The 113,212-nt window shown below is 46.1% G+C and overlaps 2 protein-coding genes across 3 annotated transcripts; one reads left to right on the forward strand and one right to left on the reverse strand.

The window, feature by feature from the left end:
• The first annotated feature begins 5,395 nt into the window (after nt 1–5,395).
• Nucleotides 5,396–86,211, forward strand: abtb2 (ankyrin repeat and BTB domain containing 2). The gene is given in 17 exon segments (NM_001375264.1): nt 5,396–6,538; nt 68,704–68,850; nt 73,076–73,289; nt 73,966–74,118; nt 74,263–74,428; nt 74,614–74,703; nt 75,028–75,129; nt 75,241–75,337; nt 75,458–75,593; nt 75,929–76,155; nt 76,281–76,459; nt 76,793–76,898; nt 77,031–77,133; nt 77,230–77,320; nt 83,471–83,539; nt 84,163–84,276; nt 85,842–86,211. Coding segments are annotated over 17 exon segments (3,051 nt in total). The 5' UTR covers nt 5,396–5,679; the 3' UTR covers nt 86,040–86,211.
• Nucleotides 86,212–89,326: 3,115 nt separating this feature from the next.
• Nucleotides 89,327–112,834, reverse strand: nat10 (N-acetyltransferase 10 (GCN5-related)). Of its 2 annotated transcripts, none has more exon segments than NM_001197230.1 (29): nt 89,327–89,691; nt 91,063–91,146; nt 91,853–91,926; nt 92,018–92,116; nt 92,190–92,309; nt 93,024–93,196; nt 93,292–93,402; nt 93,589–93,685; nt 93,772–93,820; nt 94,371–94,504; nt 94,607–94,723; nt 94,930–95,004; nt 95,096–95,197; nt 95,518–95,634; nt 95,886–95,982; nt 96,092–96,242; nt 97,278–97,402; nt 97,774–97,910; nt 98,010–98,108; nt 98,962–99,055; nt 105,577–105,710; nt 106,250–106,357; nt 106,517–106,631; nt 106,749–106,810; nt 107,954–108,076; nt 108,977–109,148; nt 109,236–109,327; nt 109,409–109,528; nt 112,805–112,834. In NM_001197230.1, coding segments are annotated over 28 exon segments (3,069 nt in total). In that variant the 5' UTR covers nt 109,517–109,528; nt 112,805–112,834; the 3' UTR covers nt 89,327–89,591.
• Nucleotides 112,835–113,212: the final 378 nt, after the last annotated feature.

Below are 113,212 nucleotides of genomic sequence, written 5' to 3' on the forward strand. Positions count from 1 at the left end.
CATCATTTACAGGTCATGTCTAAGCAAATAACAGAAACCACAGTAGTAAGCAGCGTTGAGTAAGGGCAAAGATGAAAAACGAAAATCTGTAGAGTTGTGCCCTGTTGGCAAAATCAGTTACTGATACAGCCAGTAGGTGGCAGCAGAGAGCTATAGGAGCAAATGCAAATGGACATAGGGGCTGTGTTATGTTTATTTATGCCAATAAGCTGGATGGCAGAAGACAGACATTTTTTAGTCTTCAACAGAGTCGCGCAATCTATTAATGGCCACTAGGGGAGCTCTTCTATTGAAATCTATAAAGAGCAGTTGCTGTGGCAGTATAACCAGAAAGAGCAGGTTAGATATAAACATAATAGCGAGAGAGTGGACTTTATTGAGTTAGTGACCTAGTTTGCTGTATGTGCTTGTATTGTAAAGGGCTGCTGTACCCTGTAACATGTACAACAGCCCCTTGCAATAAAAAGATCCCAGGGGGCCTTCCTTTCCCAGTCTCCCTTCAAATACAGCGTCGACCCTTGCAGTGTTCTCTTTCATGCACCCAGTCTGGCAATAACCTACCTGCTAGGGAAGGGTAAGGCCAATAACCCACAGAGAGAATCACTTACCAATGAAGTACTATAAAAGGAATATAAAATTGGTGATGCCTAAAGCTGGTCATTCGTGCAGAGCTGTTATACCCCTAGAGGCATATTTATTATAGTGTGTAAGCCAAGATCATTGGTGATGATGCCCATAGCAACCAATCAGATATTTGCTTTTGTTTTCTAACTTGTAGGTATCTGTTAAAATCTAATTGTTTAGTGGTTGCTATGGGCAATATAACCGGTGATGCTGGCTCACACACTATAATAAATATCCCCCTTTGTGTTATGTGGCCTGGGTGGAACAGAGAGGTTCATATAGAGCTGATGTCTCTTTATGTTCCTGGATTTTTGGGGGGGGCATATTAGACAATTTTGTCCATATTGCCCATACTCGAACATGTATGTTTTTGACTGCAGTTACTTTGTCCAATGCATAAATAATGAGTGTCTATGGCATCTTGCAGCCCCTCTGGCATTTGCCAGAACACACAGATTGCCAGTCTGGGCCTGGTGGGGGCCCCAAGGTGTCTTTAAGCAACCATTAATCAGTGTCTACCAGTGATCAGCAGTTTGTATAATAGATTGCAGTTCTCCTTGTTTTTCAGTAGGGGGAGTACATACACCCATGTGGCCCAGTGAGAGATGTTGCTGACAGATGCCATTCACCTAAAAGTGGGCAGGGTTCAGAGTGCTAATGGGGTGTAAGCAAAGCTGTTTTTATACAAATAATAGGTTACAGTTGCTGTAAAGGGTAAGTACTACTGGGTGTTGCAGGTACAGAGCTTCTGCCCATAGGGCATATTTTTCCTTTGTTTCATGCAAAGCTCGGCGCCTACACCCACAAACACAATGCTGGCACCCGTGCCGTACCGCGTGGGTAGATTCCTACTACAGAACAATCTCCCTTTCATCATCTAACTGCCATAGAACTACTATTATATTCAATAAAACTCAACTGCAAGATTTCCAAACATCCCCATTAACTATAACTAAACGTGTGCCCGTGGTGGTTACCAACCTGGTTTATTTTAATCAACTTGGCAGCTTATTGGCTCAAAGATGAGGCCAGAAATTACAGCCTCCCCAATGGATACCTGATAAAGACAGATATCGAGCAAGGACGCCATCAAGTCCCATTGGCCTGTGGATGAGGCCCCTTTATGGGGAATATACAGACTCCATGAAGATTGTGCCCTGGCTGGAATAGAACCTAGGACTCCTGCTCTGCAAGGCGCCAATAGAAACTGCTGCACCAAAGCACCCCTGCCATAAAGCAAGATGGAACTGCTGTTTGTTGCCAGAATGGAAACATAACCAGTCATGTGACTACAACCTTGTCAGGGTTCTAACACTAGGGGGCAGATACATTAAAACATGAGTTTGAATTCCGAATGGGAAAAATTCGGATTAGATACGATAATTTCTGAAGATCGCAAATATCACGAAAATGCTTACGAAAAAATAGTATTAGTCACGATAATATCGTATTGGCGATCCGAAAGTCACAAAATTTTCATACCAAACGATTGTAAACAGCGGCAGAACCTTTTCCGAATTTTTTGCGTAAATGTACGGAAAAGTAGCGAGGGCGTGCGAAAAAGTCGCACAAACGCGAAAAAATCGATGAAGTCGTGTCTTAATAAATCTCCATCAAAGGATAGTAGAGTCAGGGGCTCATTGGCTAAGCAGGGTGCCAAATTATTCCCTGGGCAGTTACCAGTAGTTTCGCTCTCCGGAAAATTTGAAAAATGGCGAAAAATGCGCGCAACTGCTACTAGCATCTTTTTTTGTCGTGGTCGCGGCAAAAAACGATTTTTTTCTGCAGCGTATTTTCACAGAAGTTTCGCAAAACAATTCGCTAATGGCGAAATGCTGAAATTCGCTGCGAATCCATGCCTGTCGAAAACATTAATTCATCGCTAGTTACCAGTAACAACCAATCAGCATTGAGTTTTGATCAACCAGTTACACGTAATACATGTCTCGTGTATGGAGCACTGGTAGTGACACGGGACCCGTGGGATTTTTCCCAGAATTCTGCAGCTGGTTGAGATACGGGAATGACGCACAGCACATTAGTGACGCGGGGCCCCTGCGCTGGGAATGACTCACCTGAATGATTAGGCCCCTTCCCTTGGGGGGTCATTTATCAATGTCACATGGTGCTGCTCACCCCCAGGTGTCACTCTGCTTCTCCTGTGCAGTTTGGCGCTGGCCCAGAATTCCTACGTTTGTGGTGTTTGCAGTCTCCCCGGCAGCTCTCCCCGAGCATCTCAGGCTCTGATGGATGCAAGTTTCACCCATTCACTGAACACAATATGGCCGCCCAAGTGACTGGCCAAACTGGGCCAACCAATTGCCAGCAAGGACTGCGCCAAAGTGCCAATCCTCGCCACGAGACTTCCAACCCTGCCCACTAGATACGTGGCTGATTTTCAGGGGCGGCTAATGGTCGGAGGGCCACATATTCAAGACCCCCAGAGTCAAGTACCCCTTTGAGACCCCAACATTTGGCCAGTGCCCCCCCTTAGCTCATAACAAGGTTACAGTCAAATATACAGTAGATATCACTGTTTCAGCCATTCAGCCATAGTTCCAAGAATATCTGGGGTCACAAATAAAGTGCCCCCCCAAATGCTGACCTTCAAGCATGGCTTCCAGGAACTGGGTCGAATTGGGGGGTTCAGGGCCCACTGGGGCTCCCCCCCCCCCCCGCAGGGGCCCATACCCGGTGTCCTCCCTTGATTTTTCCAGGTGTCCCAGCGGCCCAGTCCGACCCTGTCCAGGAATATCAAAGGGAGATCAATAGACACTCTCCCCAAATCTCTCCTAATTGGCCTATAGCCACTGTCAGTGTGGGGGCCCCCACCCCAGTCAGGAGCTGCTACACTTTCAATGTCCATCCCCTTCCCCCCCCCCCCCACTGAATTTCACTCTTCCTCCTTGCACCGTGATGGGAGGGGGAGTGCCCCCAGATACAACGGGGGGGGGGGGGAGGAGAGGGCCTGGGTCGGCGGAGGCTGCGGGGCCCACAAGGGCCAGGGCCCACCATGTTTTTTCCTGGTGCAACTCTGCCTATATCCAGCAAGGGCCCCGGACCAGCAGCAGAATTTAGGAGCCACTGCTTTCCCCTGGAAGATTTTTTGGGGGGGCCTGGACCATGGTACCTCAATGCCCACATTAGTGGGTCATACTAATTGTAGGCAGGGTCCACCACCTAGGGAATCCGGTGACTAGTGGGTTAATAATTGTGGCCCTACTCAGCTGCTTGACTCAGGGACCAAGGGCCCAGGTGGAAAGTAGGAGAGCGCCCCCTACCTGCGACACCAGTCTAACAGGATTCATTATCAGCCTGACTCAGATAAGGAAGCTCAGCAGCGCAGAGTAAAGCAAACCATCACATAGTGGTGCTAAAATATAACCTAGAAACCAGGATAAGGATACATTTAACTTTAAATGGGTTGTTCAGCTTTGAGTTAATTTTTAGTGATGATGTGGAGAGTAATATTCCAAGACAGTTTGCAATTGGTCTTCATGTTTTATTATTTCAGTGTTTGCTAAGCACCTTTCCAGTTTGAAAGTTTCAGCAGCATCTGGTTGCTAGGGTCCAAATTACCTTAGCAACCAGGCAGTGGTTTGAATGAGAGACAGGAATATAAGTAGGAGAGGGACAGAATAGAAAAATAAGTTATAAAAAGTAACAATAAAGCTGTAGTCTCACAAGGCAATAGTTATTGGCTGCCGGGGTCAGTGACCCCCATTTGGAAGCTGCAAAGAGATGAAGAAGAAGGTGGCAAATAATTCAAAAACTATAGAAAATAAATAATGAAGACCAATTAAAAAGTGGCTTAGAATTAGCCATTCTATAACATACTAAAAGTTAAAAGTTAAAACATAGGAAAATCGAAATTGTCGCAAATATAGAACGTAATGGGAACTCCCTGCAACTCCAGTCAGTACAGACATAACTCCCTAATGTTTTACATGGGGTGTCGGGAGTTTGATGAAGACTAAGTGGGTTTTTGTGTAGAGAAGTGGGTTTTTGTGTAGAGAAGTGGGTTTTTGTGTAGAGAAGTGGCATTTTGTGTAGAGAAGTGGGTTTTTGTGTAGAGAAGTGGGTTTTTGTGTAGAGAAGTGGGTTTTTGTGTAGAGAAGTGGGTTTTTGTGTAGAGAAGTGGCATTTTGTGTAGAGAAGTGGCATTTTGTGTAGAGAAGTGGGTTTTTGTGTAGAGAAGTGGGTTTTTGTGTAGAGAAGTGGCATTTTGGGTATAGAAGTGGCTTTTTGTGTAGAGAAGTGGGTTTTTGTGTAGAGAAGTGGGTTTTTGTGTAGAGAAGTGGCATTTTGTGTAGAGAAGTGGGTTTTTGTGTAGAGAAGTGGCTTTTTGTGTAGAGAAGTGGGTTTTTGGGTAGAGAAGTGGCATTTTGTGTAGAGAAGTGACATTTTGTGTAGAGAAGTGGCATTTTGTGTAGAGAAGTGGGTTTTTGTGTAGAGAAGTGGGTTTTTGTGTAGAGAAGTGGCTTTTTGTGTAGAGAAGTGGGTTTTTGGGTAGAGAAGTGGCATTTTGTGTAGAGAAGTGACATTTTGTGTAGAGAAGTGAGTTTTTGGGTAGAGAGGTGGCTTTTTGCTGCTGTAAGTGGGAAACACAACTCCCTGCACCCCCCTAACTCCGTGCTACAGTAACTCTCCGGGCTTTCATTGCAGCGCTGGGCCCGCCCCCGGGAGAAGCTGATTGGTTGGCTGCCCGGGCAGCAGTTCCAGGCAGAGGCTGCAGTCGCAGTCAGGCTCTCAGTGTGGAGAAGTTTGCAGGGGACGTTGCGCCGGTAGATTTCAGTGGAATCGCTTCCCTGCTGTGGATTATCCCTTGCTGCTACTATTATTATTATTATTATTATTGCACTGGTTTTATATCCTTGGATCAGCAACAATCGGGGATTTGTGTCCATAGCGGGATCATGTAGCTACTTTGTCGCAACTTCAGCATCTGACAGTACTATGGGAATCTACACTTCTGAAGGGAAGGCAATGCCCATGGAGTGCCCAGTGTAAGGCAGACGATTCCCAGGTGTTACAGGACCCCCCCCATCAGCCCCCATGGCTGGGATGTACAACTCTACCTTGAAGACCCTGGAGGACCTGACTCTAGACTCAGGCTATGGAGCAGAAGACTCATGTAGGTCCCTCAGCCTTTCCTCTTCCAAATCAACCTCCCAGCCCCTGGCTTCAACCCAGCACCGGGGCAACTGGTGGTACTACTCCGGCTCCATGAACAGCAGGAACAGCAGCTGGGACACCATGAACACGGCTCTTACCGAGGATCCAGACTTGGTGGACCTGTTTTCCAGATGCCACCGGTTACCGGAGCTGGAGGACTTCCCTTGGACGGATGAGGACGTTGGCAAGCTCCTGAGGAAGGGCAAAGGGGATGGGGGTACCCGGGAGTTCTCAGAGGACGCGGTGAGGAGGATGGCGGTGTTATTGAGAAGACCCCTCATCAGGATCTCCAGGGAGGCGCAGCGCCTTAGCGTCCTGCACGCAAAGTGCACCCGATACGAGATCCAGAGCGCCATGAAACTCATCCTTAGTTGGGCACTGTCTCAGAGCTGCGCCCTGGCCACTGTTCGCGCAATGTCGCTGTACAGTATGAGCGCAGGGGACGGACTGCGGAGGGGCAAGTCTGCGCGGTGCGGCTTGTCGCTGTCGGTGGGCAGGTTCTTCAGATGGATGGTGGATACCAGGATCTCAGTGAGGATCCATGAGTATGCGGCTATTTGCCTGACTGCCTGCATGGAGAACCTGCTGGAGGAGATCAGGAGGAGGGTGCTGGCCAGTCAGGGCAATGATGGGGCTGAGATCTCCCTGGAGGTGCTGGACATGGCCATCAGTAATGATGCGGAGCTATGGGGAGTCCTACAGCCCTATGAACATCTCATCTGTGGCAAGAATGCCAACGGTAAGTCCTGCCTTGGGCATGTTTAGGGCTCCCTTCTTTGTGGCACTGGGTGTCTAAGGGTTAAATAGACCCATACAGGGTGCTATAGAGGTGAAACAGACATGTGTGGACTTTATGGCTGGGGCACATAAATAGCCGAGCAACATTGGCCTGGAGCTGCAACTGGTGGCTAGTCTATAGCTTCTGGTAGCTGAGGATGCTGGGAACTGTAGTACATCAAGAGGTTCCTCACTCAGCTCCAGGTCTCACTTTTCCTATTTATAATTATTGGAAGACTGTGATTTTAATCGTGTCATTATCCAGAGATGCTGATGCCTGTGCTGTACCCATGCACGACTGCTTGTACCCATGCACTACTGCTTGTACCCATGCACGACTGCTTGTACCCATGCACGACTGCTTGTACCCCTGTGCAACTGTATGGAGATTGTACTGTGCCAGCCCAGCCTGTGGTTCTGACATATGCAGCTTGTCAGCTGGCCCCAGGAGCTGTCATTCTAACAGCAGGTCCTGCAGTCATGGGGACAGAAGGAACATTAGGGAGGGGGCATATATGTCGTTTTATAAATAAAAGTACCCAAAATGTTGGCATTTGTTCAGTTGTGATGCGTAATAGTGCGCTGATCAGCGGGCAGCAAGGGCATCGTTACATAAGCAATGCTGCTCGCTCCTATTGGCCAATAGAGGATGAGCTTTTATCTCTATAACCGGCTACTGACTGACCTCCTAATTCATTCTGGGGCACATATAGGGTAAAGCCACACAGAGCTACTAGTAGCAGCTACTTGTCACGGCTACGGAAATAGACAATTCTGATTATTTACTGATAATTGTCTCTATGTGTGTTTAGCAGAGGCAATTCTCAGTATTGTCTATGGCAGGGGATTTTCTGGCTTTTAGTAGGTGTGACAACAAGTAGCTCCGTGTGTTTTCTGCTTTATAGTCGTCAGTGACTCTAAACACCTGCTAAAAGCCTGTTCCTGGTGAATTCTCTGCTGCAAAATCTCAGCAGTTACATTTGTTATGGAGCAGTTTACATGGGCAACGGTGGCTGCACTGGTGTCTGTTGTGTTTGACACCCATTGGGCAGGTTGCCATTGGTCTGGACACTTAGCTGTGAAAGGATGTAGAAGCTTCTCTGCAACTGAGATTCTGCTGCAGAGCTGACATTCTTTGGCGGGGGGCGGGGCTAGTGGCCACCATGTCTGGCCGCATCATATATGGTGCCCAGGCTGCCTGGCTGTGGTCACACATTGGATGCCAGGACTGGGCACTGGATGTAATGTGCCCGCCAACAACACTGCACTGCTGTGTGCTATAAGGCCAGGTATGGGGGTAGCCTCTGGGTCAGTATTTCTCAGGTCTGGTTCTACTCTAGGTACTGGACCTCAGTCCATCCTCAGTCCACACATGTTCCTATGGTACTGTGCATGCACCAATCACAGAAGAGCAAGGTACCTCGTCCCCCCCCCCCCCCCTCAGCTCCACTGCTTTATGTAGCCGCAAGTATCCAATGGCAATTTGGTTTACTGGTTTTTATTTACCACCCAAGGGCTGCCCCCCTAAAGCTGCCCCCGCAGGCACAGGCCCCCAGGTGATTATATGTTAAATGCGACCCTGGGGCTCTAAATTACATAACAACTCCTTATCCAGAAACTCTAGGTCCCTAGTATTCTGGATAGCGGATCCCTTCCCTGTATTGCACTAATCTTCTGGAGTAAGTAATTGTGTGATTTGGCAAAGGAATCTTGTAAATCGTGCGATTTGCGTTTTGTGTGTTTCACTGGCCCTCTAGGAGCCAAAGTGCAGCTTTCTGACACTGTAATTGAGCCATTGGCTGAAAATGTTCTCTGTTTGGCAATTGTGACCCCCCTATCTCCCTGTTGGCTATGCTTTGGTAATAGGTGATTGTCCATGGGGTACCTAGGCATTAGCAGGAATCCATGTGCCCCAATAAATGGCCGGGGTTCCCATACAAAGCAATGGATACTGTAGCCGAGCGCTCCTGCAGGGAGGGATCTCTTTGTTATTGTTGGAGCGGGGAGAGAGTTTGGTTTCCCTTATTGTAGGAAAGTTCAGAAATCATTTCAGCAGAGTTTCTATTTCCCTCTCCCCGGATCCATTTACAGCTGATCCGAATAACCTCCTGCACTTATCTGGGATTTGTCAGGCAGCAGTTCCTATTCCAAATGGCTTGGACTCCAAAACTCCAGTATCTGTTACCCAGACACATAATGTACCGCGTCCTGGGGGTTATTATCATCGGGGTGAAACCCAAGAAAATGACATCACCAGGGGTCAGTAGTGATATCAGAACCCCCCCCCCCCCCCCCCCACAAGTCACATGGATTGGGTTAACCTTAAATCTGTGATGACTGTGTCTGCAAGCGTCCTTGGGATGAAGGCAGATTAGAGCGCCCCCTTGGTCCCTTTGTGTATTTTATACATAGATATATGTAATATAATCCCATAAGGGAGCGATTTTTCCAAAATAGCCAGAGAATGGTGCTACCATGCAGTATGCATCTGAACCGAATGCCCATTAGCCAGGTCCGGACTGGGATTCAAAATAGGCCCTGACATTTCAAATACGCAGAGGCCCAAACAGCCCCCCCCCAGCAGCCCAATAAATAGTGACTGTCTATGGCACCTTACAGCGGCCCCTCTGGCATTTGCCTGAACCCCCAGATTGCCAGTCCGGGCCTGCCATTAGCTATCCTACCAAGTCCAAAATCAGGGCAAATTAGGCCACAACCCTGATCTGCCCAGGCATGTCCCTGATCCACCCCCCATTTTGCATGAAGCCCCGCCACTTTTTGGGGTCCCAAAAAAATAGGACAGTCCTTTGAAAAAGGCACAATAGGGGGTATGCACGAGTACTTGAAGATCCCGCTAAATTACCTTGCGTTGTGCTGCTTAGTGATGGGCGACGTTTTTCACCAGGTTTCGGGACAAAGAATGTCCATAGACTCCAGTGTATTGTAACAATACAATCTGATTGATTTAAGCCATGTATGGAAAGATCTGCTGGTGGGGCCCAATCAGGCAACCAGTAGCATTGACCATATATGCATGGGTTTTTTAATCCGATCTGGCTGATTCCCCAATTGGATAGTGGCCAGTACAGGCAGACTTTTGACCACATACATGGGCCAATAAGCTTCAGAGTCAAGTATGGCTTAATACTGTAACTGCCAAAAATGTACTCCCAGCAGAACTAACTTGGCAAATCCGGCAGTGCCCAAATACATCAGATGCAATTGGTCAGTTTGTGCCCTGAATGCAGATGTTGGCCCTAATATCACTGCACATCATGGGGCATCAGGAACACAACCTACCTGGCCGATGCTTATGCTTGTAATACAGGAGGCAGTTACAGGATTGAGAGCTCAGTCACTCACAGGGCATTACCTGGCAGCAAGCTGGCACCTCCGTGGGAACCAAAGCCCTGCCCCAGCTGCCCCAATTAACGCTGTAACCCCGCGGCCTAAAGACAATGGGAACGTGGCACTGATTTCAGGCTGCTGAATATGGATATCTGTAAATAGCCCCGGCTGATTGGTACCGCAGGAGTCATTAGGGGTTATTTAATAAGCAGGGCAGCCCGGTGCTTGTGTGACATATGGTGACTGCGGCGTTGTGTCTCGCCATGCCAGCACCGCCCCGCTCGCCCCTTTGTGTGCCCAGCGCTTTGCATATATTAGCTCAGCTCAATCAGGGAGCCCAGGGATTTTCTTTAGGGGAAAATCAGTCAGTGCCCCCCCCCCCCCAACCGCCTGGGATTTGTGGAAGGTGATGTCTTTGTCTAAAAGCCAAACTGGTCTAAATAACAAGAACTTCTTAAATGGGCTGCAAAGCGTCAAATCATATTAATTAAAGGAGAAATAAAACCGCTATAGGATTTTTAAAAGCAAACCAGCAACCCCTGAGCTCTGCCACCCCAGCAACCCCCGAGTCCTGCCACCCCAGCAACCCCCTAGCCCTGCCACCCCAGCAATCCTCTAGCTCTGCCACCCCAGCAACCCCTGAGCTCTGCCACCCCAGCAACCCCCTAGCCCTGCCACCCCAGCAATTCCCTAGCCCTGCAACCCCAGCAACCCCCTAGCCCTGCCACCCTATCAACCACCTAGCCCTGCCACCCCAGCAACCCCCTAGCCCTGCCACCCCAGCAATTCCCTAGCCCTGCAACCCCAGCAACCCCCTAGCCCTGCCACCCTATCAACCACCTAGCCCTGCCACCCCAGCAACCCCCTAGCCCTGCCACCCCAGCAATTCCCTAGCCCTGCCACCCCAGCAACCCCCTAGCCCTGCCACCCTATCAACCACCTAGCCCTACCACACCAGCAACCCCCTAGCTCTGCCACCCCAGCAATCCCCTAGCCCTGCTACCCCAGCAACCCCCTAGCTCTGCCACCCCAGCAACCCCCTAGCCCTGCCACCCCAGCAACCCCCTAGCCCTGCCACCCCAGCAACCCCCTAGCCCTGTCACCCCAGCAACCCCTTAGCCTTGCCACCCAAGCAACCTGCTAGCCCTGCCACCCCAGCAACCCCCTAGCCCTGCCACCCCAGCTACCACCTAGCCCTGCCACCCCAGCAACCCCCTAGCCCTGCCACCCCAGCAACCCCCTAGCCCTGCCACCCCAGCAACCCCCTAGCCCTGCCACCCCAGCAACCCCCTATCTCTGCCACCCCAGCAACCCCCTAGCCCTGCCACCCCAGCAATCCCCTAACCCTGCCACCCCAGCAACCCCCTAACCCTGCCACCCCAGCAATTCCCTAGCCCTGCCACCCCAGCAACCCCCTAGCCCTGCCACCCCAGCAACCCCCTAGCCCTGCCACCCCAGCAATTCCCTAGCCCTGCCACCCCAGTAACCCCCTAGCCCTGCCAACCCAGCAATTCACTAGCTCTGCCACCCCAGCAATTCCCTAGCCCTGCCACCCCAGTAACCCCCTAGCCCTACCACCCCAGCAATTCCCTAGCTCTGCCACCCCAGCAATTCCCTAGCCCTGCCACCCCAGTAACCCCCTAGCCCTACCACCCCAGCAATTCCCTAGCTCTGCCACCCCAGCAATTCCCTAGCCCTGCCACCCCAGCAATTCCCTAGCCCTGCCACCCCAGCAATTCCCTAGCCCTGCCACCCCAGCAATTCCCTAGCCCTGCCACCCCAGCAAATCCCTAGCCCTGCCACCCCAGCAAATCCCTAGCCCTGCCACCCCAGCAAATCCCTAGCCCTGCCACCCCAGCAATTCCCTAGCCCTGTCACCCCAGCAATTCCCTAGCCCTGCCACCCCAGCAATTCCCTAGCCCTGCCACCCCAGCAATTCCCTAGCCCTGCCACCCCAGCAAATCCCTAGCCCTGCCACCCCAGCAAATCCCTAGCCCTGCCACCCCAGCAAATCCCTAGCCCTGCCACCCCAGCAATTCCCTAGCCCTGCCACCCCAGCAACCCCCTAGCCCTGCCACCCCAGCAACCCCCTAGCCCTACTACCCCAGCAACCCCCTAGCCCTGCCACCTCAGTAATTCCCTAACCCTGCCACCCCAGCAACCCCCTAGCCCTGCCACGCCAGCTATCCTCTAGCTCTGCCACCCGAGCAATTCCCTAGATGCACCATCATTGTTACACCCTCTTTCAGATACTTCTGCTGTGTGTGTGTGTGTGTGTGTGTGTGTGTGTATCCTTCCGCTCAGTGGGTCTCATTTATCTTCCTGAAAGCTTGCTCACTATCAGTCTGGGCCATCGCAAGAGTCATGTAGAGAATTCCGCAGAAGCACTTGTTACTAATGGCCGACTCATGTCTGCTCTCTGGAGAGATTCAGCAAAGGAATGTACATGCTTCCCAGGCTGATCCTATTGCCACCCACTAAGCCTGGATATTACAGAGGGAGATATGTAAGAAAATGTTCCCTATAAGCTATGTGCAGTGGGAATTACAGTTAATGGGAATGGGGCAGATTGTGGTGCTTCTCTCAGACAGAATACTGTATCAGTAATGGAAAATGAAGGAGCTCTCAGCTGGCAGGGAGGATACTGGGACATTTGGTTCTGTCTCAGTCAGTCTCTAGCCTCTGGGTCAGATTCTCCGTCTCGGTGCCAGAGTCATTGCCTTCCGTCCCACACGGCGCAGGAACGTGTCTTATTTACATGGTAACAGTATCGGTTTCATTGTGCAGAAATCTTTGGCTCTGCTGGATCTTCGGCCCAGATGTTGGGAGCCCAGAAGGGTGTTGGCTGAACATGTTTCCAAGCCCCATTTGTTTGAGTTAAAAGTCATTAGTCTCCTATGGGAACAGTGTAGCTTCTGGGCTCAGCCTCAAAGCAGCTCGGCTGCCGGCTATCTGGGAATGGTGGCTATGGTGCTATCCTCTTCCCTCAGCTTGGAAAGTCGTGTTTAGTGAGCCCTGGATCACGTGAGCTCCCACTCTTTACCAGGGGGACGCCGATTGTAATAGGGATCTAGTTTAAATCCCCTGTGCCCAGCACTGAAACTGGACTTAATGCTACAGCCAATGGGAGGACACTCCAGATAATGGTGGCATTGGGTTGTTTGGAGTTGCAGCTAATTTGCCGGGTCCAATTGGAGTAAGGGGGCTTTCTCTGGCTGGCACACTCATATAAGTAAATGCTGGCACCAAGTGTCCCTTGTGCCCATTGATGAGTGGTGATACCTAGTTACATAGCAGATCAGGTTAAAGAAGGAGGACTGGAAAGATAAAAACAGTTAATGACTCCATTAAGCTCCAGAATACCAGGAGGGTCTCATAAATTTTCCAAACGATGACATTGTTTCCTCTTTGAAAGTCAGGGGTCCTTGACAGCCTTTATCTGCTTTCTGGGTTTGGCCACCGGTCATATGAACACTTGCCACGAGGGCCTGGCGGCCGCCTCCCTTTCCCTTTCCAGTAATTAAATCCCCTGGATTATCCTGTCAGGGAGGGATTCTTTCATTTTTTGTGTTCTTCGCTTTGTGCATCTGGTTCCCGGCAAAGCTTTTGGCCGGAGGCAAGAAAAGGCCTGAGTCAGGCGGAGGTGACCTCACAAGTCCTTCATGTCCAATTATAGCCGCCAGCGTCTGAGCCGGGGACTGGGCAAGGTGTGCGCTGCTGGCTCGCTTCTTGCACGGGAACCTGCACTAAAATCAGGGACCCAACATAAGGGGGTGACCTTGGTAAAAGTGCAAACTACAGCAGTCTGGCAACATTAGGGATGGATTCTTAAAGTAACACTGCTCAATTAAACTTGCAAGTCATTCAGACCAAGCGATCTGGCCAATGCAAGGTGCTTAGGAACCCCATGAACCCTAAGGGGGACTCCACCTTCTGAACTGAAATTTGCTAAAGAGCCCCACACAACCCAGCAACCCTTAGTATACCTGTATCGCTGTAATCCATTCCTTCAAAAAGTAGGAATAACTACCATTTTATATGCTGAAATCCAGCTGCAAAACAGTTCTGCATCCTTTGAAATCCTGGCAGGGGAGGAGGGACTAAAACATTGATGTTCCAAACCATATTATTACTTTTAAAATCATGAAAAGGCTGCATATTTAATTGATGTATATTGCAAAGTTGCTTAGTGACTTAGTGATAATTGTGTGTTTGGGTGGAGTTCCCCTTTAATTTGGCACAAGGAGCAGAGTACAGAATGCACCTGCCCTATGTACGGATGCAAGTGTGCCCCCCCCCCCCCGTACCTTTACCCCCCACTGTAGCAGTTTGGGTGACACACACATATTATGTAAGCCTACATCTGATAGGGCCGGAAGGTTCCCTGTGATGATGTTCTGCTGTGCCTGCCAGTGGTCCAGCGTGAAGCCCCCCAGATCCAACAAGCCAACTTTCTCCAACATTCCTTCCCCTGAATAAACCACAAACACTACATTATTCATGGGATTACAGCAGAATCATATTTATCTTGTGGGGTGGAATAAAAGGTGGAAATGTTTGTGAAAGACGAGACCATTGACAACGTAATGAACTTTCCTCGTGGCGTTGTTAATATTTATGGGGGCTTTAATGCGTACAGAGAGGCTTCTATTTTTTTTTTTTCCCTGACGCCTTTCCAACAGGGAAAGTAAAAACAGACAGAGGGGGAAAACAAACAGTCAGACCCAGCGAGGGACCGTACAGCGAGGAGCTCGGGTTTCCTGGAGGTTCTGTTCCAAGCCGTGACCCTTAAGGGACATGTATGTGTGTATGTGTGGTTATTCATATACTGCACTGCTGTAAATCAGTTGCTTACCTGCCCCAGCCATGTCCCATCATAAGAAAAGATATTAGCTGGACTAATGCATTCTGGGAGTTGTAGTTCAGCAGCATTAAGAAGAGCAACATTGCTATTGAAGGTCTATGCCTATACAGGTATGGGACCCGTTATCCAGAATGCTCGGGACCTGAGGTTTTCCGGATAAGGGATCTTTCCATAATTTGGATCTCCATAACTTAAGTCTACTAAAAATCATTTAACCATGAAATAAACCCAATAGGGCTGTTCGGCCCCCAATAAGGGGTAATTATATCTTAGTTGGGATCAAGTACAGGTACTGTTTTATTATTACAGAGAAAAGGGAATCATTTAACCATGAAATAAACCCAATAGGGCTGTTCTGCCCCCAATAAGGGGTAATTATATCTTAGTTGGGATCAAGTACAGGTACTGTTTTATTATTACAGAGAAAAGGGAATCATTTAACCATTAAATAAACCCAATAGGGCTGTTCTGCCCCCAATAAGGGGTAATTATATCTTAGTTGGGATCAAGTACAGGTACTGTTTTATTATTACAGAGAAAAAGGAAATCATTTTTAAAAATTAGAATTATTTGCTTATAATGGAGTCTATGGGAGATGGCCTTTCCGTTATTCGGAACTGTCTGGATAACAGGTTTCCGGATAAGGGATACCTGTACTAACCCTGCCTCCTTCTTTGCCAGTTAGGATACATTATTTTCATAATTGCATGTGGACCATTGAGATCCAAGTAGGGTCACGTTGGTCGCCATATTGCATCATGTGACACTAGCTTCATACTACGATGCAGTGTATTATATTCATTCCTAAGATAAGAATTGGTGATTGCACGTGAAAGTGCGGAGGCATGGAAGTCACGGAGTAGCCATGTGTACTCTCCCAGTGGAAGCGACCCGGGGGCGGTACAGGCAATGAGTTTAAATGCCAGACAAAGATGACATAAAGCTCTATAAAACCGAGGGGTTGCGGCTCCTAAAATGTTGATGAATGGCATCTTGGGAGTTTGTCAAATCCTCCAATAGGCACAGCTGTTAATTGCATGGAATTTCCATTGGTCTTCATCTGGTCCTGGTCTTCATCAGGAGGAGGCCAACGCAAATTCCATACAATTATGCCTCTAGACTTGCTGGTACCGATTTAGGGAGGACAGTCCCGTATTGGAATCCTAAAAGGGGTGTGGACTTTGTGGAAAGTGGCCAGAGTTTCAGGCAGGGCGTGACTTGCTCTAACTGAGGATGGGCCCAAATGTCAAATTTTGGAAGTTATTTTAAATGTACTTGTCTAAAATGCTTTGTTTCCTAGCCAGAATTATTGGTGGAGAATGCGCCTTCATGGGCAATGACACTTAAAGGGGTGGTACATAATGCCCTTCGATAAGGGCAATGGCCAATTAATTTATCTGAGTGGCCACCAACATTGGACCCATTTGGTGCATAGCTGTACTACTGTATAGATAGTGTGACTAAGTATAGATAGTGTAGGTGCCTGTGTTCAGTGCTGTAGATAGAAGGCCAATGACATGACATTTAGACAAGCAGCCATGCTGGGGAGGGGCGGATAATTGGTCTTCTGGAAAATTCCTCAACCAGCTCTTACCTACTGGCACCGGTACAAGGGTCACTGCCATTCTGCTACTGTCATATCCTGCGCTATAATAATAAATATAAATAATGGTAAAACTGAATAGCAGAGTTAAAGGCAGGCTCCCCCGCATGTAACAAATTACGTTTAACTTGCCCAATTAATAAGGAATTGATTTGGAATGGGGAATTGCCTGCCTTGGCCTAATGTAAAATAATGCCACATAGATATAAAAATACAAGTTGGTCCTTAGGTGCAGTGGCACTGTTAGGGGTAGCAAACCCTGCACTGGGGGAGGAGCCTACAGACAGAAGGGGCCAGTAAGGGGGATTCAAGTCAGGGGTCCAGGGGCTGATAGGTTGGCTGAGAGATAGAGATGCCAAGGTCAAATTTGTGGGCTGCAAAAGTGAAGGGAGTCTGTAGGTATCGGATGGAGTTTGGGCATGATGGGAGGTGGCTGGAAACCTAGAGCTGAGCCAAAGTATCCCCACAGCCTCTCCCTACCCACCCACCACTCGGCAAATCTGCACCCACCCTTCCCAACTTTACCTAACCCACCCTTCCCAACCTTACCTAACCCACCCTTCCCACCTTACCTAACCCACCCTTCCCAACCTTACCTAACCCACCCTTCCCAACCTTACCTAACCCACCCTTCCCACCTTACCTAACCCACCCTTCCCAACCTTACCTAACCCACCCCTCCCAACCTTACCTAACCCACCCCTCCCAACCTTACCTAACCCACCCTTCCCACCTTACCTAACCCACCCTTCCCAACCTTACCTAACCCACCCTTCCCAACCTTACCTAACCCACCCTTCCCACCTTACCTAACCCACCCTTCCCAACCTTACCTAACCCACCCCTCCCAACCTTACCTAACCCACCCTTCCCACCTTACCTAACCCACCCTTCCCAACTTTACCTAACCCACCCTTCCCAACCTTACCTAACCCACCCTTCCCACCTTACCTAACCCACCCCTCCCAACCTTACCTAACCCACCCTTCCCACCTTACCTAACCCACCCTTCCCAACCTTACCTAACCCACCCTTCCCAACATTACCTAACCCACCCTTCCCAACCTTACCTAAACCACCCTTCCCAACCTTACCTAACCCACCCCTCCCAACCTTACCTAACCCACCCTTCCCAACCTTACCTAACCCACCCTTCCCAACCTTACCTAACCCACCCTTCCCAACCTTACCTAACCCACCCTTCCCAACCTTACCTAACCCACCCTTCCCAACCTTACCTAACCCACCCTTCCCAACCTTACCTAACCCACCCTTCCCAACCTTACCTAACCCACCCTTCCCAACCTTACCTAACCCACCCTTCCCAACCTTACCTAACCCACCCTTCCCAACCTTACCTAACCCACCCCTCCCAACCTTACCTAACCCACCCTTCCCAACCTTACCTAACCCACCCTTCCCAACCTTACCTAACCCACCCTTCCCAACCTTACCTAACCCACCCTTCCCAACCTTACCTAACCCACCCTTCCCAACCTTACCTAACCCACCCCTCCCAACCTTACCTAACCCACCCCTCCCAACCTTACCTAACCCACCCTTCCCAACCTTACCTAACCCACCCTTCCCAACCTTACCTAACCCACCCTTACCAAACCCACCCTTCCCAACCTTACCTAGCCTACCCTTCCCAACCTTACCTAACCCACCCTTCCCAAACTTACCTAACCCACCCTTCCCAACCTTACCTAACCCATCCTTCCCAACCTTACCTAACCCACCCTTCCCAACCTTACCTAACCCAACCTTCCCAACCTTACCTAACCCACCTGCTGCTGCCTCTCTTCTATCCCCCTTCCTGATTGGTAACCAATAACTAAGAGCTGGGCCAGATTTAGAGGCAAAAGAAGGACACACTTTGGGTCCCAAACCCCCAACCCACTTTTCCGCCCTAGGCACGTGTCTCTTCTGCCTACCCCTAGTTAATCAGATTGAAGGCTGGGCCAGGCATACAATTCATTTGGGGAATATATATTTTTCTTCAGTTGGCAGGGGCCCAGGATGGAATTAAGGTAACAGCCCAGGCCACCTGGGCACCTGAGAGGTGGGTCATTTATACTAACTAGTATGGGGACCAATGATTTCTGGGGGTGACCCTGTACAGGTGGTAGATATGCCCAGTTGGCACTCACGCAGATGTCTGGGTGTTTTGCTGTCTAATTCATTATACCTTCATTATACCTTGACTTCCTAATGAATGTCCCTGTAGTTGATCTAACAGCTTGTGCCCTGTAGTTCTCCAGCTGCACCTTCTGGAGCGACTGCCCATTGAGTATCTATTTCTTGCCTCTCCATATCTGTCTTTTCCCAGCCGCCCAGCACTCCCACACTCCCAGGTAGAGTTCAGCAGTGAGAGAGATGTAGGGCTGACAGCTGGGCCATTCTGCCCCTGTCTCATTCTGACAGCCCTGACACATTGTCTCTCTGCACACTTTCCATGTTGCTAAATAAAGCCCACTCTGGAGCTCACCGAAGGAGGAGGAGGGGGACTCTGCCATTGGGCAAAGGTGGTTGACCCCAAGTCTTCTCCAGATAATGAAAACTAAATCTTTAAAACACTGGTTGCTTTAAAGGGGAAATTCACCTTTCCAGAGTTTATCATTTTAAATAGTTACACCAAATATCAAGGCAAAGTGGAACGGTGGGTAGGCAGCCATGCATGCCAGACCCCTCCAAAGTTATTATCATACTATCGTCATGATTACTGGCCTACTGAACTACATTTCCCATCATGCTTTAACCCTGATGCTTAGAGTTATAAACCAGCAATCTTGAATAGTGGCACTAGAATGTTTGTGTCCCCTTTAGTCCCTGAGAGGTAACTAGAACCTCCCGTGGGTCTGGCCCATATTCCTACATACACTTATAAATGTCACTCTTAAGTCTCCTTGCAAAGGGGAAACCATTCGTAGGGTATTAGTTCAGCGTGCCTGCGAGACACTTTGGCTTTGCACATCATAGCGGCACAGTAAAACCTGTCCAATAAAATCACAGCTAATTAATGCAGGGTGTTTGCTGTCATTTCAGGGTAAGGAAGGAATTTCCCCCCCTGTGAGGTTAAAATCACTGCTGCCCCCTGTGGGTTTGGGGGGAAGGAAAGGGTTATACTAAGGTTGCACTTAACTGACTTCCTTATTAGAAGTATTTATTACTGTACCTACGTGTTGCTGTGCCATAGTTAGCATTACAGTAATGTGGAAGCCGATGATTGTAGGCTATATTATGCTTATTATAAAGAATACATACTGCAGGGCAGCCTTTGTACTTACAGCCCTGTACTGAAATATTCCTGACAGATCTCTAATTAAAAGGGAACTAAACCTTCCAAAGCATTGTGTTTCCAGAGCTGCCATAAGTAACCATGGGACCCAAAACTAGTAAGTTTGTCTCTATGAGGTGGCCCCAATTATTAGACTGGCCTTGGGATTACAGGAGAAATTCTGGGTTCATGCAGCAGTGGGGTGGGTGGGATGGGATCAGGGCCAAGGGTGCATTGAGGAAGGGTGGTTGCTATGAATGGGTGGATAGTGGGGCCCTGGAGGTCAGGTCCTCTGCTGGACCCTTGGGTCTCAACTCCTGGCCTTGCCAACAAGCAGAATGGGGCCTCAGTGAAAAGATGCCCTGTGCAGGCATGGTCACGCCACATCTCTATACATTCCCCTATAGGAGTACTGGAGTGGGGCATGGGCTGTCCAAAACCTGCGGGCTGGGCAGTTTCAGGCTAGGGAAGTGCTCTTCCAGTGGTTCACGGGCAGAAGGTGGGGCAAACTTTATCTTTGACCCCATGCCAAAGCCACCATGCGGGTTGGCCAGGTTTGGCCAAACATTCACATTCTTTACGGGTTGCTCTATCCACCCTGTCCGGGACCTCACTCTGCCACGCCTCAGCCTGGATTTGCAGGTGCACACCTGGTCCGCCCTCCCCCTTTGTGACATTATAGATGGGCGGTCGGGCACAGTTCTACAAATACCAGTGACTCGCCAGGTGGGGTTGGGAGCAGCGAGTTAGAGTTGGGTGCTGGTCAACCCAAAATGACTACTGCCTCTACCGTGTTTGCCCCACTTCCTGTTCTTTGCTCATGGAATCTATGGAATTTACCCTCTAAACAGCACAATGCAGGGGCACTTTAAGAAATCATGGGGCCCTGCATCACTTAGCTGGAAGGGCCCTTCCCATAAGGTGGCCTGGGGTATAAGGCTACTGCTTGTTGAGCCCCTGGAGAGAACTAAACCTGCCAGCTAAGAAGGTTGTGTTGAAGTTTCCAATCTATGGCACTGAAGGTGTTAAACTGCCATATGGTTTCTAGGCTCACTGACGCTAGCAACCAAACATAAGACTAAAGAATGAAATGCAAAGGGTGTGAGCAGAAAGACAAGCAGTACAAATGAATATGAGTATCTGATCCCAGCAAGCAGATGGCATTTTACAGAACTGGGGTGGTGGTGGGGGGAAATCACAAACCAAATAAAAGAATGAAGGAAAAAAACTGCAACTTCGCTCTATTCAGTTCCATCTGCAACACATTAAAAGTCAATTGAAAGATGAACTTCCCCTTTAAGGTTCAAACTGTATTTTGAAACTTCTACGAAAATACCACGTGTACCTTAGGAAAGGCTCGCAAATCATCGGGTATTTCCTCCCAGGACCCATGGGCTTTGCTTGGTTGGTTCTGAGAAAGAGCTCGGAGAAAGGGGCCGATGTGCCTTCTGCCAGGGATACAGCTCCGAAAACATTCAGCCCGGCGCAGTCATTCGTCAACATTTGTCAGAGCAATGTTTCCCCAGAGCTGGCGGTAATTGGGCACAGTGAGCTCTGCAGGGGCCACATATTCGTCTATAGGCATGCCCAGTGGTGCCACCTTCCCTGAGAACAAATGCCATCCTCTCAATGTCAGTGTTATTGTTTTTCCCTATTAATTACACAGTAGGAACTCTAGCCACCTGGTTGCTGGGGTCACTGTGCCAACCCAATGAACCCTGGAAAAACCAAAGAAGATGGTGGCACTGTAATGGAATGTTCCCAGGCTATTAGAGTCACTGGGGTGTGGCTAACACATTCACCTAGAATATAGAGGTTTTGCCCTTTACAACTATACCCCTAAACAATGTAGGTCACTAAAGAAAATATATCACCTAAAAGAGCTTATATGTAAAGTTCTGCTTCATACAAATAAACCATTTTCTGAATTACGGAAAAGCCATCTCCCATAGACTCCATTATAAGCAAATAATTCTAATTTTTAAAAAAGGTTTCCTTTTGCTCTGTAATATAAAACAGTACCTGTACTTGATCCCAACTAAGATATAATTACCCCTTATTGGGGGCAGAACCGTCCTATTGGGTTTATTTAATGGTTAAATGATTCCCTTTTCTCTGTAATAATAAAACAGTACCTGTACTTGATCCCAACTAAGATATAATTACCCCTTATTGGGGGCAGAACAGCCCTATTGGGTTTATTTAATGGTTAAATGATTCCCTTTTCTCTGTAATAATAAAACAGTACCTGTACTTGATCCCAACTAAGATATAATTACCCCTTATTGGGGCAGAACAGCCCTATTGGGTTTATTTAATGGTTAAATGATTCCCTTTTCTCTGTAATAATAAAACAGTACCTGTACTTGATCCCAACTAAGATATAATTACCCCTTATTGGGGGCAGAACAGTCCTATTGGGTTTATTTAATGGTTAAATGATTCCCTTTTCTCTGTAATAATAAAACAGTACCTGTACTTGATCCCAACTAAGATATAATTACCCCTTATTGGATGCAAAACAATCCTATTGGGTTTAATTAATGTTTTATTGATTTCTTAGTAGACTTAAGTTATGGAGATCCAAATTACGGAAAGTTCCCTTATCCGGAATACCCTTGGTCCCGAGCATTCTGGATAACAGGTCCTATACCTGTAATATACCTTTTTAGTAGTATGTGCCATTGGGTAATCCTAAATAGAAAATTGCCATTTTAAGTACTAAGGGCCGCCCCCTGGGATCATAGGACTCACAGTGCACACAAACAAGCCAAGGCACCCATACATGCTGGGCCCCATCAGCCAATGAATGGACAGAGTTCTGCCTTCAGAGAGCTGCATCACTTCCTGTCAGGTGATCTCTGAGGGAACACACAGCCCAAAACAAAATGTTGGGTCAAGGGAAAAGATGCAAAAGGGCAATATTTACTGATATATATATATTACAGTTTGGTACGGTTCTTTAATAGGCCACTTAATATGATATAATCTATCTGTTGGTATTCATTATGGAGGTTTAGTTTTCCCTTAAGTAAAGCCAGACATTTGTTCCCTGTATGTTCCATGTGTCGCTTGGTAGGAAGGACGTTGCTCTGAATCACACATACCTCTGATGCCCTCGCCGTATCCTACCAGTACTTTTATAACCTTCGGGCCTGGCATAATGATTCTTTATAAGAAGCCTCTGCCAGATTTCTGCCGTTGCCATAGAAATGAGACCCAGACAGGAAGCCCTGGCAGGACGGGCCAGGGTCCAACATATACACCAGGCAAACTCTTCAGATATAAAGTTGGGGGGAAAAATCTCCTCAGCGCTGGAGACAGAGGCCACTGTATTAGAGATCTTGTGCCCAGTGCTCCTCTGTGCCCCCCCCGAGAGAGATCCCTTCCACACATGAAATGAATTTGGGATGAGAGAAGTTTATTTTGTTAAAGGGGTGGTTCACCATTAAGTTAACTTTTAGTATGTTATAGAATGCCCTATTCCCAGCAGCTTTGCAATTGGTTTTCATTATTATTTTTTTTTTTATAGCTTTTGAATGATGTGCCTATCTTTTCTACCTCTTTCCAGCTATTAAATGGGGGTCACTGACCCCGGCAGCCAAAAACGACTGCTCTTTAAGGCTACAATGTTATTGTTACTTTTTATTTCTTATCTTGCTAGACAGGCCCTCTACTATTCATATTCGCATCTCTTGTTTATACAACTACTGGGTTTCTAGGGTAAATAAGACCCTAGCAACCAGATAGCTGCTAAAATACCAAACGGAGAGCTGCTCAATAACTGAAAAACCATACAAAATTAAGACCAATCTCAGAATATCAATGTCTACATCATATTAAAAGTGAACAACCCCTTTAATTAGTATTTTGTTATATTGGACCCTTTTCAACCAGTTGCTCTTGTGCTGCAACTCCCAGCATTCCCTGTCAGGCAGAAAGATTCCCTGGTAACCGACAGGTCAGTCCAACTCTGAACCAAGCCCGCAGGGCTGGGCCAAGAGTTACTGGTGCCCAAGACAAGTTCTACTTGCCCCTGCCTCCTTGCCCACCACCCTCTGCCTCAGTAGCCCCCCACCTCTGCCTGCCATCCTGGTGCCACAGCTGCCTCAGCCTGCACGACCCCTCCACGCATTGCTTCTTTTCCCCCCCTGCTTCAATGCATTTTTTGCCCCCTCTTCAATTGTTCCCCACGACCAACTGTGCCCAAGGCACATACTTTCCTTACCGGAGCCTAATTCCGGCAGTGATAAGGGTAGCCCTGTGATCTACCATGGGGAGGGAGGTGTGGCTAGTATGTACATGGGGGCAGGTAACATATCGTTGCAACTACCAGAGGGTATGCAGGGCCCAGGGGGATTTTAATGGTTCGGCAAAAAAAATCTTCTGAGGGGACCCAGTACGCACAGTCCTGTCTCCCCCACCCCCTCTCCCAGCCCACTTAAGCCTCACCTCCCAGCCTGCACCATGCTGCTTTAAAGGTAGTACGGGTATGGGATCCCTTATCAGGAAACCTGTTATCCAGAAAGCTCCAAATCACGGAAAGCCCGTCTCCCATAGACTCCATTTTTATCAAATAATTCTGAATTTTAAAACTGATTTCCTTTTTCTCTGTAATAATAAATCAGTACTTTATAAATAATCTTTATTGGATGCAAATCAATCCTATTGGGTTTAATTAATGTTTTAATGATTTTTTAGTAGACTGAGATCCAAATTACGGAAAGACCCCTTATCCGGAATACCCTTGATCCCAAGCATTCTGAATAACGGGTCCTATACCTGTAGAGGTGCCAAGGAGGGGGGACTATGATACAGCAGACCCCAAAGCCCGGGCCCCCTCATGACCACGGAGACTGCTGTATGGGTAGTTACGCCACAGGCCCTTAGTTTTGCTGCATAGAAAGCAGGCCCTGCTGTGGGTTCAGGCAAATGTCACTATTTATTGGGCTGTTTGGGCCTCTGTGTACTTGAGTCCCAGTCCGGACCTGGTATAAAGGGGAGGGAATGTTGGGGAATTTACAGAGAGATTATAGAAATAATGAATGAATGGCACGGGTTACACGCTGGTGAATGAGCCACATCCCTTATCTGACTGATTCAATGACTCGCTGCCCCCAAGCCCTCGTCTTCCCATTAACAGGAGTCAGCAGCAGTTGTTGAATCTGTCCTGCTGATGCTGAATAAATGCTCCTGACCTCTGCAGAATTGCACCCAGCGAGTCCAGCCCACCCCATGCTTGGCCCTGTCTGCTGTACAAAAGCCTGAGTGTGTGTGCGCAACAGCCGCCCATAATCCATTCATTGTCTCCCAGGGCCAGGCAAATACCTTTACAGTGTGTTTCCTTTGTGGTCAGGGCAGCAGGGCGGCTCATCCCACCTATGTGCTAGATCCAAAAAAAGAAATACAGCATTGTGCTGATTCCTCTCTTTAAAAATGTTGGGTTATTTACTACTGAAAGCAGTATCTGTCCGCCCTTGCTATTCTCTGCACTGCTGGTTGGGACTGCAGAAACAATGCAGCCGAATCCAACAAATTAACATGTGACACATAGAAGACACTGTGGGAGCTGGAGTCTTGTTTGAAGACGAGCCGACTTGTGCTACTTTGTTTCAGTAGTTAGAACCAGCAGTGAGTGCAGAGTGAGTGCTGTGAGTACAAGGGGGCAGACAAAACGTTAGGGGAGTGCAGGCTAGGCCGTAACTAGGGGTAAAATCGGATGTTGATACCCTCCCTCTAAATGCACCTGGTTGGCTTATCTGATGCCCCTGGAACAAGAGGCAAACAGGTCGGAGAGGGCAGGCGAGTGTGGGCTCCTTGGCCAATAAAACAATACCCGCATCACATAGCTGCTCTAAATGTTCATTTTTAGCGGAACACTCAACGTAGCCTGGTTCATTTCGTTGGGGCCCTCGTTCGCCACTGAGTGCCCAGGGTCAACATTCCGACTGTGAGCGTGAAGCTGACAAATAAGAGATAAATATAGTCTGCGTTGTGCTGCCATTGGCTGACTGCACTGGTTTTAGTGCTGCCCTGGATCTCTGCAAACCCCCAGAGTGCTTTGAGACGTGCCAGAGAGCAGAGGTCAGGGGGCAATGTTTATTATTGCTGTCAGTTTATTATTACTGTTGCATTATGGAACACTGACGGCAGTGCTCTGCAGAGCTCTGGAAAAGCCTTTCTACTGCCTACTCTGTTTGTTCCTGGGGTTCCCCCTCTGTTTCTGTATAAAGCCCCCCAGGCTAGTGCTTAAAGGGGTATAAGTTTGCCCTTGGGCTTGTTTCAATGCCTGGGGCTGCTGAGTGATTTCCTATGTACAAAAGCCCCCTGGCCCCCAGACCTTTGCTGCTTACCTTAGCCTATAGGCACATTGTGGGACCACCAGCCCAGGCCATGGCAAGCACTCACTTATATTAATGTACAGCATAGGAGCACTTGCTTGAGCACTTTTACATGGAGGTCTGTGTATGGCAAACAGGACACTTTTAATTTAATGAAAATATTGACCAGGGCCCTCTCCCCAACTGTAGCAAGGACACCCCCAGAACAGCCCTGCCCCCCGTACCAATGCAGCAGGGGTGAAGGCCGCCATGACCACTTGACTTCCAGCCTAGTAGCAAGACTTATATAAGCTTCAAGTGCATATCCAAGAGCAGGCATGGCAGTTACCAGCCCCGTGGCACAGTTCTGTAGATTGGTCAGAATTAAACCCAACCCAATGACCCACTTTTCTGCCTCCCCAGAGCTGCCTGGCACAATTTGCCCATAGCAGTGCAGCAGTTGGCCAGTGGAGATCATGAGTTTAAAAGGGAAGAAAGCATCACCATGCCCAGCCATATGGGCAGATATAAACGGTGGAACAAAATCCTCTGCTGTCCTCTTGTGAGTTCCCCTTCCCTGTGAAGACGTCCTTGGTTTGGGCAAGGTCAGGACTGCATTAATTTGCCATAATGAGGACAGGGGCACCTTGCTGTTGGTTAATAGAATACCTGGGTTATCTGTATATAGAGAAATGCGTTGCCCACATTTATGGCACCTAAAGGGTTAAAGCATTATAGAGGAAGGGGATGTTGTACGACATTTGTTGCTATTGCTATTGCTGAAAGCCCCTTCTCCCCTGGAGGACTGCTGATTGGGAACAGGCAGCCCCCCACCGAGAAACGCCTTAAAAGCCTGGTGTAAGATGAAATCACTGTGCTGGAGTTGGCTGCATTCGGTATGGAAGCACAAGGGGGTATGGGGGGGGGGGTGTCAGTCAGAGCTGACACTGTGAATCCGATCTCTCCCTATGTGCTGCTCATGAGGTCTCACCATCAGTCTGGTTTCAGTTAGGAACATGTTCTGGGCTTCCCTCTGTCAGAGAATGCATTAGGCCCTTTGGCAGTCAGTGACGTCCCTTGTCTCTGTGCTGTCCCCCAGTTCTTCCAGTATTCCTGTGGCTGTCACTTCCAGGCTAAAGCTAAAGACCCAGAACCATAACCAAGAGAAGCCCGTGCCCCACCCCCATCCATATAGAGATCACTGCCGTAGATGAAGTTGGCATTTAGCAACTCCCACCATCCCGAAGAAAGCCAAAGGTTGATGCTGATGTTGCTGGACCCCTCTGATCCTTCATTCTTGTCTAACTCTTTAGTACTTTTCTCCTAGATATGTTCTAGGTGCTACTGCTCTACATACAGTAGGTCTTCTTTTAGCCACAGGTCATGGCAGCACACCCCTTGGTGGCCCCTTAGATCGCTCATATGCCAGTAGTTCAGCAAAGGCAAAGGGCCGCCATATTGTTTCTAATTGAGACCATCTGCCACAGATGTCAGATTGTGGTCCTCCAACTTTGAATCAAAAATTAGGTTGGTTTGAGGATTCTGGGAGTTGTAGTGTGTGTGTGTGTGTGTGTGGGGGGGGTACATTTTTTACCTCCCTGTTTTAGCTGTAGTAACCATTTTATAGGCTGGAGGACCTGGAATACTACTCATATTTCCAAGAGGTCAACAAACAGATGTCCCTGTAGCCATCTCCTGTGGTCTCCTAATCAAGTCCTACTATATCTATAATAAAGCCTTTCCCGAACCCATTCCCTGGCACAAGCCATTGGTTTCAGTGCCCTATATTTTGGCACAGGCACATCTGCTGGGCATGACCCTAAGGCCATGAGCAGATCTGAGCTGCCTCCAAACAGCAGTCTTAGGTGGGAAGAGTGGGGTTAGTAAGTGTATGCCAGATGGTTGGTAGCCGAGATGGCAGCAGTACCACTTATGGCCATGGCAAGTTTTAATAGGCAATTAAAAGCCTTCTGCCAGTTGGGAGGCTACTGTTAAAGCTATGGATGTACAGGCCCTTGCTGTACTGGCGCTTTGAGAGTTACTAAGGACAAGGCTGCCGCACACACACACCTTGAAACCATTTCAGCTCTTCCATAACTTGCTTTAAAGGCATCTCCAGTTTCACCGGCAATTTAGTGAAGAACAAACAGTAATTTGTAAATCAACGTTTTTTTTCCCTTAGGAAAGCATGAGATAAATATGTCTGTTTAGTGAATGGATGTCAACCCCTGCCCTGTGCCTTATGCTGAACTACAGCTCCCATCATGCCCCTCCAGCCAATCCAAAGCTTTTTGCTTAAGTATAGAATAATGATGGGGGACATATAGCTTCCATAGGAGTTTTACACTACTGCTGGACTACAGCACTCTAGGGGTAAATGAATTATATTGCTAAAGAGCATGCATACACAGGTTGTTTTTTTTCCATTGGGACCCAGTTCTACTAGTTGGCAGGCCCCTCCACCCAGGGGCCCAGGTCACCAATAGGTTAATAATAATGTATGTGGCCCTTATTCCTGATGGTGGCCCTGGCACTTACTCAACTTCTTGCACCAAGCTCACCTGCTGTGTTTAAATGAGGTGCAAATGGCAAACTTAAGGGGGCCAAGTGGCCCTGCTAGGAATCTCTGTATATAACACACCTGTTTATCCCAGAGTTCCATTGGCACACAGCTTACAAACAGAAGAGGTGTCTGTGGATCACCCCATCACCCTGTCATAGACACCCATACTTATAGCACACTTTAGACCAACTCCCATAGAACCTCAGTTGGCACTGATATATATGGGCATGGGTTCCCTAAGCCAAGAAGTGCCAGTTTGGCAGGATTAGGCAATGAGCACAAAAGTCTGTCTTCCTATACACTGGATTTTTTTTTTTTTTTTTGGAAACCGCCTTCCTCCCACCCGGAACACATAGATCATAATTGCATATGATTATTCTAATTGCCATAATATTTGGCTCCTTAGTCGGAGCTTTTTAATCATGAGATAATTACCTGCATCCCCTGAAGACTTTCCTGTGCCCGCTGTCCTTGCCATTGTCCTTTAGCAACGTAAAGGAATTTCTAGCATTAAGGGATGATGAGGATGAAGAGCTGGCATTGTGTATTGTGAGCTCCACTGGGGGGTGGTGTTGGCAGAGGGGCAATTGTGCCCTGCGGGAGGGAGGGGTGCTGCTGTATTGGGCCAATGCTCTTTAGACTTGGGAAAGGGAGAAAGAAACATTTTGTGCAGGAATTTGACATTAATTAAAAATGAAAGAAAGTATCTTGCATATAATGAAGCCCTTACTGGATGAAGTGGTATCCATTCCAAGGACAGACTCAGAGGTAACCGACCCAGCATGTACAGAGACCCCATTGCCCCCTACAGTTTTATATGTTCTCCGCTAAGGGCCTGTAACTGTAGGACAGAGTGTATAGAAAGGCAAGAGAATGTCAGGGGCAGGGATAATTTAATGTCTTCATTTTCCCTGTTTGGAACGTGGGGAGGTATGATTTGCTCCCCCATGCGTTTTCCTAGAATTCTGGCATCTTTGCGTGCGCCACTAAACGTTGCCATTGTCAGCGGCCTCTGCAGGGAGGATTTTATTTGCACACCATGCAATTAACCCCTGCACTGCTGGCCTGGCTGCGAGAGGGAAAGTCGTGCTGCTGCGGATCACCGAGAAGGAGCACTGACATTAGGCGCTGATGGAGTCCTGCCTTCTGGTGCTTCTGGTTGGCTGTTGGCACAAAGGTGCAGAAGGAAATGGCTGTATATAATCAGAGATGGGGGAGCATTGCCATTCTGGGGAGCAAGGTTGCAGGGGGTTCAGGAGTGGGGGCTGCACAGAGGCCCTGTGGTTGGTTTAGTTCTCCCTTTAGGGTAATAGTATACCTGGCTACTGTGGGCCACTGTAAAGATCCATATACACGGGCTGATCGCCAAGCGAGGGGATCTTCTCCTGATATCCCCCACCTATGGGTGGGCGATTCAGGAGAATCCAGGCTAATTATAACGACGGGTATAGGAAAAGTTGGTCCGGGGACCGCATACCCCGATCCAACTAGATTTTTTAACCTGCCCGATCGGTCGGGCAGGCTCGTCGGTAGTGCCCATACATGGGCCGATTAGTTGCCAAATCGGCTTGTGTATGGGGACCTTTAGTGCTTTTTTTTTTAGAAGCTCATGTCTATGGGGGGTTGGTTTGGGCTGAATGGAGTTATGGGGGCTCCTAAAAATTCAGCAATTAAAGTGCCCAAAGTAGCGCCAATGTCCCATTTGAAACTTAGGGGCTTCCTGCAATTACGTACACAGCAGCTGAGGCCACTGTGCCAGACAGGTGCCCCGAGGGATACTGACACCTATAAGGTGATATTCTAAAAATGGGGTTGGTCATTTGTCCACTGCCCTCAGGCAGAGAGTAGAATGCACTTTCTAAGAATTCTTAACTTCCCCTTTACTTACTGTTTTTGTATTGTAGATAATAAGACCCACTCAGGGCCATTGTGGGAATCATTGGTTAATAATCACTGTTGATTACGGTGGCCACATATTGAATCTACACCCTGCATGGCTATTAAAGGGGCGATCGATGACCCTGCTCTTGAGCCGTTCCTGATGTTGCAGAACTACAGCTCCCAGTATGCGTTAACCCTTCATAATAAAGTGAAGCACGCTGGATGTGCAGAATACATGATCAAGCTGGACCAATGAAAAATGGAGTCAGTAGTTTGGTGTGGAATATTCGTTAAACCCCCGCAATCAGCATATCAGGGGGGAACATGTCTGGCTATTGGCTGCTCCTGCTTGTTCTGCTTCCAAAGGCGTAGGGGCGCTAGACCCCTTTAATGAGATTTACATAAGAATAAAGGGTAATGCCAGCCGCGTTATAAACACAAATACCCTAATCCCTTTAAATACATAAGTCACGGCTAATGCAGCTGCTCTCACTCTCGCTTAATTCCTTGCAGTTAACCTCTTCCTACATGGTTAATACCAGGGAATTAACCTTCACTAGGATCAAAAGGGTCCGACAGGGGGGGGTTTCCCTTGGGGAGGGAAGGGGGATACATGTGCAGCTGTTTCTGTTTCTTCGTGAGTCCATTTAACATGGAGAGAGAACAGGAGCCAGGGGGCTTGTAAGATCTGATAAGGTTATGGGCTTCAGGGAGGCCTCCCACTGTCCCAGTGGAACCATCACCAGTGTCTGCAACTGATAAAGGGACACACTCGCTGGGTGAGGATTTAATCACAAGGTTCCCTAATTGCATAATGAATTGGTATCAAGCCAACACTCAGTTCCCTAGGGATGCTGGGAGTTGGAGCCTGAAGTGGGTTTGACTTGACCTGGAAAGTGGCACAAATGCTCGTATAATATTGTTATCCTTTATTTATGTAGCGCTGACACATTTACAGACATGTCTACAGATTTTGTTCATTATTCACATCAGCTCCTGCCGTAGAGGAGCTGTCCCACTTCCACTGTATCAGGAGCCCATTAACCTGCCCGAGTGTGGGAGGAAAACCAAGTACCCGGAGGAAACCCACCCAAATATGGGAAGAACACGCAAACTGCTGACAAGTAGGGTCCAGGCAGTGTCGGACTGGCCCATCGGGAGACTGGGAACACTCCTGGTAGGCAGGGTCGGACTGGCCCACCGGGTAACTGGGAACACTCCTGGTAGGCAGGGTCGGACTGGCCCACCGGGTGACTGGGAACACTCCTGGTAGGCAGGGTCGGACTGGCCCACCGGGTAACTAAGAACACTCCTGGTAGGCAGGGTCGGACTGGCCCACCGGGTAACTGGGAACACTCCTGGTAGGCAGGGTCGGACTGGCCCACCGGGTAACTAGGAACACTCCTGGTAGGCAGGGTCGGACTGGCCCACCGGGTGACTGGGAACACTCCTGGTAGGCAGGGTCGGACTGGCCCACCGGGTAACTGGGAACACTCCTGGTAGGCAGGGTCGGACTGGCCCACCGGGTGACTGGGAACACTCCTGGTAGGCAGGGTCGGACTGGCCCACCGGGTGACTGGGAACACTCCTGGTAGGCAGGGTCGGACTGGCCCACCGGGTGACTGGGAACACTCCTGGTAGGCAGGGTCGGACTGGCCCCCCGGGTAACTGGTAACACACCTGGTAGGCAGGGTCGGACTGGCCCATTGGGTGACTGGGAACACTCCTGGTAGGCAGGGTCGGACTGGCCCACCAGGTGACTGGGAACACTCCTGGTAGGCAGGGTCGGACTGGCCCACTGGGTGACTGGGAACACTCCTGGTAGGCAGGGTCGGACTGGCCCACTGGGTGACTGGGAACACTCCTGGTAGGCAGGGTCAGACTGGGGTGTGCAGGGCCCACCGGGGCTCCTGCCCCAGGGGCCCCCCTAACCCCCCCACCCGACGTCCTCCCCTGAGCGTGTGTAAGTTTAACGCGTTAGGGGAGGAACATTGGGCAGGGGGAGCATCGACATGGGTCAGGTCTGGGCATACCGGGATTTTTCCCGGCGGCCCAGTCTGACCCTGCTGGTAGGCCCAGACATCAGTGACCAGGGAAGAGCTGGAACTAGTGTTAAATCTCTGCAGGACAAAGCAGCATAGTACTCGCTAGGAGAATTTTCAAGATTGCTTCCCCCATTTGCTGTGCTGACTCTATTAGCCCGCCACTCTGGTGGAGGAAAAAATGTACCCTGATAGGTGCCAAGATTTTGTGATAATCCATTAATCACGGACCTTGTGGCGGAGGCCCCGGGGGCCTCATTTTAATTTTTGTGGCCACATGTTGTCCTTAGATTTCCTGCATTGTGGTTGGCTCGCCTCAACTCTATGGCACCCCAAGGGGCCCCCGGTGTGTTCGTGATCGCTGTGTTTTGGGTTGATGCTGAATTTAACAGATGTCGCCGGTGCTTTGCATAACTCTCCATTTTTGTAGACTTTCATATTTGTTTCCCCTTTTAAAGTCTAACTGGACTCGTAAATGGCTGGATCTGCTTTGCACATTTAATCACCGGCTTGTTAAAGCACCGGGCGCCTTGTAAAAACCTGACATTTAGATCAGAGGCAGGGAAACTTGGTGCGGAGCTTTGAGGAATGGTTGGACTCCTGTCTCGAGCTTTTACTCGCAGTTTCCAAGCCTTTGAAGCCCTGGATACGGCCTCTGAGCATTGCCTGAAAAATCATTTAAAGCATGTAGGTTAGTCCTCTGTATCATTGCCATTAGATATGGTGCTGGGGGGGGAATGCTCGGTTGGTCTAGTCAGGGCCAAGCTAGTACCATACACTGAAATTCCATGTTCAGCTTGGGGTATGATCCAGGTGAGCTTGCTGGTTGGCTCAGAGAATTGCACTTTAAAGGGGATGTAAACCCTGCTGCACTGCTCAACCAAACTTACTCAGTTGTTGCTGGACTACAAATCCCAGAATAATGTAACATATAATGAAGGGTGAGGCATGCTGGGAGCTGTAGTCCAGCAACATCAGGGCTGTATTCTTAAAGCAATATTGCACAATAAAACTTTTCCCCAAAACTCCAATGAGAATCCCAGCTGATCTGTATAAATCCGGCTCCATGTTCTCTGTTCCTGCAATTGGAGTTGGGAGCATTAAACCCAGTTTCCCAGCACTGAACAAGTCTGCCCTTATCCCCATGTCTGATTCCTGTGCCATATAATGAGGGGAAAATGCCATCATTATCTCTATATGTAAGGTACCAGCAAGGGGCCTGACACAGTGCTGGGAATCAGCATTCTCATTGGTCAGTTCTTTTGTGTTTATAATGAAGTTTATGATATTTGGCAACTTCTATAGCAAACTCGGGGGCGCAGTGGGACAGCATCATGGCTGGGTTTACCCCTTTAATACATTTTTGGTTAAAGTGTTTTTCACTCAACTTGACCTTTAATTTTCAAGAGGTGTTGCTGAGACATAAGCAGAGCTCTTTGGATTTGTTGGGTTCAGGTCCCCATTTGTGGTGCAACACAGGTTCCTAACTAGGTCCAGAGATATCAGTCACTATTGTTGCAGGGATATACAAGACTACAAATAAATATTTATTCCCAAATGGCTTCAGGGTTGGCACCCTATGCCCAAGTTTTAACCCCCTCCCATCCATTGGGAGCTGCTCCAAAGTTAGCAAAACTGCTTTCAGTGCAATTAAGATTGAGAATGGTGTCAACATGGGCCCCCACCCTGTCCTTTCCCATCCCTACTCTACCCCTAATTGATCATCAGTCATTTGAGTGGAAAGCCAATACCCTGCCCCTGAACAAAGCCAGTAGTATAACTCCCCCAGTTCGGTTGTTTGGCCACAAATCTCTCTGTGTGTAGGTGATTAATGACTGAGTTACTACCAAGCCTGGTGTCTCTATTTGTACAGCCTGTGTAGTAGTTCTGGGTCCCATCTACTTACCCACCAGTATGTGCCACAAATGAGATCCTGATACCATCAGAGGAAGGCTGGCTATTTTACACTAATACACTGCTTGTTCCAGTTTGTAATTAAAGCATAGCAGGACTCCATTCATGGTGGGTACTGTCTTATCTTGAGCCACACTCAAATGTAAAAAGACTTGGGGAGCAACACAAGCACCATAAAAGTTCATGGAGGAGCCAAATAATGGCTGTGATTGGCTATTAGGCAGCCTCTATGCACCCTATCAGCTTACAGGGGCTTTATTTGGTAGGAAATCTTGTTTTTATTCAATCAAAACTTGCCCCCAAGTCAGGAATTCAAAAATAACTCCCTGGTTTGGGGGCACTGAGAGCAACATCCAAGGGGTTGGGGAGCAACATGTTGCCCCTGAGCCACTGGTTGGGGATCACTGGTCTAGAGAGCTTTGTTGGACAGCCTCTCCAGGCATGTCTGGGAGCTTCCAGTTAGTTTTAGTTACCCTTTTTCCATTAAGGAACTCTTCCATTGTTGTTGGCTGAACAGTCTGGCCTGGGTACATCGATGGCATCAGGTGGCAGTCTGTCCAATAACTGCTCACTATATATGATTTGGGTAGATCAGTCTGTATGAAAGCATAGACTTCAAGCTCGCAGAGAGACATCTGTTAGCCAACTGTAACTCCCAGCACCATGAACTGGCTATATTCATCAGCAGTCAAGTCTGACACCTCCCATTTAAAGTCTAAATGCCCCTTCACAGCTTTACAGATGTCCCCCCCTTTGCACAGATTAACTGTGTTTTTAATAAGGCCCCAAAATAATCACCGTCTCATTAGCAGGGCTGAATCAGCGCCTGTGGCCCAAGGACATCGCTTCAGCTCTCAAAACCTTTTCTCCCTAGGAAAATAAACGATGTTCTTTCTCACAGACGTGCACAATGAAACCCAGTTTCCCCGGCTCAGTCTGCACGGGCCAAGTCTCTTTGTGCGTTTGCCTGAAAAGTCGGAAATGTTCCAAGGAGGATAAACAGCTGCCTGATTGGGTGAATGGCTCCCTTGTTGGTGAAGGGCAATGGTTTGTACTGTGCTCATAATGATGCCGCTCTCCCTCTCGTCCCTTTCTCCGTGGCACAACTGGTTCCAAGCCCAGACTCTGGTCCCATGTACCGAATCTAACGAGACAGGGGGGAAAAAACATGTTTGTCTTTGAGCTGCTGTCCTCTGGTTCACCCAGATATCTGGCAATGCTGCAGAATTTTACAGGGACATGAATTCTAGAACTGTATACTTTATTGTCCTTATAAATAAACGTCCTGCCCAAGTGAGCTTACAATCTAAGGGCCCTATCACATTCCCATCAGTCCCTGCCCCAGTGAGCTTACAATCTAAGGTCCCTATCAAATTCCCATCAGTCCCTGCCCCAGTGAGCTTACAATCTAAGGTCCCTATCACATTCCCATCAGTCCCTGCCCCAGTGAGCTTACAATCTAAGGTCCCTATCACATTCCCATCAGTCCCTGCCCCAGTGGAGCTTACAATCTAAGGTCCCTATCACATTCCCATCAGTCCCTGCCCCAGTGAGCTTACAATCTAAGGTCCTTATCACATTCCCATCAGTCCCTGCCCCAATGGAGCTTACAATCTAAGGTCCCTATCACATTCCCATCAGTCCCTGCCTCAGTGGAGCTTACAATCTAAGGTCCCTATCACATTCCCATCAGTCCCTGCCCCAGTGGAGCTTACAATCTAAGGTCCCTATCACATTCCCATCAGTCCCTGCCCCAGTGGAGCTTACAATCTAAGGTCCCTATCACATTCCCATCAGTCCCTGCCCCAGTGGAGCTTACAATCTAAGGTCCCTATCCCATTCCCATCAGTCCCTGCCCCAGTGAGCTTACAATCTAAGGTCCCTATCCCATTCCCATCAGTCCCTTCCCCTGTGGAGCTTACAATCTAAGGTCCCTATCACATTCCCATCAGTCCCTGCCCCAGTGGAGCTTACAATCTAAGGACCCTATCACATACACACTATGGGCCATTTTATTAGGAGCCAATTAACCTGCCTGAAGTGTGGGAGGAAACCCCCAGAAACACCAGGAGAACATGCAGACTCATTGGAGATGGTCCCCTGGCTGGAATCAAACATAGAACCTCAGTGTTGCAAGGCATCCACCATGATTAAAAGAATCCTCTACATCTGTCATTCTATCTGCTCCTCATAGACCTGTGACTGCTTGCACCTGCCTTCCTGTTTCTGGTCAAGCGACATGAAGTGCTTGCTCTTGTGCTTGTCAGTCTCATCGCCAGGACACTGGAGAGACAGTTCTCAGAGGCTGAGAAAGTCAAATGGACCATGGCAGCCTTTAAACTCAACCTCTACTGATAACCCTGCCTTTAACCCTTAAAGACATAGAGGTTGTTATCTAATTCACAGCTATTGACCCTGGGACCTTGTGACTCTTCTTGCAACTCAGTCAACAGATACAGGAGGTGGGGGGAGCGCTGGTCTGCAGCTTTGTGATCCTGATGTTGAGCCATCGACTCACTGGCTACGTGGATTGGAAGCTCTCATATAAAGAGTGGCTGAATTGCTATGAAGGAATGATATTCCAGACATGAAGGCACCATTGTTTTGTTCAGAACAGGAGCCATGCAATGTCCTTTACTGCAAAAAAGGGAGACAGTTTTGGGCACTTATGAGTGGCACCATAATGAAAAGAGTCAGCGGTGACACTGGGCTTTGAAGACAAGGTCTCATGATGCATAGACTGGTCTAGTCAGCCTAACATAACTTCTGCATCTACTTCGTCCTACCATCATTCGGACCTTCTAATCAGCAATAGGAGTGTGGCTGTTGAGTCACTACCACTTCATTTGCCAGCGCATAAGGGAAGGGCAGCGTCAGACTGGGATGTTAAAGACCCACTAGGGAATCTGATATCATGAACATGGTCACAGCAATTAGATATACATAGTGCCAAATGGTATAGATTGTTTTAATAGGTTCACTCACTGCAGAATAAAAATTGGGGGATGAGAATGCTCCTAGGCTTGGGACTAATGGGAGACGTTTTGGTAGGCCAGCCTAAGCCTGAGGAAGGCACATGTCAGTGATAGAGACATCCATTGGACCTCACCATGAACACAACAGGCAGCCACCTTGATATGAGAGAATCATAACGGAGTAGAAAAAGTTGAGAAATCCATGTAACATGAGGTTACATGTGGGAAACCAACCCAGGCAGCAGCAGGTTTATGGTCTCATCCATCTTCTTCAGTGACTGGGATCAGATTGCACCCATCTCTGGTGTCAGCATGGATGTGCCCTGCTACTAAATCCCACACTCACTTGTCACTGCTACTCTGATTGATTGTTTGTACAAATCACTAAACACATCTACTGACCACCAAATGAGCCTGAATGGCTAAAGTCACATTTTGGCCAGTGAATGGCCCTGTGCACTTTGCCTTGGGCAACCTTGTGGGTGCAAACAAAGGGGTAGCCCTGCAGACCTGGGTTAAGGACTAAAGCTGGCCATACACGTGGCGATCTGACGATGTTTCATGCGACCATCGGTCGCACGAAACATCGTCAGATCCGCCACACACAGTCAGGGCTGAAACAGGCAGATAAAGAGGTAGAAACAATAGGATTTCTACCTCCTTCTGCCGATTCAGCCCTGACGGCAGATTTTGGTCAGGCGCCTTCTATGGCGCCCAATCAAAATTTTCTAACCTGGCCGATCGGCGAGTCGTCCGATATCAGCAGCTTCCTGCGATATCGGTCGACTCGCCGAGGTTTCGTACGATAGTATCGGTGCGTGTATGGCCAGCTTTAGTTGTGTAGCACTGTTATAAAGTCTGGTTTTTGGGAAGATGTCGATTGAGATGGCTTGATCTTCCCTTTGGATCCGTTGCTTTGACAGCTCATATATCCTTTGTAAGTCATTTGTATGGCCCGAGGCCAAATCAGCCCAATATCACCTACCTTTGGAGGGCATATTGGGAAAAATATCTGCTTGTTTCGTGCCCTTGCCAAAGGAACGACTCTTATAGCGTATGGCCACCTTAACCCTTTAGAGCAGGGCTGTTTAGCTAGAGGCCGGTGGGCTGGATCTGCCCCCTTCCTTGACTGATGTCTTTGTGGGACATCTTCCATTTGTTATCAGGCCCCCAACCATGTGACATAGCAGATAACCGGTCTTCAACGTTGGATGGCAATGGTAAAGGGCAAGGCTGTCCAATTATACTGATGATAATGATGTCATATATATATTGTTATCTCAGTAGAGAGAGACAAAGAGATGTTGTAACTTTAGGAACAATATGGTGAGTTATATGAATGTAACCCAGACGCCTTCCCTTCTGTATTGTTAGCGTATCTTATCAGTGGCTAGGAAGTTCCCTGAGAATCCTGGCACGAGGCCTTGGGTGGCATTCAGCCTGGTATCATAGCTGACAGGAAGGCTGTGGGTTTTTTTCTTTGCAATTGCCCTATGCTACTCCCCCCCCCCCCCCCAATATAACCTTTCACTGCAGTGGTGGTTTCACTTTACTGCAATGTTGAATGATTCTTCTCTTGTACTGCATAAGCCACTCAGCGAATATTTGTTATGTAGGAAGTTTTTGCTCTTTTTAGTCTGTCTCATAAGGATGTTGCCCGTTTGCTGGTCTTACAGCTCTGTGCCAGGTTTATGTCAGCCATTTGGCTTTTGTACTAAAGTGGCACAAGCGAGGAAAAATCCTGTGTGCTTGTAACTTATAAAAACCAGATGTAACCTAAAAGCCAGAAGCACTGTGAAATCCAAGGGTCACAACTAGAGAACGCCCTGGCTGGGCTAGGGATGTCTGAGTTTTCCACTCTGTGCTTGTCCTTTCTCTGTCTCACAGATACACGCAACTCTGTCTGCTGCAACTCTGTCTGCTGCAACCCTGTACTTATTACTGTATCTATGTTTCCTTTATTATTATTATTGGTACTCCAGTTATTTTATTCAGAGTTCCCTGTATAACTCAGCCTGCAGCCTTGTGCCTTTATATGGGCACAGAGCCCCTCAGTGACTGCTAATATCCTTATCATTTACAGTAGGGGGTACATTATCCCTTATAATACATGAGTGATACTCAGAGTTCCCTGTATAACTCAGCCTGCAGCCTTGTGCCTTTATATGCTCACAGAGCCCCTCAGTGACTGCTAATATCCTTATCATTTACAGTAGGGGGTACGTTATCCCTTATAATACATGAGTGATACTCAGAGTCCCCTGTATAACTCAGCCTGCAGCCTTGTGCCTTTATATGGGCACAGAACCCCTCAGTGACTGCTAATATCCTTATCATTTACAGTAGGGGGTACATTATCCCTTATAATACATGAGTGATACTCAGAGTTCCCTGTATAACTCAGCCTGCAGCCTTGTGCCTTTATATGGGCACAGAACCCCTCAGTGACTGCTAATATCCTTATCATTTACAGTAGGGGGTACATTATCCCTTATAATACATGAGTGATACTCAGAGTTCCCTGTATAACTCAGCCTGCAGCCTTGTGCCTTTATATGGGCACAGAACCCCTCAGTGACTGCTAATATCCTTATCATTTACAGTAGGGGGTACATTATCCCTTATAATACCTGAGTCATACTCAGAGTTCCCTAATAACACCTGATATTCAGAGTCCCCTGGCCTATACAATGCTCCCTTAGACGCTTGATGTTTGTATTTAAATGGAAATCATAAGGGGCTTCTAATACACCTATATAATAACTGTAGAATATCTGCTTTTACATTTGTTTTTTAGTATTATCTTTGCATCTACAGTAGAACCAAAGCCCATTGAAGCCATTAGCCGCTGGTTTCCTTATGACACAAGGATACGCTGAGAAAGCCCGCTAAGCACCTTTGCCATATGTTGAACAATAAAGCCATTAGTCACAGTGTCACTAAGAAGCCAGGGAAGTCCTGGAGCGAGCCAACCTCTGTCTTCCTCAGTTTACAACACAAACACAGGTGGTGAGCGAAGGAAGCTCTCTCTGTCATCTGTGCTACTGGCAGATAAAGTGGTGGGAATTCACTCTGGGTTGCTGGCTGTATATGTGCGGGCACATGTATGTGCCAACTTTCACCAGGGGCAGAATGAGAGAGTGATCTCCTACCCACTGTGTGTCATTGCAGTCAAGCACTTCCCATACAAAGGGCCAATTAGCAGATATACTGCATGTTTGTGGCCCAGAGGGAAGTCTGTGGAGCCCAAAGGTAAGCAGGGGCCCATACAAATACCTTGAAGGCAGGCCTGGACTGGGATTTAAAATAGGCCCTGGCATTTCAAGTACCCAGAGACCCAAACAGCCCCCCCCCCCAGCAGAACAATAAATAGTGACTGTCTATGGCATCTTACAGCAGCCCCTCTGGCATTTGCCAGAACCCACAGATTGGCCCATCACAGATCAGCCCATTAGCCTCCAGTTGAGCAGCCTTACCCTGAACCATGAATGTGGATGAATGAATAACACTAGACCTGCTGTGACTTGACTAGTGTACTGGAATATTTTCCAAAAATAGTGGCATCCCATACAGGAGGGGTAGATAACCCCAGTTCTGCCCCAGAAAGATGCCCTGTGTGACATAAGGCACATGGGCTGTGTGTTGATCAGTCCAAACTCAGAATGGTCAGCCAATGAGCTGAGGGGGTTCATGACCAACCCCAGTTTTAACCTGGAGCGACCTGATCCAGTCATACTGGCAGCTGATTGGTCAGAAAAGAAGAAATAGTTGATTTGGTGTAAAACCCCTAGATGGTGCCAAGCCCAGGGTCCGTGCCTCAGACATAAATTGGGTTCCTCAGTGTATTTGGATTTGTCAGTCGCATAATAATATTTGTTGACAATGGTGGATTTATCTCCTTGACATCGGGGCTGGATTTACAAAACATAGTGCCCCCAGGCAGGGTGTCTCTGGCTCCGGCTGAATGGGAATGGCACAGTAAATTGCTCTATTGACAGAAAAATAGAATGTTATTAAATGTAGCCACGGTGGGAATGGATGGAACTAGCACAGACTTGGGGAGAGCTAACCCCACGCCGGGCTTAGTACAAGGCAACAGCCATAAGGATAGCCCTACTAATTCTAACTTCTGCCCTGATGCGAGGCAGGGGGGTATCAGTGATGCTAGAGAGCTGCACGGTGCAATATAGCTAAAGCTGATTTATTAACCCGGACAGGGTTGCATGGAAATACCTGCTTACAGCAAATATTCATTGGTCACGGAAGCCGTTCAGAGTCATTAGTCATTGGTTGTTAGACAGACAGATGTCCCTGCTGGTTCCACTATCTCATTGATTATTACAGAGTGCTGCCCCCCATCAGCCTGGGCTCCTGGGCATTATGGCCATATGTCCAACCCACATACATGGGCATTGCGAACCTCTAGTAGGAGCTGTTTTGCCTTGCTAACTATGGGGAGGGTGGAGGTTGGGGGGTATTTAGAATCATCATTGGACTGGTACTTGCACCCACCGCTGCCTGGCCCTAACTGCCCCCCATACATGGTGAATGTACAGGGCAGTAAAATTCATTCATATCCAGACCTCTGTACATCAGGCTGAACATGAACAGGGTCGGACTGGGCTGCCGGGACACCGGGAAAATACCCGGCGGGCCCCAGCGGTCCAGACCCAACCCTATTGCCACTTCCTCTGGCCTCCAATGTCCTCCCCTGACGCGTTTCACATATGCGCATTCATGGGAGAACGTCGGACAGGGGCCCCTGGGGGGGGGTTAGGGGTGCGCGGCGGTGGGGGCCCTTGTGTGGGACGTAGCCAGAGGAGGCACCTTGAGTCCCCAGTCCGACCCTGAGCATGAAACATAGGAGGGGGCATTGACCACAGTCCTAGGGGTCATATATTCCATGGCAACCAATCAAACTTTCATTGGTCTACCTGCAGCTGGCTCAAAAGTATTCAGACATTGATGGGTTGCTTTGGGTTACTGCCCATACTGCATATTTGCCCAGTGTTGATAAATTAGTCCCACCAGTAAGTCGCATAGCACTGGTAGGCAGGATTCTCATTGGACAGTCATTTTGCATCTGTAATTAAGTTTAAGTCACCTACCTTGGAGGGCTGCGGGGGGTTGTGACTGCCCAGCTGTTGGTGAAACACAAGACCCCCGCATCTCCTGTCCTTAGTCATGGGTGTTTCTCCAAACTTTGCTGTTGGCTATTCCCACCATATGTCTATTGGCAAAACCCAATTAAGGTCATTATGAATCAATGCTGGCAGTGTATATAACATAGGGCCTGCTTAGTAAATTAAATATTGTCAGGTCGTTATATTGATTGGCTGTCCACATTCCATTGATCCGGGGGTACGGGGGGGGCATTAGCTGTTGTGATAGAACTGAGATCCCTTGCTGATACACTGTCCCAGTCTCTGGTGTAGCTGTGGAACAGAGATCATTGATGGGGGGGGGGGGGTAAATGGTGGGTGGTTGCCCATGGCCACTGGGGGGAGTTTGCTCTCTGTTAGTTATGCCAACGGGTTCAGTAACTCTAAGGGGGATTCCTTAGAGTTTTACTCTAAGATTAACTAATCCATGAACGGTCCAAAGGCGTCCGAATGCATTTTTTTCGTAATGATCGGTATTTTTGCGACTTTTTCTTCGGCGTTGCAACTTTTTCGTATGTTCCGCGACTTTTTTGTCACCGTCGCGAAAAAATCGAATTGGTTTTTCCGCCGTTTACAATCGCTCACTACGGAAAAAATCGCATCAGCGACAAAATAGTTGCGCAAAATACGATAAAGTCACGGCTGCGACGAAAAAGTCGCGACAAATACGAACAAGTCGCGGCGGCGACGAAAAGACGGCGAAATTTTCGTTTCCAATCCAAATTTTTCCCTTTCGGGATTCGGATTCGTGGATTAGTAAATCTCCCCCTAAGTTTCATTTGTCTTCATTTCACTGTATAAGACAGAAGGATACTTTTAATGGGACATTTTCCTAAGTCCAGTAGTTACACAGCACTCCCTAGTGTATGGGATGAACCCAGCTGAACCTGTAAAAACAACCACTTTTACGCTTAGCATTCTGGGAGAAAAATGGCGTCATGCACCTTGTATTTTGTTATATCCTAAAGGGGAAGTTCATCTTTTAGAATTTTTTTTTATGAATTTGTATCTTATAAGTTGCATATGTAAGGTACTGTACCTGGGTAGGAATATGGTAGCCATATGTCCTTTAATTTCCCACAATGTCCCAAGTGCACAGCTGTATTTTAATACCAGTTTGTTTATGGTCGTTGTTGCCTTTCCAAAGTACAAGACCCTGAAGCGGAACATTTCCAAGCTCTAGATCCATAATGCGGGGAGTAGCAGCGCTGCATAGACATAGTAGCTCGCCTGTCTCTCCGGGCCCCTGTGGCTTTTTTCCACTGGCTCCTAAAGGGTGTGTGAGCTCCTGTGTTGGGCTGGGGGGGGGGGGGGGAATAGAGTTTCTCCCTCATTACCCACAAGGCTGCTGTTTATTTTCAGTATACAGCCCAATGCACGGAGGAGGTAGGGGGAATCGCAGACCCCCTGGAGATGCCAAGCTCTGAATGGAAGGATTGTGCTTGGTTACATCCATCACTACATATTTACCTGCTAACCCCTTAGCAGTTTTGAGTTTGCTGCAGAGCAAAGGGTTAAAAGCCCCCCTGCTTAAGGCCATGACACTGCCTGACTGTATATATATGGGGGCTGCCACATACGGAGTGCTGAGTAAGATATAGACTTCTCCCACACCCCCTATGGACTTCTCCCACACTCCCTATGGACTTCTCCCACACCCCCTATGGACTTCTCCCACACTCCCTATGGACTTCTCCCACACTCCCTATGGACTTCTCCCACACTCCCTATGGACTTCTCCCACACTCCCTATGGACTTCTCCCACACTCCCTATGGACTTCTCCTACACTCCCTATGGACTTCTCCTACACTCCCTATGGACTTCTCCTACACTCCCTATGGACTTCTCCTACACTCCCTATGGACTTCTCCCACACTCCCTATGGACTTCTCCCACACTCCCTATGGACTTCTCCCACACTCCCTATGGACTTCTCCCACACTCCCTATGGACTTCTCCCACACTCCCTATGGACTTCTCCCACACTCCCTATGGACTTCTCCCACACTCCCTATGGACTTCTCCCACACTCCCTATGGACTTCTCCCACACTCCCTATGGACTTCTCCTACACTCCCTATGTACTTCTCCCACACTCCCTATGGACTTCTCCTACACTCCCTATGGACTTCTCCTACACTCCCTACCTACACCCCTATGCGACTTCTCCACACTCCCTATGGACTTCTCCCACACCCCCTATGGACTTCTCCCACACTCCCTATGGACTTCTCCCACACTCCCTATGGACTTCTCCCACACTCCCTATGGACTTCTCCCACACTCCCTATGGACTTCTCCCACACTCCCTATGGACTTCTCCCACACTCCCTATGGACTTCTCCCACACTCCCTATGGGACTTCTCCCACACTCCCTATGGACTTCTCCCACACTCCCTATGGACTTCTCCCACACTCCCTATGGGACTTCTCCCACACCCCCTATGGACTTCTCCCACACTCCCTATGGACTTCTCCCACACTCCCTATGGACTTCTCCCACCCACTCCCCCTATGGACTTCTCCCACACTCCCTATGGACTTCTCCCACACTCCCTATGGACTTCTCCCACACTCCCTATGGACTTCTCCCACACTCCCTATGGACTTCTCCCACACTCCCTATGGACTTCTCCCACACTCCCTATGGACTTCTCCCACACTCCCTATGGACTTCTCCACACTCCTATGGACTTCTCCCACACCCCCTATGGACTTCTCCCACACCCCCTATGGACTTCTCCCACACTCCCTATGGACTTCTCCCACACTCCCTATGGACTTCTCCCACACTCCCTATGGACTTCTCCTACACTCCCTATGGACTTCTCCCACACTCCCTATGGACTTCTCCCACACCCCCTATGGACTTCTCCCACACTCCCTATGGACTTCTCCCACACTCCCTATGGACTTCTCCCACACTCCCTATGGACTTCTCCCACACTCCCTATGGACTTCTCCCACACTCCCTATGGACTTCTCCCACACTCCCTATGGACTTCTCCCACACTCCCTATGGACTTCTCCCACACCCCCTATGGACTTCTCCCACACTCCCTATGGACTTCTCCCACACCCCCTATGGACTTCTCCCACACTCCCTATGGACTTCTCCCACACTCCCTATGGACTTCTCCCACACTCCCTATGGACTTCTCCTACACCCCCTATGGACTTCTCCTACACCCCCTAACCCACACACTTCCTTCTACCCAAATGTGACCCCATGCTGTGTTGCCCCCCAGGGAAGGGGGATGCCAAGATGATTTGCTATCCATTTAAATGTAACTATATACTGTAACTTAGTTGGAAACAATACTCCCTTGATGTCCTTTACATCTGCAGTGGTTCCTCTGAATTTGGGCCCCAGGGACAATAATCATTGCTTTAAAGGGCCTATAATAGGTTCAAGCACAACACTCAAGAATATACTTGTCTTGTTCCCAAAGTTTAGGGGGGCTATATTTGTTCTTTTAAGGACCAGTAACTTCTCGCTATATTACTATAGAGGGTCATCAGTAAGCGTCAGGGTTTGAGAGGTCGGGCCCTTGTTTTTCTTTGGCCCTTGTGATATCACTGGTGTGTTTTGTAGGTGGCACATAATGCTAATGGCTGTTTATTTATATAACATTGGCTTTGGCTAAATGACATGTTGTAAATGTTTATTGTATTTGATTTGGTTTCCCGTCCAATAACAATGTCACTGTTTATCTTTATGGCCCAGTAAAGGCTCCTTATCTCAGGCTTCTGTAGTCCCAGATAATGTCCATCCGGGTAAAATCCGCTGGCTGAGAGCAGTGTGTTGTAACTTGTCACTCGAACTAAAGGTGCCCATCCATAGCAATACATCAGCTCTCACCCAGGCCTTTGTCTCGTGTATACTTGAATAGGGGGATCTGTTAAACTATCAGTCAGGGTGGGAAGAATATTCCCGTAACTGAGGAAAACATGGTCCTAGACCCAGACTGGCAATCAGTAGATTCTGGCAAATGCCAAAGGGGCTGCTACAAGAAACCATAGATAGTCACTATTCATTGGGCTGGTAGGGGCCGTTTGACCCTCTATGTATCTGAAATGCCAGGGTCTATTTTGAGTCTCAGTCCAGACCTGCATGATGCTATATATACTGATGGCATCTGATGGGCTTTTACTGTCACCTAAGGATTCATGCCATTAGCCGAGGGTCTAGTCAGCAGGCTCTTAAGGTCCCCATACACAGGTCGATTATAGCTGCCAATATTGGTCCCTTGGACAGATTCGGCAGCTTATCGGCCCGTGTAGGGGCAGAACCGAGGGGCCTGGCCGACCGATATCTGGCCTGAAATTGGCCAGATATCGATCGGCCAGGTTAGAAAATCTAGTCGTCGGTGACCGCATCGGCTCGTTGATGCGGTCCCTGAACCCACTGCCCCATTGCCGCGTGTAGAATTCGATCGTTTGGCCCTCCCCCGATATCGCCCACCCGTAGGTGGGGATATCAGGTGAAGATCCGCTCGCTTGGCGACATCGCCAGCTTTAGACCTTTCAGTGGCCTGCCTGACCAATATCTGCCAGATATCTCAGTTGGTCCAAACCAGATGTGTTCCCAAAGCAAGCCCTGGCTGTCATTTGCCCCCACCATCCCAACCCCACTTCTCCGCCCAGCTAACCGATCGCCACTTCCACTCACTTGGCAACTTTATCCCCTGTGCGCCCCTCACCTTCTTTCTGATCCTGAGACCCAGGTCAAGAGTTAGAGGGGGCCACAGAGATATGTGGCCAAGGTCCTAGCAACCACCACCGTTGCACCCTAGGCAACCCCCGGCCAAACACTAGTTCTGAGCCTGAGATATCTATAAAGCAGATTTGAAGGCCTGCATTGGCGCATTGATATGGTCCTCTCCCAACAGGTCATGTAGGTCAACATAATGACTGGATCAGATTATCAGATCACTTGAATCAGTCTAATTTGGCCCAGCATGTTGGTGTCTAAATCAAGTTAAGATCCATCTTTATTCAAGATGAATCTCTTGCTTTGTTGTATCCCTACCTACAATGTTCTTTTAGGATCCCCTGCAAAATATAGTATTACAGTATAGGTGTTACCCGCACCCCCTGCCCTACAGGGGAAGCCATTCCTAATAAACCCTGAAGGTTCTGAGCCTCCCACTTCCAGAGCCGGCGGAGAGGAGAAACAGAGCCGTGTTATTGCCGAATGAGGTCATTAATCCAAACAAACACTATGGCAGTGAGAATTTTTCCGAGCGAGGGACTGTTCCAGGAATGAGTTCCTTGTACACAGTGAATGCGCCTTCTTGTTCCTTGTTCAGGGGGGAACGCCAAACGCCATATCTTTTTTATTATTATTTTATTTTCCATTCACTTCTGTTTAATTATTTAATGTTTCACAATGAGGAGCGGTAAAGCACAGCAGAAGAGCTGCACAATTTGTAAGGTTAGTTTGGCTTTTAAAGGAACAATAAACATTCTAATCCTGCTGGAGATTGTGCATATTGGATATAAGAACTCATTTACTAATGGCAGGGCAGGGTGCAAGCTGCAAAAATACTGGAAGGCTATAGTTTTTGCACTTTGCACCCTGTCCACCGGGGGGAACCCTCAGGTGTATACCCTTGCACAATAAAGCACAAAGACTTCTGCATTTCTCATGAATACAGAGCTGCCTACATCCAGCAGCACTGTATTCTTCTGGGTACAGGGATACCTTCTAATTTCTGCAGCTTGTTTGGATTTTAAATCCAGGTATTGATTACAGCAAATCCCATGGGTGCAAATGCTCAGTGGATGGGCTCCAAGAGCGCAATTTTGCACCCCCTAGGGTAGGGTTGCCACCTTTTCATACTTAGAGCAGGGTTTTTTTTGGCCCCTGAGCCGCCGGAGATGGCTCTTCTGATGCTGCCCCCCCCCCCCCCCGGTGCTTACCTTTACGGTGCCAGAGGGGGTCTGGGGGGGATGGGGTGCATCGCTAGTGTAGAGAACGCAATTGCACTCTGCACTAGCACAGCTGAATTTCCATTTTAAAACCTGGAAGTTACCAGGGACGGCAAAAAGTAACTTCTGGGACACTGCTGCCTGAGACGAGTTTCTCAAAATACCACATGGAGATTAAAAATGGAGAAATTACCTTCCCATAATTCGGAGCTTTCTGGTTAATGGGTTTTCCATTTGTGGCCTTGCCATAAACCCTGGCCTGATTCCATACGTGTAGTATCACAGGTTATTATCATGTAAGAATGGGAGAAACCATCTGGGAAGACATTACCTCTCACATGTCAGCTCAACTAGCCTACCCTCCTCTCACCACACGCCTGCCTACTTGGCATTATGGAGAACCAAGTGGAAGGCATTGCCTCCAGACTGTTTGCCCGGTCGCTACTCTACTACGCCCCAAAGTGTATCATTCTCCGCTGGATGGGGCCAAAGCCCCCCCCCGAAAGAAACAATGGATTAAGCTTATTAATGGAGCCTTACCCTCTATCAAACTGACATACCTAGCTAGAGGATGTTCAACAAAGTTTGACAAAATATGGCAACCATGGCTGGACATTGAGGGGGACCCCCTGCCTGGAATAGGAGACACTCCTGACCCTCCATGCTAATTCCAGTGCGAGCATAATGTGTAAACCTTTCTACTACTTCTTCTCTTTCACCCCCTCTTTCTCCCTCTCTCTTCTCACTCTTTCCCTTTTTATACCTTGTTTTGTTTGAAAAAGGAAAATGAAAGCAATTTAAAAAAAAGAATGGGAGAAACCATTCAGAGAAAATCAGCGGGTGTTTATACCCTTGTAAGTGTTGTTTGGTGGGGAAAGGGTTAAAAGTGAAACCCTTTACCAAGGGAAGTGGAGGCCGGCACTAAGCAGCAAATTCCTGTTATTGGGATGGTAAATTTACTGGCCAGTACTTATATCCTTCCCTATTTCTGGAAGTACAGCAGGTGATAATGGTGTCAGATTTGACCCACAGAGGTGCCAGTTGTGCCTATAGGAACTGTCAGAGACACAATGTCGGCATTTTCTGATCCCTGTGCCACCCAGCTGACTTCCTGTATTGGAGCCAGAAAGCCATTTACTGACACATAATAGGGAGGTGCAGTTGGCAGTTCTACAATTCTGGCACCCACAAGGTGTCGATTATCCCTCCTCTCACCTGCCAGCACCTTATGTTTAGACTCCCTGACAGATAATGACAGCAATTAGCAGGCTGTTTCCATTGGCCTGGGCTATCAGCAAGGTGGGAGGTCGTTTATTTGGAGGAAAAGACTGTGAACATACAAATACTGCATTTTATGTTATAATATAATATAGATAAGTTATTATAAATGTTTCCTTGGTCCCTTCCCCAGAGGATCTTAAGTTGGACAGGCACGGTAAGGTCGCCAAACAAGCGGATCCAAATCCATTGGCTGGTACTTTACCTGCCAGGTGGCAACCCTCTTGTCTCCTAATATATTACTCACAAATCATCTAATTTACTCAGCTACTACATTCCCAGGGCAAGCAAGTTGTCTCGTGCAATACTGGTTCAGACCCAATTAAATGCTGTGGTGTGGGTGACATTGGCTGGCAGGGAGGTTTCAGTAAATGAAAAGGCATTAGTGGGAGTGCAAATACATGAAAAACACCTAAATATATGTAAGCCTGGAGTATTTACCCCCACAAAATTAAGTTGTTCTTGACCTGCAGAGAGCAGCTCATAGCCTGTCTAGAGAACATAAAGCTCCATCTGTCATTTCCATTACCATGGAGCAGGCACAATAAAGCTGCCATTTTTCAGTACCAACCTTTACAGACAGACTACATCAATCTTTCTGCAGCTAATCAGCACGGGACATGAGATTGACTTCCGAGGAATACGTTTCAGGGCAACTTTACAATGATTACAAGCCCCACACTGTAAACCATACAATAACAACATTCTTACACCGGCATTGAGCTTTACACACACCCTATAGCTGCTAGGAAAAGGGATTTCCTTACAAAGCCATTGAATGGAGGACTTTCATTAGGGTCTTGGAATTGTGGATAGTGTGCTGCAAAGAAGGACTTCTTGTGAGCCCAAGAACTGGGGTCCGTGTGCTGCAAAGCGTGACTTATTTGAGCCTAATAATTGGGGGTAGTCAGGGGCGCTGCTACCAAGAGGCGGCAGCACCTCTTAAGTTTCCAGGGGAGGCAAAAATCCATGCAAAGAAGAACATTCAGTAGTGTAGGCATTGGGGGTAGTGCCATGCAAAGAAGAACGTTTACTAGAGTGTAGGAGTTGGGGTTAGTGCCATGCAAAGAAGAATGTTCACTAGAGTGTAGGAGTTGGGGGGAATGCCATGCAAAGAAGAATGTTTACTAGAGTGTAGGAGTTGGGGGGTAGTGCCATGCAAAGAAGAATGTTCACTAGAGTGTAGGAGTTGGGGGTAGTGCCATGCAAAGAAGAATGTTTACTAGAGTGTAGGAGTTGGGGGTAGTGCCATGCAAAGAAGAATGTTCACTAGAGTGTAGGAGTTGGGGGTAGTGCCATGCAAAGAAGAATGTTTACTAGAGTGTAGGAGTTGGGGGTAGTGCCATGCAAAGAAGAATGTTTACTAGAGTGTAGGAGTTGGGGGTAGTGCCATGCAAAGAAGAACATTTACTAGAGCGTAGGAGTTGGGGGTGGTGCCATGCAAAGAAGAATGTTCACTAGAGTGTAGGAGTTGGGGGTAGTGCCATGCAAAGAAGAACGTTTACTAGAGTGTAGGAGTTGGGGGGGAATGCCATGCAAAGAAGAATGTTTACTAGAGTGTAGGAGTTGGGGTTAGTGCCATGCAAAGAAGAACGTTTACTAGAGTGTAGGAGTTGGGGGGGAATGCCATGCAAAGAAGAATGTTCACTAGAGTGTAGGAGTTGGGGGTAGTGCCATGCAAAGAAGAATGTTCACTAGAGTGTAGTTGGGGGTAGTGCCATGCAAAGAAGAATGTTCACTAGAGTGTAGGAGTTGGGGGTAGTGCCATGCAAAGAAGAACATTTACTAGAGCGTAGGAGTTGGGGGTGTTGCCATGCAAAGAAGAATGTTCACTAGAGTGTAGGAGTTGGGGGTAGTGCCATGCAAAGAAGAACGTTTACTAGAGTGTAGGAGTTGGGGGGAATGCCATGCAAAGAAGAATGTTTACTAGAGTGTAGGAGTTGGGGTTAGTGCCATGCAAAGAAGAACGTTTACTAGAGTGTAGGAGTTGGGGGGAATGCCATGCAAAGAAGAATGTTTACTAGAGTGTAGGAGTTGGGGGTAGTGCCATGCAAAGAAGAATGTTTACTAGAGTGTAGGAGTTGGGGTAGTGCCATGCAAAGAAGAATGTTCACTAGAGTGTAGTTGGGGGTAGTGCCATGCAAAGAAGAATGTTCACTAGAGTGTAGGAGTTGGGGGTAGTGCCATGCAAAGAAGAATGTTCACTAGAGTGTAGGAGTTGGGGTAGTGCCATGCAAAGAAGAATGTTCACTAGAGTGTAGGAGTTGGGGTAGTGCCATGCAAAGAAGAATGTTCACTAGAGTGTAGGAGTTGGGGGTAGTGCCATGCAAAGAAGAATGTTCACTAGAGTGTAGGAGTTGGGGGTAGTGCCATGCAAAGAAGAATGTTCACTAGAGTGTAGGAGTTGGGGGTAGTGCCATGCAAAGAAGAATGTTCACTAGAGTGTAGGAGTTGGGGGTAGTGTCATGCAAAGAAGAACGTTTACTAGAGCGTAGGAGTTGGGGGTAGTGTCATGCAAAGAAGAACGTTTACTAGAGTGTAGGAGTTGGGGGTAGTGTCATGCAAAGAAGAACATTTACTAGAGCGTAGGAGTTGGGTTAGTGCCATGCAAAGAAGAATGTTCACTAGAGTGTAGGAGTTGGGGGGAATGCCATGCAAAGAAGAATGTTCACTAGAGTGTAGGAGTTGGGGGTAGTGCCATGCAAAGAAGAATGTTTACTAGAGTGTAGGAGTTGGGGGTAGTGCCATGCAAAGAAGAACGTTTACTAGAGTGTAGGAGTTGGGGGTAGTGTCATGCAAAGAAGAACATTTACTAGAGCGTAGGAGTTGGGGTTAGTGCCATGCAAAGAAGAATGTTCACTAGAGTGTAGGAGTTGGGGGGAATGCCATGCAAAGAAGAATGTTCACTAGAGTGTAGGAGTTGGGGGTAGTGCCATGCAAAGAAGAATGTTTACTAGAGTGTAGGAGTTGGGGGTAGTGCCATGCAAAGAAGAACGTTTACTAGAGTGTAGGAGTTGGGGGGAATGCCATGCAAAGAAGAATGTTTACTAGAGTGTAGGAGTTGGGGGTAGTGCCATGCAAAGAAGAATGTTTACTAGAGTGTAGGAGTTGGAGGTAGTGCCATGCAAAGAAGAACGTTTACTAGAGCGTAGGAGTTGGGGGTAGTGCCATGCAAAGAAGAATGTTTACTAGAGTGTAGAAGTTGGGGGTAGTGCCATGCAAAGAAGAACGTTTACTAGAGTGTAGGAGTTGGGGGGAATGCCATGCAAAGAAGAATGTTTACTAGAGTGTAGGAGTTGGGGGTAGTGCCATGCAAAGAAGAATGTTTACTAGAGTGTAGGAGTTGGGGGTAGTGCCATGCAAAGAAGAACGTTTACTAGAGTGTAGGAGTTGGGGGGAATGCCATGCAAAGAAGAATGTTTACTAGAGTGTAGGAGTTGGGGGTAGTGCCATGCAAAGAAGAACGTTTACTAGAGTGTAGGAGTTGGGGGTAGTGCCATGCAAAGAAGAACGTTCACTAGAGCGTAGGAGTTGGGGGTAGTGCCATGCAAAGAAGAATGTTCACTAGAGCGTAGGAGTTGGGGGTAGTGCCATGCAAAGAAGAATGTTCACTAGAGCGTAGGAGTTGGGGGTAGTGCCATGCAAAGAAGAATGTTCACTAGAGTGTAGGAGTTGGGGTAGTGCCATGCAAAGAAGAACGTTTACTAGAGTGTAGGAGTTGGGGGGGAATGCCATGCAAAGAAGAATGTTTACTAGAGTGTAGGAGTTGGGGTTAGTGCCATGCAAAGAAGAACGTTTACTAGAGTGTAGGAGTTGGGGGTGGTGCCATGCAAAGAAGAATGTTCACTAGAGTGTAGGAGTTGGGGGTAGTGCCATGCAAAGAAGAACGTTTACTAGAGTGTAGGAGTTGGGGGGGAATGCCATGCAAAGAAGAATGTTTACTAGAGTGTAGGAGTTGGGGTTAGTGCCATGCAAAGAAGAACGTTTACTAGAGTGTAGGAGTTGGGGGGGAATGCCATGCAAAGAAGAATGTTTACTAGAGTGTAGGAGTTGGGGGTAGTGCCATGCAAAGAAGAATGTTTACTAGAGTGTAGGAGTTGGGGGTAGTGCCATGCAAAGAAGAATGTTCACTAGAGTGTAGTTGGGGGTAGTGCCATGCAAAGAAGAATGTTCACTAGAGTGTAGGAGTTGGGGGTAGTGCCATGCAAAGAAGAACGTTCACTAGAGCGTAGGAGTTGGGGGTAGTGCCATGCAAAGAAGAATGTTCACTAGAGCGTAGGAGTTGGGGGTAGTGCCATGCAAAGAAGAATGTTCACTAGAGCGTAGGAGTTGGGGGTAGTGTCATGCAAAGAAGAATGTTCACTAGAGTGTAGGAGTTGGGGGTAGTGCCATGCAAAGAAGAATGTTCACTAGAGCGTAGGAGTTGGGGGTAGTGTCATGCAAAGAAGAATGTTCACTAGAGTGTAGGAGTTGGGGGTAGTGCCATGCAAAAAAGAACGTTTACTAGAGTGTAGGAGTTGGGGGTAGTGCCATGCAAAGAAGGTTTACTAGAGTGTAGGAGTTGGGGGTAGTGCCATGCAAAGAAGGTTTACTAGAGTGTAGGAGTTGGGGGTAGTGCCATGCAAAGGCTTGAATGGCAAATTGTGGGCAAGACCATTCAAGAAGTACTGTTACTTGAGCCCAGGGAGAGTGGCTAGTGGGTAAGGACCTATACCCAAGCCTATGAATTATAAGTGAGGGCACTTTAAGAAGGTACTGTAGAAAGCAGTATGCCATTAAGGACTTACCCGAGCCCTGGAAATGCCTATAGTCACAGGCAAAGAAGGAATTTTACTCAAGCAGGGGAGTTGTAGGCAACAGGGTTCAGAGAAGGGGTTTAACTTGAGCCAATGACCTTTACCTGTGATGGGTAGTGCTACGCCAACATAATGGTGAAGGGAATACACGTTTTTTGTCACAGAGGGGCCTCTTTTCTGATTACCAGGCTGTATTAGGAAGCATGACCTTTTTTACCAATGTGCTTTTGCCTCCTGTGATTGATACATTTTCCTTAGAGCATATGGACATCCCAGGGGGTGAGAGACCAGTGGTACATTCAGGCAATTTATTCTAGTTCAGTCGAGCGATTCCAAGCTCAGGGCGTTCTCAAGCGCCGGCATGGCACTCCAGGCAAAGTACAATGGGAACAGCAGAATACGGCAGGATTGTTATTCATTAGGGGGGTTCTTGGCATTGCAATAAAAGCCGTTTCCTTCAGGAATCATGGTTTTGTTTATGCAATTTATTTATAGAAGAAAAAAGCTGCTTTTCTTTACACTTCTGAACATTTGTTTAGCGGAGTAAATACAGAAATACACATGGCAGAATCCCAGTTCCCAGCATCCTCTTCCATCTTGTGTGGTACAGCAACATGTGGTTACCGGGCAGCCTATGGCTGAAGTCATAAGAAGGACAATTGGGCAGTGGTTCCTAAAATATGGGGTTTGTCCTCATGAGTTGACGTTGGGGGAGAATGCCTATGTGCTCTTCTAGGCACCCCAGTTTGAAGGCTATTCAGGCTGAGATTTGATATGCATATGTTTTTGCTGTCCTAGATATTTTTGGAAATATGGCCAGTATTTTACCAGCCTAGACTAAAGCTCAGCCCCTGGCCCCGATCTGCCCTGAATCTAGTTAAACTATGGGCAGTAAAGACAGATATAAAAGCAAGGAAATACAAATACAGGCCAGGCAGAAGATACTTGCTCATGGGTATCTCCATCGCTCTAAAGGTTTAGGTACATGTCCCATTAAATTCACTGGAGGATCTTGCTATAAAACTGTCGGATTTATGGGTAACATTAGCAGAGGGCGCCTCACCAGCTTTATATGATATTTTAATGCTGTGGAAGAGGGATTAACTGAGTGGTTAACTCAGCAGGGTGGACATCTGTAGGCAAGCGGCCAATCTGAGGGTTTTAGATCTGTCCCATATCCATGTTAGGGCCCCCACTCTACTAGAATTGCCTGAAGATACTGTGATGTGCTATAGCCAGGGATCCCCAACCTTTTTTTCCAGTAAGCCACATTTACATATAAAAAGAGTTTGGGAGCAACACGAGCATGAGAGAAGTACCTGGGGGTGCCAAAAAGGACTGTTATTGGCTATTAGGCAGCCTCTATATGGTCTGACAGCCTAAAGAAGGCTCTGTTTGGCGGTACACATGGTTTTTATTCAACCAAAACTTACCCCCAAGTCAGGAATTCAAAAATAACTACTTGGTTTGGGGGCACTGAGAGCAACATCCAAGGGGTTGGGGAACAACATGTTGCCCCTGAGCTACTGGTTGGGGATCACTGAACTATAAGTATGCATAAGAGACAGGAGTTCTGCAGGAGGGAATTATGGGGCAGGCGAGTGTAAAAAGAGGGCACGGGCAAAAAAACTCCCAGACATTGCCTCCAGGAAGTTGACATCTCAGCTAAAGCCTCCTCCTACTTAAGCTTGCAGTGTGACATCTGCTCGTTTGTAAAGTAAATTATCTTTTTTATCACATAGATATTAGATAGTAGGGTTGCCACCAAGGTGCTAAAATTTTGTCAAAGGCCGGGGCTGCTATAACACATTTACCAGCAATATACTTGTTTATTCCACACCCAGATGCTCCTGGCTTACCCTGTCAGTGCAAACCCCCCACCCCGATCCACCAAATCCCCAGCCAAGCCACCAAATCCCCACCCAAGCCACCCTTTACATCACTGTCCAGCCCCTATTTACATCCATGTAGAGTTGCTACCTGGCTGATATTTGACGGGCAAAGCCAGTAAATAACCAGGTAGGGCTGGCAGTGGTATTACAAATTTACCAGCAAAGTACTTGCTCTATAAATCCCTCCCTTCCCTCCTGCTGGCTATTACCCTTTATAACCACTGGCTTCTCTCTGCTTCATTTATAACCCTGCCTATTCCCTAGCCCCATTCACCTTTCCCCTGCATAGCCCACCCATTTCCCCACCCCTTATGTCATAGCCCCGCCCCCAATATGACATTGCCACCTGCCCCAACCCAAAGGCCAGAAAAAGGTGGCAACCCTACATCCATATCAAATTAATTATTACTAAAAGGTGAAAACCCTACTAGACTGGGCCACCATCAAAGGGGACACATATGATTGTTGTCAAGGAGGCACTTGTTGCCAAAGAGGTGGGATTGGTAGCAGATTGGGGTGGGATTTGGGCATATTCAGGGGGAGTTTGGGATTAGGCATTTGGCTATGCGGGAGTACGTGGCTCCGAAAGTCTGGAATAGGCTACCAGTTCCTTATGTGTATAGCCCATTTCCCTACTAGAGCATTAAGGAATTAAGGAGGGGGTTAAACTACAGAGTCAAAATACTGGATGTGTAGAGTCCAATAAGTCGAGTGGGTGATGAGAAGGATATTTGGCAGTACAGGAGGTTGGACATGAAAGAAGAGTCATATTGAACTGATCATGATGTATAAACTGCAAGGAATCAGTTGGCAATTAATCTGATAGAGTAAACTGAGATGTCAAGGGGGGTAGCAATATCCCCCCTTATTTACGTAACTGGCTACCTGGGGAGATAACATCATAATGCTGGCTCTGTCTGCTTTCAGTCTTAATTGCAGATGATTTATTAATGTAGAAAAGCCACAGAGATTGGCTACAACACTTTGGGATTCATAAGGCGGCTCTTCCCATAGCTCAGCAAGGAAGCCATTGTCATTCCTCGTTTGTCAGTGGCCATGGAGGCCTGATCTGAATGGTATTCCATCTATAGATTGTAAGCTTTTGTGAGCAGGGTCTTATTTGTATTCTGTCAACCCTTGTTAGATTATTGTACGACCCCATTTTGTTTTATATTAATGTAAAGTGCTGTTTTTATATAAATAAATGATCACGATAATGGTCCATCATAATGACTTTTAATACTGGGGAGTTCAAGGGGTTCTTTGTAACTCAAAACAAGGCTTCATATATCCAAAACAGCTTTAGAGCTTTAACCTTTTCCAGGAGGGAAATTCAAGCCCACCCCATGCAAAATCTCACTTTAATTGGCCCACCTTTCCCCTCTACAAAGCACAGGAATCAACATTATAGACCTGCATATGTGTAACATCTCCTTTGCGCAATATTCCCCTTTATTGAGTATATTGTTCGATTTAAGTTACCCTTTAAAGGGACATGCTGCCTCCCAAAACAGTACCCAAACATGAGTTATTTATGACTTTTTTTTCCTGGAGAACCTGTATTTCTTGTTGTAGTGCAGTTTTGGGCACCTCTCTGCCAACAATAAGTAGAAGAACCAGAAGAAGCTCAGGGATGGGCAACTCTTTGGTGCAATGGATGATTTCACTTCTAAAGACAGGCCTGACGCACTTTGGTTGTTTTCCCGAGACAGGCGCCTGAAATAGGATATGAAGAACACGCACAAATATTTGCATGGTCAGGATAAACATTTGTCAACGTCACTGTTTTCCGTAGGGCGATGTGGTTCAGGGACATCTATAGACACTGGAGGAAAGGAGTTCCCTCCATCAGCAAAGGACAGAGTGGGACCCCGCTCACCCATTGCCAGCCCCTTCCCCTCCACATACTTACTTTTGCTGCAATCAGGGGAGGAAGGGATTGTGTCTGGGTCAGCGGGCATTATATATGAAATTGGCACTGTATTTATCCTGACGTGTGTTCTGGGGTATTATACATGGAATTGGCACTGTATTTATCCTGACGTGTGTTCTGGAGTATTATATATGGAATTAGCACTGTATTTATCCTGATGTGTGTTGTAGGGGCATTATATATGGAATTGGCACTGTATTTATCCTGACGTGTGTTGTAGGGGCATTATATATGGAATTGGCACTGTATTTATCTGACGTGTGTTCTGGGGTATTATATATGGAATTGGCACTGTATTTATCCTGCCATGTGTTGTGGGGTATTATACATGGAATTGGCACTGTATTTATCCTGCCGTGTGTTCTGGGGTATTATACATGGAATTGGCACTGTATTTATCCTGCTGTGGGTTCTGGGGTATTATACATGGAATTGGCACTATATTTATCCTGACGTGTGTTCTGTGGTATTATACATGGAATTGGCACTGTATTTATCCTGCCGTGTGTTCTGGGGTATTATACATGGAATTGGCACTGTATTTATCCTGCCGTGTGTCTGGGGTATTATACATGGAATTGGTACTGTATTTATCCTACCGTGTGTTCTGGGGTATTATACATGGAATTGGCACTGTATTTATCCTACCGTGTGTTCTGGGGTATTATACATGGAATTGGCACTGTATTTATCCTACCGTGTGTTCTGGGGTATTATACATGGAATTGGCACTGTATTTATCCTGCCATGTGTTCTGGGGTATTATACATGGAATTGGCACTGTATTTATCCTGCTGTGTGTTCTGGGGTATTATTCATGGAATTGGCACTGTATTTATCCTAACGTGTGTTCTCGGGTATTATACATGGAATTGGCACTGTATTTATCCTGCCATGTGTTCTGGGGTATTATACATGGAATTGGCACTGTATTTATCCTGCTGTGTGTTCTGAGGTATTATACATGGAATTGGCACTGTATTTATCCTGCCATGTGTTCTGGGGTATTATACATGGAATTGGCACTGTATTTATCCTGCTGTGTGTTCTGGGGTATTATACATGGAATTGGCACTGTATTTATCCTGCTGTGTGTTGTGGGGTATTATACATGGAATTGGCACTGTATTTATCCTGATGTGTGTTGTGGGGCATTATACATGGAATTGGCACTGTATTTATCCTGCCGTGTGTTCTGGGGTATTCTACATGGAATTGGCACTGTATTTATCCTGCCGTGTGTTCTGCGGTATTATACATGGAACTGGCACTGTATTTATCCTGCCGTGTGTTGTGGGGTATTATACATGGAATTGGCACCGTATTTATCCTGACGTGTGTTCTGGGGTATTATAGATGGAATTGGCACTGTATTTATCCTGCCGTGTGTTCTGGGGTATTATACATGGAACTGGCACTGTATTTATCCTGCTGTGGGTTCTGGGGTATTATACATGGAACTGGCACTGTATTTATCCTGCTGTGGGTTCCGGGGTATTATACATGGAATTGGCACTGTATTTATCCTGCCGTGTGTTGTGGGGTATTATAGATGGAATTGGCACTGTATTTATCCTGCTGTGGGTTCTGGGATATTATACATGGAATTGGCACTGTATTTATCCTGCCATGTGTTCTGGGGTATTATACATGGAATTGGCACTGTATTTATCCTGCCGTGTGTTCTGGGGTATTATACATGGAATTGGCACTGTATTTATCCTGCCGTGTGTTCTGGGGTATTATACATGGAATTGGCACTGTATTTATCCTACTGTGTGTTCTGGGGTATTATACATGGAATTGGCACTGTATTTATCCTGCCGTGTGTTCTGGGGTATTATACATGGAATTGGCACTGTATTTATCCTACCATGAGTTCTGGGGTATTATACATGGAATTGGCACTGTATTTATCCTACCATGAGTTCTGGGGTATTCTACATGGAATTGGCACTGTATTTATACTGACATGTGTTGTGGGGTATTATACATGGAATTGGCACTGTATTTATCCTATGGTTTTATGGGTCATTATATTTATCCTGCCATGTATTTTGGGGGAGATACACTTTGCCTGCATTCTGCTAACTGATGATAGGCCATTGTAAGTTATAGGAGCAGGGCCACACTATGTTACTACATGAACCCCCACAATCCCCACTGGAACATGCGGCACAAGAACATGTGAATTCTAGTATGTACTGGTAAACACGCAGGGGTTGATTTTTTGGCAGTTTGCCTGACATCCATCCAATATGCCATAGGCATACCAGTGACACCAATCACTTATATCTACATCCTGCCTTCAGGTTGCATGCTGCAGGCTGCTATGGTATCTGTGCAGCCATGCTGAGTGCATCTAAATACAATACCAATACACCTTTCAGAATGTACATTTTCAGGATTAAATACCCCCACGTGTTACAGAGTCACTGTACGGACTTCCCAATCAGCCCTATTAAAGAATGGCAAATGGTCCGAGAGTTTGTTCCTTGTAAAATATACAACTTGCCCTTTATTCCAGCGACACCTTGTAACGTTCACACATTGTAGCTTCTTATACGAGGGAGGAGGAAAACAATAATCATTGCAGATTAACCTGCTTCCTGTGACGGGGCTGCAAAACAGCACCAGATGCTTCATATCGCTTAAAGGCACAATAAACCCTCTTACCGAGCAAAGTGTAATGACATTTATTTTCTTTATACATTTCTAGTGAGCCGTATTGGGCCCCCGTTCCGCTGTACACAGAGCCTTTATGTGTGTGCTTTTTGTGTTCATTTACCTCAGCGGGTGCGGCCATGATTGTTTGTATGACAAGGTGACCTCGCCCTCTAATGAAAGCAGGAGCTGTGTGCCTACCAGTTCTGACCAAAACACTGTGACAGGTCTGTTAATCAGCTGGCCTCTGCCTCATTGTTCGAGGAGTCAGAACTGGCAGTGAAGAGAATATAAATAGCCAGAGGGATACTGCTTTCAATAGCAATTACATTTGTGCATAACTGTAAAGGTTAGAACCTACTGAGCGAGTTAAGGTGGCCATACACATGAAGGTCGCCAAGCGAGCAGATCTTCTGCCGATATCCCCACCTACGGGTGGGCGATATCGGGTGAATTTAGGCTAATTTAGCCAGTAGAATTTAGGCTAATTCGATCGTTTGGCCGAAATAGGCGCAGTCGGTTCGGGGATCGCATCAACAAGACGATGCGGTCCCCGATCCGACTACATTTTTTAACCTGCCCGATCGATATCTGCCCGATTTCAGGGCCGGGCAGGCTGGTCGTTTCTGCCCCTACATGGGCCGATTGGCTGGCAAATCGGTCTAAGGGACCGACCCCCTTTTTTAACTTTTTTGCCCCGATGAAGACCCATTATTGGGTTGAAATGCGTTGGGTTTTATTTTCTATGTTTTGTATCTAATAAAATTTTCTTTTGCAATTTTTGAGTGTGCAGACACTTTTTTGCTTAAGGGACCGATATCGGCAGCTACAATCGGCCCGTGTATGGCCACCTTCACTTGCCGGGGACAGATTTCTGCTATTGCGGGACCCAGGGCCGGAACTAGGGGTAGGCAGAAGAGGCAGCTGCCTAGGGTGCAACGATTGAGGGGTGCCAGGCAGCCTCTCCTGCCTACCCCTAGTTCTACTTTGTCATTGCCTCCGCCGCTTGTCATTAGCGGTGGAGGCAATGACAGATCGAATCGCAGCGCCCCCACCCCCAATGGCGCATGTACAAAATGCCAAAGCACATGCCAAAGCACAGGAGGAGGCGCATGCGCCATTGGGGGGGGCGGGGAGGTGGGCGGAGTTGGCCAACCGGGTTGCCTGGCGGGAGCTCTACGGGGCAGGGACCTCCATCCTCTTGTGTCTTTGACTCTTATTGCAACTTTATCTTTTATATATTTGTATTTATTGTTATACTTTGTATTTATCTATTATTATCTTAATAACCCCCTGTTTGTATTAATCTATTCTACTGTACAGCGCTGCGTACATAAGTAGCGCTTTATATATAAAGATATACATACATACATACATTGCGGGTGAGTAACCACCAGGGCCGGATTTCTACTTGGGGCGCCCCAAGGCCGCCCCCATTCGGCGCCCCCCCCCCACCCCCGCCCCCGCCCCCGCCGCGTAAACGCGAATGCGCCTTACTTGCGCATGCGCGAACAACCCCTATCGCTAATGCGCATGCGCAAGCGCCTAACTGAGAACTCCCATACGGAGCAGTGGGGAGATGTCCCCATTGCTCCGTATGGGAGCAAAATGTTAACATTTGCTTGCGGCGGGGCGGCATGCCGCCCCTGTGTATTTGCCGCCCTAGGCCCGGGCCTTTGTGGCCTCGCCACAAATCCGGGCCTGGTAACCACTCCCACTCTGAAAAGACTTTCCACTGGCAACAATAGAAGTTGCCGGTGAAAACAGGGCCGGATTTCTCTCTGAGGCGCCCCAAGGCCGCCCCTGTGGGTGTCGCCCTCTGCGCATGTGCGAACGCGCCACCCCGTGCGTATGTGCGGGGCGGCATGCCGCCCTAGGCCTGGGCCTTTGTGGCCTCTCCACAAATCCGGGCCTGGGTGGAAAGCCCTTTGCATCGCTGCAGTGGCACAAAGTCTCTACCTTCAGGCAACTTCACGCGACTTTGGAGAGTCTTTTCGGAGCGGTTACTAGCCCACTATAGCAGATATCTATTGCGCCGACAAACTTGCTCAGTGGGGATCTTTAATGCCTGTATATTGGAATGTTATATGTTTGGGTGGTGGATAGACTCCCCTATACAGACCCAAATTGGGCCCACACAGCAGATCTGACTACAGGTACCGCTAAGCATTGCTGTGAGTGTTACAGACACATATTCCTCTGTAGCCCTGTGGTATTCTCCCCCTTCCCCTTGAATGGATTAGTCCCCCCCTCTCTGTCAGGCCCTGTGCGTTGCTGCTTGTGGTTTATATACGAACAGCGAGGGCCTTTATCCCTTCAGGAAACCATTATTTGTGAGTTTCCTACTTGGAGGGCCCTGAATACGGCTCTGTCCTGACGGCCGGCGCTAGAAGAGAATTCTGTGTGTTTAAGTCCAGTCCAACAACAGCCTCAGTGTAAGCCATGAAAGTATATCCTGCAGGAAGGCACGGGCCATACCATTAATTAAGTAGCCAGGAAGATGGGGGGGCAATAAGGTTACTCCCTTCCCCCTGTGTTGGACGGGGGTTAAGGGAACAGGTAAAACGGCACAGTCAGGGCCAATGTGTTGGTGGCTTTACAATAACTCAGGTAAAGATGCCACCCCAACACTTTAATAGATGAAACATATAAGGGGTCTTTTATACAGACGACGGGTGCAAGTCCAAAAGCACTAAGGGGCACAGAATTGCACTGAAATGCTTCTGTGTAAGATTTTGCTGCACTCAGCACCTAGCAGCATTGGCCATAGGACACTTTTGTGCTTTTGTTTTGAAACTTGTAGGTGACCATTCAAATCTAATTGCTGGTTGGTTGCTATGGGCTATGGGGCCATGGCTATCACTTTCCCATCAGTCCCTGCCCCAGTGGAGCTTACAATCTAAGGTCCCTATCACATTTCCATCAGTCCCTGCCCCAGTGAGCTTACAATCTAAGGTCCCTATCCCATTCCCATCAGTCCCTGCCCCAGTGAGCTTACAATCTAAGGTCCCTATCCCATTCCCATCAGTCCCTGCCCCAGTGAGCTTACAATCTAAGGTCCCTATCACATCCCCATCAGTGCCTGCCCCAGTGGAGCTTACAATCTAAGGTCCCTATCCCATTCCCATCAGTCCCTGCCCCAGTGAGCTTACAATCTAAGGTCCCTATCACATTCCCATCAGTCCCTGCCCCAGTGAGCTTACAATCTCAGATCTCTATCACAACCTGCCTGTATGTGTTGGGAGGGTGAGAGATTCCTTCTGCAGGCACAAGGAGAAATCCTTGCAGATAGTGCCCTGTGTCTAGCAATGCCAATCTTTCCCTTTTTCTCCTACTTTTGTATTATACACATCAGTAGGAGCTGCCATATTGCTTCTTTGCAGCTTCCTAGGTTACCAGCCTAGGTAACAGCACCCCTAGGGGGACATGACATTTACTGAACTTGAAGTCTGAAAAAGTATGGCGGCACCCAAATATGAAGATTACATGTTCTGTATATATAATAAACTATGTTCTTATATGTTAAATGACAATGTAATTCTAAGCAACTCTCTAACCTTTGGCTGTTTATATTCTCTGCTAGTTCTGACTCCCAACTCAATGTAGCGGAAGCCAGCTGATTAATATCATTTGACTAGGCATACTTTGGTTTCGCAGTTCCCTGTTATTGGTATGTTTTTGGTTATTTGGGCTGCAGAGACCCCCTATTTAAGCTGGCTAAACCTATCTATTAGCTTAATGTGCTTCTGTTTGGGGCTACAGAGCTCCCTTGTGTCGAAGTCTCCAGGTAGAAAGCCAATAAGCAGCTTCTGTGGTTTCGCCTGTGCAAAAAGGATTATTGTTCCTGACTGGGAACGGCGTGCCCCCCAATTACTCATAATTGGCAAGAAGCAATGGGGGGGGGGGGGGGGGCCTGGCAGGGCTGATAGGGTTAACGGGAGCGAGCTGTGCCCCTGTACTTCTCTGCTAATAACAATCTAACTGCTCTGGCACAGAAGCACAAGCGGGGCAGTGTGTAAGGTGCCGCTCACTGGACTCTCTAATTGGATCCAGATGCTGGCAATGGTAGGAGCCAAACCCAGGAGAAGAGGGGGAACTGCAGCGACTAACCCCTTGTGTGCCAGAATGCTACAACTTTAGGAGGTAATATTTATAAACACATGTATGCAATGGACTCCATTATTATACATGGTGCAGGGCCATGTTCTTAGGGTGCCCCAGGCAAACTGCATCTCCCCCCCTCCTTCAGCTGAGATGACAGAGGAGAGTGGGGCAAAGGGGCGTGTGTGATGACTCAGCACCGTGCGTCACTGACGTCATCTCACAAACCGCCGAAGTGATGTCATCAAGTGATGATGTTTCTTGCATCATGACATCAGGGGTGGGGTTATTGCGTCTGTTGGATGCTATTCAGAGGGTTCCTGCCCAGGTTTCAGAGTGTTATTGCTGCAACAGAGCTTTCTTAATCTTTACTTTACGCTGAGGCTGGGCCGGCATTAAATAGATGGGGGCATGATAAAGAGGGTAACATTTAATTTGCTTGATATAATTAGGCCATGAACATATTGGCAGAACCTAATCAGTAATATCATATATCAGTAATATCACTTCATGGGCCAGCCAATCAGATATTAGGGGCAGGATATAATCCCCCTCTCCAGTAGGGGGCAGGATATCATCATCTCTCAAGCAAATGAAATATGTTCCATCATTTAGAGTCTATAGTAAGAGTTACGGTATATAGTAGGACACTGACCTCCACCTATTGGCCACAACAGTCAGATGCCAGAATTTCTGCTGCTGTCTGTCAAACCTGTTTTCCTATAATATGTTTATTTTAAAGGAAAACTTTGTAAAAAAAATGTAACATTTTAGATGTTATATGTCCCATAGGAGGGTATCAGGCGGCCCAGACACAATGTTAATAAATGGCTCTGCTGCTTTGTAGTAAGTCTGTATCTGCTTCACACAAATGTCTAATATTCAGTTTATAAACCTCACTATAATCTCAGTATATTCACTTCTCTCCCCAGCGACCCCTATCCAGCTCCTGCCCCCATACACACGCTAATCACACCCGGGCAGAAGCCATTGGGCTGCCTGTATAATCATTATACTATATACTGATTATAGGTTATTCATCACCCCTGCGCAATGCCAACTAATTCTAAGTTACACCAGTACCCCCAGGATCCCATCTCTGTGACTTTACCTGGCTACCTTTATGTATTTAAACCCCATATACCTCTGGGGTTTCCCAGCAATTCCACACTGGGCACCATATACTCTTGGGTCCCCCAGCAATGCCTCACTGAGCCCTATTTAACTCTTGGGGTCCCCCAGTAGTGTCCCACTAAGCCCCATATACCTCTTATACCCCCAGCAATGCCTCACTGAGCCCCATATACCTCTTTGGTCCCCCAGCAGTACCCCACTGAGCTCTATATAACTCTTGGGTCCCCCAGTAGTGCCCTACTAAGCCCCATATACATCTTGTGTCCCCCAGTAATGCCCCACTAAGCCCCATATACCTCTTGTGTCCCCCAGTAATGCCCCACTAAGCCCCATATACCTCTTGGGTCCCCCAGTAGTACCTTACTAAGCCCCATATACCTCTTGTGTCCGCCAGTAATGCCCCAGTAATGCCCCACTAAGCCCCATATACCTCTTGGGTCCCCCCGTAGTGCCCCACTGAGCTCTATATAACTCTTGGGTCCCCCAGTAGTGCCCTACTAAGCCCCATATAACTCTTGTGTCCGCCAGTAATGCCCCAGTAATGCCCCACTAAGCCCCATATACCTCTTGGGTCCCCCCGTAGTGCCCCACTGAGCTCTATATAACTCTTGGGTCCCCCAGTAGTGCCCTACTAAGCCCCATATACATCTTGTGTCCCCCAGTAATGACCCACTAAGCCCCATATACCTCTTGGGTCCCCCCGTAGTGCCCCACTGAGCTCTATATAACTCTTGGGTCCCCCAGTAGTGCCCTACTAAGCCCCATATAACTCTTGGGTCCCCCAGTAATGCCCTACTAAGCCCCATATAACTCTTGGGTCCCCCAGTAATGCCCCACTGAGCCTCAAATATCTCTTGTTTACCCCATTAATGTCTCACTGAACCCTCTCAAGATTTTGGGTCCCCCAGAAATCTTGCTGACAATGCTTGGAATCATAGTTTGTAAAACCACATTGTTGGATGGTTGATATCCCCTATAACATGCTTGTAGCCTTTTTATAGAGAAAGTGTGGATTTTCCCAGGGTACACAAGAATCCTTCTGCGTTATTGATCTGATCAAAGAAATGTTTGTCTTTCTCCCTATTGATCCGCCCGTCAGAAACAAAAGGAAGTTTTGCTGTCCAGCAAGTTGATAATAAACTGAATTTTCCATTATTATGTTTTCTTAATGACTTAATCATGGGTAACAGTTGGCCACTTTTGGAAAGGCTATGGCCCCCAGAATGCTCATTAAAGGCTTCCTTTGCCTGCTAACACAATTAAAGGGAAAGTATTCTTAAATTGATTAATTGATTCCATGCATCCAGTTTCCATTCCTTTCAACAGACAGTAACATATGACGGCACAGCCTTATGGATGTCACAATGGAGACAGCAGACCAAGTGTAGGGGGCAAAGGGAAGTGTTTTATAGATTTTTGTTTAGTGAAACTAAATTTGTAAGGTGGCTGAAACCTGTCCCCGAATCACCCAGCCCCAGCCGTTAGCACTCGCTCCAGCGCCTGAGAGCGTTTGGCAGCCACATGAATTGTGCAGATGAAATGCTTATTTTCCTGAATATTTTCCTTGTCTGGGGAAGTTATTACCCCTGTCCATGTCGTAAAAAGCATTTGTGCGTTTTGAGAAAACGGCCCTTTCTGCGCTCTCCATTAGAGGAGCATTGGAGGGAATAAAATAAAGAGAGGGGAATTGTGCTGACTGCAGGGATGGGGAGGGGCAAATCTAGCCCTAAAGGGGAAAATGTACTCAGCAGAGTAATCAATAAAGGTAATACATGTAAATAACACAATGACCTGGTATAGGGCCACTATATATACAGGTATAGTGGCCCCTAAAGTGCAAAGTGTAGCCCCCCTAGGCTGAGCATGCCCCCTGCTGGCTCTTTGAGATATTAACACACAGGAGACCTAGGGAAGGTTGTGATCAGTTGCTGATGGGTACAATGGATGCTAAGGCAAGGCTGAACCTACAATATCAGCATCTTCTGTACTGGGGCTGATTTATCAAACACTGGGCAAATGTGCACCTGGGCAATGACCCATGCCGGCCAATAAAGCTCTCGCTTTCATTGTTCTACCTGTGCTGGTTGAAAGATCCTAATCACTGATTGGTTGCTGTGGGTTACTGCCCAGTGTTAATAAATGAGTCTCAATGAGCTTAAAAATGCATTTGCGTATTTACAAATTAACCAATGACATTGTGCCGTGAATGTATAAGGAATGTTGGTTACAGGGTGGGATTGGCCTATCGGGGCATTGGAAGCAAACTTAATGGATCCCAATCCTGTTGGGAGAGTAGTTTGGTTGCAGATTGGTTTAAGTGCAGTGTTGGGCCCTGGGTATGCCAGTCAGACCCTGGTTACTTACAATTATAGAAAATATTAAGGTTACATTAAGGAAAAATCTGAATCATTTCTGACAATGTATTTTTATTGCATTATAGGGGTCCTCTCCCTCCCTCCTTATTTCAGTCCCTATAATGACGGCGTCCTGGTGGGAGACGAAACAGCCAATGCCTACACACACCTGGAACTGCGGACGCTGGAACAGTCCCTGCTTGCAACCTGTGTTGGCAGCATCTCCGAGCTGAGTAAGTGGCACTCAGGGGCTTTCTAGGCAGCACCAATAAGTGGGAAAGAGTCCATCAACCATCATTGTACAGAATGCAGGTCCAGTTTTTGGGTTGTGTTTGCCTTAAATAACCCAGGCACAGTTCTAAAGCCCCCCCCCCCCCCCACCCTGAGCCCTGAATACTTTACCTATTGAGTCTCCCCAGTAGAGTCTCATATACCTTTTTTTGTCCCACTGAGCATCATAAACCTCTTGGGTACTCCAGCAGTGCCCCACTGAGTCCCACAACTTCTTGGGTCCTCCAGCAGTGTCACACCGAGCCTCATATACATCTTGGATCCCCCAGCTGTTCTCCACTGAGCCCCACATACCTCTTGGGTCCCCCAGCAGTGCCCCACTGAGCCCCATATACCTCTTTGGTCCCCCAGTAGTGCCCCACTGAGCCCCATATACCTCTTTGGTCCCCCAGTAGTGCCCCACTGAGCCCCATATACCTCTTTGGTCCCCCAGTAGTGCCCCACTGAGCCCCATATACCTCTTTGGTCCCCCAGTAGTGCCCCACTGAGCCCCATATACCTCTTTGGTCCCCCAGTAGTGCCCCACTGAGCCCCATATACCTCTTTGGTCCCCCAGTAGTGCCCCACTGAGCCCCATATACCTCTTGGGTCCCCCAGTAGTGTCCCATTAAGCCCCAAATACCTTTTGGGCCCCCAGTAGTGCCCCACTGAGCCCCATATACCTCTTTGGTCCCCCAGTAGTGCCCCACTGAGCCCCATATACCTCTTTGGTCCCCCAGTAGTGCCCCACTGAGCCCCATATACCTCTTGGGTCCCCCAGTAGTGTCCCATTAAGCCCCAAATACCTTTTGGGCCCCCAGCAGTGCCCCACTAAGCCCCATATACTTTCTGGGTACTCCAGCAGTGCCCCATATACCCAGCAGTGGTTAAAAGTCCAGAAATATTACCTACCATGGTACTGAATCCAGGTCCAACAGTTTTTGGGTTGTGTTTCCCTTTAATAATTCATATACAGTTTGCAGTGTTGGGGGAGGGCTAGTTAGTACAGTATTCTGCATGAAACATTATAAAAACATTTTTATGGTTTAATTTCGCCCCCCTGTGAGAATAGGATTAGCGCTCAGATGTGGTTTGTTACATGTTCTGCATTTCTCAAGCAGTGTCTCCATTTAATAATGGAATTGCCCCGGGGGGCAGGGTTCCCTGACACTGAGACACATGTTTATTTGGGCAAGTTCCTGCAATTGAATATTTATCCATAACATTCTGCGGTACGGATATGTCATCAACATTTGATTTGGGAAGGTGGGACCATTGCCTGCTGTGTCCTTACCTGTTATATGGGAGGGGTGGGGCATTACATATTGGGCATTACCCTAAACAAATTGAATATTGGACATTTTTGGATGATCGGTTCTGAAGTTTTTTGTGGCCCTAAACTTATTTGTGGGGCCCAGTAAGGCTGTAACAGATCTCCATATCCAGCATATAGGAGACAGCTCAAGGCCATTAGTAATTATGGGGCCACATATTAGTAAGTTTGCAGTGCCCTCCCCCCCCCCCCCCGTAGGGGCCCCCAATTATTACTGCAGTAGTCACCAGGGCCCTCTGGGCTGTTGTCTCTGACCCACAAGAAAAATGATTGGCTGCCCCCAGCCTGTGAGTCCTGTGGATTTTGGGCCAGCCCACACATCACTGCTGGCCAAACCCCCATCTATTTGTTGTGGCCTCCCAGAGCAACTGTTGTTTTGGTTGCCGGGGTCAGTGACCCCCCTATATTAAAGCTGAAAAGAAAAAGGCAAATAGTTCAAAATGTATAAAAGAAAAAGAAGCCCAATTGAAAAGTTGCCAGGAATAGGAAATTCTATTACATACTAAAAGTTACCTTTAGGGTTGCCACCTTTCCTTAATCTGTTTACTTGCCAGAGCAAGGGTGGGTCCACAGGGGGGTTTAGGGAGCATGATGTCAGGGGCGGCCATGACTTTGGTGGGCCACATAGAAGTAGTGAGTGGGGCAGGCAAGAAAGGAAGCTGGGAGAGGGAATAGGAGGCGGGTCAGGGGTGGATCAAAGGCGGGCCGAGGGTGGATCAGATGTAGGCAAGGGGTGGATCAGAGGCGGGCCGAGGGTGGATCAGATGTGGGCAAGGGGTGGATCAGAGGCGGGCCAGGGGTGGATCAGAAGTGGGCAAGGGGTGGATCAGAGGCGGGCCGGGTGGATCAGAGGTGGGCCAGGGGTGGATCAGAGGCGGGCCGGGTGGATCAGAGGGGGGCCAGGGGTGGATCAGAGGTGGGCCAGGGGTGGATCAGAGGTGGGCCAGGGGTGGATCAGAGTTGGGCCAGGGGTGGATCAGAGGTGGGCCAGGGGTGGATCAGAGTTGGGCCAGGGGTGGATCAGAGGTGGGCCAGGGGGGGATCAGATGTGGGCTAGGGCTGAAGGACAAGTTTTTACAAATTTACGGTCAGTTTAATCGGTGAAATACCAGCCAGTTGGCAACCCTAGTTACCTTTAATTTTACCCCTTTGACAATTGCCTGGACCCCCAGGGTGCACCATGTATGTAAAAACAATAGCTACCTCATTTTTGAGTACCAGATGACTGACCCCATGGGTGCCCCCAGAATCGCCCTTCATGCCATGGCCGTAATCATATTCATGCATAGAGGGTTAGAGGTAAGAAAACTTAGCAAGGTAAAGGAATTAACTGGAAGGCAACAATAGGCACATATATTCCCTATATATTCCCTATATACGTATATATTCACATATATTCCCCTCCGTGTGTCTATGAAGGGGTGTAGGAGGGTGTTTATGGCGGTATAGTTAGTGCTGATAAATGTGACTGTGGAACAGTATTTATAGCTGCTATTGCTATGGCCCCCGTGCAACTGCCCCCGGGGGAACATGATCGCATTTCCACGTGCGTCTCTGACCTCGCTGAAAGGTATCATCACTTCCATTCATCCCTGAAGCCGCAGAGAGCGGGATGCACGGCTGTATTGCTGCATCACACGCAGACCCAACTGCTAAACAAAGTACCAATGACCCTTTAAAGGGCAAACATGACGCAGTGATAGAAACGCACGAATGAGCGCCGAGGAATGGGTACAGTCAGCATATTTTGCCTAATGTGAGGAAATACTGTCTAAGATTTCTGTCTCTTGCCCGTTTCCAGTGTTAAAAGAAGAAGGTAACCTTCATGGCACTGTCACCCTTAAATTATATAGACTGGCAATCTGTGGGCCTCTGGGTACTGGGAATGCCAGGGGGGCTGTAAGGTGCCACAGACAGTCACTATTTATTGGGCTGGGGGGCTGTTTGTGCCTCTGGGTACTGGGAATGCCAGGGGGGCTGTAAGGTGCCACAGACAGTCACTATTTATTGGGCTGGGGGGGGGCTGTTTGTGCCTCTGGGTACTGGGAATGCCAGGGGGGCTGTAAGGTGCCACAGACACTCACTATTTATTGGGCTGGGGGGGGCTGTTTGTGCCTCTGGGTACTGGGAATGCCAGGGGGGCTGTAAGGTGCCACAGACAGTCACTATTTATTGGGCTGGGGGGGCTGTTTGTGCCTCTGGGTACTGGGAATGCCAGGGGGGCTGTAAGGTGCCACAGACAGTCACTATTTATTGGGCTGGGGGGGCTGTTTGTGCCTCTGGGTACTGGGAATGCCAGGGGGGCTGTAAGGTGCCACAGACAGTCACTATTTATTGGGCTGGGGGGGGCTGTTTGTGCCTCTGGGTACTGGGAATGCCAGGGGGGCTGTAAGGTGCCACAGACAGTCACTATTTATTGGGCTGGGGGGGCTGTTTGTGCCTCTGGGTACTGGGAATGCCAGGGGGGCTGTAAGGTGCCACAGACAGTCACTATTTATTGGGCTGGGGGGGCTGTTTGGGCCTCTGGGTACTGGGAATGCCAGGGGGGCTGTAAGGTGCCACAGACAGTCACTATTTATTGGGCTGGGGGGGCTGTTTGGGCCTCTGGGTACTGGGAATGCCAGGGGGGCTGCTGTAAGATGCCACAGACAGTCACTATTTATTGGGCTGGGGGGGCTGTTTGGGCCTCTGTGTATCTGTTATACCAGGGCCTATTTGGAATCCCAGTCTGGACCAATAATAATGGTTACGATTACAAAATTGGAACTAAACCCCCCAATGCATTATAAGCTAGTGGTGCAATACTTATATATCCATATTTAATAAAATGAAATTGACCCTGCCTCTCTCTACAGGTGACCTGGTGTCCCGCGCGATGCACCATTTGCAGTGCCTGACAAGCCTTCGGCCTGGAATGAGCCCCTTGCGGCACCCCCGGCACCCTCAACATCACATCACTTGGTCGCCCGACTCTCTGCACACGCTGTATTACTTTCTGCGCTGTTCGCAGATGGAGTCCATGGAGAACCCAAACCTCGATCCTCCCAAGATGGCGCTACACAATGAGAGGTACGTGAGAGCACTAACACACGAGTGAGTGCATATTTGGGCCATGTGAGTGCATAATTGGACGCTCACTAATGGGCCATGCTTGGTAGGTCAGTGTGGGTAAACCCTATTATGAGCCTAGTTATTACCCTCCAACTGAACCTCTAATCTTTCATTTTGGGGTGAAAAAGAAAAGGGGCTTAGTGGGAACTGGACAGGGTTTTGTTTGGATTTGGGCAGGGTCTTGGTGGGCTTGATTAAAAACCCCAGAGTATGATTTTTTTTTTTTTGGCCATGTCCATTTAACAGCGGACAACTCCCTGTTACACCCCAGTCATAACCTGTTATGCTCATTATGCCCAAGACCAAGACTGTTGGTATTTCAAAGGTCACTCTTGTAGCCCAAATGTTACCTGAAAAGCCTACAGCCTGTTCCTGGTTGGCTAAATATCCAACATATGTGTAACTGGGGATCATCAGATCTGATTTATGTTTTGGGTGATCAGTTACAACCAGGCTGTTCCAGTTGCCTATTTAAAGGGCAACTGGAACTGGGCTTTAATGATTCAGCACCCAAGTTACCCCAAGGTGGGTTGATGACTGTATAGTACTATGGGGGTGAATTAGCAGATGAACTCTGACTCCTGTGATTGGATAGTTGTGCATATTCTCCATAATGTCCCTCTCCCCCAACCAGGCCCTTCATCCAACTGCCCCCTCTTATGGAGTGGATGCGGGTCGCCATCACTTACGCAGAGCATAGGCGCAGTCTGACGGTTGAAAGTGATGACATCAGACAGACGGCCAGACTCCTCCTCCCGGGCCTGGATTGTGAACCGAGGCAACTTAAGTAAGTAATAGGTGCACTGGCCTTGGGAAAAAATGATTGGATTCGCTTGGTGGGGGGGACTAATATATTGGCATCCCCAATGAATTGGGGATGTTGTGTCTTCTTTTTGTCCACCACAACATCACCTTTGTTCTTCCTTCTCAGGCCAGAGTGCTGCTTCAGCTCATTCCGACGCCTGGATGCCGGGGCGGCTACTGAGAGATTCCAGCAGGATCTAGGGTTCCGAATGCTCAACTGCGGCCGCACAGACCTCATTCCTCAGGCAGTGCGGGCTCTGGGGCCCGATGGGATTAACACCATGGATGACCAGGTGGGATATAGACAGAAGTGTTGCCTATATTGTTTATTTAAAAAAATCCTTAGTATTTGAGTGGTTAGGCACCGGCATCCTTTAGGGCACATTATATCTAAATTATATGATGCAAGGGGACAAACCATCACCCCATTTGTATTGCCCTGTTGGTATTAATGGCTCTTTTTTCCATTGTTAAATAGGGGTTGACTCCGCTCATGTACGCCTGCGCTGCCGGAGATGAAGCCATGGTCCAGATGTTGATAGAAGCTGGCGCTAACCTGGATGTGGCTGTAAGTGGCCTTTTGTGCTTTCATAGGGTGATGGGGGCGAAGGGCCACAGTTAGAGAAGAAGGGGCTCCTGTCCAAAATGGCTGATTCTGGGGTGTCCAACTGAGCACTAAGCACTAGGAATTTCAGGCTGCCTGTTGTATATACAGTATCTAAAAATTGTTACTCAGTATGATATGTCCTTTGTGGATTTAGCTCCACTTACCCCATAGGTGCAGATAGGAGGGTCATGTAGCAGAGCCTTAAAGGGGGTGTCTCCATTATGGCCAATGCTAACATACATACATGGAGCTGGACGTCACTGATAAATGGTTTATTTCTGGCAGGTCCCCAGCTGTTCACCCCGATATCCCTCTGTTCATCCTGACAGTCGACACTGGACGGCATTGACGTTTGCGGTGCTCCACGGACACATCTCTGTGGTGCAGGTAGGTGCATTTGTCGCTTCAGACTTTCCAGGAACAGGAGCATCACCCCCTGCTGTCCCCGTTATTTATTCCACTGTCAAGTCTACAGTCTCTGATCTTGTCTTTTCCCAGCTGCTGCTGGACGCCGGTGCCGATGTGGAAGGCTCAGCCATAAACAGCAGCGAGGACAGCTATGCAGAGACACCCCTCCAACTGGCATCGGCCGCAGGTATCTCACCCCTAGACAGACCTTGGTGCCTGAATTGAAAGTGAAATTCCTCTTGCTGGTTTATGCTTTTCTTTATCCTGTCTGTCAGATGATAAATTTGGGGTTGTTCTATGTTTGCAGGTAACTATGAGCTGGTAAGTCTGCTCCTGGACAGAGGGGCTGATCCTCTGTTGAACATGCTGGAGGCCTGCGGCGTGTCCTCGTCCCTGCATGAAGATATGAACTGCTTTAGCCATGCTGCAGCACATGGGCACAGGTAGGTAATGTTAACCCTTTACCTTTCCTCACTGTACCTATAAGTAAAGTAGAGACCAATGATCATCCACTAAGGTTAGGACTGGTAGAATTGATTGCATTTCATATGAGGTTATCATACAGTCTATATATATTGGTGAGGCCAGATTTACTGGGCAGCTATAGGCAAGCAGCTCTTTGCAACCCTAAAAAGTTCTTTGTTCTCTTATTTGAAAATAATACAAAGAATTAGCACCACCTAGTGGCCACATTTATACAGAGGCAGAAAATCCTGCTCTGTCCCCTCAATGGCTTAATAAGGTGGATACTCATAATTATTATTTTTTACCTTTGCAGGAATGTTCTGCGCAAGTTGCTTATTCAGCCTCAGCTCTGTCCGGGGGACGTTCTATCGCTGGAGGAGATACTGGCGGAGGGGGTAGAGAGCGACACGTCCAGCATGGGTAGTAATGACCGAGGGCCGGTCCGGCTCTGTAAGGCCAGGATGAAAGCTCTGCAGGAGGCTATGTATTACAGTGCTGAACATGGATACCTGGATATAACCATGGAGCTCCACAGCCTAGGTGAGACATACAGACAGCTCGAGACAGCCTTGTAGACTTCAAGGAGCAAATGTTGTTGGTCCAACATATAATCCAATAAATAGGTTAAAGCACCTTATAGATTTATGCCCATTGTTGTATTCCAGGGGTCCCATGGAAGATGCACGTGTGGGTGGAGTCCCTACGGACGTCCTTCCACCATTCGCACCATTCGGCGATGGAGAACCTGCTGCAGGAATTCTCTTCCATAAGAGAGGAGGACTACAACGAGGAACTCATCGGTGAAGGGCTTGCTCTACTCTTCCATATCTTCAAAGCCAGTAAAGTAAGCAGCGGAGGGGCAAGCACAGTCTTTGTGGGTACATGGGTGTATACAACAAGGCCAGTGTTAAAGTTGAAGGGGTCCATCGGTTGAGTAGAAAGTAGGGTGGCCCCAGTATCAGTGGTGCCCAAACTGCACAGCCAGAACATCTGGCTGGTCTAGAAACATCTGGCTGGTTCTTGACAACTCTTAACCTCCGGCCCACTGCGATGTTGGGAGCTGCTGGAGGGTCAAGCATCAGCACATCTGCTCTAGAGGGGTTTTTAGATACCAATTAGAACCTATGGTGTAGAGCCCCCCTTTCTACCAGTGACTAACTGTGCCCTGTTTCCACAGAATGACGGCATCGTACAGAAAGTGGCATCCATCTTTACTCGTTGCTATGGGGACTGCCCAATACCTAGCATTTCAGAGGCACAAAGCGCACTTCCTGCTCGTCTAGGTGAGGAACACTTTATCTGCTAACGTTTCTATTGAACTTCCCAGATAATAGTGGGCAGTATGAAGGCAACTAAGTCAACCCCAGGCCTGTCTGTATGGTGGTATCTCACTGGTCACATGTTGTACCTTACAGATCCTCACTTCCTGAACAACAAGGACATGTCCGATGTGACTTTCCTGGTCGAGGGGAAACTGTTCTACGCTCACAAGGTCCTGCTGGTCACTGCCTCCAATAGGTGAGACTGGGGGGCCCAAAGTGACACCTTTGTACTGACCCTCATACTGACAAATAATGGATTCTCAAAGATGTCTCTTCCCACATTCCTCCCCAGGTTTAAATCCCTTATGACTAATACACCAGAAAAGGAGGATCCATGTGACAGAGCTATTGAAATTCGTGATGTCAAGTACACCATATTCCAGGTGGGTAGCTAACTTGTATAGTCACTATGGCAGCAGCTTCATGATAAACCTTGCTAAGGTAATTACATATGTAAAAGAACTGACCAATAAGAATGCTGCTTCCCTACACCATGCCAGGGATCTTGCTGTTATCTCACATAGGGAGATTTTGGGGTACATGAAGTGGCACTGGAATCAAACATCAGGAGGGAGGCTGAACTGCTGTTTAATTGTTCTGTGATAGAGAAACTGGGTTTAAAGTCTCCCATTCCAGAAGCAGAGAACATGGCGCCATATTTCCAGCTGGGATTCTCATTGGAGGATTCATTTGCATTTTAATTGTGCCACTGGCTCTGGAGAGGTGGGGAGACTTTTATGGTGCACTGTTCCTTTAAGCATACAGCCCTGATGTTGCTGGACTACATCTACCAGTATTCTTAAGCCGTTGCTAAAATAAGGAAGAGCAGATTTTTCTTGGGCTCCCAGCCTCATTTTCTTAGTTAAAATAAAAATATCATAATCTTATAGCTTCCAGATATTAAGCTGTTGGTCAGGACCTTCCCATTCCCAGTATTCCACCAATAGCGGAGGGCCAGGTATGGTTGAGGATCGACTGGTGGACCACGATCGACGTATTCACCACCCCTGATCTAAAGAGTGATATTCTGAGGCAATTTGCAATTGGTCTTTATTTTCTGTTATTTGTAGTTTTTTAGTTATTTCATTTTAGTTCAGGAGCTCTCCAGTTTTCAGCTGCTGTTTGGTTGCTAGGGTCCAAATTACCTTAGCAACCAGTGGTTTGGATGAGTGACTGGTATATAAATAGGAGAGGGGCTGAATAGAAAAGAATGGTTAAAAAAGTAACAATAAAGCAATAGTTTTTTGCTGCTGGGGTCACTGACCCCCATTTAAAGACTAGTCAGCTAGATGTGCAGCAGCTACTTACAATCCAGGACGATCCTTTTCAATGTAGTCACAAGCCGCCTGTGTGTCGCCCCCCGGGGTCCCCCCCCCTTTGCTGATGCTGCATAAAAAACGGCAGCCAGGTAATCAACACGGAACATGGCTTTCCCATCAATACGCAGAGATGAACTTAGATCCGGGGTCTGCTGCTTTCCGGTTCAGTTTATCTTCCATTTTCCAGATGGAAAGCCCAAGGGGGAAGGTTCTGCTAATGGCTGGTACGATGGCCTCGGCGCAGAGCATTCCTTCCAGCTCCCGTGGCTGGATTTGCACTTAGCAGGCAAATACCATAAATGACTCAATTAGAAAACAAGGCATCCTGGAGAAGAGATTCCAAATGGTTTCGCCTCACGTCAGTAGGACGGAGGGCTGTATCTTCTAAACGGTGGGAAGTGGCAACCCTTTCAGTTTATTATTGTACCTATAGTCGTGCACTAATATACATTGGTTTATCAGGGACAGCTGGGCAGGTAGCACTGTGGGTAGGTTTGAGGCAAATATGAACAAAAAGTAATAATAAAATAAGTAATAGCAATGGTTAACTTCCCCTTTAATCCCCCCCAGATTAAATCCCCCCACCCATAAATTCCCAGCATCATTTTCTCTTAGATGATTCTTTGACTGATGCTTCTTTCCTTTCCCCCAAGGAGCGCTGTAATTGCAGTCAATGGGATATTCATAGGGGTTGTATCCTTCCGGCTTCCGCCGGGGCCGTAGTTGCTGAATTGCAGCAGATCAGTTACCGGTACCAACCAATTAGCCATTATATTTGAGCAAAACGAAGTTAGAAAATAAATGCAGAGACCTGAGGGATTGTGTTCTGGAGTCATTTAGCGCTTATGAAATAAAGCTCTCTCTTTATGTTTTGGGTTTCTGTACCAGCCCAAGGCCACCACAGCTCTTTAGCAGGGAAGGTCTGGAGATGCCCCCAGTAGCCCCCATCTTGTTTTCTGCTGATTCCCAGTACACTGCTGTCACCCACTCACAATATACAGTATATATATAATATACTGTAACTGTTACTATATACAGTATATATACACTATAACTGTCACTATATACAGTATATATACACTATAACTGTCACTATATACAGTATATATACACTATAACTGTCACTATATACAGTATATATACACTATAACTGTTACTATATACAGTATATATACACTATAACGGGCATAATATACAGTATATATACACTATAACAGGCACAATATACAGTATATATACACTATAACTGTCACTATATACAGTATATATACACTATAACTGTCACTATATACAGTATATATACACTATAACTGTTACTATATACAGTATATATACACTATAACGGGCATAATATACAGTATATATACACTATAACTGTCACTATATACAGTATATATACACTATAACAGGCACAATATACAGTATATATACACTATAACTGTCACTATATACAGTATATACACACTATAACTGTCACTATATACAGTATATATACACTATAACTGTCACTATATACAGTATATATACACTATAACTGTCACTATATACAGTATATATACACTATAACTGTCACTATATACAGTATATACACACTATCACTGTCACTATATACAGTATATATACACTATAACTGTCACTATATACAGTATATATACACTATAACTCACTATATACAGTATATATACACTATAACTGTCACTATATACAGTATATACACACTATCACTGTCACTATATACAGTATATATACACTATAACTGTCACTATATACAGTATATATACACTATAACTGTCACTATATACAGTATATACACACTATCACTGTCACTATATACAGTATATATACACTATAACTGTCACTATATACAGTATATATACACTATAACTGTCACTATATACAGTATATATACACTATAACTGTCACTATATACAGTATATATACACTATAACTGTCACTATATACAGTATATACACACTATCACTGTCACTATATACAGTATATATACACTATAACTGTCACTATATACAGTATATATACACTATAACTGTCACTATATACAGTATATATACACTATAACTGTCACTATATACAGTATATACACACTATCACTGTCACTATATACAGTATATATACACTATAACGGGCACAATATACAGTATATATACACTATAACAGTCACAATATACAGTATATATACACTATAACTGTCACTATATACAGTCTATATACACTATAACTGTCACTATATACAGTATATATACACTATAACTGTCACTATATACAGTCTATATACACTATAACTGTCACTATATACAGTCTATATACACTATAACTGTCACTATATACAGTATATATACACTATAACAGGCACAATATACAGTATATATACACTATAACTGTCACTATATACAGTATATATACACTATAACTGTCACTATATACAGTATATATACACTATAACAGGCACAATATACAGTATATATACACTATAACTGTCACTATATACAGTATATATACACTAACACTGTCACTATATACAGTATATATACACTATAACTGTCACTATATACAGTATATATACACTAACACTGTCACTATATACAGTATATATACACTATAACTGTCACTATATACAGTATATATACACTATAACAGGCACAATATACAGTATATATACACTATAACTGTCACTATATACAGTATATATACACTAACACTGTCACTATATACAGTATATATACACTATAACTGTCACTATATACAGTATATATACACTATAACAGGCACAATATACAGTATATATACACTATAACTGTCACTATATACAGTATATATACACTATAACTGTCACTATATACAGTATATATACACTATAACTGTCACTATATACAGTATATATACACTATCACTGTCACTATATACAGTATATATACACAATAACTGTCACTATATACAGTATATATACACTATAACTGTCACTATATACAGTATATATACACACTATAACTGTCACTATATACAGTATATATACACTATAACTGTCACTATATACAGTATATATACACTATAACTGTCACTATATACAGTATATATACACTATAACTGTCACTATATACAGTATATATACACTATAACTGTCACTATATACAGTATATATATACACTATAACTGTCACTATATACAGTATATATATACACTATAACTGTCACTATATACAGTATATATATACACTATAACTGTCACTATATACAGTATATATATACACTATAACTGTCACTATATACAGTATATATATACACTATAACTGTCACTATATACAGTATATATACACTATAACTGTCACTATATACAGTATATATACACAATAACTGTCACTATATACAGTATATATACACTATAACTGTCACTATATACAGTATATATACACTATAACTGTCACTATATACAGTATATATACACTATAACTGTCACTATATACAGTATATATACACTATAACTGTCACTATATACAGTATATATACACTATAACTGTCACTATATACAGTATATATACACAATAACTGTCACTATATACAGTATATATACACTATAACTGTCACTATATACAGTATATATACACTATAACTGTCACAATACAAGGCCTATTAGTAAATAATTCAGTCATATTGCATGGCACCTCACAAACTAGGACGTCCTGCTTTAGAATTTAATAATCAGCCCTGTAGCATCAACTTCTATGCCAGATGAACCTCATTTTCCAATTGAGGATTTCCCATGCCCCCTAAGCTCAGCTTCCCAACAGCCGCCCAAAGCCCATTGAGCATGTGCAGTGCCACCGACGCACTAAAGATGGCCTAACCAGATCCAAGGGGAGCCTTGATCATTACTATTATTGGGCTGGTATATTAACTTCAGTGTATAAAATACTTTTCTAGCCATATTATTTTCCATTCTTTAATTCCCCTGGAGGCTGGAATCAAAGATATGCAACCAAACCTTAAAACTAAAGACATTTATCAGCTAAAAAGATGGTTGGTTGACTTCTTTCCAGCCATAAATTGGTCAGATATTGAGTATTAGAATAAGAAATCTATGACACTGGATATCATAGAAGCTTCTAGCTCTAATAGGCTCTGTAAAAGTCTGAAGCAGACGGTTGGTCAGGTATGTCTGGAGCTCAGAGGAGGAAGGTTCTTTAAACTGGCTTATTCTTTTGATGTCATTCATATGGGCGCTTTGATTAAAACATTGCAATATGCCGAAGCCAACACCTGGCAACATGTGGAAAAAATATTCCAAAATGGAACTGTCCCTGGAAATGAGGTACTGCTGGCATCGGCACAAGTCTTTGAACTGGAAGAGGAGGAGGAGGCATTTTTGTGATTTTCTGGCTTTTGTTCAGAAAAACAAGCATTTTTTTTACTGATTATGAAGTCATTGAAATCTCCATGGAGACCAGCTCTGAGAGAGCGTTGCCCTTTTCTAAGAGCCAGACATTAAAGACCCAACTGAGCCGGACCTTAGGAGATCTTAGTCAAATGTCTCTATTCTCCACCCATTGGTAGCCTCCACTGCCTTAGGCATTTTTTTTTACTGATTATGAAGTCATTGAAATCTCCATGGAGACCAGCTCTGAGAGAGCGTTGCCCTTTTCTAAGAGCCAGACATTAAAGACCCAACTGAGCCGGACCTTAGGAGATCTTAGTCAAATGTCTCTATTCTCCACCCATTGGTAGCCTCCACTGCCTTAGGCTCTTCCAAAAGCCATAGTTCTCTGTACTCTTATTAGGGTGAAGGTTTGGTTTGCTGGCACAATACAACACCATGGGTAGAAGAGCACCTTTTTGGCCAAGATAAAAAAAAAAAATCATTATGCATGGGTCCTAAAGTCTTACCTTTAGTATCTGGATGACCTAGAAGTCTTAGTATCCTCCAGTACAAATACGGCTCAGTCATAAGCTTGTATAGGGTTCAATGAATGGTTCTCTGATTCTGTAAAACGTTATGGAAACCCAAATACTTCCTGTCTCATAGGTTCTATCTCATAAAGTACTTGTGTGCCCAATAAGGTCCAGACAGCTGTGTTTATAAGATACTGATACTGGCTTCATTGCTCCAGTAGGATAGCCAATTGTCTAGAAACCTGTATGAGTTGACACTTTGATGGTTGGAGGATGCTCATGTCTGAACCTGTTATAATGGTCTTCCTTGCAGATGCTGATGCAGTACTTGTATTATGGAGGAACGGAGTCAATTAAAGTCCCCATGGCTGCTGTTTTAGAGGTAAAGGAAAACAGAGATATTGTTATTACTGTTGGTGACTGGTGTGATAGGTTTGGGGCTATGTTGTATTAATGCCATTTCACATGTCAGTCTGTTTACGGCATGGCATCCAAATTGCTACCATTAGTAACCAATGAGAATTAGAGTATGACATAGAATTTTACTGTAACATTTCACACTGTTGAAAATTGTACTAACCACCCCTATACACCTATAACATAGCAATATCCTCCTAGTTTAGTAATAGACCCTGTGGCTTCTGGGGGACCTTACGTTCTTAACCTCTCACCAGTCCTCCCATGGCACCGTGTAGAATTCCCTGGTTTGCTGTAAATTACACAGCCCATTGCACTTCTTTATCACATAGTAGCAATATCCTTGCATCTGTTCCCAATAGCTTTGGTGTGCACCAACCCTGTATCCTTCTGGCAAGACATTGTAGTAGAGTTTCTTCTGAGAAGCCCAGAATTGAGTTATCCATGAGTATGGGGCAAGTCCCCGGTATATGTAAACGCCCACTTGGGGCCTGTAAGCTCAAAACTTACAAACGATGGTAGTTTAGTCAATCTAGACTTGCATGCTGTATTCATGCCATCTCATAGGTTTCTGGTTTCTTTACACAGCTCCTTTCAGCGGCCAGTCAGTTCCAGCTCGATGCCCTGCAGCGACATTGTGAGATCATCTGCTCCCACAGCATCAACACAGATAATGCCGTCAGCATCTACAAATACGCAAAGGTGAGAGCCTCTCTTCCCCAAAACCTCACCCATGCCATCATAGAAGCACTTGGCAACCATTAATATTGGATGTTTGAGGCTCTCCTAGAAGCTCCAGACAGTTCTTCTGTCATCCATGGTTGTTCTGCCTTCAACCATAGATGAATATGATAGTAACTATCCCTTTTGGCCAGAAAGCTCCTGATCAGAGATGCAAACACTTAAATATCACAAGGAGGCCAGGCAAGGCACCAGAATAGGTAGAGGATAATCAGGGTCAGACTGGGACAGCAGGACACCAGGAAAAAACTTAGTGTGTCCCGACCTTGTAGCCCCTGCTAACCCAGGCTCACTCCTGGCTCCCCCACCCCTGATTACAGCAGAGAGGAGTGAATAGAAGGTACACAATGTGAGTGTGTGGGGATGGCAGAGTCTAGAATAGGTCACCACTGGGTTGGAGGGTTCCCCAAGGTGCCAGTCCCGGACACCCCAGTTCAACACCGAGGATAATGAATATAAAATAATTAAAATAAGTTCAGTTCTTTATCATAACAAATCCCTACTAGTGAGGATCCCTTGTGAGGAACTCACAGGCCACTACCATAAGCAGCTATGGCAATGGGTAAGCCCTTGCTAGGAAGTGCTTTATGCTAGGATGATGGGCCAATGGGTAAGCCCTTGCTAGGAAATACTTTATGCTAGGATGATGGGCCAATGGGTAAGCTCTTGCTAGGAAGTGCTTTATGCTAGGATGATGGGCCAATGGGTAAGCCCTTGCTAGGAAGTACTTTATGCTAGGATGATGGGCCAATGGGTAAGCCCTTGCTAGGAAGTGCTTTATGCTAGGATGATGGGCCAATGAGTAAGCCCTTGCTAGGAAGTGCTTTATGCGAGGATGATGGGCAAACGGGTAAGCCCTTGCTAGGAAGTGCTTTATGCTAGGATGATGGGCAAATGGGTAAGCCCTTGCTAGGAAGTGCTTTATGCGAGGATGATGGGCAAACGGGTAAGCCCTTGCTAGGAAGTGCTTTATGCTAGGATGATGGGCAAATGGGTAAGCCCTTGCTAGGAAGTGCTTGATGTCAGGGTGATGGGCAAATGGGTAAGCCCTTGCTAGGAAGTGCTTGATGTCAGGATGATGGGCAAATGGGTAAGCCCTTGCTAGGAAGTGCTTGATGTCAGGATGATGGGCAAATGGGTAAGCCCTTGCTAGGAAGTGCTTGATGTCAGGGTGATGGGCCAATGGGTAAGCCCTTGCTAGGAAGTGCTTGATGTCTGGATGATGGGCCAATGGGTAAGCCCTTGCTAGGAAGTGCTTGATGTGAGGGTGATGGGCCATGGGTAAGCCCTTGCTAGGAAGTGCTTGATGTGAGGGTGATGGGCCATGGGTAAGCCCTTGCTAGAAGTGTTGCTTGCCAAGGGCGGCCCAAGTCACTCAAGACTCTACATGTGGGTGCCATATGCAGACCCCACCACTACTTTTTATGATTTGCCCTTGCAAAATCTTATAAGGTTCCTTAATTTGAAGTGTTCCCTTGCTTCCCAATGGCTACTTAATAAACAAGGTGGGTCTTTTTGTTCTGCAGATCCACAATGCGCCAGAACTGGCTCTTTACTGCGAGGGATTCTTCCTACAAAACATGAAGACTCTCCTGGAGCAGGATTCCTTTAAACAGCTTATACACGGACGCAATAGCAAAGTACAGGGGCTGGAAACCCTGACGGACTTGCAGGAGACCCTGTCCAGCCGCATAAAGAACGTCTATATATCGTCTCGCGTTTGACCCGGTGGTAGAGTTTCCATAAACCCTGTATGAAATAGGCAGAGAATTACGCTTAAGTTGCTCTGACCTATTACCATCAATCAAACCCAAAGAGAGCAGACCAGATCAAAATCAACTGAGAGGCAGAACCCTGGACCAAGTTTTTGGTATAAATGGTCTCCTGGATTAACGGACTTTATCTAATTATCTGTATAGATAGAGATTGAGTTCATTTGTACAGTATTAAGGAACAAGTAGGCTCAAAACAAAAGCTCTTTGTATCAGAATAAACCTTTGGAACCCCTTAGAACAGAATGGTACAGCGGAAGGATGGTACGACAGTAGTCCAGATATCCCATAATCCTCCTGGGCTTGCTGGATATAGTAGTTCTACAGCATCTGTGGGGCCCACTACTTGCCCATGCCTGTATTAGATGCTCCGTTTGCCATATAAGATACCAATATTGAAGCGATGGTGGGGGGGGCCAATAATTTTGCACCTTATAAATCTGGGCTAATGAGCCTATGGCCCACCAGCTATCACTGGCATGGGATCATGTGACTTGTCATGCTGTCACACAGCTGCCAGCTCAAGAGATCATAAGGCGTTGGGGCAGAGGAACGGGAACGGTCCCAGATGTAAAATCTCTAATTGTTTTGTGATGTAAAAAAAAAAAAAAAATGAGTATTTGGAATTTATTAACAAATAAAGCAAGGATTTCCATCAAACGGGTGAGCGAAATGTACTAAAAAGAAGCAACGGCATGACTGGTAAATTCATTGATTAAAGTTACTCAATAAGGTACAAAATCCTTGAGATTTCAAAGGGATAGCTGTGTTACAAAAAAAATTCTATATATATAGAACTGCCCTATTGGGTTTATTTAATGGTTAAATGATTCCCTTTCCTCTGTAATAATAAAACAGTACCTGTACTTGATCCCAACTAAGATATAATTACCCCTTATTGGGGGCAGAACAGCCCTATTGGGTTTATTTCATGGTTAAATTATTCCCTTTTCACTGTAATAATAAAACAGTACCTGTACTTGATCCCAACTAAGATATAATTACCCCTTATTGGGGGCAGAACAGCCCTATTGGGTTTATTTAATGGTTAAATGATTCCCTTTTCTCTGTAATAATAAAACAGTACCTGTACTTGATCCCAACTAAGATATAATTACCCCTTATTGGGGGCAGAACAGCCCTATTGGGTTTATTTAATGGTTAAATAATTCCCTTTTCTCTGTAATAATAAAACAGTACCTGTACTTGATCCCAACTAAGATATAATTACCCCTTATTGGGGGCAGAACAGCCCTATTGGGTTTATTTAATGGTTAAATGATTCCCTTTTCTCTGTAATAATAAAACAGTACCTGTACTTGATCCCAACTAAGATATAATTACCCCTTATTGGGGGCAGAACAGCCCTATTGGGTTTATTTCATGGTTAAATGATTCCCTTTTCTCTGTAATAATAAAACAGTACCTGTACTTGATCCCAACTAAGATATAATTACCCCTTATTGGGGGCAGAACAGTCCTATTGTGTTTATTTAATGGTTAAATGATTCCCTTTTCTCTGTAATAATAAAACAGTACCTGTACTTGATCCCAACTAAGATATAATTACCCCTTATTGGGGGCAGAACAGCCCTATTGGGTTTATTTCATGGTTAAATGATTCCCTTTTCTCTGTAATAATAAAACAGTACCTGTACTTGATCCCAACTAAGATATAATTACCCCTTATTGGGGGCAGAACAGCCCTATTGGGTTTATTTAATGGTTAAATGATTCCCTTCTCTCTGTAATAATAAAACAGTACCTGTACTTGATCCCAACTAAAATATAATTAATCCTTATTGGAGGACTTTCCTTCTCTAAGCAGCGAGCAGATGGCAATATAGCGGATCGGTCACCCATGTGCCCACCCAATGCCTATTTACAGGCTAAGGTCACAGGCCTGCCACCCAACGAGTAAAATCACAGCCACCTACTTACTGCTTGCAAACTCATCTTCTTATTGTTTTTGTGCTAGAAGGGCTTATGTTTCCTTCCTGGGAGGCAAGGACACTATAACAGCACTGACCGGACAGGGGGCCGCACAGGACCACCCATGCAGACTATGGAAGCCCCAGCAGGCAATGTTATGGGTCACATTGCCAGCTGTCCGACCATTAAAGGGGTTATCCACCTTTGAGTTAACTTTTAGCATCATATATACAGCGATATTCTGACAATTTGCATTTAGCCTTCATTTGTCATTATTTGTAGTTTTTCGGTTATTTCGCTTTCAGTTCAGGCGCTCTCCAGTTTGGCGTTTCTGCTGTTATTTGGTTGCTAGGGTCCAAGTGTAATTTTTTTTTTATTATTTAGCTTTTTATGTAGCAGCTCTTACCATAGCAATCAGGCATTGATTTTACTAAGAGACTGGAATATGATCAGGAGAGTGCCTGAATAGAAAGGTAAGTTATAAAAAGAAACAGTAACAATAAAGTTGCAGGCTTGCTGAGCAATAGGGGGTCAGTGACCCCCATCTGAACGTTGGAATGAGGGAGAAGAAGGCAGCAAATAAATGGAAAACTATAAAAAAGAAAAAATGAGGACCAACTGAAAAGTTGCTTAGAATTAGCCATTCTATAACATACTAAAAGTTAACTTAAAGGTGAACAATCCCTTTTTAAAGCGGAGTGTGCCATGGTCACCAAAATGCCACATCTATAGCCCTAATTTAATATATTCCCTATACCAAAACCACCTGAGAAGTGCCTTTTAATGAGTGCCATCAGAACTTTGGTCTAACTGGGCACCACTGGACATTATTATGGGACAGGTTAGGGCCATACTTCTCTAGTATTCCAACCAGTTGGATTAATGCCATCTGGCACATACCGCATAACTGTAGTATTTGACCCATTCCCAAAGAGCAAGATCCAAAGCCAAAGAACACTGAGCAGTGAAACAAAGATGGCTGTGATTTAGAAAACAAGGTTACATAGATGGGAAACATAGTGGTGTAGTTGCCTTCCAGTCATAATTCCAAGAATAATCAGGCAGCAAATAAGGGTTCACCCCGAACCTTATCCCAACTGATCTTCCATCTGGGCTTTCTATCTAGGAGAGCAAACACATTAACCCCTTACACTTACTGGCCTCCCTGGGTGAGTCCGACAGTTTGGGAACCATTGCTCTCCATCCTTGCACAGATTAAGGGCTCAGTTATGGAAAAAAAGAACTGAGCTACATACACAGCCCTAAGGCTACAGTTGTATTTGGATTCACATAAAGAAAGCACATACTGATGTAGAAACGTGTGTATATTTACACATACGGTGCTTTATGTACAGTTTAAAAATATACAAAGGTCACCATGCAACGAGTCCAACTCATATCCGTAGGCACATCCCTGCCAGCCTGTCCAGCACACAGACAGCAAACTAATCACAAAGTATTGAGGGAGATTAACACCTCCCTTGGGGCAAGTTTCCTCCCACAATATCCTTGAAAATATAAATACACTGGGTTCAGCGGATCCTCCCGCAATCACGATATGCATTAAAATAACTATTTAGCAAATTTCTGCTTTTTCTCCTTATTCTTTTTTAAATTCTTCTTCTGTTTGAATCCCTCCTTTTCTGGCTGCTCCAGCTTTCTCTTCTTGTCACTGCAAGGGAGGAGATGAACATTAGGGTGCACTTGATGTAAAGAGCAGAGCAAACATTCTGGCATGGCAAGCAAGAGGGGAATACTGGGCACTATACTTGCATATATTGTTTCATTATTTGAAAGCTTACTCATAGTTCTTACTCAGCTTCCAGGTGGCCATGCACAGGCCATTAAAAGCTGCCAACTCAACCCCTAGACACTGAGCTATCAGCTTATTGGCCAACATATGGCTCCTTCCTGATCAAAATCCGAAAATTGGGAATATATCTATCGGCAGGTTAGAACATTAATCCCTTCAGGTGTTTAACAGATTATAATATATCTTCCCTTTTTATATTCAAAGAGTTACCCTTTCAAATGCTTTCTATCCCTGGGGAGAAAATATACCTTAAAGCTCACTTTAACTATATCAAAAGCTGTATAATAAATGCTTAAGCATTTAAGTTTATTTTGCTTGACAGTGATAGTTACCCTTTAACTGTAATACTTATTCTAACCAGTAGATGGCTTTTTCCAATAATCTAACTTGTTCTATAACAACAAGCCAAGCAGTCAATGCCGGGCTATGTACAGAACTGTACGGCAACAAGGAGAGATGATAACAGATAGGTAGGCACTGCAACTAACCTTTATTAAAGCAGCCAAACACACCAAGATCAGATTGTTTGGCCAGGACACAAAACAAGCAGAACGTTTTCGGATTTGGCCCATCACATGACCTTGGGCCAATTTATGTATGTATGTATGTATGTATGTATATCATTATTTAGAAAGTGCTGTACAGTAGAATAGATTAATACAACAGGGGGTTATTAATATAATAATAATAGATAATAATCAGATCCATATAGGGGGCTTGAAATACCAGTCTGATTAACACACAATGTCCTTAGGGATTTCAAGCCTATCCAGTCAATATCTTTAAAAAGGCCAAATCAGTCGATAAAATGACTGTTTAAGGTCCATACATGAGCCAACAGGCTGCCTATTTGGTCAAGTGGGTGAGCTGAAAGCCAATATCTGCCCATGTATGTGCAGCTTTAGGCACAAGCACTATTTTTAAGCCATTAGTTAATATTGCCCATTTTTCAATAAAACATTATGGTCTGCTGATAAAAAAGACCAAAAACCATTAAAATCTGATGGCACTAAAGGTATTTCCTCTGCAGGTGGAGAAGTGCCCTGAATCTGTCTGTGTCACCATGTCTTTGCTTATAGGGGAAACTGCCTGCCACCGCTGGTTTTAAGGTCGCAAATGCTCATAAACCACCAATCACCAGGGGTGCCAAGCAGTTTCAATTAAAGCCAATGATAAGTGGTGCTGGAGGATTCAGCTGCCGATGAACCCTGTGCCATCCACTGGACTCACCTCTTCATGCTGATAACTGATGCATTTTGACCCGTTTTCTTCAGGACTTCATTCCATTCCTCATCATCCCCTCGGATCACATATCTGCAAACAGAGAATATTCTCCATTTAATGGCCTAATGCATCAGGATAGGAGGAACCCCTTACATGCAAAAATGGTAGAAAATCAGGGATATACTGAATCTGAATCTACGTGCCAGGCCGAACTAAATCCGAATCCTTAAAATCATGTGACTTGTCACAAACAAAAGCGTTCAATTTTATTTAACTCCCTGTGGCCTAATTTGCATATACAAATTAGGATTCGGTATCAGTTTGGTATACAGCCGAATCTTTCAAAAAGAATTCGGGGTTCAGGCAGATCCCAAAATATTGGATTCGGTGCATCCCTGTATAGAATGCTCCCTCTTCCTGATCTGTCTGAAGGTGTCACATGATAAACGCATATATAAACTTGACTTCATGCAAACTGTTCTTTCACTGGTACATAGTGTTTGCCATGTTTTAAGTGTTTGTGTAAACCTGTATGGTTTGTTCCACAAGTAGAAAGCACCATTGAGGGGTTCACACATTCTACATTTTAACAGCAACGTATATACTGTATATGGAGGCAGTGTAAAGATGTTGGGAAAGTTTGCCCCATCCAGAAACCCATGTGAACCAATGAAATGTTACCTTTTACCGGGGCAATTGGCAAAGTAAAAGAAAACCTGGACAGATACATAATTTCACTGGTCTCCGTTGCCCTTCCTTTTGAGGCCAAGTTGGATATTGGATTAGGGTTACTTACTCAGAGAGATTTATCCCTTTTAGCTTCTCCACTTCCTGCTTGTGTTTCTCTTGAAACTCCTTACCGGCCTCTTCCTGGTCAAAAGACATGGTAAAAAGCAAATGAGACTAGGTGCTTAATGCAGAAATGTATCAGAATGCTCAGTTAACAGGGATCTCGCCTCACCAAATCCTCCTGAAGAGACTTCAGTGTTGGTTCCATAACCACCTCCTTAGTGGTAGCCATTTCCTCTTCCACTGCCCTCTCCTGGATTCTGTTAAACAGCTGGAGAGAGAAACAGGATCAGGAGATGCATAGGAAATTGAAGGAATAAAGCCACTTGTGAAAAGGCACCTACCTGGACTATTTTACGAATGATGCGGTTGAAAAGTCCCATCAGCTGACTGCTGGGGAGCTCAATCTCTTTCTCCAACTGATCGACACTTTTATGCTGCAAGCCGATGCCCAGAAGCAGAGCCTTGTTGGAGGAAAGAATATGGTAGTTAGGCCACTCCCACATCTAATACGATACAGACCTCGTGCCCCTAGGAATTGCGTAATAAGTCCCGTTATACCTAGATGGTCTCACTAGGTCTTGCCCCCACCAGTTAATTCCTCTGCTCCATTAAAATAAGTAAACATTATAAATAAATTGATGTAAAATTGATGAGAGTGCTATTCAAAGCACTTTTTCAATTAACATTCATTATTTATTATTCTTTTAATGAAAAGTACTGTTAACATGAATGCATTTTGTTACAACAGCGCCACCTGCTGGTCACTTTCTGAACATGAAGTAGTCGAGGACACTGTATTGTTGAGAAGTTGTCAGGAGAAAGAAAGAGGGATGTTCTTCTGGTTAGGAAAGACATGAGAAAAGTTCTGAGGTTTCGAATACGTTTCCTAACAAGAACATCAGCTTAGTACTCGTTCTTACTCCTGAAAACTTCCTCCACAACGTCCTCGACTACGTCATGTTATAAATGATGAATGTAAATTGCAAAAGTGCTTAGAATAGCGCTCTCATCGACAACAGGGTGGGCACAAGTAGGTAATAAGTTTAATAAGTATCTCTTTGGGGCTTGTAGGTGGGATGGTCAGCAGTAAAACATAAAGGACCCAACTGACATATACGTGTAGTATGACAGCAGTATAACAATCAGCTATATTAGTGGAATAATATATGACTAACAGATTGAGCTGCGGACAAGCTGAGGCCTCCGAGTTGCTGCAGAAAGTACATCCGAGCCAGAGAAGGGATCAGATCCATGATAAGATGATAATCCACCATGTTACGAGAGTACATCTCCAATCGCTTCAGGTCGTAGGGGGTTAAACCAGCCTCTAGTTCAGAGCGAGAGATCACTAGGGTGCAAGAGAAAAAAGTGGGTGAGAAAAGTAAAAACAAATATATAAATCCCAGGCAACTTGGGGGGGGGGGGGGGGGGAGAGAAACTCACGGTTTTCGGATTCCTTCTTAATGTTCCTGTTCTGCAGAATGTTCAGTGCCAGTGATGGTGCAAAAGTACTGAACTGATAGGAAAGGAGAGAGAGAAACCGCTTCCGGAAATCTGTATGAAATTCAATTGAGATAATTAGGACTCCAGAAACAAAGCCCAAACCAAGGCATATTCATAGTAGCTATTATACCATATTACCCCAACCATGCCAGAAATGGATGCATAAGGACATTCTTATATGCCCCTTACAGGCACCTCATACTTCCTGGCATGTCCCAGCAACCCTTGTGTCTTTACCTTTCCAAAATGCTGTCAGCCATGGCTCCTGATCAGATTCCTCATCCTCGTGTAAAGTTTTCAGCATGACGCAGGAGTGTTCCCCAGTGAGGTCATTCTAAAGGGCAATAATGGAAGGCACAGATATCACTTATTGTCTGCCTCTATTAAGAATTAAACAGCAAACCTTATACCGACACTCACCGGAGTTTGCCGCAGATAAACCGGTACGAACCCAGCACGCTTCCAAAACCTGAGGAAATTAAAAAATATAATTTTTAAAGGGATATTGCAATGTAAGTAGTATAGGCAAGTATTATAAGGGATAATGTACCCCCTACTGTAAATGATAAGGATATTAGCAGTCACTGAGGGGTTCTGTGCCCATATAAAGGCACAAGGCTGCAGGCTGAGTTATACAGGGAACTCTGAGTATCACTCATGTATTATAAGGGATAATGTACCCCCTACTGTAAATGATAAGGATATTAGAAGTCTCTGAGGGGTTCTGTGACCATATAAAGGCACAAGGCTGCAGGCTGAGTTATACAGGGAACTCTGAGTATCACTCATGTATTATAAGGGATAATGTACCCCCTACTGTAAATGATAAGGATATTAGCAGTCACTGAGGGGTTCTGTGCCCATATAAAGGCACAAGGCTGCAGGCTGAGTTATACAGGGAACTCTGAGTATCATTCATGTATTATAAGGGATAATGTACCCCCTACTGTAAATGATAAGAAAATTAGAAGTCACCGAGTAGCATTTACACCTCAGTATAAGTACAGCACGCTACTCACTTCAGCAGTTTGGGGGTTAATCCATACGATACTCCGAGATAATCAAGCTTCTCTGCTGGCCTCTCGCTGAGCCTCAGAAGCAGAGGGGGCAAGTTCTTCCGAGGGGTGAGCGACTCCTCCAGGAGACTCACAGCCTAAGGTTAAACACAGTTTTTGGTAAGAAGCACACATAACCATTTCCCAGAGGCTGATACCTACAACTAAACTACAGGATTAACAAAAATTTGAGTCTATACCTCACTGCTAACCGAGGTGATCTCCTGGGGCTTATTAGTTGCATTTTCCTCTAGGCAGGGAAACTGCCCTTCATAATACATCTGCACCAGTCGCAGGGCACGACTTCCATATCCCATCTGTAAGATGGAACAGCAGTGTGAGCGGCTGGCAATGGAGAATGAGAAACAGGCAAGAATGGGGGGGGAAGGAAAAAGTAAAGGATGGAAGTAAGATAGAAATGGAGGGAAGGGGTGAAAATTATAGGGCAACACAAGCATTGCAAACCAGAAGTAGACATGTTATTGCCCCAAATAAGCACTAAAAAGTCATAATATAATATTACCCCCTGGTAGTCTGGATGAACTGCTATCCGCACTACTCGCCCACCGGACAGACTGCCAAAATCTGGATCTTGGAACTGTAGACAGAAAATATATTTTTAATATTGAGCGGAGCGAAAAATTCTGCACAGAATCTTCAGCTAGTAACTGGCCCAAGTGAAAACCAACCTGCTCAGAAACAGTCCAGGGAATCAGATCCCCTGATGCCTTCTTCCCACGGGACAGACTACTCAAGATGGACTGGCGGGAAATCTCTCCCTCAAGGCACACCTGGGATACAAGGAGGAAAGGGCAGTGAGCACAGTCCATAAATAATCTGGTTATATGGGAAGAATGACAATACTTTGCACACTATTAGAAAAATCTTATGAGCAAAAAAACATATGATCTACAAGGTAGGCTTGGAAGAACTGGCTGTTGTGGGATACAGAGAGATAAGCTGAACCACCCTGAGTTATAGTTCAACCACAGCTAAAGAGATTATCTCCATCTGAACAGAGAAATGAAATCTTGTAGTAAGAGCTCAAATTTCATGTTGTTTTGATTATGACATTGCTTTGCTTGTTGGAAAAATAATCAAGACAATGTACCTGGACCACGGCCAGGACCTCTGGCACAGAATTCTGAGTTGGTGGAACGGGGGGAAGGAGACAGAAGAGATGGTGGGCTGGAGCATCGGACATCATCTGAAGGTCATTGGGCGAATTCTTCAAGGTTACAATGGGAGAAAAACAACATTAAAATAAAGAAATGAAACCACAAAGGAAGGGACCAATCAAAAATAGGGATTAATAAGGGGGGCAGGTTATGCATAGTACTTGAAAACTAAAAAATGTCTGTGGAGTGACCCACAGGGCTGCAAATATAGCCCCAAGCTAATTGGCACTTTTGTCTCACACAAGAGCAGATCAAGGCTGACATTATTCCATTAAGATAAACAGAAAATCACGCCACTCACCTTATAATGAGAAGCCACATATAGAGCCATGAGTCTCTGTAGAAAAGATTCAGAAGCCTTGTGATAGCAAAAAAGTGTGTCCCGGTTAATGTAATATCTGCACCCAAGTGTTAAGAATATTCCATTGTATACTATCACAGGGGGCTCTCGCCAAAGGAGGGGGGGACTTATTTTTATGTTGTACATAAGACACAGCATAAGGATACAGGTCACATGTCTCAGGGAGAGGGCAGCCAGAGATGATTCGGCTGATATTCATACAATCCAAACACAACATGTCGTTCAGCCATTTCTCTACGGGATCTCCGGGTGCGTAACGGATTGATTCCTGGAGGGTCACTTCATGCAATGTCCGGGCTGAATAAAGACACAATGAATAGAAGGTATCAGTATGGCACACCTGGTTTCCTAAATCCTATATGTTTGCATTTGTTGTTTTACAGGCTGTAGCTGGGAGTAGGGACTTTGTTTATACAAATGGCTTCTGAGAAAACAGGTGTTTGTTTTAATTCTGTTCATAAGAACAAGAAGTAGATTGTCACTTTACTTCTAATTTTAAAAATGCATGTTCATCAGTAAAACTGAAAAAAGGTTTAGAGTAAAAGCACCAGAGCTGTCCATGGGCACCATCTGCTGGTTGGAGAACGGCACTGCAGCTGCCTTTATAAGCACTGTCAAAACAGGTTTCCTAGCAAAGGCAGGTTTATTTACCCAGTTACTATGAACACACCATTAAAGGGTTTGTAAACCCAGCCATGATGCTGTCCCACTGCTCCCCCTAGTTTTGCTATAGAAGTTGCCAAAAACATAATTATACATGCGAAAAAAATTCACCAATGAGAATTCTACGAGAAAAACGTCATTATAAATGCAAAAAATGAGAATGCGAATTCCCAGCACTGTGTCAGGTATCTTGCTGTTATCTTACATATAGAGATAATTATGTCATTTTTCCCTTCATTATATTGACACTGGAATCAGACATGGGGATAAGGGCAGACTTCCAGCTCCAATTGCAGGAACAAAGAACATGGAGTCAGATTTATACAGATCAGCTGAGATTCTCATTGGAGAATTTTTCACAATTTAAAGCAGTTGCTGCTGTGGAGACTTGGGGAAAAGTTTTATTGTGCAATATTGCTTTAAGAATACAACCCTGATGTTGCTGAACTACAGCTCCCAGCATGCCCCAACCTTCATTATATGTTACATTATTCTGGGATTTGTAGTCCAGCAACAACTAAGTTTGGTTGAGCAGTGCAGTGGGGTTTATATCCCCTTTAATCCTTACATGAGTAAAAGCAACTGGAAGTACACAATGTGTGGACCTGTGTCAAGTGTATTCTCAGAGCTATAACGGGTATTTGATTTATTATCTGTACAACATGGTACCTGATGCTAATCGATTGCTAGCTGTGGATTTGTTCTCAGCTGTCACGGTGACTTGGCTGTCGGCGCTTTGCTGTCGGAGCTGCTGGATCAGTTTCAGAGACAGGGAACGACCAGTTCCTTCATACCTAGAACAGAAAAGCAGTTACGGTTTACACATCCTACACAAAAGAATCAGAGGGCACTTTCCAAGGTGCAAATTTATCAAACGTATCTCAAACTCATAGGCAGTCAATCCCAGTTGAGTTCCTAAGTAGCGGTAGGGTACGAATCACATAAGGCGATGTATTTTGGGGTTTGCATGCTTTTAATATGGATTTTCTAATAAAAATAAGATTTTTCTTCTTTGAATTTTTTTTGTTAAGCTTGGGATACGTTTGATAAATTTACTCCAGTGAAAGTGCCCAAGTTGTCTTAGGTCAGACGAAGACTGGCAATAACCCAATGGGCACAGTGCTGTTTCTTCCAATAAGTTTCTCTCCCCTCTCTGCTCTCTCACCCATTGATAGTGGAAGCCATGAACACCAGGTATGGTCCCATGAGGTTCTTCACAAGTGGGAGAGGAATGGCAGCCGCCTCGTCAATCACCACCAGCTCTGCTTGCCCCAGTTTAACTGCATCCGCTGGGTGTATGTACTGTGTGTAGGGAACAAGAAACATGTTAAAAGTTACAACAGGAGAACCACGGTTGTAATGATTAATGGTGCCCACATATATATCGCTCAGCTAACTCACCTGAATAGTCTGTCTGTGTTCCTTGAACACATTCACTCGGACCACAGCTTTCTCAAATTCAGGGTTCAAGGACTGGATAATCTCATAATCCATGTGCTCCTACAACAGTAGTATCATGACTTATTAACAGGTAGGGTAAACCACTGAATCATAAGGGTAATGCTATGGCCTTGAAATACAATTGGACGAAGTGATAAGCAAATTAAGGGCATTTCCTAAGCTCCAAAAAAGATCTATGGCACTAAAAAAAAAAAAAAAAAAAAGATATATATTCCCCCTAACTGGCCTTCAGGCTGGGCCCCCTTAGCTCAAAACAAGGTTACAGATATATAGAAATTTTGGGGTAACAGTCACCCTGCTATAGTTCCAGGGGTACCTTGGGCACAAATAAGCAGTCACCCCAAATCTCCCCCTAACTGGCCTTCAGGCTGGGCCCCCTTAGCCCATAACAAGGTTACAGATATATAGAAACATTGGGGTAACATTCACCCTGCTATAGTTCAAGGGGTACCTTGGGCACAAATAAGCAGTCACCCCAAATCCCCCCCTAACTGGCCTTCAGGCTGGGCCCCCTTAGCTCATAACAAGGTTACAGATATATAGAAACATTGGGGTAACATTCACCCTGCTATAATTCCAGGGGTACCCAGGGCACAAATAAGCACTCACCCCAAATCCCCCCCTAACTGGTCTTCAGGCTGGGCCCCCTTAGCCCATAACAAGGTTACAGATATATAGAAACATTGGGGTAACATTCACCCTGCTATAGTTCCAGGGGTACCCAGGGCACAAATAAGCACTCACCCCAAATCCCCCCCTAACTGGCCTTCAGGCTGGGCCCCCTTAGCCCATAACAAGGTTACAGATATATAGAAACATTGGGGTAACATTCACCCTGCTATAGTTCCAGGGGTACCTATGGAACGACCTAAGGAATAGACATACTGCTTACCTGATACTGCAGTGAGTCAAACCCTTTGAAGATGAACTCAAAGAGGGTGTGTAGGTTATCAGGGCTTGGAGAAGTTACAAAAATATTTGAATAACTAGAAAGGAAACAAAAGGAAAAAAAAGAAGCAAATCTGCTATAAATCACATGGAGGACGGTAAAGGCAAGATATGTTACACAGAAACCCCACATATTAGCAAACTCTTCATATGAACCACTTTTTGTTGCAGATGTATTACGAACTGCATTTCCATTAAAGGGATGGTTCTCCTTTCAGTTAACATTTAGTATGTCGTAAATTGGTCAATTCTAAGCAACTTTTCATGTGGTCTTTTTTTTGTAGATTCTGAATTTTTTGTTTTTCTCTTCAGACATTTTCCAGCTTTCAAATCACTGACCCTGGCAGCCAAAAAACTATTGCTCTGTGAGGCTACAATTTTATTGATTTTGTTACTTTTTATAAATTATTTTTCTATTCAGCTCCTTTCCAATAAATATGTCAGTCTCTTACTTAAACCACTGCCAAGTTCCTCAGGTAATTTGAACCCTAGCAACCAGATAACTACTGAAATTCCAAGCTGTAGAGCTGCTGAACAAAAACTGAAATAACTAAAAAAAAAAACAAAATAATGAAGACCAAATGCAAATTGTTTCTGAATATGACTCAAAGGTGAACAACCCCTTTAAAGATCTGTCTGAGGTTTGTCACGAGGACAAGTGACAATCCTGCAAGAGGAACATGGGAAATTGTGTTGAGCCCTAGGGAAAATAATCACTCTGTGTGGAGTTAGTGATTATTTTTTTTTTCAGGTTGATTATCTATATGCATTTGTAAAATTCTTCACTCCACTTTATCCACTTTCACAAAAAGAAGGGAATTTGACTGAGAAGTTTTACAGGAAATGTCCAATGTGCACCCATTTAGCCTGGTTTGCTGCCAAAAGCTTAGTGAAGACACAAGGTGGCCAAAATGGACATTACAGGTGCTAGTAGAACCAGTGTTTAAATATGAATTGGCTTTCTGTAGCCCCAGTGAGCACAAGAACCCTTGCATATCAATATTTCCTATTTCTCTCACGTCCAAGGGGGACACAGGAACGGTGGGGTAAAGGGCCCCTCCCACCAGGAGGCAGGACACAGTGGTGACGTAAGAATTGTAGCCACTCCTTCTCCCTTTATCCCCCCTTGCTCAGCGCACAGCCTTCAGTTTTTTCTGTGTCCTCGTCACAGGAGGTATGGACTGGCCCTACAGGGCCCTACTAAAGGACATCATCGGTCGGTGATTAGCACCGACACCCGGGGTGAGACCTGAGCCAGGCTTCGGCCTGTGCTCCAAGTGTCAGCCCCCTACGATGGATACCCTCCGATACCCTAGAGGTATATACACGGAGCAGAAAGTCTCCCGGTGGGGAGCATGCAAGACAAGTGCATCGCACTAGCTCTTACATTGGTAAGCTACCGAGGTACCCCCTCTGATAACCCCATACCTCAGCCTTGCTTCGTTAACCAGGGCGCGAGTGCGCGATGACGTCATCGGCGCGCGCCTGCGCGATGACGTCATCGACGCACGCTGGCGTGTCCACTTATCGATGACGCGGCTCGCAATACAAGCCCTATATCAGGCTGAACTGCGCGCCATCGCCATTCGCGCCCATTTGCCTTACACTGCACACGCAGCTTAATAGCTCTCTCCTTCTCCGCTCTATCCTTGCTCCAGCACGGTAAAAAAGTACATTACTTACTACATTATGGCTGAAGGTAGGGGGGATTTATTTATCAGGGGAGGTAGACAACTCCCTACGGTAGTTTCATATTTTGCCTGCACTAAGTGCCTTAACAAGTTTAAGGAGGCCCAGCCTAACCCCATTTGCTCATCTTGCAGCACTCGGGTTACATCTGCAGACCCCCCTGAATCTCAGTCAGCGGGTATTTCTGAACAATCTCAGACCGGCTCATTGCAGTCTACTGCATCAGCCCCACAGGCATCCTCTGATGCGCCAGCTTGGGCCATCTGCCTTTCTCAATCCCTACAAGCTATACCACAGCTTGCCTCCTCTATTGACAAAATGCTTGGCAAAATGGCGGAAGCCCCAGCTACCACAAATAAGCGCAAGCGTGATTTTGGTAGAAAAGAAGCCACTCTAAAACTTCTTTCTTCCAGCCCCTCTCCATCTGAGGGTGAGGCCAGTGAAGGAGAGGTTTTTTCCTCTGAACATTCAGATTCTGAAGAGGGTAGTACATCTACGGACTCTTCTTCTAATATAGACCATCTCATAAAAGCAGTTCTAGAGGTATTGCAGATTGAGGAACCGGATTCTGCCGCAGGGAAAGCAAAAGGCCTCTTTAAGAAACATAGCAAGGCCTCAGTGGCCTTCCCGGCCCATGAGCAACTTCAGGCAGTTATTCAGGACGAATGGCAGAATCCTGAGAAAAGATTTCAGGCAACTAAGCGTTTTACTAAGCAATATCCCTTTCCGAAGGAATTTGTTGACAAATGGAGCTCTCCTCCAATGGTAGATGCTCCTGTCTCTAGGTTATCAAAAGCCACAACCCTACCAGTACCAGACGCATCAGCCTTTAAAGACCCCACAGACAAAAAGCTGGAAGGGTTCCTTAAGGCTTCCTTTTCTGCTTCAGGGTCAGCATTACTCCCTATCCTGGCCTCTGCCTGGGTTAGCAGAGCCATTGAAGCCTGGGCCAACACCTTGCTTCAGTTATCACAAGAGGAAGGGTACCCAGCCCAAATTCCTCAACTGGTATCTTACATCATTGAAGCCAACTCCTTCATAGGCGAGGCTGTTCTAGATGCAGCAAAGTTAGTGGCTCGCTCCTCAGCTCTCTCTGTAGCCTCTCGTAGGTCTCTATGGCTCAAACTTTGGTCGGCTGACCTCAGTTCCAAAAAATCCCTTATTGCCATACCCTTCAAGGGATCTAGGCTTTTTGGGGAAGAGCTAGAAAAAATCATTTCTCAAGCAACGGGAGGGAAAAGCACACTTCTCCCACAAAACAAACCAAAACCTAGTTTTGGTGCTAGGAGAGGTGGTTCCTTTCGTAACCAAACCTTTCGCAACTTCAAGAGTAGCTCCCCCCCGCGTGCCTCCTCCTCATTCAAACAGCGGTTTCCCAACAAGGGTAAACCCACCTGGCAGGCTAAGAAGCCCCAGCACAAGCCCGCTAGCGACAAGAATTCTACTTCCTGACTACAAGGTAAAAACCTTGGAACCCTGGACCCTAGGGGGCAGGCTTCGTTTTTTTGCAAAAACTTGGGCAACACACACTTCAGATCCCTGGATCTTAAACACAATATCTTTCGGCTATCGTCTCGAGTTCCGACATGCCCCGCCTCCTCGGCATTTCTTCATGTCCAAACTTCCCTCACAAACTACCAAGAGGGAGGCCTTCTTGGCAATCGTCCACTCCCTTCTAAACACGGGGGTCATCGTCCCGGTTCCTCCGGCCCAACGTTTTCACGGGTTTTATTCAAATCTCTTTATAGTCCCCAAGAAGGACGGGTCTTACCGCCCCGTGTTAGATCTCAAGAGACTGAACAAACAGATTTCCTATCAGCGCTTCAAAATGGAATCACTTCGTTCGGTGATCCGAGCCATGGAACCGGGGGAATATCTGGCATCCTTGGATATCAAGGATGCCTACCTCCACGTTCCGGTGTTCCCTCAACACCACCAGTTCCTCAGATTCGCTTACCAGAATCAGCACTTCCAATTTGTTGCTCTGCCCTTCGGCCTTACGTCCGCACCACGGGTGTTCACAAAAATTATGGCCATTATGGCAGCATTTCTCCGTGTCCGTGGTGTGTCTATAACACCATATTTGGACGACCTCCTCATCAAGGCTCGTTCCAAGGATCTGGCGGAACAGCACCTGCACTTAACAACTCAGTGCCTCCAAGAATTCGGCTGGACGATCAACTTCCAGAAGTCCTCCCTTCTTCCCAGCCAGAACATGGTCTTCCTGGGATTGAAATTCGACACTTGTCAACAGAAAGTGTTTCTCCCGGAGGACAAACAACAGAAGCTGCGTTCCTCCATAATGCGCCTCAAGACTTCACAGTATCCCACGGTTCAGACGTGCATGAGAGTCCTCGGTCTGATGGTCTCAGCCATAGAGGCAGTTCCGTTTGCCCAATTTCACCTCCGCCCACTTCAGGCAACAATTCTCACACGTTGGCACAGAACCTCCCTACACCAGAGAATATTCCTCTCAACGGGAATCAAGAGGTCATTAAATTGGTGGCTGAACCCCAACCGCCTATCGCAGGGTCGAATGTTCACGGAGCCTTCCTGGCAGATTGTCACGACGGACGCCAGTCTCCTGGGTTGGGGAGCAACCTTCCAAGGGAGGTCAGTCCAGGGCTGGTGGTCCCCAGAGGAAGCTCTTCTCCCGATCAATCTCTTAGAGATAAGAGCAATTCGCCTAGCGCTACAGTCGTGGCAGTCTCTGCTACAACACAAACCAGTACGCATCCAAACAGACAACGCCACCGCCGTAGCCTACATCAACCGCCAGGGAGGCACACGGAGCAGGGCAGCAAACAAGGAAGTAGCTCCCATTCTGCACTGGGCAGAGAACAACGTCCTTCAGCTCTCCGCCATTCACATTCCCGGTGTAGACAACTGGGAGGCGGATTACCTCAGCAGGCACCGGGTGGATCCCGGGGAGTGGGAATTGCACCAAGACGCCTTCCAGCTGTTGGTCCGCAGATGGGGAGAACCCCAAATCGATCTAATGGCCACCAGGCACAACCGCAAAGTTCCCAGGTTCTTTGCACGATATCGAGACCCTCTAGCAGAAGGGATAGACGCCATGACTATGCCATGGCGCTTTCGCCTAGCTTACATCTTCCCGCCCCTACCGATGCTCCCCCGAGTACTCAAAAAGATTCGCAAAGAAGAGGCCAGGGTCATAGTAGTCGCCCCACGCTGGCCCCGGAGGTCCTGGTATTCAGACCTCCTAAGCCTATCCCTGGAGGCTCCGGTACCGCTCCCTCCAAGGGACGATCTCCTTTCCCAGGGTCCCATCCGCCATCAGAACCCTCATCTCTTCGCGTTAATGGGATGGCTCTTGAAGCCTCAATCTTAAGAAAAAAGGGCCTGTCAGAAGAAGTAATCTTGACCATGCTAAAGGCACGTAAGCCATCAACATCCAAGGCTTACCACAGGACATGGGATTGCTACCACTCTTGGTGCGACCAAAAAGACCTTGATTTCATGGAACTCAGTATCCCAACAATTCTTGAATTCTTGCAAGCCGGGCTGACCAAGGGACTTCGCCTCGGTTCCCTGAAGGCACAAGTGTCGGCTCTTTCCATTCTGTTCCAGCAACGCTTGGCCCTACAGGAAGACGTACGTACTTTCCTCCAAGGGGTTTCGCGAGTGGTCCCGCCATTCCGACACCCAATTCCCCCATGGGACCTTAATCTGGTACTTAGGGCTCTCCTCGAGCCTCCCTTCGAACCACTGGAATCGGTAGATCTCCATTTCCTCACGTGGAAGACCGTATTCCTGGTAGCCATAGCCTCCGTTCGGCGGGTTTCAGAACTGAGTGCATTGTCATGTTCGCCACCCTTCCTGATTTTCCAGGAAGACAGAGCGGTACTACGTACGGTACCCAGTTTCCTTCCCAAGGTGGTATCCTCATTTCACATCAATGCGGAGATTATTCTTCCCTCCTTCTGCAATAATCCTCAGAACGAAAAAGAATCAAAGCTCCACTGCCTAGACGTGGTGAGAGCCTTGAAGACTTATACTTCGCGTACCAAACCATTTAGAAAAACAGAGTCCCTGTTTGTACTCCCCTCAGGCTCTAGAAAAGGGCTCTCGGCTACCAAAACCACAATAGCCCGTTGGATCAAAGAGGCGGTTAGGCGGTCTTACCTGGCACATAAGAAGACGCCACCCTTACGGTTACGGGCTCACTCTACCAGAGCATTAGGAGCCTCTTGGGCTCATAGAAATTTTGCATCAGCTGACCAGATCTGCAAAGCGGCTACCTGGTCCTCCTTACACACCTTTACACGGTTTTATCAATTCAATACTTACCTTTCCGCGGAGGCGGCCTTAGGCCGAAAAATCCTCCAAGCGGTAGTTTCTTAAGGAGTTCCTCCCTCCCTTATTCGGGGCATCTTTGGTATGTCCCCACCGTTCCTGTGTCCCCCTTGGACGTGAGAGAAAGGGAGATTTATGTACTTACGGTTAAATCCTTTTCTCTCCAGTCCTAAAGGGGGACACAGGAACGGTGGGGTAAAGGGCCCCTCCCACCAGGAGGCAGGACACAGTGGTGACGTAAGAATTGTAGCCACTCCTTCTCCCTTTATCCCCCCTTGCTCAGCGCACAGCCTTCAGTTAATAACAAACTCAAACAGGAACATAACTCCATTGAACTTATGCTACATGTACAGCTGAAATTGAACCCCAAGAGTTCCGGGGGGGAAGTCCTGTGTCCCCCTTTAGGACTGGAGAGAAAAGGATTTAACCGTAAGTACATAAATCTCCCTATGTAGATGGCACAACACAGTCTTCACAGATATACCAGGATTTCTGTTATGGTGAGAACATCACCGCTGCTAGACTTTTTTTTAATGGTTAGCACCAGCCTTACCCAAATGCCACAGCCCCTGCTATAGCCAGGCCTAATGCAGCAGACTTTCCTCGACCGCGAGCTGCTGTTAGGGTAACAGTGCTCCTAAGGGTCTTCTCAGACACAGCCTCGATGAACTTCAACACTGCTTTTGCCTGAAACAAGGATGAAGAAGGTTGTACAGAGGAGTAGATATCAAACTGACGCCTTTTCAGCCCTGTATTTCCACACTGCTCCATTAACAAGATTAAAAACCTATAAAATATCTGCTATAGCTCCAGAATATCTTGCTCTGCATATATGTGTTTACAGCCAATCACACCCATGCTGGTCTTGGGGCTGAGGTTCCAGAAAATGTGTAGGTCAGCAAATAAGAATTCACTATTAATGCTAAACCCTAACAACCACTGATCAGCACTTCAAAGAAAGGAAGGGGGGGCTGACCCACCGCTTAAGAACCCTGATCTAAGCGCAGAACTGAAACACACTGTAGTTTTAGAAGTTAGTTGATCATAAAGTCAGCGGGGAATGGTGAATATAATACTTGAAAGTTTTCAACTAAAAAAATAACCTAAATTTCTGGCATTGTCACATAAAACACCATATGTGTTAGTTGCTAGGGGTTACAGAGTTAGGCAACCAGCCCAAGTGCATTTATATTTCGATGGTGATGTCCCAGTAAGAAGTTTGATACCTGGTCCAGAGTTTTGCAGTTCTCTACCAGAACTCCCACAGGCTGTGTGTCTTGAAGGCTAAGCTTTACATCCTGCAGCTCTTGTTCCTCAGGAGACAAGCTGGCATCCTGGGAAAGGGAGAAGGCATAGGGTTAATGGGGCAATACAAGGTCACCGTACCATAATATACAACAACAAAAAATGCTGAATTTGGCCACATGCTCTTCCTACTCTGTGTGCAAGTGAGCAGTGCCAGTGTATATTCTGCCTGCAATGTACCCACATACCTGAGCTTTGGGAGGGATAGGCTTTATATTGGCAATGTGGCTGGAGATTGGCAAAATGTTTAGTTGGTCATCGATCACCATGCAGGTCTTGCAGGAAGCAAGAGACAGGATGAACCTATGAACACATGAAGCATTTTGCTATGAAAAACCCCCCCGATGTGCACAAATATCCTTGCAAAAACCCCAGGATTTCTATACAGCGCCAGCTATCAACCAGACTTATATACATCACCTCTCATTGAATCTCACAACAACATCCTGATGGGCCTCGGTCCTGTAACGAGAGTGGACGTCCTAAAACACAAAATAAAATAATTATTCTCGAGACAAAGAGTTTGGATAGAACTTAGAAGTAGCTGACATCACTTACAAAAAAAAAATTGATACAGAATATACAGATGTGCCGAAAGCTTCCGAATTTTATATATAATCTGAGCTGCTGACTCAGATTACAAATGCAAGGTGTTATTTGTGCACTAATGAATGTGTAACTTGGAATTTTTACCAGCCTGAACCTGGTGACAATTCCAGCATTCCCTTAAGCTCCCCAAAGGGGTAGTTCTCCTTTAAATTAAGTTTATGTATACTGTAGAGAGTGCTATTCTGAGACATTTTGGTTTGGTCTTCATTTCTTTAATTATTAGCAGCTGTCGAAGTATTTAGATTTTTATTCAGAAGCTCTCTAGTTTGGAATTTAAGCAGCTACCTGGTTGCTAGGGTCTTATTTACCCTAGCAACCAGGCAGTGGTTTGAAATATGGATAGAAGAGGGTCTAAATAGGAAGATAAGAAAAAGAATTACAATAATAAAATTGTGGACCCAGAGATACATAGGTTTTATTGGATGCTTAGGGGCTGATTTACTAACCCACGATTCCGACCCGAATTGGAAAAGTTCCGACTTGAAAACGAACATTTTGCGACTTTTTCGTATGTTTTGCGATTTTTTCGGATTCTGTACGAATTTTTCGTTACCAATACGATTTTTGCGTAAAAACGCGAGTTTTCCGTATCCATTACGAAAGTTGCGTAAAAAGTTGCGCATTTTTCGTAGCGTTAAAACTTACGCGAAAAGTTGCGCATTTTTCGTAGCGTTAAAAACGAAAAATGCGCAACTTTTCGCGTAAGTTTTAACGCTACGCAAAATGCGCAACTTTTTACGCAACTTTCGTAATGGATAGGAAAACTTGCGTTTTTACGCAAAAATCGTATTGGTAACGAAAAATTCGTAAAGAATCCGAAAAAATCGCAAAACATACGAAAAAATCGCAAAATACCGATCATTACGAAAAAAACGCAATCGGACTCCATTCGACCCGTTCGTGGGTAAGTAAATCAGCCCCTTAGTCAGTGATCCCCATTTGAAAGATGGAAAGAGGCAGTAGTTTTTTTAAATAATGAAACCCAGCGTGCCACATTTATAAACAAGGATTCTTACCATGGTCATGGTGTAAAGCTGCTTTAGTGAGCTCATGGTGCGCAAAAGAAGAACCACAATTCCCCCACCTTCCACAGTCTCTACAGTACGAGCCAGCAGATTGGGAGTCAAGGCCTCGAAGTCCTGAAGGGAAAGAGACAGCACCTTGGTTTAGAAATGGCACAGATACATGAACCGACAGCAGCAAACAGAGGAGCATGGCTAAAATGGGCAACTGACGGCCATATTGTTCACCCCTGAGTTAACTTATAGTATGATGTAAAGCAGTGATCCCCAACCAGTAGCTCGGGGGCAACATGTTGCTCACCAACCCCTTGGATGTTGCTCCCAGTGCCCCCAAACCAGGTAGTTATTTTTTAATTCCTGACTTGGGGGCAAGTTTTGGTTAAATAAAAACAAGATTTCCTACCAAATAAAGCCCCCTGTAAGCTGATAGTGTGCATAAAGGCTGCCTAATAGCCAATCTTAGCCCTTATTTGGCACCTTTATGAACTTTTATGCTGCTTGTGTTGCTCTCCAAGTCTTTTCACATTTGACTGAGGCTCACGAGTAAGAGGTTGGGGATCCCTGATGTAAAGAGTGATATTCTGAGATAATATGCAATTGGTCTTCATTTTTTAGTTATTTCATTTTCAGTTCAGGAGCTCTCCAGTTTGGCGTTTCAGCAGGTATTGGGTTGCTAGGGTCCACGTTACCTTAGCAACCTGGCAGTGGTTTGGATGAGAGACTGATTTATGAATAGGAAAGGTCTGAGTAGAAAAGAAAGCTACAAAATGTAACAATAACAATAAAATTGTAGCTTTAAATAGCAATAGTTTTTTGCTGCTGGGGTTAGTGACCCCTATTTAAAACTACAAAGAGTTGGAAGAAGGTAGCAAATAATTAAAAAATCATAACAAATAAATAATGAAGACCAATTGAAAAGTTGCTTAGAAATGGCGATTCTGTAACATACCAAAAGTTAACTTAAAGGTTGGATACAATTGAATGATATTGCTCTGCAGTGCCAAGAGCCACGCTTACCTGCAGGACACACATTCCGTACGTGTTGCCAAGGATTTTATGGGTCTCGTTGTAGTAGCAATACCGAATGTTCGTAGCAGCAACGAAAAGCTCGAAGGGATCATCCTCCTTGATGTTCAACGAGCCACTTTTAATCCTCTTCTGCAGCTTTCTCATTTTTTTCTTCCGGTTACTGGAAGACACATAAAAAGCCAGTAAGATACACCAGGCAAGGACGTCTCCCATAGCGTGAATTAATGGATTATATAGAAAAGCCCACCTGCTAAAGCCCAACTCTTTCTTGTAGCACCACAGGACCGATGGGCGGGCTCTGACAGTAGCTTTCGATAGCATGTGGTGAAGAATAACGACCTACGGGGGCAATAATTAACATTAATATTTTTACTAACAGAAGCATAAATACTGAAGCACCCAGGGTTATAATCAGCTCACCTGATCCTTCCCTTGATCCCCCACAACCACAAAAAAGCTCCTGTGTTTCTGAGCCACGCCATTCTCAATCAGCACCCGGATACGGTTATCGATCTTCTTGCGTTGCATCCTTATACGATTCTGGAGAAACACGGATCATTTCAAAGCTCCGCCTCTAAGGCATTCAAACTTGGATATGACTGCACGTTATTTTGCAACTTATATTTTTTTTAAAATCCCCTGTAAATTATATCCTTATTAACAGTGCTTAGCGGTGTCAGCAGTTAGAATCAATGATCAGTGATGTAATTTCTGTCAAATGACTCACTGAAACTTGTGTATTATAATAAATAATGTACCCCCTGTTTTAAAATTTCAGGATATTAGAAGTCACATTGGAGTTCCATGAGCTGTAGAAAAGCACTCAGCCTTTTATATAATCATAGAACTCCTTGGTGACTTATATTTTACAACAGGGGGTACAGTATTCACCATAAAATCTGTTTTTCTTCTTGCTTCTAAAACCCAGTGACCCATATTTCTTGGAACTAATTAGCCACGTCAAGCACACATTCTTATAAGGAACAAGCCAAGAAAAGGTGGAACCAAAACTATGGATAAGCCCCCTCAACAGTACAGGCTATTTGATTATTGGGCTGCAACTAACGTCTGGTTAACACAGGAGGCCTGCGTAGACACAATGGTTTTAAGCAAATGGGATTTTATGCCTAGCCCAATCAATATCTGACAAGGCCCAAGTACAGGTATGGGACCTGTTATCCAGAATGCTTGGGACCTGGGGGTTTTCTGGATAAGGGATCTTTCCATAATTTGGATCTCCATGCCTTAAGTCTGCTAAAAATCATTTAAATATTGAATAAACCCAATAGGACTGTTCTGCCCCCAATAAGGGGTAATTATATCTTAGTTGGGATCAAGTACAGGTACTGTTTTATTATTACAGAGAAAAGGGAATCATTTAACCATTAAATAAACCCAATAGGACTGTTCTGCCCCAATAAGGGGTAATTATATCTTAGCTGGGATCAAGTACAAGGTACTGTTTTATTATTACAGAGAAAAGGGAATCATTTAACCATTAAATAAACCCAATAGGGCTGTTCTGCCCCAATAAGGGGTAATTATATCTTAGTTGGGATCAAGTACAAGGTACTGTTTTATTATTACAGAGAAAAGGGAATCATTTAACCATTAAATAAACCCAATAGGACTGTTCTGCCCCAATAAGGGGTAATTATATCTTAGTTGGGATCAAGTACAAGGTACTGTTTTATTATTACAGAGAAAAGGGAATCATTTAACCATTAAATAAACCCAATAGGGCTGTTCTGCCCCAATAAGGGGTAATTGTATCTTAGTTGGGATCAAGTACAGGTACTGTTTTATTATTACAGAGAAAAGGGAATCATTTAACCATTAAATAAACCCAATAGGGCTGTTCTGCCCCAATAAGGGGTAATTATATCTTAGTTGGGATCAAGTACAGGTACTGTTTTATTATTACAGAGAAAAGGGAATCATTTAACCATTAAATAAACCCAATAGGGCTGTTCTGCCCCCAATAAGGGGTAATTATATCTTAGTTGGGATCAAGTACAGGTACTGTTTTATTATTACAGAGAAAAGGGAATCATTTAACCATTAAATAAACCCAATAGGGCTGTTCTGCCCCAATAAGGGGTAATTATATCTTAGTTGGGATCAAGTACAGGTACTGTTTTATTATTACAGAGAAAAGGGAATCATTTAACCATTAAATAAACCCAATAGGGCTGTTCTGCCCCCAATAAGGGGTAATTATATCTTAGTTGGGATCAAGTACAGGTACTGTTTTACAATTACAGAGAAAAAGGAAATCATTTTTAAAAATTAGAAATATTTGCTTATAATGGAGTCTATAGCAGATGGCCTTTCCATAATCTGGATAATGGGTTGCCGGATAAGGGATCCCATACCTGTACACATTATTTTGAGACCCCACATGGGGGGGGGGGCTGCCCACACAAACAAAGAACAATATAAGCTGGGAAAAATACCTTTTGTCTAGCAACAAGGGCAGTCAACATTACGGAATGCATCTTGGGTAAAAATATGGAACTACACCCTGCTCACTGTTAATAAATGAGGGCCTGGCTGTCCAAAAAGGGTCTGTGATTACTTAGGTCTGAACACCGTCATCTCAGCCATAAAGCAGGACAGAACTGCTGTCTTCTAAGTTATACAAATGACCTAAGCTTTGCTTACATTTCTCTGTACTGTGCTAAACAACGCATATATTGCAAATGTGAACAAGGCACGAGCAACAAAGTCAGAAGCCAATACTTGCCAATGAATGGGCGCCTTAAAGGAACAGTAACACCAAAAAATGAAAGTGTATAAAAGTAATTACAATATTATGTACTGTTGCCCTGCACTGGTACAACTGGGGTGTTTGCCTCAGAAAGACTACTATAGTTTATATAAGTAAGCTGCTGTGTAGCCCCGGGGGCAGCCATTCAAAGGAGAAAAGGCACAGGTTACTTAGCAGATAACAGATAAACCCCCATAATATGGGGCTTATCTACTAGTTATCTGCTATGTAACCTGTGCCTTTTCTCCTTTTTTCCAGCTTGAATGGCTGCCCCCATGGCTACACAGCAGCTTATTATCGGATTATTTTTTTTTTTAAAGCAACTTGCTACCTGATATCGCCCACCCGTAGGTGGGGATATCGGGTAAAGATCCGCTCGCTTGGCGACATCGCCAAGCGAGCGGATCTTATAGTGTATGGGGACCTTTAGGCTAGGGAATCACGTTATCAGTACATCAGATAATGTGACTGTGCCTTTAAATGGACAAAATAGCAAATTAGGCCAAACAGATGCTAGGGGGGCTGTTCTTCCTTCTAGAAATTTGGCCACAAACCTGGAGAATTCAGAGCGACATTATAGGAGTCGCATTATAGGAACCTCCTGAAAGTTACTCACAATTGTGACTGAAATCGAAGTAATGTATCAGACAACCTACGGCTCTGTTCATTGGCCGCCTTCTGCTACTTTGTTTCAGGAGTCAGAAGCAGCAGTGCAGAGCATATAAACAACCAGACTGATACTGCTTTCAGTTACATTTACAAACAACTTTAGAGCCAGCTGAAAACGCTTAATGAATGTATGTAGGATAGTTGCTTGGGACTGCAGTGTCTTTACATAAGCAAAATAAATAGTCTGAGGGTGAAGTTGCCCTTTAAATATAGAAACATGCACATTCCCTCCTATAACACTATGAAATGGCAGCTACTATAAGGAAATGATTCGCTCATCCCTGAGAGATGTTATGGCTGCCCCCAGCACCCCACAGTAACACAGTGAGTGCCACATACACACCAGAAACCCCTCAGAGTAGGCAGCGAAAACTCACATGGAACTTGCAGCATGGACACACACAGGCTGGGTGAGGAAGGACCACAAGGTGCTGTTCCAGCGCCTGTCACAAAATCCATGAGCTGTCCCTGTAAATGCCTGCTTGGTACGCAGGGTCCTTCTACGCTACACAGCGTATGTGACGTCCCAACACCACTTTGCCTACGCGCTTTTCCCTCTGGGGCCGCTGGGTGTCGCTGTGCTAATGCGGGCACGGTGCTGCCAGTGCAACTACATGCCTGAGAGAAAACGTTTCCTCACTTTCTCTGTGCCCTTTTTAGTGGGATAATGACATCATTTCATAAGCGCTAATGAGGGGCTTTTGGCCTCTCAGAGGAAAATATAAAAAAGCATATAGACCAATGTCCAAATTTTGAAAAACTGAAAAATGTACGACATGCCCATG

The sequence above is a fragment of the Xenopus tropicalis genome, chromosome 4, assembly GCF_000004195.4.
Source record: "Xenopus tropicalis strain Nigerian chromosome 4, UCB_Xtro_10.0, whole genome shotgun sequence".
NCBI classification, from domain to species: Eukaryota; Metazoa; Chordata; class Amphibia; order Anura; family Pipidae; genus Xenopus; species Xenopus tropicalis.

Coding starts and splice junctions, on each gene's coding strand:
- nat10 (XM_012961285.3), bottom strand. CDS start 109,516: ATGCAACGCAAGAAGATCGATAACCGTATCCGGGTGCTGATTGAGAAT. Junction 95,198..95,517: donor AGGTCCTGGCCGTGGTCCAG/GTACATTGTCTT, acceptor CTTGTATCCCAG/GTGTGCCTTGAGGGAGAGAT. Junction 92,117..92,189: donor TCATTCGTAAAATAGTCCAG/GTAGGTGCCTTT, acceptor TTCTCTCTCCAG/CTGTTTAACAGAATCCAGGA.